The sequence below is a fragment of the Aedes albopictus genome, chromosome 1 (genome assembly GCF_035046485.1).
Source record: "Aedes albopictus strain Foshan chromosome 1, AalbF5, whole genome shotgun sequence".
Classification (NCBI taxonomy): Eukaryota; Metazoa; Arthropoda; class Insecta; order Diptera; family Culicidae; genus Aedes; species Aedes albopictus.
The window spans coordinates 39970572-40114750 of record NC_085136.1 but is presented as its reverse complement, the minus strand read 5'-3'; the positions used below and the strand labels follow the sequence as shown (position 1 = coordinate 40114750).

At 41.6% G+C, this 144179-nt stretch overlaps 2 protein-coding genes across 3 annotated transcripts; both read left to right on the top strand.

Moving 5' to 3' along the window:
* The first annotated feature begins 25051 nt into the window (after positions 1-25051).
* On the top strand, positions 25052-99562 carry LOC109413155 (chondroitin sulfate synthase 1-like). Of its 2 annotated transcripts, none has more exons than XM_062844400.1 (9): positions 25052-26280; positions 57280-57784; positions 89965-90153; positions 90215-90529; positions 90590-90702; positions 97444-97756; positions 97843-97988; positions 98134-98446; positions 98502-99562. In XM_062844400.1, the coding sequence occupies exons 2-9, from the start codon at positions 57649-57651 to the stop codon at positions 99545-99547; spliced, it is 2571 nt and encodes an 856-aa protein (XP_062700384.1). In that variant the 5' UTR covers positions 25052-26280; positions 57280-57648; the 3' UTR covers positions 99548-99562. The 2 variants fall into 2 exon arrangements, with proteins under 2 accessions (XP_062700384.1, XP_062700383.1); XM_062844399.1 differs by having other exon boundaries at positions 25053-26280; positions 97831-97988.
* Positions 99563-109632: 10070 nt separating this feature from the next.
* LOC109402623 (perlucin) lies at positions 109633-110388 on the top strand. The gene is made up of 2 exons (XM_062844171.1): positions 109633-109753; positions 109977-110388. The coding sequence occupies exons 1-2, from the start codon at positions 109737-109739 to the stop codon at positions 110329-110331; spliced, it is 372 nt and encodes a 123-aa protein (XP_062700155.1). The 5' UTR covers positions 109633-109736; the 3' UTR covers positions 110332-110388.
* Positions 110389-144179: the final 33791 nt, after the last annotated feature.

The following is a 144179-nucleotide window of genomic DNA, read 5'->3' as shown; positions in this document are numbered from 1 at the left end:
ATGGATTTACCTCGACCGGACTTGGACGGACGAAGATTGACCAACAACCTGGTCACAGTCCGCAGATGAGATTTATTGTCCAGGAATGACCTGGGGGACGGAGGGAAAAAGTGCACTTTGCTTTAATACTACACACAGGGAGCACCTTCTGCTGTGGCAGCAGCAACCCGGAGGCTAAGAGGTCTTTGTCTTTTATTGATGTCGTCCGGCGATGGTCGAAGAATGTCACCAGATGAGATTCGGGGCTTCCGTTCCACTTTGAGTTGGCCTGAAGTTCATCGACAGATTTTATGACGAATAACGACAAACAATTGATGGGTGGATTGGTTGGTCGGTCATCGTGTTGTCGTCGTCAATGGCACCTGATGCCCTGCTCGGGTTGATTGACGTGCAATTGAAATAAATGTCCGTTACGGTTGAATGGTAAGTGGTGATGAAACTACACATGTGGGGGTGGTGGTGAGTGCAGAATGCAGAATATGGAGAAAGGTAACAATTTGTGATTTGATTGGTGAAGACAGCATTTAGTAGTTAGTCAAGTATAAAGAAGAGAGTGATATAGAAACATAGTTTCTTGTCTTGTTCCGACTTTTCGAATCCTCTAAGCAGTATACCCTCTTCGAATGAGTGTAATCAGTTATGCACCTTTTAATTCCGCCCTGTTTTGCTTATCCTTTGACAGATACGCGTATTTCGACTACCACTTGTAATTTTCCTCAGTGCCAGTTAGTGGTCAGTCAGTGGATGGGCAGTTAATTAATGGAAAAATTCGAAGTTAAATGTGCTGGAAATGAAGAGCGAGAAGCTTGCTTATCCAACATCTCTGAAACATTCTCGTGCTTCGCTGGTTGCAGCAATTCAATCTGTTTTCATTTATCTTTCCATTTCTCTCCAGCATGTTATTGGAGGTGAGACAAGTGGTTACAAGTGTTCGTCACTATGCTTCGGAAGCGCTGCTGTAGGGATCTTGTCGACCGTGATTTTGACGATCAGTATTGACTGGTGGGTGCTACTCGGTGGTTGGAAAATACAGAATCAGCAAACTAAGATGGGACCAATCATGCAGAATACAATTTCTAACTCATGTTCTGTAAGCTGTTAAAATTTCAACTACATTGAAAGATTATAATTGTAATAATCGTTTTCATGCATGTCAGTATCATATAGGTCCAATTTTTCACGCTGGTTCATTATGCAACTGGAATTAAGTGTGCAATGATACATTATTGCATAAAGTTGAACAGTGCTAAAAAATCATCGCGTTTCTGCAATTCATTGTGTATTATTAGAAGAAGTTTTTATGAAATATTAGAACCCTACTATTGAAAGTATTACAAATGCATTCATCCACCAAGAACGTACTTAATGGATGGCCCCTTGGTGAAGTTCATGAAAAAATCCATAGACGAATCATTGTAGTAGTTCTTGGAAAAATTTCGAATTTAGGCCTTATTAGTAGTTTTGAAACAAATTTTGGAAGAATTATTTGGAGGAACCCTTCAAATAGATTTTCAACGTGAGCTTTTTAAAAATTTTCGAAGGAAACCTTCACAAATTAACTCAAAAAAGTTACACTTAGAGAACCGTTGAGGGAATCATCCTTGTAGAAATTCTAAAAGAAATCATTGCAAAATAGACTCAGAAGAATTCTCTCGAGCTATTCTGCAAGGAAGCTCAAATGGAATCCCAGATACAATCTCAAGAAGAATTTCTGACAGGATCCCAGAATAAATTCTAAAAAAATATATCAAGAAGAGTTACTGCTGGAATCCCCAGATGAATTCCAAAAGGACATACCGTAGAAATCCCAGATGGAGTTCCCGAAGTACTTCTTGAAAAAAGAAATCTTGAAAGAATCCTTTCAGGAGCAATCTCGGGAAAAAGAAACCCTAGGTCGAATATCCAAAGAAATCTAAGGAGAAATTCCAGATGGAATCCCAAGAAGAGATTCCGAAAGAATCCCTAAAGGTTACCCTGAAAAAAAAAACCAATGAAAAATTTTTGAAGGAATAAAAGAAAAAAAAAGGATAAATAAAGATTTTTTTGCAAAAATATATGGAAAAAAAATCAAAGGATTGCATAAAGCTGCTTGTGGAAACCACAGAAAAATCCCCAAAAAGCACCATTGGATAAATTCCTTGAAAAATCCCTTACAAAATCCGTTGGTATCCTTTTGAGAATTGCTGGACAATTTATTAAGGTGAATCTTTGAGTAACCCCTCGAAAACGTCTGAAATTTCTTTGGGAAAAATCTTAGTGAAATGTTTGGATGAGTTCGCGGATGCAGAAATTTCTTAATGAATTGCTGAAAGACTCCTTCAAGAAATTCCCAGACAAACGCATGGAGCAATGGCAAGAGAAATTTTTGAAACAATTCCATCCCTTGGCGAAGTGCCAGGATGACTGAAGTTCCTGATTCTAGAAGCCATTTCTGGAATATTTACTTGAGTAATGCCTAAAAATGGTTTGGATAGCTTCCTGAGAAATTTTTTGGAGCAATTTAATTTTTCCATAATTTTCTCAAGAGATTCATCATGAAACTGGTCCACGGGTTTCCTCCTGGGGTTTCTTCAGGGATTCTATAGAAAATTTCTTCAAGGATTGCTACTGAAGTTCGTGCGTGTATTCGTTTGTGTATTCCTTCAAAAAATTTCGAATCTACAGGAATTTTTTTTCGGAACTCCCTTCTAAGATTTCTTCAAAATATGTAATTTCAGGATTTTTTTCACAAAGATTTGGAAATTCTGTTGGAATTTCCTCCAGGATTTTCCTTTAGAAGTTCAGACATTTTCCAAGAATCCTTCTTGAAAATAATTGTTGGAATTTCTCCATTTTTTTTTTTCATTTATTGCTTCATATATTCAGGGATTTCTTAGGCATTTATTAACAAATTCCTCAAAAAAATTCTCAAGTGCTACTTCTGGAAATTCCTCTGAGGGTGTCTTAGTACCTTAGAGTGAATAAATACTAAGCAGTAGAATTTATTCATACTTAGGGCTTCCTTAAGATTTTTTCAAGCCTTTCAGGGATTCTTTCCGAAACTTGTTTACAAATCTCTTTGGAATTTGCTTAAAAATTCCTCCAAATGTATCTCCAGCTATTCTTCCCAGCATTTCGTTTGAAAACAAACCAGAGATCCCCCAGAAACTTATTTAAGGATATCTTCAAGATTTCCACCAGTACCTCTGTCTGCAATTACGTCAGACATTTTTAAGAGATTCCTTCAACAACTCATCCACGGATTTCTACAGGAATGCCTCCAGAAGTACAAATACATGATTTTTTTCTAAGAATTAAGAGAGTATGTTACGGAGTTTCTGAAAAACTACAAGAAGAGTGATTGAGGAAGCAATTACTGGAGGAATCTCTGGAGGAATGCCTGGAGGAAGTTCTGAAGGTATGCGTTATGGAAATCCTGGATGAATCTTGTAGAAATTTCTGAAAGAATCTTCAGAGGAAGTCCTGGAGAAACCGCTAGAGGAATTTCTAGCTGAATTTCTGGAAGAATCTCCTGTTGAATTCCTTGAGGAATTTTTAGACAAATCCCTGCAAGAATCCCCAGAGGAATCCAAGGAAAAATTCCTAGAGGAATTCCTGGAGAAATTTGTGGATGAATCTCTTGAGGAATTTGTAGTGGAATACCAGAAATAATTCCTGAAGAAATAGCAGATGAAATTCTTGGACAAATTCTGGAGAAAAGAGTTCCTGAAGAAACTCCAGACGGAATGCCGGAAGCAATTTAAAGAGAAATTACTGAGGGAATCCCTGAACAGTTCTTGGAGGAATGACTGAAATAATCCCTGCCAGAGTTCCTCAAAAAGCACAAGGAGGAATTCCTGGAGGAATCCTGAGTAGAGCTTCTTAGAGAATCTTTGGAAGACATTTTTTTAATTAGTTGTTCCAGAAAGAATCACAGAAGGAATTCCCAAGCTAAGCCTTGCAACATCTTTTAGAGGAATCTCTGGAGGATATCCTAATAGAATGATTGTAGGCATTAACGGAGAAATCTCTGGAAATACTCCTGGAGGAATTTCTGGAGGAATCTCTAGAGGCATTTCTGAAAGAACCCCTGGATAAATTTTTAAGGGAATTCCTGCAGCAATTCCCAGAGGAATCCCTTGAATAATTCCTGAAGGAATCTCTGAAGAAATTCGTGGAGGAATACCAGGAAGAAATTTCTGAAGGAATTTTAAGAAAAGTTCGTAGAGGAACTCCTTTAGAAAACCCTGTAGCATTTCCTGATGGAATCCCTTTAGGAGTTCCTGAAGAAACAGTCCCTGGAGAAGGTTTTGAATTGATTCCTGAAAGAGTTCCTAAAAGAATTCCAAGAGAAGAGAACTCCAGAAGGAATTCTAAAAAGTGTTTTTGGAGGAATTTTTGGAGGAATTTTTAAAATAATCCCTGGAGTTGTTCCTGAAAGAAACACAGAAGATATTCCCTGATGAATCCCTGGAAATTCTTGAAGGAAATCTCGTGGAATCCCGGAAGCAATTCCATGAGGAATTCCTTAGCAAATCCCAGGAAAGTTTTCTTAAAAAATTGATGTTAAAATTTCGTAGAAAAACAATGTGAAGGAATTCATGTCTGCAATAATTTATAGACGAGTTTGTTGGATTTTTTTTAATAGACTCCATAAATAATGTTTTGTACAATGTTTTAAGGAACTTTTGGATTAATTTTAAGCTGATCTCTGGTAAAACATCTTGTTAGGGTTTCTGGAAGGTATTCCTGCTGAAATACTTGGAATTATTCCAGATTGGATTATTGGATCTATCTCTCTCTTGTGGAATTCTTGAAGAAATATATGAAGAAATCCCTGAAGAAATCTCTGAGAAAACTTGCAGAAATACCTTAAAGAATTTCTGTTGACATAACTTTGGGAATCCCTGGAAAAATTCCTGGAGGAATCCTTGAAAAACTCACTGGAACGATCACCGGAGGAACTGATTCATTTATTGGAACAAACCCTAAAAAATCTGTCTGATCCTTGCAAGATGCCCATGGAAAATTTGGCATGCTGTTTTTATATTCCATGAATATGCATCACAAAATTTAGCCATTCACCCAAGCTTTTTTTTTTTTGGAAAAATTATATGATAAGATTGAAGGGGTTCTCTTGAAGAAATCTTCAGCGACTCCTCCCCCCCCTGCTCCCTTTGGCTACGCCCATGAAGTTTAATGATAAATATGCCAAAAACTTACCTAAGGTTTACATTAGACCGGCCCACATTTGCATGAAGCGAAAAAAAAAGTTCTCAAGAGTAAACGGGGGAAGATGTCCTCATCCTGGTTTCTTTGGCTAAAACTGCAACTAAATTAAGTTTTATCATGATATGGTCTTCTACAAAGTTGTTCAAAAGGGTATCAACTATTATTTTTTCAATTCTGAGCCAAATCGAACTCGCCAAACCGGCGTGCTGTATGAGAGACTGGAGGTCATCCATTTTCCCAGATATTTGGACTGAACATCCCATACAAACCTTCAACTCATTTGCGCCAGCTCAGTTTTCAACCGATTGAGCTGAATCTTTCACAGATTGTTCTTCTTATCCAAAGGCACGATTCTAGAGGATGCCCTGTGGAATTTTTCGACATTTTTGTATTTGGGCCGGTCTAGTTTACATTTTATTTTCTTTTTTGCCTTTCTCGTACACTAAGTGTACCGGAAAGGCTATATGTTCACTCTAAAAATGACTTTTTGATAGAAGCCCCGGAGGGTCGAGTCATATATACCAATCAACTCAGCTCGACGAATTGAGGTGATGTCTGTGTGTGTGTATGTGTGTGTGTGTATGTGTGTGCGTGTGTGTGTGCGTATGTGTGAGTGTGTACAAAAAAAAACTCACATCACTTTTTGGCAGTAAACCTCAACCGATTTCAATGACCGACGGTTCATTCGACGCGAAATCTGGTCCCATTGTTTCCTATTGAAAATGGTTCGGATCGGTCCAGCCGTTCCGGAGATATGGCCATTTAGGTGTTCCGGAACGGTACCCCAGGAAGGGACCAGATATGAAAATGCATCAAACCTATGCATGCGACACATCAAACCACGGCATTTTCAATAACCTGATGAGCGGTAAGCAGGAAAATAGTCTCAGACCATATCTGAACCGGTAGTGTTCCGGAACCGGTTCTAGGCACACCGCTGGAAGTGGCCAAATATACAATTGAACCAAACCCATGTATGCGACACATCAAACCACGGGATTTTCGATAACCTGATGAGCAGTAAGCAGGAAAATAGTCCCAGATCGTATCTGAACCGGTAATGTACCGGAACCGGTTCCGGGTGTCCCGCCGGAAGTGGCCAAATATACAAGTGAACCAAACCCATGCATGCGACACATCAAACCCCGGCATTTTCGATGACCTGATGGACAATGAGCAGGAAAATCATCTCAGACCATATTTGAACCGCTAGTGTTCCGGAACCGGTTCTAGGCGTCACACTGGAAGTGGCCAAAAATACAATTGAACCAAACCCATGCTTGCGACACATCAAACCACGGCAGTTTAGATAATCTGATGAGCGATAAGCAGGAAAACAGTCTCAGACAATATCTGAACCGGTAGTGTTCCGGAACCGGATCTAGGCGTCCCGCTGGAAGTGGCCAAATATACAATTGAACCAAACTTATGCATGCGACACCAGGCACGGGAAAATTCATTCACTCAGATTCATCTTGCCAACTGTGTTCTTTGTTTTGATTGCTTTGTATCGTTCGCTCACGGTTCGATCAAACCGTTCCAATGAACTCCACCGAGTCTCAATACGAATGAGCTGCAGAAAGAAAGATTGCAAAAAGAGAATGGCACCGAAGAAATTGAATCATGCCGATCGTGGTTCGTCGGTTGGGCCGTGATTCAATGAATCTTTACGCGAACGTTCACACACGAATCAAATTTTAGAATCAGTGTGAATGAAAGATTGCATTCGCGTGATTGTTATGATAATATTATTTTGCGGGTTTGGTGCGTTGCCTTGATTTATTGCTAAATGGGGAGGTAAAGCATGTCTATTCGTGTTATATTTCCTTGGTCACGTGAGGGCAAAGGGGGAAAACGCGTTGGAAAACGGATGGTGCGGCGCGGAAACGGTTGATTCGGTAAAATATACCTAGCTTTCTATGAGGAAATATTTCTACCGAATGCATGTCTACCGCACCGCCGGGCCCTTGGTGAGGGTCAAACTCGCAGATTTGTGCCTGATTTGCCTGAACGACAAATATTCGACCACTTTTGACATATACATTTCGGGTTATTGTTTGATTCAGCCCCTATTTGTTTTTTGAGAGTGACAAATATTTATGTTTGGCCAAAATATAATTGTCAAAATTGGTCAATTTAGTGTAATCCTTGATTAACATTAAAAACATAAATATACCAGAGTAATAATTCTCCTGAACTATTAAAACACCGTAACATAGCGGTAGTTTTTTCTTTCCTTTGTAAAGTATGTCAACTTCCTAATTTATTGCCCTTTTCCGGTTATATTATAGTACATATTGTTTGCCTAAAACAGACTCCAAATTTTACACATGTTCCAAATGACAATTCAACTGTAATAAAACAGGCGAACGCTATGTAAATGAATCAGATAATTAGCCCATATTTCCTACAAGCCCAAATAAATACCGTCTACCCCCGTTGGTTTGACCGCATCTAATCTGAACACTTTTTAATTTGACCCCCGCTAATCTGCATATCGTTCAAACTAAAAATGGTTCAAACGTCATTCTGCTCATGGAACGGGGTGAAACGGAACTAAGAATCAAAACAAAACAGCAAAAAGGGTTACCATCAGTGTGTTTTTCGATGCTGACAGGGCTTGCGACAGGGTTACTAGAAGTTCAAATTAAAAATAAACCCCGGTGGTTTGCATGCGGTGTCGTTCAAACCAACGCGGGTAGACGGTATGGCGATGTTATCCCCATGCACTGGTTTCAAATTACATAGGGTCTGGGACCATTTGGGCAGGAGCACCTATTTTGGGCACTTGCTGCTATAACTTAGTCAATTTTCAACCGATTGACTTGATTTTTGAGACACGGTCAGCTAGGCACAGTATCTAGCCATGTACAAAAATTCAAGTCAATCGGTTTGAAATTAACTGAGTTATAGCAGCAAGTGCCCAAAATAGGTGCTCCTGCCCAAATGGTCCCAGACCATACATGGAAATCTATAGAACTTTTCATATTTACCATCGATACTAGATGATTTTCTAATTAGCCTCGAAACTGAAGTTAAAACACGCAATTGCTTAATACCCCCAACAAACGGGATAGAAAAATCTAGCACCATCAGCATCAGCAAAAGTACGACGAACGAAACGAAAGAATCGCCGCGATTGAAGGAATGCATTCACGTGTGATCCTTTCGAGACATTCGCCTTGCGATTGCAATCCCGTACCGAATGATTCAACGGGTGAACGTGATGGCCCGTTTACATATGTGATAATAATGCGTGACAATATTCTGTCGGACAATTTATTCCACGCTAGTATCGTTCACATTGCCGCTAAAAATTTAGCTGCTAAATCTGGGACAATTAATTGTCCGACTGTGTTGGTACCAAACTATCGTAATGTAAACACTTCCCTATCTGCCAATAAAACTGGCGTGGTGGCATAATTAGCTGACAATTCGTCTAGCAGACCGTTTACATGATGCTAATTGTGTCGGACAATCTAATATTCTCATTATTGTCCACTAGTTTTAGCACCAAATTCAGAAGCTTCTGATTTTATCATGCTAGTTTTATTGTCTGCTAAAAAGTGTTTACATTACGCTAAACTGACGCCAATACTGCTCGAAAATGAACTGTCGCGTAGAATTAGCAAATATGTAAACGGGCCATGAACAACGATGAACGCTGCCATAATTTTCGTGTATTTGCTTTATCCCCTTCATTCGCCTGAGTGCGTAACACACTTTGTACAGGATTGCTGGGATTGTGTTTCGTTCCGCGAGAATGTTTGCGAGAGAGCTCGAAATGAATGAATTGTGAACGATTATTTCCATGCCTGTGCGACACATCAAACCACGGCATTTTCGATGACCTGATGGACAATGAGCAGGAAAATCATCTCAGACCATATCTGAACCAGTAGTGTTCCGGAACCGGTTCCGGGGCTCCCGCAGAAGTGGTCAAATCTGAAGGAGCCCAACATACCCATACATGCGTCACATCAAATAGCGGCTTTTTCGATTACCTAATGAACGGACAGCAAGTGTTTCGGAATCGGTTTTGAGTGGCCGGAAGAGGCCAAATGTAAAAGTAAATCAAATCCAGGTATGTGACACATCAAATCGTGGCTTTTGCGATAACCTGATGAACACTTAGCAAGAAAATAGCCTTAGATCACACTAGAGACAACTGGTAGTGTTCCGGAATTGGTTCCGAGAGTCCCGTCGAAATGGTCAAACCCTGCATGTGAGACCTTCAATTTGCAGCGTTATTGGTTAACCGATGAACAGTTAACAAGACAATAGTGTCAGACCATATTTGGTTCAGCCGGTAGTTACTTGGAATCAGATCCGGGTAGTAAAATGTACAATTTAACCAAACCCATGGATGCGGTACATGAAAAAAAAGGGTCAGACCACATTAGATTCCCGGTAGTGTTGCGAGTTCGGCTGTGGCTTCGAAAGTGGTTAAAAGTATAGATAGTAGAGTAAACATAGATCCGTGTTGATGAATGTCAAAATCTGTATCCAAACGAGCATGACGTCACGATTTGGACAACATCAATGGAGCGCATGACGTCATATTCAACCGTCACACTCTTGAAAACTACTACTTACACGCTTGAAACATTTTAGTCAGCGGTGTCCGCGGATCTATGTTTACTCTACTATCTATAGTTAAAAGTAAAGGTGAATCAAACCCATACATGCGATATATCAAATCGCGGTGGTTGGGTAAAGGTGAAGAATTGGCAATAAAATTATCTCAGACCAGATTTGGGACAACCGTTAGTGTCATGGAATCAGATCCGGGTATCCCACCGAAAATTGCCATATATAAAAATGAACCAAACCCATACATACGACCAGGGATGCCATATATACAGATTTATCTGTATTATACAGATTTTTGAGCATCCGCACAGATTTCATTTAATATGAAATACAGATTTTTGAGCTAGATTTGTTATTTTTTTTTTGTATGGGATACAGATTTTTCACCCAAATTTTGTATGGGATACAGATTTTTGAAAATTGCGATACAGATTTTAAAAAAATCATCTGGCATCCCTGCATACGACACATCAGATCGCAGATTTTTTGATTATCCAATAAACGGTTAACAAGAAAATAGCTTTAGATCACATAAGACTAGCTGTTGTGTAGCAGAACCAACGTTCATGTGTAAAATCAAATCGTGGCTTTGTTTAATGGCCTGATAAACATTCGGCATGAACAACAGTGACGAATAGGTTTCATCAAATCGCACCATTTCAGATTCCTAAGGTGTAAATTTATAGCAGGATGGGTCAACGTTGAATGGAAAAATAAGAATTTGATCGTGTCATCCTTGAACAGAAGATGGCGGCTGTTTAAAGGAATTTTGAGCTCTAAAACTATGTAAAATAAGTGTATTTGGTATGGGAAATATGTTCGGAGTCCACCAGAGTATCCAAGATAGCGGTCCAAAGTCCAAGATAATGCCCCGTATTCAAGTTAGCGCCTTTTTTTTGAGGATTTTGAATTCTTGCATTATGGGCATGTGTTGTATGGAAACATGTCCAGAATTCAAAATCTGTGATCAGAAAACCCAAGCTGTGCACTGTTTCACAAGGTCTGCAATATGACTATAATTGGAATGGGGAAGAATGCCGGTCTTCGTCCAAAACTGGTCACCAGAAAATCATAGACGACATGCCAAAATTCAATACGGCGATTATTTCATGTAATTTTAGGTACGGAGTCCAAAAATGAATACCAGAACATCCAAGGTGGTGTCTCAATGTTCAAGATGGCGTTTAGTTTAGTTGGGGTAGATACCCGGAGTCAAAAAATAATGACCGAAAAATCTAAAATGACGTTTCAAAATTTTGCGGCTTCATGACACTTGTTTGGTTTGAATTTTGGATCGTTGTCTTATATTTTCTGAATATTGGATGTAATGCTAATATAAAATGTATCCATATTGAGTTGATTTAGCAAGCAGTTTTTATTGAGTTTTGTTGAAAGGATACTTAAAAGCACGAGAAAGGCACCATCACCACTAGGTGGATTAATTAGGGTTTTTTTTTCATTTCATTTTTATTTACTCAATATTAGTTCTAGATTAACAGTGTACAAATTGTTTTCATAAGCTGAGATATGGACTACCTTTCAACAGCTATATAATTCTAATATTGCAGCCTGTGCGAATTAAGGAACAACTTCAGGAATTTAATAAAGTGAAAGGAAAAAGTTCAAAAAAACCTTTGAAATAGCGTTAAAGGTATTGGGATAGTTGGAGGAAACAGTTCACTTAAACCTACTATCACAGACTATGAGGTAAATGTTGCAGCAACGGGTTTGCTGATGTGGTGCATCCCATCCAAAACTTTGGAAGCACTCGCTGGAACCAGTCGTTGATTTGTTCCATCCTCGTAATAGAATGGACCTCTTCGGTTGGGTGGAATGGATCTAAATTCATCATCATCTTCAAAATTCGATTCTGCTTCACCTGAAGCTTCTTCCTGTGGGTTGCTGCGCAGTGGTACCACGCGGGAAAACCGTATGTCATTACTGGTTTGAATACCGTCTTGTACAGTAACAGCTTCGAATTTGCGTCTAAGTACGATCGGCGATTGATCAACGGGTACAGCATTCTCGTGAGCTTATCGCATTTACTCAAGGTGTTCTTGACGTGCACGGCAAATGTTAGCTTCCGATCCAAGGTTAAGCCCAGGTATCCTACGTCATCCGACCATGGCAATTGGCGTCCCCACATAGAAATCTCATTTTGCGGTAGTTTCCGAGGACCATTTTATTTTCTAAATGTTTGAAAAGTGTCGGTCAACTATGAAGCAATTTTATATGGGGCGCCTTTTTTTTTTGTTTTTATTAATGTGTATTTTAGCTTAAATGCTAATTCTATACTCAGGGGCACCCTTTGCGCGGGACAACATATGATTCATATTCTTCAATTGCAGTGATTCATGCTTGCTCTTAGAATCGAAATTTCTTGTCAGTTCACGTCGTTCGAATTGCCTTCCATTGCGCATAAAAAGGCAAAATGATTAAAGGAAAAAAAATAGAAAATAGAAAAACAAGCATCATTTCTGCATAAACCAATTTTGGCTTTTGAAGTCGAAATTGACCACAGCATCAATTGACTTGCCGGCAGGAAGACCAACTTCTTCCCGACCAAATGTGCCAATACGAAAGTTAAGAAAATAAACATAATATGCTCTTATTGACCGAGAACAAGATGAGCACTTTCCGACGATATGAGGATGCTGTAAGCTACAAAACCCTGACAGTCCAGTCCCAACTTGGCCAATTCTCGCTGGTCGGTCATAAAACGTTTCGTCCGTGTTCATCCCGGTCGTCCATGTATGGGGACTAAAGTTGTTTTATTATCATAAGTGCTGCTACAACAGTGTTTCTGTCTGTCCGCCGTCGTCGTCCCGGGAAAACGAGTTACTACAAAGTTAGTTCCAGAGTGCTGTTTCAACGTCGTGTCCCTTCGAATGCACAACTCCCGGAGATGGAAAAATAACATGTGTACACATATTTTACATAAACCCTCACAAGCATATTGCTCCGGGAGAAGTTTCCGCAAAAGTTAATTCCCAACAGCGGACCGAAAACGACGGTGCAAAACCGGAAGAAAGCGATAAATTGTTGTGGCTTTTGGTTAACTTTACACCCAGAAGATAAGATGAAAGAATAGAGGGAAATGCGGCGGGTGCGGTGCACAAGCGGACATGAACTGTCCGCAAGAGTTCTAGCTAGCTCGGTCGTGACGAAATTGTTTAGCATGATCGTGACCAGCTTGTTAGATGTGTGCATTCGTTTGGCGCCTCTAGCCAAGGGTTCTCTCTTTCTTTTTGGTATTAAATTGGACCCCAGCCAATGATCTTCAACTTGAACCTTCCGCCGAGTCGCGTCGCGTAGATGCACTGTTTGACAACATTTCTAATCGACCAAGCTTGGTAAGACTCGCCATTCGGACGTTCATAAGCATAAGCACAACAGCATCTTGATTACGGTATCGTCGGTGAAACTGCCTTCTACCTAATGGCATTATGATTGTCTCACACGCACACTCTTCGCGACATCAACGACGATTCGCAAACGCAGAGAGCCTTCTAATACCTCCTCACAGCACAATACGCACAAAACTCGCTCACGAGTCCATAAAAGTGCTTCACTGTGTCGCTCCAACCGCATGGACTTCCCACAAATAATTATGCTTTGCTTGCGCCCCTTGCACTCTCGGTTTATTAGGCGTCTGCAGTCAGCCAGCCAGTCGTCCGTCGTAAAACAATTTGTAGCCATTCCCGAAAAACATGTGTTGCCGGCGGCGGCGTCGACCGGCACGGCGCAGCGTCTTCATCGTCATGGCTCATCATCAGCGGGAGGAAAATTCGCCATGAAACTCTCACTCTCAAACAGTCTCGCGCGGTTCGCACAACAGCTCTTGAATCGGTTCGAGTCAAAACCTTCATGCTCTGCTCAATTTAAGTGAACCGGTTCGGCTTAAGTCGGGTTTGAAGAAGTATCTTATCTCTCTCTGCTGCTGGCTGTCGTCGCTCTAATGCGCGGCGGGTTCGATGCTTCGGAGAGGAACGTGAGAAACCTAACGTCCCGTGGTTAGAAGACCCGGGGTGGACAAACCAACAAAAAGCGAAAAACCAAGTGAGGAGCAACATATACGTATACAAAGCAATAAGCAAACGCGGAGACGTGGTGTGATTTAATTTTCGATGGAGGGGTCCACCAATGGAATTTTGAATTTGACAAAAAAATTCTGGAGATAAGAACAAACAGGATAAAATAAATATAATAGGGAAGTGGAACCATCTCGACAAGGGTCCAATTTTGGGCACTTTTCTGCTATAACTCAGCCAATTCTGAACCAATTGGCACAATTTTTGGAACGCGATGAGATACGTATAGTATCTTGCCGTGTACAAAATTGCAAGTCAATTGGTTTGGAATTGACTGAGTTATAGCGAAGAGTGCCCAAAATACCGACCACTGCCCAAGTGGTTCACTACCCTACTTATCAAGTAAAAAAACCGCAACACTAAATAAAATGTTGCATTTATGTACTACCATTCTTCATAGCACGAAGAAAATTAGTGACAGATCTCAGGTCTCTGTCGAACGCATGAGCGAAAAAGCGACAAAAACCAAAGCCGTCTCCGCCTTACTCACGCAGAATTGTCATTGTGACCTAGGATAGGAAGTGACAACAAAAATTAGCCTGCCTTGTTATTTTTTCGTTTGATCTCCACGGACAGAAATGTTGTCTGATTGTTATAACTTTGTCTATAGTTCTCCCAAGCTTCAAAGATATTCTTGGAATAATTGGCACAAATGCTTGTTTTACACTGATTTGATGTTTGAACTAAGCATATGTTTTGTTTGAATCAACTTCATTGAACACCAACCATCAAATTCTCAAATCAAGCATATATGACATTACTTGAATCAAACTCAACGGATGCATATCCAAGAGTTGTTTGTTCGATCGGAATCACAAGTACCGCTGCGCCACATCTATTCCGTAATCGATTCCTAGAGCCTGGAAACTTCGTGGAGCCATCAACAAGTTCAGCTTTTTCGTAAATTGATATAATCAGTGCAAATGCAAGAACGAAATACGTGATTGATAAAGGTAAAACTTGGCAGAAAGTAACTAGTTCAATTTTGAAATTATCAAATGGGAGCAGGGGGCCAGCAAAAGGCAGAATCCCCGTAGCTCACAACAAAAACACGTTCAAAATGGCTTGTGCTGAAAATTGATGCATTACACAATTTCTTACTGATTTATTTGCTATCTCCGCGTTGTCGTGTAATTTCGAACGAATGTACGCCAAAATTTTGGTAACCTTTTGCTAGTTTTACACGTTTTACTTAAGTAATAACTTATGGTAATGACTAATACGCAAATGTCGGGCACATCCCTGATCTATCAGAGTGCCCAAAAGTGTCAATTTCCCAAACATGTCAAATTCATGTGGACTACGGCAAACCTATTCGTGGTTGACGTCCGCGCTACCCCGCTGAATGGGAGCGATCTGCCTGAACTTCTCGGTGCCGTAAAACAGTGCCAGCTGTCAGCTTGTAAATCTTTATTTAACCTTTAAACATCCATCTGAGCCATTTTACGAGACGTTTCGGATCAGCTGATCGCTCATTTCATGAATGAAAATTTGACAGGAGGTTGCGTCCAAGCCCGTGAGTGTTAATATCAATATTAACACTGTTGTCGTTGTGTGATGGTTAGAACACTTGACTATCACGCCGAGGACCTGGGATCGAATCCCACTCCCGACAAACTCGCCAAATGTGAGTTCTTCCTTCGGAAGGGAAGTAAAGCGTGGGTCCCGAGATGAACTAGCCTAGGGCTAAAAATCTCGTTAATACAGATACAAAAAAAAACTGTTGTCGTTTCGCAGAATACACTATTGTTCGTGCAGTTGAAAATCGGATTTTTTGACATGCGAAAATCGATGTTTCTCCTAAATTTTGTGTCGGACGTACGTCGGGCACAGTGCGCTGGATAGAGGGTCAGGTCCACTGTCCAGCGCACTACCTCCGATGTTAGGTTTCACGTATGGATTATGACAAAATTCGATTGTCGAGTGTGGGGAATCTTTGGGTTTGAACCGCGACGTAAATATTTCCAATATGCATTGCACTGAAATGTTATCAATATAATAACTTTTAGAAATAAAAATAACAATTATAAACAAAATTTCTGTACACGCTTCAACTAACCATCCAGTATAGTTAGTTCAACCCTTATGTTGAGGGTCAAGATAAGCAAAAACATGCTTGAATCTACCATTCGAACAATTGAACTGTCAAATCATCAAGCATAAAAATTGTTGATTTAAGCATATTATGGTTGATTCAACCATATTTATTGCTCCAATCAAATCATAAACTTTGCTTAACCCAAGCTTCTATTATTCTTCGACCAATTGTAATATGCACAATACAATCTCAAAAGGGATTATATAAAAGTCAGTGCATAAATATGCTTGTTTGGGACCGAAATATCACTGACTTGACTTTATTCTTTTCTCCGTGTCGTCGACGATGAAAATCCCGTGCTGTCACTTTACTTTAATCAAAATCTTTAATACAATTTAAATTTAAGTATTTGGATGCATATTTGCCACCATAAATTACCGTGGGGTACCCTAATTTCGCGCGGGTCCAAATTTCGCTCACTGATAATATTTAGATATCATAATCATAGAACTTATTGCAAACTTATTGTTGAATTGTCAAAATTTCACTTTAGATAGTATAGCTCAAGTGAAAATTGAACATTTTGACAATTAATTTTATGATTATGATCTCTAAATATTATCAGTGAGCGAAATTTGGACCCGCGTATCCAATTTTTCTGATAGAAAGGACTGGAATTTCTCCATCTCACCGACAGTGTTCCGAATCTCATGCATTTCAGTTCGTGTCTCACGAACCTCCTTCAGAACAGCTTGCAGGTCCTTAAGGACCTGTGAATTGGTCTCATCGCTCGATCTTATCCCTTGGTGCAGCTCACTACATTGCTTAGAACAGAAATAAGGTTGACTGCGAAGCTTCCGTACAGCTATTCCAAAGACGTTCTTGCAGTCGTAATGCTCACATTTGTGGCAGTAACCACACTCGATAACTTTCTTGACATCCTTACGGCAAGTGACACAGATGATGCTATCCTCCGACATGATGATGACGAGTTCTCGTATCCACTTGCATGTATTGCACTGCTGATGTTTCAATACGACTCCGACCAGACAGAGGTGACAGAATGACCGTGATAGTTGTTTGTCATGAAATATTTCAATATGCACATTAGATACAGTGACAAAGCTAATACAAAGGCCGCATAATGACTGATAAGAATTTACCGCTGTACAGACCAATAATCTCGAAAATGAACATATTTCCTTGTTGCGATCATCCAGATAACACCATATCCATATTATTACGCCATCACCTCACTTCCGATGTACGCCGAAGATCTGTAGCTTATCAATTTCCGTAGATATTGAATATTTAGTGTTTAGAGTTTTGGAATAATTGTTGAAGATTTTTAAAAGAGATCCGTAGATAATTTTCTAGAGGAATTCTGAACTTTCGGACTTTTTGGGAGGAATTGCCGAAGATGAAACGCAAGAAATCCTGTTTCAATTTTGCATACAAATTCTAAAGACATAGATCTGACGAACAAAGCATTAAATCAAGCGGCATTTGTTTAACCTGACTTTGCTGACTTGCTAAAAGAGTTAGATTATCCAAATCAAGCGCATTTGTTTACAGATGAGTGCTTTTTAAAAATGTGAGTAGAGATCCAAGTTGGCTATGGTGGCAGCCATATTGGTTTTCTCTGATGTTTCTCTATAAAATGTTTCTGAATATATCCTTGTAAGATTTCTTGGAAGACTTCTCGAACTGATTTCTTTAAAAAAAACTGTGATTGAATTTTGGAGGAAATCTATGGAAGATTTTCTAGTAGAATTTTATGTCAAATTTTTGAAGAATCCTTCGAAGCTAATTATAGATGAGCAATGTGGAGGAATCTCTCGAAGAATTTCTGAAATAATGAAGCATTTTTGAAATATATGGAGAAATTTCTGTAACAATCTTTGGAAGATTTACTAAAATGAATTTGATAAATTTCGGAAGAACAGCTAGTGAAATTTCTGTATTGATTCTCGTAAGGAATACAACAAAATCATGTAGATAGATTTTTAAAGAGCCCATTGAGAATCCTAGTATAAATTTCTAAAGAAATCGCAAATTTGTGAGAGATACACTGTAACAACAAAGATTTTTGGCACGTGTAAGGTCACAAGAAATGGGTAAACTTCAATATGACGATGCATAAAGGTCGTAGGCGACTTTCTTGAAATTGGGAGGAAATTTTCAAAACGTAGGAGCCCCATGTTTGTGAGAGCACAGAAATTAGAATAAAGAATCACTCAGGCGATTTTATTATACTTCAGATGACGAAATTAGAGTTTTCCAGTATGAGACAAGTGATTTAATTTTAATTTTGGGAATCACGATAATTTGAAAACCGGCACAGGTAACTTTTCCTGTATTCATAAGGGCGTAAAATATACACATTTGTGATTACCGTCGTTCCAGAGCAGACATGGAACATCATCGGAACCGGAAGACCAACAACTTTTGCTACTAAAGAGCAAGCAGTATCAGCTTCCGGTGACGCTTCTCACAGGAATCTGGACGGAAACGCTATATAGCAAGGAAGAAATTTTTTTTGCTGACAACCCTGATTTGAACGTGCTTGGCATCGAAACCATGGACCTGTTCAACCGCTGGTCTATTGCGATCAACAACCTCGTAACTGTAGTTGTAGCGTATCACTTCATTCCGTTGAGCAACTCAAGCGGCAGTTTCTTGTAGTTTTCCAAACCATCCTCCACCGATGCACCAAGCGCAGGTAATATTTTATGTCAAGCCAGTAACACATCCGATTTACTGTCCAAAGCTTCCTGAACAAAGACAGCATCCGCCCCAATCCCGTGAAGATTGAAGCCATTTCTGAAATGCTTACACCTCAAGATGCCAAGCAGCTCAGATCCTACCTCGGTGTCGTGAACAGAAAATCACCCGTGGACAACCAGCTCAAGAAGGATACTCGATGGATTTAGTCGGAAGAACCATTCTTCAATCGGATCTGTGGCTGACCCATTCTGACGCTTCCAAGGAATTCATAGTTGCCTGCGACACTTCCAAATACAGATCGGAAACTGTTATAAAAAATCGTTATAAAACACTGGGTCTTGCGATTACGAAGATTCACAAGATGTTGTACGAAAGAAGCTTCGTTTTTGCAAGCTTTTCAAGTCGGCCGCCAACTCCTTCTCAAAATTTTGCACTTAAGCGATGGGCCCTCACTCTTTCGCTGTATGACTACGATGGATTTTGGCCAAGCTGTCGTGCTATCCCAATTGATGACACCACAGCGTCGTCCGGGTGAGGACTACGTTTTTGCTGTCGTCTATGTGGACACCTAAATCAGAGCGATTCTCGAAGACTTGAGCGAACGAACCTACTAGTGACGTTAAATTTGATTGCAGCCAAGTCACAGAAGGACGCAATGCTTCAGCAAGTTTCAAGTTACCTTCAACGCGGCTGACCGTCGAACGTGTTTCAGGCTCATGGATCCTGCTGTGAAGAAAATTTACACCCAGCGGGATGGACTCCACTTTATAGACAAACGTCACACAGTTGTGACAGCACAGGATACAGCCCAAGTAACAATTATACTTTTGTGGCAATCCTGAAGTAATTTCTAAGATAGAATAATAAAACTTGGCAATAAAGCTCTTTGTTCTGCAAATCTGAGATAAAATAGGCATAAAATATCCATAAGACGAATCTGGCCCACTCTTCAGGAGATCTCCAAGGCTGCGTTTGAAGACTGCTTTGAAACTAGTTGTATTTATGAAGTTTTACTGATGATTGATTATAAGAACTTCATAAAACTTTATCAAGAATAGCTTGAGGCATGTTGATCTTTTAGCTGTCTTCCCCAAGTTGCTAAAAGTGCATAATAAATGAAATCTTTTACCTAAGCATTATGCAGATGCGAACTAGTTTTGTTTCATAGATGAAATGTTAATTGAACTACGAATTAATTTCCATCAAATTGAAATGGCTAAAATATTTAAATTGCCTGACAGATCATTGATGACAGGGAATCACAAAATTCCATGCCATATTCACTTTTTCGTTGATATGCCACCCAAAACATACAAAAATAACAAAGCGCCTCAAAAATAATATCAATCATTAATATACGAAGACATGAATTTCCTATAAAAACAAAAGGCTACGCCACTTTTTCAATTCTTTCTAAACATGGCTGCCGTTCCAAGCGAACAAAACTCATGCAGCCGCCATCAATTGTTATTACCTTTAATCCAAACCACCTCAAAACAATGATGGAACCAAGTTGCCTTGCATGAAATCTACAGCATTTATTAAAGATTGTTTTTACTAGTGATGATCTTAAGGTAGATTTGTTCGTCTTAAATGAAACTTATTCGTTTTATTCAAGAGTAACAGTCCTTGACAATTGTTTGTTTACCTTTTTGGAGCTAGAAAGTTGTTTCTGTACATTTCACGTACATCCTGTAATTATTTTGTAGTTTTGTGTGTTTTTGCGTTAAATAATTAAGTGCAACTACTAAAATAACACTATTTAGCATGAGCATGAGGAGAGTCACAGTAAGTATCCGTTTAATTTTCGATTCGTATAGTTGTGGCCTGTGTGAATAACTGGTTGAAGGCAGGACGACAGCAGCCAGCTACTCGCGTTTTTGATTGGCTGTAAAATCATTATTTCGTTGATATGGTTACTTTTAAGAACCAGAATAGCTAAATTATCAGTGAGCAAATATGTTTAAGTGTTTATATTTGCATAAGAACGTGATTTTTCAACCAATTTGTTGCATTAATCATTGATAAAATAGTACGTTGTCTTATTATTTCGCATAGTTCTTGTTCCAGAGTAATGGCTCTAGCTCAAGAATAGAAGGTTTCAAGATGTTTTTAAAGGAGGATTAGTCAGATGAAATGCACTTGAATAAACGAATCATGAACTTTTAATAAAATATGTTGATGCTATGTGTTAAAAATTACTTCAAATACGTCTTAAAACTTATTATGAGATTGAATGCTCTTGTGAATCCAGTTGTTTTATGCGCGAATTTCAAAACTAACTTGAGGACAACTTGAAAACCGCAAACGAACGAAGATTGTTTTCTCTTGATAAAAACAATTACAAATGTTCCATGAATTAGTCATGCTGTGATAAAGCTTCCATAAAAATATTCAAATCTAAAAGGAATTGAAATTGTTACTTGGGAGGTGACAAAATAATCTTTCTACAGAGGTACCGCAAACAAGTTTTAAAACAACCAACAGAGGACATCTGGACATGGACCGAATGAAAGTCGTTGCTCGAAGTTATGTCTACTGGCCGAATGTGGATGGTGATGTGTAGCAATATGTACGTCCATGTAGAACATGTGCTGCAGCTGCAACCACCAAGAAAAACTGCTTTTGAATCCTGCCCGGTTCCTACAAACCCTGAAAGCAGTAATACTAGCTGCACAGTTCAAAATTGTTACATCGAGTATGCTGTAACAAATTGACCTCCATCGCTTTCAACACAATTTTTCATCGTATTGTAAAATTACAGGTTGTCTGCAGTATGGAGCTTGCTTAAAACTTTTCGTGCCAGAAAATATTTTATGTGAAATCGAATGAAATAAAATGGAAATTTAAACGTTCCAATATTTACATCTCGTATAGTTTTCAGAATTTCCTTCTGTGTGGTTATAGTAGATGCCTTTCTTTGTGGTCCGTGATTTTCCAGACGCATTCCATCACCTTCTCCTAAACTATCGTATTACTCCGAGAAACCTTCACTCGTCACGGTAGTCCAAACTCGTTAGTTTTGGACAACGAAACACACACTTGTAAGAGCTTCCAGAACATCTGCTGCATCAACGGGACTACGCATATCCGCACAGCTTCATATTATCCACAATCCAATGGGCTAGCCGAAAAATTGTGGTTTCTTGTGAGGACCGAAGAAGTTGAGTGGGAGAGGAACACCATCAACTCCAGAACTCTACATACCTTCCCTTCCGCGTAAGGAAGCTTATCCCAGATGAAGTCTCCTGCGGAAGCTTTCCTGGGGGCACCGGTTAGGACCACTCCGGATTTGCTCAAGGAACCGGTTTCTGTTTCAGCCGCTCGGAACAAAAAATCAGAACATCCTCCAAGTGGCACGGAGCAATCCGTCGCTGAATACTACCATGACAACCAGAAATCATGTACACCCGGAGCTATCATAGAACGCGGAAGATCGGTAAACTACAATAATGTGCTGCTGGATCTTGGACCTTGGTAGACGACAGAGACTAATCCAATCTCATACAAATCAGCTACGACCACGTGCAGACAATAAAGAATTGTAAGCATTAGTTCCCGACGTTCAGTTGCCAGGAAAAGTTCTGATTAGAGAATTCGGATCCACAACGATCCAGGCAGTATCAAACCTCGAAGATAGTCAACTGATTCTATTTCCGGATTCTATTGACGATCTGCATGAAAACAATGTCGGTGTTGATGATGATTAACCTGGGCTTGTTAGGGGAATATCTGTAAATAAAAAGAAAATCGGGTTAAGTACGGTTCCTTTTAATTCCACTAAGAATTTGCATCCTTTGACAGATACGTATTTCGACCTCAACTGTAAGGTCGTCTTCAGTGTCTTGTACTTGACTCGACCGTACTTAACCCGATTTTCTTTTTATTTAATGTCGGTGTATTTGAGAAGATCTTCCAACCGATCAAGGTTCCACGGAAGTAGCATGTGTGCAATAGAAGGTTTCCGCCCTGGTTGGCCCCGTACAATAACTATCAAAAAGGAGATGTAACGGAGCAAGCTGTACGGATAGCATCTTTAGATTTACCACCAGACCGGTCCATACAACCGGCCAAACCAGTCAAACGAATTGCCCCGAAGTCGCTGAAGTTGAACAAGGTTCCAGGTCCGGATGGTATCCTTTCAGTAGTCATTAAGACTACCTTCGAGCGCTGGCATATGTTCAGAATGGTTATGCAGATGTGCCAAGACAGAGGCGAATTTTCGGAGAGGTGGAAAAGTCAGAGACTTGTTCCATTGCCTAAACACGGAACTTTGCGATCCGTCGGAATAAAGATCTATTTGTCTACTGGACACCACTAGAAAACTCGGGTAACCAGTTCAGCTTCCGGGACGGTCAATCGAGAATTGACGCAATAAGGGCTTAACCATTATGTGGCCGGCAAACTTTTCGCTTTTTTCTACACCGTGTATTCTAAATGGGTGCTGGTCACCCGGGTACCCTGCCGGCAACATAAGGGTTAATCAAGAAAGCCAAGATAGCGCTCCAAAAAAGTAAAAAGGAATCCGCTGTTGTGCGGTCGTAACGCCAGAGGTGAAGAATGCGTTCAACAGCGTGAGTTGGATCGCCATCGAGTGCGCTGTGCACCACCTATGAATCCCGATTAGTCTAAACCAGTAACTCATGTAGTAAGCGCATGAGAGCTTTTTTCTAGAACAAGGTACTAATCTATGACACCGAGGAGGAAAGAGGAGCTTCAATATCACCGCATGGGTACCTCAGAGGTCTTTCCTGGGCCCAGTACTATGGAACGTGGCGTACGATGGCATATTGAGGCTCGCACTTCATCCGGGCGTAAATATGGTTGGCTTTGCCGATGATATTACCCTCGTGGTACACGGCGAGTCGATAGAGGAAGTGAGGCTGTCAGCGGCACACTCGATTTGCATAGTAGAAGACTGGATGAGGTCGAGGCAGCAGGCAAAAGTTTTACTTACAATTTCGTTTCAATGATACACTTTCATGCAACATTTGAATGAATCACTTCAAGTGTTTCATACATTTTTCTAATGACTCGGTCGTTAAAAAAAACTTTTCCACTCATCGTAGCACTCGGTAGTCTCCCACCCGGTCGCATTGCTTGTGCTTCACCCGTCAGAGCATTAGTGTCTCACTGGTGCGCGCTAGTCTCTCAATGGTTACGGGCGCCGGTTAATTGGATGTAAGTGGTCGAATTTGTTATCCTCTTTCATAAAACATAATTATCATTCTATTGGCGTGCACCACTATTTAAAAATGTGGTTTAAATAGTGTTTTTAGCATGTTGAAGTATTTCAATGACTCATAAATGAAATGAAAATCCAAGTGTATCATCCCATGTTTAATACACACTTGTTTCTGTAGCAGCAACGAACGAGTGTGTTGCTGGGTGAGAGATGAAGCATCACAGCAGTCCGTTCGCATGGGAAACGATTTGCTACAGTCGTCGTACGTCATGTTTTCCTTTCGAAATTGCAGGACCCTGGGCAAAACACAGATAAAATCGGTGCATGGTGAACAAGCACGAGGAGGACATGGAAGCACTCGAAGTGTTCAAGGGTCGGGTTTTTAGGAAAATCTTTGGCGGTGTGCAGCAGAAAAGTGTGTGGTGGCGAAGAATGTACCACGAGCTCAACACTCTACCGCGAAGTGACTAAAGCTGGAAGGATACGATGGACAGGGCATGTTGTGAGAATGCCGGGCAAGAACCCTGCAAAGTTGATGTTCGCATGAGGTCTGGATGGTTGGTATAAGAAGACCTGGAGGGCAGCGTGCAAGTTAGGCTGATCAGGTCCAGGTGCAGAACGATGTGGCAAATGTTGGACGCCTAGGATGGACAACTACAGCCACGAACTGAGTGTTTTGGTGAGGAATTGTTTATTCAGTTATTAAATAAATAATGTTTTGGTACCGAAGCATTCACCATCTGAGCTAGGTATATATTGTCTATCCGGTTGGAATCTAGACCGACATTCAATCATAAATTGCCATTTTCTTGGTCCACAAGTGTCGCAACTGTTTCGCATCTAGTGCGCTGTGTTGCTGACAACAACGGGAAGGATGCGCACTACATTTGACATGATTAAAAAACGTCGCGAGTTGGGTCGCGTCGCGACTTGATTGTGCGAAATCCGGTTTGGTGGCGGCCCGACAATAATTCCCAAAAAAATGAAGGTCTACATTATTTTTTAATCAAGATATATTATCCCACCGTGCATTGTTGGACCCCTCGTACCACACAACCGGCAAGTGAGAAATCGCGTAGTTGCTTGAGGAACACTTACTCACGCCATACTCTCATGCATGACTCTGCGTATGGCTATCTAATCCGACTCAACATCTCTGAGCGAAGCCCAACCAAACCAGAGTCAACAACAACAACTGCTTGGGGACGACTAACCAGCAGCGCAGGCAGAAGGCCCGACCGGCCGGACAGACAAGCGAAGCAACTGCCCCATATGAATCAGTTCTGCCGAAGAAACCGGTTTGTAAACACGCACCGGAACGCGCGCGGTTGTCTCCTCCTCTTGGGGAAATTCTTTCCCAAAGGTTTCGCTCCCTCGCATCGACTCTCTCTTCTCTCGACTGCTCAGCCAGCGAGCAGCCGGCTTGTTGCGCATTCTGCGGTGGTGGTAGCACATAAGTCGAACGATCGATCCCCCAAGCGCACACAGCAGAAGATCATCTCAGTCTCACGCGCCGCGCCGGACCGGAGCACTTGATCTTGGTCGTCGTCGTCGGATGTTGGAAGAAGTCGCCGTCTCTGCGTCGGTCGGTCAGGTTTAAGTTGCGCTTCAAATGAGAATAAGTGAATAATTGAACGCGGCCAGTTGAAAAGGAAGTGAAGATTGTGCAGTGTGAGTGTTCAAGGTATCTTTCTGCTGAAAGAATGTCGGAATGCAACGGGCGGTCACTGCGGCGGCGACAGTCGACAGGAGGCTAAGCGTACTGAAGGACCGGTTGTGTGACGACGGTCAGCTTCTCCCGTGAGTGTGACACTTATCGAATGACGACGGTACATCTTCGACGGATAAAAACTCGGTCAAGCGCGCGACGGTGGCTTTTTTGGGTGAAAACGCATATTATTGGAAGCGCAAAGTGCGCATGAATGCGGTTCCTCTGAAGAAGCGCTAGCGCGAGTGTGTGTGCGACAGCGGCGTATCGGTCGGTCGGTGAGTGATAAGGCCGCGTCAGGTGCGTCGACAACAACAAAAAAAAAAGTTTGGCATTAGGAATCAGGGGAGGCTAAAGTCCCGGGATTCGTTATCTGAGGGTCGCACGAAAATCGGGGGCTTACGCGTCACACGCTCAAGGTGTGAGCCGAATTACGTAGTCAGCGCCATCAATGCAGTAGCAGCAGCACCAGCAAAAGACGCAATACAGAGTGGTGTGCAGTTGAAGTTTTGCTTGCCTTTCGGAAAATTACCGACCTGGGGCCCGGCATCGACGAGAAGTGTGATTATTGCTTTTTTTTTTACTTGTGTCTATCTGCACTGAACTGACGGGGTTCATTCAGTATTACACACGGCAGCGCGGTGCAAAGAGGCGATTAGGCGGAATATGAGCCATGGAAAAACCGGCATCCACGGCGAGGCATTTCCAGCAGTGAGCTATGCAGGAGGTAAGTTTCAATTTCACTTACGTGGCCCGATTTATTGACTCTTTCAGGCTGCAGCATGGTGATGGAGCACCAGGAAGGTTCATGATGATCGTTACGGAGGCAATGCAAAATTTACGGAATGATGGTAAAATTGTAATTGCTTCCCATGGCGATCAAACAGTCAGTGGGAAGAAAACTCCGAAAATAAAGGAAAAGGTTTCTAATTGCGTCAGAAAAACTCTTACATCTTCAATCTTCTGATTCATTCGGAATCGTCGGAATATTGATCATTGAAGTAAAGTTTGAGGTTTTGATCCAGTTCAGACGCCAAAAAAAGAGTTAAGCATCGACATAAATACATACTTGAACAACAGCACAAAAAGGCCTCCAGCAGGGCTTGCTGATACTTCAATGGCGGCCGAACCCATACCAACTGCCATACCAACTGCGCCAGCAGCAGAGCCCTTGAAACTGAAAGTGCCGAAGTCTTTACAGACTGAGGCCTTCGCATTCGCGGGTAACTTGAAGGATACACCAGACACGATTTCTCACGATTTCTCACGACAAGCAGTCGCAGAATAGTGCGAGGTAGACGTCAGGGGAGGTGCTATTTGGTGACGTTCGCAAGGCCAGAAGGTTGGTCACCCCCCGAGGGTGAAGAGCACTAATGTCAGTAAGTCAGACACACGCCAAAGAATGGTGGGCCTGAAAAGGCTGGCCTGTCCCGGGTCGAAGGAAGCAGGGGTGTGACCATCTACACATGGTCCACCACAGATTAGGGCAGGTCAATATTTGCACCACTCCCCCCCCCCTCCTTCTGAGACCCTAGTGGACAGACAGAAGAAGATAAGGGATAAGCTAAGGATAAATAGGACGTTAGATGCCAGACGCCGTCGTCCTCACATCGGATGAGTCTAAGTACTTGGAAGTTTTAGAAGGCGATGAGTAGCGATCTTGGAGCCGACGTGCGCAGCATTCGACGTACTCGTACAGGCAAAATGATCCTCGACCTCAAGCGCGACAAAACCCGCATGGTTGGCTTCTACAAGTGTTTGGCAGAAGAACTCCTTGATGAAGGCTGTTAAACGAGATCACGGACTCTGAAGAGCTTGTCACAGAACTGCGGCAACAGTACGAGGTGCAGATGCCCATCGCAGCCGTGAGGCTACGAAAAGGCGCGGCATGAGCACAGGAATGACAGGAACTTGGATTATCTACCTGTGACACACGCCAACTTATAGTTAAGTTATGGAAGCAAAAGGTGGGTCGGTCGGTATGTTCGCTGGGCATACACGAGCCACCGATGGGTTGCTTTAGGTGTTTTGAACCGAGACACAAGTCGTGCAACGTCAAAGGCCCTGGCAGGAGCAAGAGTTGTAAGCAATGTGAAGGTGAAGACCATAAAACGCAAGTCTGCACACCCTCCCAAGGGTTTGATTTGTTCAGGGATATCCGCGAACAGCAAGCATCTGACGGAAGACCAAAAGGTGCGCGGCCTTCTCAAATGCCTCCGCTAACAAGTCACAGTAGTGCAGGTAACGTAGCTAAACCTGGACCCCTGTGATGCAGCCCAGCAACTGTTGTGTCAAGTTAGTCAAGTTAGCAAATACCTCGTCCAGGAGTTGGTATCTACATCTTACGAGGATTTCGTGGTCGCTAAAATAAACGGGGACTTCTTTTGTAGCTGCTTTGCGATCGACCGCGAAGTTGATCGACGGGCAGTTCACATAGATGCTGGAATGTATGATGGCTTAGCTGACAGGGCGAAGGCCGATTGTAATAGCGGGTGACTGCAAAGACTAGGCTGTGTTATGGGAAAGCCGTATTTGAAATCAGAGGGGTTGGTACCTTAAGCTGGAACAGAGTCGACCATCGACGTCACTTTTTATCTTGGCCTAACAAGTAGTGCGAAATGGAGGATAGACGCTACACTCACCGGTTCGCATCAATATTTACTACAACAACAGCAGACATCCGGGGGAGAAAAGGGCGACTAGGGCAAGGCCAAGCCTTCGTATGTGGAAGACATCATACTTCAACGACAATGTATTCAAGATGGTACTCAAGCGTGAGCAAAACTTACTTGATTTAAGCGGTGAGCAGCTAGCAGCGAGTCCCGCGTGCATGCGATGCGACTGTCCACCAGGAAACCCTAGGAATGACCACCAGCTTAACGGTGGACTCAAGCTATTGCGAACTTATGCCGCGCCTGCCTACGTGCTAGGTGACGGATGCAACGAGCACGTACTGTTGAGGAGCGGGATGAATGACAGGTGGCCAAAATCGCGCTTAAGACTGAGACAAGGATGCGCAAAAAGACTTGAGCGCCTGTATCAGAGTGCCAATACGAATTCGTATAGTGATCAGGTATCAGAAGGCCCGCTCCCGAGCCTGGCCTTTATTGTTATTCCTCCAGGAGCCTGGAATCTCTTCAGTAGCTTCTGGGATTCCTGCAGGATTTTTGTGATTCCTTATGGAGTGTCTTCTGGAACACTTCCAGGAATTCCTTCTGAAACTCTTCCCATCGTTTCTTGAGGTATTTTTACAATAGTTTCTTTTGAGATTCTTTAAGAAATTTTCCAGGAGCTCCGTCAGAGTTTCCTTCTGGAATTCTCCTAGAGTTCCTTCTGGGATACATCTGGAGTTTACGATTCAAAAATGTTGCCAGCAGCTCCAAAAAAAATTCTCAAAGTTCTCCGGGAATATTTGCAAAATGTCGCCGGAAGCTTCCCGAGATTTTTTCCATTTCAGCAGGAAGTCCTCCTGGAATTGCCACAATAGTTCCCAGACAGTTTCTTCAGAACTTTCCGGGATTTTCTCCAGGAATTCGACTGGGAGTTCCACGGAAAATCCTGCAGGAATTTCCTGGGAATAGCTTCGTGGTTTCCCCATGAATACCACGGGAATTCATTTCGAAGCTCCCCAAGAGCTCTTGCAGCATTTGTGGTAGAATCCTTCCAGGATTTCCTTGAAAAGTTCTCCATGATTTCTCCGGAACTTGTTACATAAATTATCGGGAAATTCCTTCCACAATTTCCACGAAATTTTCTTCAGAAGTTCACAGAGAAGTCCTCCAGCAATAATGCATGATTCTTTTCAAGATTTCCCTAAGTTTTTTGTCTGGATATTCCCGGAAATTCCTTCAGGTTTCCCATAAATTCCTCCAAGGATTCCCCAAAAACTCCTGTAGGAGTTTTTTTTTTGGAAATTTCTCTTGGATTCTCTTGGAGAAGTTCTGTTGGATTTTCTCCAGGAGTTCACTGGGCATTCCTCTAGGAGTTTTTCGGAAATTCCCCCGATTTTTTTTCAGGAGTTTCTCAGAAATTTCTCCAGAGCTTCCACGCCAATTTTCCCTGGAGTTCCTCGGAAATTTCTCTGGTAGATCCTTAGAAATTTCTCCAGGAATTCATCGAGTATTTCACCTTGGGAAATTCCTTGGGCATTCCTCCAGAAGTTTATCGGGATTTCCTCCATAAGTTCCCCGCGAATTTCTTCAAAAGTTCGTCTGAAATTCCTGCAGGAGTTCTCAAGAAATTCATTCAGGAATTTCCTGTGCATTCCTTCAGATTTACTAGAAATTTCTTAAAGGCTTCCCCGGGAACTCTTGTAGGGGTTGCTCGGAAATTTCAGCAGGAATTATCTGGGATTTTCTCCAGGAGTTCCTCAGAAATTCACCCCGGAATTCTTTCAGGAGTTTCTCGGGAATTCCTCCTGAACTTCCTCGGTAATACCTCCAGGAGTTCTTCGAGCATTCCTCCAGAAGTAACTCAGGAATTCCTTCAGAAGTTTATCGGGAATTCCTCCAGAAGTTGCTCTGAAATTCCTGCAGGAGTTCCCAAGGATTTCCTTCAGGACTTTCCCGTGAACTCCTTCAGGTTCCCAAGAGATCACTTCAAGGGCTCCCCAAGGAACTCCTGCAGGGGTTGCTCAGAAATTTCTGCAAGAGTTTTCTGTGAGTTTGTCGAAGAGTTACCCGTGGTATTCCTCCAGGAGATTCTCGGAAATTCTTCAGGAGTTCATCGGGAATTTCCTTAAAAGTTCGTCTGAAATTCCTGCTGGAGTTCCCAGGGAATTCCTTCAGGAATTTCTCGTGAATTCTTTCAGCTTTCCCAGAAAATTCTCCAAGTGTTATCCAGGAACTCCTGTAGGGGTTGCTTGGAAATTTCTGTATGAGTTCTCTGTGAATTTCTCCAGGAGTATCCTAAACATTCTTCCAGGAGTTCATCGGAATCTCCCCCGGATTTGTTTCATGAGTTCTTCGGGAATTTCTTCAAGAGATCCTCGGGAATTCCTCCTGGAGCTCATCGGGAATTCTTCCAAGAGTTCCCCGGGAATTTCTTCGAAAGTTCGTCTGAAATTCCTGCAGGTGTTCCCAGGGAATTCATTCAGGAATTTCTCCTGAATTCCTTCAGGTTTCCCAGAAATTCTTCCAAGGGTTACCCGGGAACTCCTGTTACTCGGAGTTACTCGGAAAAGTCTACTGGAGTTCTCTGTTATTTTCTTCAGAAGTTTCCTGGGCATTTCTCCAGGAGTTCCTCACGAATTCTCCCCGGAATACTTTTAGGAGTTTTTTGAAAATTTCTTCAGAACTTCCTCAGCAATCCCTGAAGTTTTTCGAGCATTCCTCCAGAAATTACTCAGAAATTCCTCCAGGAGTTCATCGGGAATTTGTCCAAGAGTTCTTCGGATGTTCTTCCAGAGGTTCCTCCGGAATTCCTCCAGAAATTCATCGGAATTTCTTACTGGAGTTCATCGAAAATTCCTCCAGGAATTCCCTGGGAATTTCTTCAAAAGTTCGTCTGAAATCCTGCTGGAGTTCCCAGGGAATTCTTTCAGGAGTTTCTCGTGAATTCCTTCAGCTTCTCCAGAAATTCCTCCAAGTGTTATCCGGGAACTCCTGTTAAGGTTGCTTGGAAATTTCTGCAGAAGCTCTCTGGGAATTTCTCCAGGAGTTCCCTGGGCATTCCTCCAGCAGTTTCTTGGAAATTATCCCCGGAATTTTTGCAGCAGTTCTTAGCAATTCCTCCAGCAGTTCCTCAGGAATTCCTCATCGAGCTCATCGGGAATTTTCCCAGAAGTTCTTTTGAAATTCCTCCAGAAGTTCATCGGGAATTGCTCCATAAGTTCAACGGAATTCTGCCTGGAGTTGATCAGGAATCATTCCAGGAGTTCCTCTGAAACTCCTGCAGGATTGCTCAGGGATTTCCTTCAGGAGTTTCCCGTGAATTTCTCCAGGTTCCCCAGAAATTCCTCCAAGGTTTCTCGGCAATTTTTGAACGATTCCCCAGGGCATTCCTTCAGGAACTCTTTTGAAATTCCTTCAGGAGTTTTCCAGGATTTCTTCCAGAAGTTTTCTGAGAATACCTTCAGGAGTTCCACGGAAATTTCACCACGAGTTCCTCAAGAATTCCACCAGGAATTCATCGGGAATTGCTCCTGGCGTTTCAGGATTTTTTTAAGAATTTCGTGGGAAATCCTGGATGCTCTCCCGGTGGGACGAATACCCAGGTAATCTCTGGAAAAAAATTTCATTGAACTTATAGACGTATATTAGGAAAACTCCTGGAGAAATTTTCAGGGAAATCCAGGAGAAATTTATTGGAAAAATTCACATAAATCCTGGAGGAATTTTTGGGGAAATGTTTGAGGATCTCCAGCAGATCTCCTGGCCGTATTCCTGGAGAACCCTTGAATGTGGATCCAAGGGGAGATCCTAGAGAAAGTGCGCGGTGAACTCATGGAGGAAATTTCCGGGAAACTTGAGGATGAACTCCCGTGAAGCTTCTGGCTTCTGGTTTCTGAAGAATTACTGCAATAATTCCCTGGGAAATCCTGTAGAAGTGCACGAGGGACATCGTGGAGGAATTCCCATAAAAAAAACAGCTAAACGAATTTCCGAGGCAATTGTTAATATTTTTTGGAGTTACCTTGGAACAGTTCACTATGGGGAAAGTGGTGGCCAATAATCGAAAACTTTACTTGCTTTGAATGACGTGTCTTATACACCATTTGAGAGCCAGATAGTTCAAACCTAGATTCCCAAAATTTCAGTTCTCTGTGATGGAAGCTCATTGCGCCACAGATATCAGACTTATAAAAATAGTGGAAATTGTAGAAAAAATGCATTTTAAACAAATGCAATTTTCTCAGTGAAAAAAACGGTTTAATTGTAGAATTTAATCCACCGTTGGAAATGTTATTGATTGAACTTTATAATGGATGTGTTGTTGGGGTTACACGGTTAATTAAAATTAGTAAAAAATGGGTAATTATTGACAAAAACAACATTTTTTGCCTAAGTTGGTCTATATCTAACAAGCAGGGTCGAGCAGTCTCAAGGGACCGCCTCCACAGTTTAGTTTGGGGTCTATACTATCTGCGGAATGCGAATCCAGCTGCGGATAGCTGCGGATGAGCGTCATTTTGACAAAAGCCCGAAAATTGGATTTTTTTTATTATTTTTTTGTTAATTACGATTATTGGTTATGCGAGCACATACAAAAAAAATCGTACAATTTAAACAGTGCTTCAAAGATGGAACTGTTAATTATCAAGTTAAGTCTTAAAAAGCTTACACACTCAATCATTGTTATGTTAAAAATAGATAAAAACTGACCGAAAATTATCGTTTCATACATAAACTGTACCATCCCATCTGGACTGAAATGCTTCTTTTGTTCACGAAAATCTTGTTTATATTATCAATACATATTTACCATCAGAGAAAGAAATACCACATCTTACATATTAGTTTTACTAAAAACTACCTTCTTGTATTTAAAAGACGAGGACAATATTTTCAATTCATAAGTTTGTTTTCAACTTAAACGCTAGCAACGTGGATATCGCACAGTAGTTAATTTAACGAAAAAAAATCTGAAAATAGTTGTTTGCGGTAATATGGAACATAGGAGCATCAAGTTACCACAGACAAGTAGACGTACCACTTGGAACAGAATGCGATAAAAATCATCGTCAAATATGGTGAATTTGATTGGCCATGGGATTGGGATGATGTTACCTGAATAGAAAAATGAGTAGGTATTGCTTGTGAAATTGAATTTCAAGAGACAGTTAATTAATAAAACTTATGACGGGAATTTATCTATGAAAATTATGTTCTATTTAGCAGTATATTCACTCCTGCAGTATAAAAAATGGAGACAAATCATCAACTTGGATAATGATGTTGAAATGTGTTCAGTAAAATAATTGAAGCATATTAAAAAATATCCTTTCGACGAGTTTGAACAAAAATACCAGAGGGGAGGGGGCGGTATGGTAGATATTTGGGGGGGGGGGGGGGTTCTCTTGATAGATAAACAATCCTTTACCAAAATACCTGATTGATAAAAAAATGGGGGGGGGGTCAGATTAGCCTTGAAGGGGGGGGGGGGGTGCTTCCACTTTCACCTCTCCGATTTTATCTTATGCATGGCAATCTCATTCTAGTTTTGATTTTCATTTGAACTGCCTCAAAAATTAAAAACAAACGTTTAAGTTTATTGTGCAGGAATAAGTAGTTCCTAACTGGGTTAAATACTAGTTACACCTTCCAGATGTGATGAAAATACAAAAATTGGACCAATGTTATGCTAATCTTACTAGAATACTTTCAAAAAATGCGGAAAACCCAAAAAAATATTTTTGACCACCACTTTGTATGGAGCCGCCCCATAGTGCAGTTCCCGGAGGAATGATAGAAGAGTTACCTGGCGAAGTTCTGGGGGATTGCTTATGAAAATTCTTATAAATTTCCTACGATCAAGTCTGGAATGTAAGAAATGTTGTCGCAGAAATTTCCGGGATTCTCACACGAATGCTCAAGAAATTTCCATGAAGTGTCTTGAGGAATTCCTGTTGGACTCCTGGAAGTATTCCTGGGAAATCTCTGAAGAAATCGTGGAGAAAATTGTCATGGTACTCCTGGAGGGAATTCCGCTAAACGCTTGGAGGAATTCTCGTGAAACCAAAGCAGAAGTTCCTGAATAACTGCTGACGGAATTCCCGAGAAACTCTGCAGTTGCTGTTGCGGTTGCTCCAGACTCGCAAGTTTTCTTCGGTTTGCCGATGGCCCAACTGCGTTGCCACCTTGGATTTTTTTAAGTTTTCCCAGGAAACGGTGGAAGGAACTCCAGAAAAAATGTTTTTGTTTTGTTTTAAATGCAAAGAGTACCGTAATCCGGGTCAAATTGATCACTTTAAAACAACTTTTGCGGATAACATCAGTGCCAATTCAAATATGGCCAAAAGAATTTCTGTAAAACCAGTATCCAGTGAATCTCCATGGAACCATGTTACAGGTTTTTGTTCAACTAATTTAAATTGTAAGTTAAATAACTCCAAATATCAAAAAATTGAAAATGCCGAAAAAATTGAAAATTGGGGCGAAATTGATCAGTATACAATTAAGCATCGGTTAGAAAGGAAAATTTCCTTATCCGCCTAATTTTGCTCTTCTAAAACCGAATAACGCGTCTAAAATCTTACAACTAGTGTATGTATTACTTTAAATGCAAAATTAAATTTTGAAATTACATTTACCAATCAACTCAGTTCGACGAATTGAGATAAGTTATACATGTGTGTATGTTTGTGTGTGTGTATGTATGTCTGTGCACAAAAAAAGTTCACTCCGTTTTAAGGCACTTTCCGTTGGCCGATGTAACGGATTAAAGCACGAATCGAACCGGAATTTTATCGCATTGTTTACCGTTAAAAATGGTCAAGATCGGTCAATTTGTTCTGAAGTTATGACCATTTTAGTGGTCTTATATAGAACTGAACCAAACCACATCATGCGACACATCAATTTGCGCCGATTTTTTGTAATCTTCTGCATGGTGTACGAATTTTGTGCGTAGTGGAGACGAGTAAATCAACGATGTCGGCCCAAAATTCAAGATGGCGACCTAGAACCCAAGACGGCGGTCCTTAATTAAAAAAGGCAGCTCTTTTAAGGAATGTCTGGCTCTAAAACCATGCCATATGGGTGGGAATATTTGTATGTAGAAGATGTCTGGAGTTCAAAAATGGGAACCAGACGGCAAACGAAAATCCAATATAGCGGCCCACCGTTCAAGATGGCGGCTGCTTAGAGGAGAATTAGGCTCTAAAACTGTGTAATTTGGGTATATTACGTATGGAGAAGATATCCGGAGTCCAAATATGACGACCAGAATATTCAAGATGGCGAGCCAAAATTCAAGATGGCGTCTGTTTTAGTTATTTTAGCATCTAAAACCATGCAACATGGGTATATTGGGTATGGAGAAGGTGCCGGAGTTGAAAAATGGCGACTTGAATATTCAAGATGGTGGCCCTAAATCCAAGATGGTGTCCACAATTCAATATGGCTACTGTTTTAGAAAGTTTTAGGCTCTAAAACCATGGACAATGGGTATATTCGGCATGAGCAAGATATCCGGAGTCCAGAAATGGCGACCCAAATTCCAAGATGGTGGCCCAATATCCAAGATCCAGATCCAGAAACAGCTGCTTTTTTGAATTTTCGTTAAACATACTTCAACGTCAGCAGGTCGAATGGACAGAAAAAAATCTCGATTTTTTCTAAAGTTTTTGTTTTGGTTGCATGCAACAGTCGTTGATCATCTCGGTATTTTTGTAGAAATGATTTTCTTTGGGTAGTACCATGACTGACACAAGCACCCTATGAATTCACCGTGGAAAGAAAACATACCTCCAAAGAGATGCCCCCTCGTACCGGCAGATGGGAAATGTTTTTTGTGCAAAAAGTGACTCAATAATATAACAATGATGATCATGATCATTACAGCCAGGAGAGGGGGCCGAGTGGTGGGACGCAATCGAACGACTGTCGAAGACTTAAAACCAGTGACTCGGAGAAAACAAATGGAAACACGCGTGCCCAGGCTCTAGGCTTGGTGCTCTGCAGACGGATACCGCCCAGCTCGACTGTGCACGGCGGCGCTCGGCTTAGTCAGTTTTTATTTTCGACAGAAATTGCGTCTGACGGAACGGGTGGATTAAAAGTATTTATTTTAGCGTTGAATGAGTTTTGGGAACATAGGTCAAGTTTATGGACTCGGGAGATACATGTGTGTTTGGGAAACGAATCAATCGAGCTGAACGAATTGCCAACACGTGTTACGATCGCGCTAACATGTCGATCTTAAAACAAATTCCTGGTTGGATTCACTTCGAAGCGAAGAAAATTTGGAAACATATCCGCCTTGTTAGAACTATGAATGACCAAGAAGTTCATTCATCTGATTGTCCGGTATCTCATTCCAAGCCACGCGATACGAGTAGTGTGTCGCCCACTTGGCCGGAGCTTCCTGTCATTAGCGACACTTTAGCTCGATTAACAGTACAAGTCCGTTCGCCGTAATCGGAGCCACCTCAATGTATCTCACATTTCCAGCTTCTTTGCAAAAAAACTAAAACTCGAACGACAAACGGCAAGCTTGTTCGCTAGAGCACACTACTGCCCCAGTACTCCATTTCCATAAATCTCAATTGGCGGGAATCCATGCTGTCTGATACTGTAGGTATAGCTTTACGGGTGGCAGATTCGCGTGACCAACGACGACCTCCAGGTCGTCGACTGATTACCGATTCCAGCGATCAATGTCGTCACACGAGTGTGATTATTAGGGATGGCGACGGTAATCCCAATTGACGACAACACACATCAATCATCCCGGCCTAACTGTGATGTCCAAATGAAGATTAGAAGATTTCCCCTGGAATGAGTTTCACGTGCTTCATATATTTTCTGCGCAAGTCGCTATTTAGGTCGCCGAAAGGGTTAAATTGAGCACGGTCGATCGTCGTCGACTCTGACGGTTGCCAACGCAGATATGGTGACACAGCAGAAACGAATCCCCGAGTGCCTACATTTAGTTAATTTGTACAAAAATGTATCCAAGACGAGTGATACACCTCGTGAATGGTTGCAGGGCGGAAGTCTTACTTGACTGAAATTAAAAGCTGTAAGGTTGAATGAGTTGAATGATGATCTAACTAGCTCTTACTATCCAGCTATGAGCTGAGCAATAAAAACGAGGGAGAAATTTGTCACGCACCATGCTTGTCTAGCTTTTAACTTCTGACACCAGAGTGACGTCAACAAGTCTAATCACATTTCGAGTGGGTGCTTCTTGGAAAAATGGAAGATTTTAGAAGTGCTGTAAATTCCCAAGGTTCATTAACTCAGTTCAATCCAAGTGTTGACAGTAAAAACATCTACATCATTCAGCTGTTCATCGTAGTGCTACTTTCACCTTTTAACCCAACCTCACTAGGGACTACAATTACAGAATGGCTAAGCTTCCAATTCTAAAAATTGAGTTTCAGAATTGTTAAAAGCATACTTCCACTGAAGAACACTTTCACCAATCCGATTCAGACAGCAAAAATTCATGGAAATACGCAACATGTGTTCCACACACCAGCCAGCAGGTCAAACACCTTATCTCCCCCAAGCGTTCCCGCGGGTGCTTCCAACCAAACTTCTTATCGCCTTCCTGGTGCGAGCTGATAGTGCTAATTGGTTTGCTACAATTCTGCCAACCAAGCGACCGACGACCGATCGATTCTGCCACTGCTACTAACAATCGTATACAGAACGTGACGGACAGTGGACGAAAAATTTCACTGTGCGGTGAATCAACTAGCGCCGGCACAAATCAGTTAGTCAGTCGACACCACTGACTGTTGTGGTGGCTTCCATCACCTATTAAATCATCGACCTTTGAAGTGGAGCGCGGTGCAGCGCTCCTCGGTGATAGTCCCGTCGCCTTCGCCGGCGACTGTCGTCGCAGCGTAGCGGCGTAATCTACCGATTCACGTTTCTTTTCGATTTATTGGCAAAACCATCGCATCGGCTGCCCTTGGGGTTAATGTCAAGGTGGTAACCGCACAAGTTGTGCTCCCACGAATCGGAATACCGGCGAAATTGTTGCAAACTGCAGCGGTAATCGATTACCGTGTGAGCTTCCAAGCGATATTTGCATGTTTTCCTTTGCATACGTTGTAGTTGCGATGCGGTGCGATTAGTCCACCCAAGGGGCTGTCCATAAACCACGTGGTCATTTTCTTGGGACTTTCCAACCCCCCCCCCCCCCCCCGCGTGGTCATTAGTCCATACAATTTTTTTTATTAGTCCATACAACATGGTCATAGGCCGAACCCCCCCCCCCCCCCCTCATGACCACGTGGTTTATGGACAGCCCCCAAGCAAGATTTGACCATAATCAGATCGTGGGATTTACACGGTTGTGGTACAATAGCGTCAGAAGCCTTAACCCAGGAGCGGTCGCGTCGTGTACTGAGTACACGCGCCATGAAAAATGCACGCTTGTGGTATACAACGTGAACGTGGCGTCACTGCAGGTAGTCGAAGACGCGACTGCTCGAGGGTTAACAAGAGATTACTAAAAGGACTGCGTTATCTATAGTATGGTGCAAAGTTGATCGAAAAAATGTCAATTTTTATACTTGTGTAGCTAAAAGATGATACAACCAAGAGAATACGAACCGATACCGATGGGGTCGACCATGTCGGCGAAAAAGGACTTGCAATTGGAAGCTCGGTACATGATACTGTAAATCTCTCAACTTCATCGGGAGCACCCGCATGCTCGCCGATATACTAGAGGACCGCGGGTTCGGAATCGTAGCACTGCTGGAGCTGTGCGAAGAGGCGCTTGTTGAGTTTATTCAATCTATTCTAGGAAAGCAACTGGACTGGATACGAGTAAGAGTTCTTCTTCTTCTTCTTTATGGCTCGACGTCCGCACTGGGACTTGGTCTGCCTCGCTTCAACTTAGTGTTCTTTGAGCACTTCCACAGTTATTAATTGAAGGGCTTTCTTCGCCTGCCATTGCATGAATTTGTATATTTGAGGCAAGTCAAGAAATTTTTCCCGACCAGCACGGGAATCGAACCCGCCGTCTCCGGATTGGCGATCCAAAGCCTTAACCACTTGGCTAACTGGAGACCCCCGAGTAAGAGTTATTGCCATTTAAAAACCCCGGAAGCCCGCGTCGGATCACAATTCGTACCGTCCTATTGTAATGTTGTAGTGCTTACGGAAGCTGCTAGAGAACATGTTTCTCCATCGGCTTGACACAACAAAGTGTATGACAGTGTACTCGACAGACTCGTATTGAGTCTGGAGGTTAACCTTTCTTCGAATGTCCTCAACCGTGATTGCTTCCAAGAGTTGTCCAATTCCACTATAGTCTTTGATCTGTCCATGTTGCAAGAAATCCGTGGAATTCCAGATCCAGGTCAAGTTGCAACAGAAGGTTGAAGCACTCCCCGTAATTCCTGTGTGAAATTCGATCAATTCTGAGTGCTTTATCGAATCAAGCATATAATATCACCTTGGTATGGGTCCCTTCGCATTGCTCGATCCCTGGCAATGAGAAAGCGGACTTACTCGTCAAGGTGGGCGCTATGGAAGGCGATATTTATGACCGTCATATCGCCTTCAATGACTTCGTTCGTCCAGGAATTCCTCTCGGAATTCTTTCAGGGATTCCTTCAATATTTTTGCAAGGATTGTTACCGAGATTCCTATAGTAAATACTTCCGGGATTTTAAAAGGGATCTCCTTCCGGAATTACATCGATGAATTTCTTCCATGATTCCAACAGAGATTTCTTTCGAATTTTTTCCCTTATCTTCCAAAATTTTTCCTTGGTTTTATCTTAATGATTCCTTCAGAAATTATTCCCAAGATTCCTCTTGGGATTCCTAGATTCCTAGACTTCTCCTGGATTCTTTCAGAGATTCCTTCGAAGATTTCTCCCGGTGTGCTTCAAGAATTTCATTTGAGATTCCTCCCAGTATTCCTTCATTGATTTCTACCGGGGTTCCTTCAAAGAATTCTTCTGAAATCTATTTAGGGATTTCTCTCGAGAATCATAACCGGGACTCTACAAACATTCCGTACGAGATTCTTTCAGGGATTCTTTCATGGACTCATATTGCAGGAATCTTTCGGGAGTTTCTTAGCGCAATATTAGATTCCATGGCAATTTTTCCAGAAGTTTCTTTCAGAAGCGCTGCTGGATTTTCATCCAAAATCCTCTTCGGAGTTTCCTCAGGTGTATTTGAAGAAGTCTCCTTAGGTATTTCTGTGGGAGCTTCTTCAGGAGTTCCTCTAATAGATACTCTAGAGATATTTCTTGCATATCTTTCCGGTATATCACTAGTAGTTTCCTACTGGAACTCCTCCTGGGTTCCCCACAATACTTTTTCCCTGATTTACCTTAGAGATTACTTCCGAGACTCCAGACGGGATACCTTTGGGGATTTCTTCTTGGTTTCCGTTAGGACTTCTTTCCAATAGTAAACTGTGAAAACATTTAATTTCAGACGATCCGCATCCTATGTTTAAGACGGTTTGCTGTAGGATTCTCCCCGGGATTTATTTGGCAATTCCTCTTGGGATTTCTTTCGGAATTTGTTTTGTTATTCCCGAGAGTCTTTCAGGACTTTTTCCAGGATTCTTTCCGGGACTGCTCCTGGGATGCCTTCTAGGACTTCTTCCACGTTTCTTTCAAAAATTCCTTTCGAAATTCGTTCAGCGATTTTACTATCTTAGTATAGTGCAGCAATTTTTAAGAAAAGCTTCTTTTGGATTTTCTTGAAGAATTTTCAGAGAAAGTGCTGGACAAACTTCTGAAAGGGCTCCTGCTGCTGAAGCGACTTCGGATAGAACTCTGATAATAACTTCTGTAGGAACTCCTGGATGAGATCAAGCATGGACTTCTGGGAAAATTCTCGAGAGAAATAGTAATGGAATTCCTGGAGGAATTTTCGGAGTATTTGGGTAAATTACCTCTGAACAAGTTTGTACAGAAGCTCGGAAAGAGTTTCTAGAGTGTTAGGTACGTAGTAGAACATGTCGAGATAAATAAATTCCCCGAGGGTTTCCTGGATGGCCACTTTGACAGAATTCCTGATGAACTTCTTAAAGGAATCCATTGAGAATTTTCGATAAAAAAAATCTGTACTTTGGAGAAAATCTTCGTAAAAATCCCGACTTATTTTCGAAACTACTGGAATTGTTAAAACTTCCACACAAACGTATAGAGATTTTTATTTGCTCCTCCTATAACTCCTCTTAGATCAATCATTCTGAGGAAATACAGGAGACACTACTACGAAATTCCTGCAGAAACAATTGATGAAGCTCCTATAGAAATTCCTCAGACAACTTCTGATGGATCTTTTTTGAGAACTCTTCGGAGAACTTGTTGGAATTTCTGAAAAAACTCGTTGTGAAGCCACTGCAGGAAGGAATTCCACAAAGATGAGTTCTTTGAAGAACTTTTTGTGGTACTTTTGAAAGAGCTGTTAGCCCGGGAGCGGTCGCGTCGTGTACTGAGTACACGCACCATAAAAAATACACGCTTGTGATACACAGCGTGAGTGCAGCTTCACTGTAGGTAGTCAAAGACGCGACTGCTCGAGGGTTAAAAATGGGAATTCCAAAACGTCAGTGATGTCCAGTCAGTGTCGTGCTGGTTCACTTGAGTGGTGAAGCTTTGGCGAGTTAAATATCCTTCATCACAAAGTTTCGTATTATGAACTTCTTAAAGGAATCCATTGAGAATTTTCGATAAAAAAAATCTGTACTTTGGAGAAAATCTTCGTAAAAATCCCGACTTATTTTCGAAACTACTGGAATTGTTAAAACTTCCACACAAACGTATAGAGATTTTTATTTGCTCCTCCTATAACTCCTCTTAGATCAATCATTCTGAGGAAATACAGGAGACACTACTACGAAATTCCTGCAGAAACAATTGATGAAGCTCCTATAGAAATTCCTCAGACAACTTCTGATGGATCTTTTTTGAGAACTCTTCGGAGAACTTGTTGGAATTTCTGAAAAAACTCGTTGTGAAGCCACTGCAGGAAGGAATTCCACAAAGATGAGTTCTTTGAAGAACTTTTTGTGGTACTTTTGAAAGAGCTGTTAGCCCGGGAGCGGTCGCGTCGTGTACTGAGTACACGCACCATAAAAAATACACGCTTGTGATACACAGCGTGAGTGCAGCTTCACTGTAGGTAGTCAAAGACGCGACTGCTCGAGGGTTAAAAATGGGAATTCCAAAACGTCAGTGATGTCCAGTCAGTGTCGTGCTGGTTCACTTGAGTGGTGAAGCTTTGGCGAGTTAAATATCCTTCATCACAAAGTTTCGTATTATGAACTTCTTAAAGGAATCCATTGAGAATTTTCGATAAAAAAAATCTGTACTTTGGAGAAAATCTTCGTAAAAATCCCGACTTATTTTCGAAACTACTGGAATTGTTAAAACTTCCACACAAACGTATAGAGATTTTTATTTGCTCCTCCTATAACTCCTCTTAGATCAATCATTCTGAGGAAATACAGGAGACACTACTACGAAATTCCTGCAGAAACAATTGATGAAGCTCCTATAGAAATTCCTCAGACAACTTCTGATGGATCTTTTTTGAGAACTCTTCGGAGAACTTGTTGGAATTTCTGAAAAAACTCGTTGTGAAGCCACTGCAGGAAGGAATTCCACAAAGATGAGTTCTTTGAAGAACTTTTTGTGGTACTTTTGAAAGAGCTGTTAGCCCGGGAGCGGTCGCGTCGTGTACTGAGTACACGCACCATAAAAAATACACGCTTGTGATACACAGCGTGAGTGCAGCTTCACTGTAGGTAGTCAAAGACGCGACTGCTCGAGGGTTAAAAATGGGAATTCCAAAACGTCAGTGATGTCCAGTCAGTGTCGTGCTGGTTCACTTGAGTGGTGAAGCTTTGGCGAGTTAAATATCCTTCATCACAAAGTTTCGTATTATGCCAAGTAAATTCTATTGAAGTTTTTTAATATAGCTGTCTATAGATTGTTCTAGTCAAGTTATTCTGAGGGTCAATTAGAAATTCCTCTCAAGATTCTTTCATCAATTTCTTCCAAAATTCCTTCAAGAATTTACCCTGGAATTCCACTACGATTCTTGCAGGTATTCCTCTCAGGATTTCTCCCGGCATTGTTTTCTGAGATTCATCCAAAAAATTTTACCGGGATATCTCCCGGAATTCTTTGCGGGATTCCACTTGTCATTCCTTCCAGAATAATCCCTGGAGGATTTTTTTAAGAATTCTTTCTGAAGTTTCTACAGGAACCTTTCGAGATTTTATTAAAGGAATACTTCTGGGAGCTTTCGGCCATTTTGTCAGGAGTTTCTTTTGAACGTGTTGCAAAATTTCGTTTCAGGAGTTGTTTCCAAAATTCTTTCATTAGTTTTGACAGACATTCTAACAGGCATTTCTCTTAAAGTTTATTTAGGAATTCCTGTAGGAGTTCCTTGAAGAATTCCTCTGAAAGCTCGCTCAAGAGTTCCTCTAAAAGACACTTTAAGGATTTCTCTTGACCACCTTTCTGGTGTATCTGTAGATCTGTGGGTAGACTTTTTTTTGGGAATTACTCTAAGAGTTCCTTTAGAGAATCCTTAAAATCCTTAAAAAGAAGTACCAACATTGTTTTTTTATTACTCCAAATGTTTCGTAATGGATTTAATTAATGAAGGATTTTTTTTTTAAACTGCTCTAGGAACTACCGCAAGACGTTTGGTAAGGTATCTTTACTAGAGAGACTTTCAATCTGGTTCAATTTTAAATTATTGGAAGAATTGTGGCAACAATTCCTGGAAGAAATTCTTGAGAAACTACTGGACGAATTTCTAAACGGAGTCCTGCTGGAGGCTATTGCTGAAAGAATGCTCATGGTTATACCAATGGGAACTTGTAGAAGTTATCTAGCAGGAACTTCAGGGAAATTCTCAGAAGAAATTCTGCTGGTAGGAATTTTGTAAAACAGCTCTGTAATATTGCGAGTAATTTGGATGTTATGTATTCTGATCACACGCTGTGTATTCACCTTCCCAATTACACTCTCCTCACATCTCTTCTTTCTAATCCATGGCCTACTACTTCTTATCAAGGATGGGAACACTCACTTGCATTTTTCTGAGCTCAGAAGCGTGCAATCAAGAAACGATGTATGGGAGACTTTTGCCTTATGGTTTTGTCTAAATGTTTTCCGAATAGAGTACAGGTCGCACACGCATACCGAAGTCGAGAGGGATCTATGAAGGCAACTCTCCACGAGGTGAATGTAAATTACACTCACCTTGTGGAGAGTCACTTTCACGGCTCTGTAACGACTTTGGGATACGTGTGCGACCTTTACTTAATTCGGCAAAGTTTGAGACAAAACCACAAGGCAAAAGTCGTCCATACATCGTTTTTTGATTACACGCTTCTGAGCTGAGAAAATAGCAAGTGAGTGTAACTCTTTGCAAGTAAGTGTTCCCATCCCTGCTTCTAATACGATACTACACTCCTCCTTCACTTAATTGTCAATTCCATTAGAATCATTTGCATTACCGTCGTTCGGGGTAACATTGGTCCATCTAACCCACGAATTCAATATAAGTCAGAGAATCCAACGGTAGATGCAAAATATCTTAGAATTATGTATTCTAGTAATCTAGCACATAATATGCATTCCCGTCGTATTCTAAACGTGCGTAATAGTGGCCCAATGTCACCCCGCTTTGGCCCAATGACACCCCGCACGACGGTAGTTAAATAGTTTCTTGAATGATTGGGAATCTTCATTCCACGTCGGCTACGGCGAATCATAGAAGGTTCTTCTGTATCCGAAAGTCTTTGCTTAGTCTCCATTTCTATCGCTTCAACTACTTCTTGCGTATCCATTGCTTCGACGTTACCCTATCTAAGAATTGCTGACGAATATTCTAAAACATCTCCTTCCGATCAATTTCCTGCTGCTTCTGCACTCTTCTTTGTGTCTTTCATTTCGACCGAATGTTGTTCTCGGTTTGCCGCTTCTTGAATAAACCGCTTCAGATGAGCCACATTTCGACGATACATTCCTAAGATTGAATTACTGCTTCCGTAGCCTTTTTTTATCTGTATTAACGAGATTTTTAGCCCTGGGCTAGTTCATCTCGGGACCCACGCTTTACTTCCCCTCCGAAGGAAGAACTCACATTTTGTGAGTTTGTCGGGAGTGGGATTCGATCCTAGGTCCTCGGCGTGATAGTCACGTGTTCTAACCATCCAACCAGGTCCACTCCACATTCCGTAGCCTCTCTGTATAGGGCATCAAAAAACTCCGATCCGAAATTGGCTAATAACTTGTTTTCCATGGCCACAACAACATCTCCTTTTCCAATTATTCCTTTTGGTCCCTTGTTGAGCATCAGATGTTTCTGTAGCTTCAAGTTTCTTAATCCAATCACGATCTTATATTCCTTCCGATAAAACACCTGCGAATGATGTACACTTGACAGTTTGTCTTTCAGAACCCTTCCAAACATGAGAGCTGATGGAGCGATTCCAGTTGTAGAATGCGGTGTCGAGTTGTATTCATTCATCCGCTCTACCTCGCCTATGCGGCGTAGTCTTCAGTTGAGCAATACCATATTCATCACAAAAAATCTTGGATTACTCGCTGATGAACTACGGACCATTATCCGACCTCAATGTTCCCGATACTCCAAAACGGCTGAACGTCTCAGAAAGAGCTTTTTCGATTGCTCGTCTGCATGCCTTGGTCAGTTGGCAACAAAAATGAGATGCAGGAGAGTTGGGTAGGTTGTTACACTCATTCTCCCACAGGTATCGAGGACGGCGTGGTTCAAGGGGTTGGACAGGGGTCGAGATTTCATCAAGATAATGTGTCGACTTATATGTCCAATCACCACTCTCTGGGCTCGCATTTCTATCGAATAGAGCACACAGATAGCAATCGTTGTAGCTGTGGTGCAGGCTATCAAGATATCAACCATGTTGTGTGAGAATACCCCGAGTATGGTATTGCCAGATCTGATTTATGTGCATCCCTCAGGGCGCGAGGAAATCAGAAAAGGAAGATATAAGAGATGTGTTTAGTATACTTCAAGTATATGATCTTGTGTACATGGAGCTTGTGTATGACTTCTTGAAACAAGCTGAAGTCTTCGTTTGATATCCCCGTCTTGTTGTTCCACTTGTCCACCTCGTGTCCCTTCGAAAATCTGTCTGTTTGTATCGTTACAGGTTGTTAGTACACTCTACGGTTGACCAGCAGCAATACGCCACACCATGCTGTCACGTGTCAACGAAAAGCCCCATGACCCTATCCTTTCCTCAAATATTTTTGTTCCCCATAAACTCGATCAAACTGTGAGAAGAACGCAGCGTGGGCGGTAATGCTGCAGCAAGGGACCCGACAAAACGTGGAAAGTCACAAGCAGAAGCGGAAACAGCAGATCCGCATCTTTCGGGAGAAAAAGCGCCGCCTGGAAGAAGCGGAGTGCGAAGAAATGGAACTGCTGTGCCGTTCCCAAGAAACACGGAAGTTCTACCAGAAGCTCAACGTATCCCGCAACGGCTTCGTGCCGCGAGCTGAAATGTGCAGGGATAAGGACGGAGGTCTCTTGACGTACGGACGGACGTGAGGTGATCGAAAGGTGGAAGCAGTACTTCGATCAGCAACTGAATGGCGTGGAGAACGTAGGCACGGGAGACCACGGCAACGGAGGAAACGACGACGCCAGTGCAGCGGAGAACGGAAATGTACCAACTCCCACGCTGAGGGAAGTTAAGGATGCCATTCACCAGCTCAAAACCAACAAACCAGCTGATAAGGATGGTACACCAGCTGAGCTAATCAAGATGGACCCAAAAAAGTTGGCCACCTGTCTTCCATCTGCACTCCGCCGTAGATGGTACGCAACACCTACCGGTCGAAAACTCCTAGGACGCGTTGGTCCTCTGCACGTATGTAGGTAGAGTCCATGTTTCGTGCTCATAGAGGACAACCAGTCTAATCAGCGATTTGTAGATAGTTAACTTCGTGTGACGACAAACTTTGTGGAACTCATAGATATGAACAAACCATAGTTGTTCAAGTTATGTAAGACTTGCCTGTAAGAAACCTAATTAACCCAGTGACAACTTCACTCTCACTGTAAGTGAATTGATTCGCGTTCTATGTACTAGAACCATTGTTTTTCAGCTTCAAACTGCACCTCATTGAACACCGAAACCGAAAAAAAGAGGCAGACATGCAAAAGTTTCCAATTTCATTCCTACGTTCAGAATTGGCACCGTAACCGGTCGATCACCGCAGCTCAACCACCACAAGAGGAAACCACACCACACACTGACTGACTGCGGCTATCTGTGTCCCGCCCGCTGTCAGCATAATTCCTTTAAAATCCCATATTTTTTGTGAGTGCAATCATTTGTCGTTTCACACATTCGATGTTGGTGGAATGAATTTGTGGCAAATTGTGGTTGTTTTTATGAGGTGCCGCCGAAAATATCGTACGATTCACAATCCATCGCGCGCCCCAGGTCGCGGGTGCCATATTACCGCTTACGAGGTGCAAATTGAACGCGTGTTGTAAACCTAACCGATTCGGTCAATCCATTTCACTGGAGGTGGTCGATTATGAGTGTGAATTCGGTTTCCGGCGGGTGGCGTGACGTTGTGGAACGGACAGGCCAGGGATGGCTCCTGACTTGGGATTCATTCATAACTGCGGTCTTTTGGGCAGCTGCATCGTCTCACTCTCCATTAATCAAGGTTATCCAGCAAGCTGGATACACAAGCATCACCCGAAACCAACCGCGCATTGGCAGCAAGAGCAACCACTTGAGAGAGCGAGGCGAGCTGAACAAATTTCGGTACCACCGCAGAGTGAGATCGCGGAAAAAATGTTTGCCCATATTAACTAAAGATAAATGTTGACTTCTAACAACCCACAGCCATGCAGTCAGTGCCAGTGTGCGCGCGGCAATAGAGCAAATAGAATCGTGACGTCGAATTCGAGTTATGCCCCGGCTATCTTGGCACACGGTGCAAGATAATTTCTGCGTAGCGGCGGCGTGACGCAATCGATAACGCAATGGCCTCCGTTCGAGAGCTTATCGAACATTTTTCAAATATTTTGATGCTCGGTAGCTTAGCGTTCCGCCGACGGAAGTGTTTTTCAGTTTTCATGGACGTTATGGGATGGAAAGCTTAGCTCACGTGAAGTACTGTTTTAGCCGGGTACACCACCACCTGCGTAGACTGGCGGTTGAACTTACCAATCAAAGTACCGTAAACTGGCGTTAAATTGTTCCCCGGGTTGAAATTGAGCTTGATTCGACCCCGGTTCACGGTACTGTATTTGAGGGATAAGCCAATAGCTGATTCGATGACTTCATGTGCCCAATGTACAAGAGACGGCACAGACTAGAGTGTGCTACTATCAGAGGGCTTACTCTTTGGAATTCGGCGTACAAGATACTGTCGCGTGTCCTGTTCATCAGATTGAGAACAAACGTTCAACTTGCGGATGATACTAGACAAGTTTCGAGAGTATAACTTGCAGACTCACCCTCTGTTCATTGATGTTGAAGCATCGTACGATTCAGTGGAAAAAAATAAATTTTGGCAGATAATGTCAGAACATGGTTTTCCTGCAAAACTAATTAGGCTGATACGCACAACGCTGGATGGATCATGTTTAGTATGTATAAAACCAACTAGCGCCACTGCGGATAAACCTAGAATCAACTAGTTCACTATCGGACAGCCCTTCATTTGCCGATCAACTTTGCCGACCACGAAATTCTTCTATGTGGTCTGATTCAGCATTTAAGAATTTCTAAAACTCACTAGCGCCACCTACCAGATAAACCTAGAATCATTAAATTCATTATTGGATAGTTCTTGATGTCCTGATCAACTTTACCGAAGACGAAATTTTACTATGTGGTCTGGTTCTCGAGATACAGCAGTTTATAATTTCTGAGGCTCACTAGCGCCACCTAGCAGATAAACCTAGAATCTACTAGTTCACTATCGATCATCTCTTGATTTGCTGATCAAGCTTGCTGAAGACGAAATTCTTCGTGGTGGTCTGATTCTCTAGATACAGCAGTTTAGAATTTCGAAGCCTCACTAGCGCCTCCTAGCGAATAAACCTAGAATCAATCAGTTCACTATCGGACAGCTCTTGATGTCCTGAACAACTTTGTCGAAGATGAAGTTCTTCTAAGTGGTCTGGTTCTCGAGATACAGCAGTTTAGATTTTCTTAGACTCACTAGCGCCACGTAGCAGATAAACCTAGAATCAACTAGTTCACTATCGAACAGCTCTTGATTTGCTTATCAACCCTGCCGAAGATGAAATTCTTCTGGTGATCTGACTCTCGAGATACAGCAATTTAGAATATCTTAGGCTCACTAGCGCCACCTAGTGGATAAACCAAGAATCAACCCGATCACTATCGGACAGCTCTTAATTTTCTGATCAACTCTGCCGAAGACGAAATTCTTCTTGGTGGTCTGATTCTCGAGATACAGCCGTTTAGAATTTCGAAGCCTCACTAGCGCCACCTAGCGGATAAACTTAGAATCATTAAATTCACTATTTGATAGTTCTTGAAGTCCTGATCAACTTTGCCGAAGACGAAGTTCTTCTAAGTGGTCTGGTTCTCGAGATACAGCAGGTTAGATTTTCTTAGACTCACTAGCGCCACGTAGCAGATAAACCTAGAATCGAATAGTTCACAATCGAACAGTTCTTGATTTGCTGATCAACCCTGCTGAAGACGAAATTCTTCTTCGTTGTGTGATTCTCGAGATACAGCAGTTTGGAATTTCGAAGCCTCGTTAGCGCCACCTAGCGGATAAACCTAGAATCACCTAGTTCACTGTCGGACAGCTCTTGATGTTCTGATCTGCTTTGTCGAAGACGAGATTCTCCTATGTCGTCTGACTCTCGAGATACATCATTTAAGAATTTCTCAAAATCACTAGCGCCTCCTAGCGGATAAACCTAGAATCATCTTATTCACTATTTGATAGTTCTTGGTGTCCTGAACAACTTTGCCGAAGATGAAATTCTTCTGGTGGTTTGTAACTAGCTTAGGTCCCATAACTTAGAATCGAAAACGAAATTTGATCTGTATAAGACGCTGATTCTTCCGGTTGCCTTCTACAGTCACGAGGCGTGGGCTTTAGAAAAGGTAGACCAAAAAGTTTTCTGTATTTTTTAACGCAAAGTGATGTGGATGATTTTCGGTTGGAAACAAGTAAATGAAGTGTGGCGCAGACGCATGAATCACGAATTGTACCAAGTATTTAAAGAAGCGAATTGGGAAATGCATAAAACACGGCAGACTTCAGTGGGCTGATCACGTAGTGCAAATATCGGAAGAATTAAAAGCGCAAACAATATTCAGCAGGGGCCAGGTAGAGGTCGACGACTTCGTGAATGATCGCGAACACGCTGGCTGCACGCGGTTGAAGAAGACCTCCCAAGATTAGTCAAATAGACTAGAAGAGGTTTTAAGAACCATTATGAAACCAAAATCATAGTTATTAGGTTTTATGATGGTTTTAAATAGGGTAAAAACACTAGACTTCGCCCCCTAAGATTCTGCACTAATCTTCGCCACTTCATACAAAAAAAATAGCATTTGTATTAAGGGGGCGAAGACTAGAGCAGTGGCGAAGTCTAGTGCTTTTACCCTACCTCTACAAGATGAATTGGCTATCAAAATTTTACTTGGGCTGGGAATCCTGCCCACTCATAGAAACAGGAGATATATTGCCCTAGACCGATGAAGATGGTGCTTTACTATACGCTCGACGTTTGAGTAAAGTTGCTTCGTAACCAACGAGGTATCACGGTACTTATTCTTAAGACTAAAGAGTTTATTCTTAAGTCCCTCCGAGGCTTCCTTCAAAGGTTTGCCATGATTTTCATAATAAGTTTCTCCGAAAATTATTTAAACTGTTTTTTTCTTAAATTCCTTCAGTTGCTCTGGGCATTTCTAAAAATTCCTTCTGAAGTTTTTTGGAATTCTTTCAAGATTACCTCTGAGAATTCCTTTCAGAGTTCCTTAGAGAATCCCATTTAAATTCCTTCAGAAGTTTCTCCGGGAAATCGTATTGGAGTTTTTCCTCCAAGATGACCTTTGTGAATTTGTTTTCGAGTTTGTTTGGCAGTTTTCAGGAATTCATCAGGATAAAGCCTTCACCGGGGATTACTTTGTGAGTTTCTCGAGGAATGCCTGCAATAGTTTCTAATGAAGTTCGGGTATTTCTTTTGAAGTTTTTTTTTTCAGAAATGTCTTCAAGAATTCCTCTAGTAGTTCCTTTGAGAGTTATTTCGGGAACTCCTGCAAGAGTTCAAAAGCTCTCGAAGGAGCTTCTCTTAAATTCCTCCAGAAATTTCTTCGGGATTTCTTTCTATAATTTATTCATGAAGTAGTCTGAGAATTCCTTAAAACATTTTCCAGAAATCTTTTTCAATAAATTCTCCGTCATTTCTTCTAGAAGTTTCTCCAGGAGCTTCTTTCAGAAGTTACTTTGGAAAATAAGGTTCAGAAATCCCCAAACCTCCTGCAAGTGCGTCACATAGGGATCCTTCAGACACAATTTGAATACTGCCAATATTCTTAGGAACATCTGAAATTTTCCAATGGCAAATTTTGTCTTTCTCAAAAGTAGGATTATTTTGAAAATTCTGCAACGTATCTTTTTAAATATATTCCTGGGTATTTTCAAGTCCATTGAATATTCGTGAAATGTTGATCGCTAGAGCTTTCCCAAAATTTTCCCCATTATTGTAGAAACTTCAGAAAAAATCCCAGGCTCATCTCCGAGAAAAAATCCAGGTGAAATCATAGGTTAAAATCCTGGTAAAACTGCAGATGGAACTCCCAAAGGAGTCTCAAGGGGATTGCCTTGAGGAATTTTCAAGAAGCCCTCGCAGAAGTTTTCGGTAGAAATTTTGGAGTAGAACTCCAGTAAGAATTACAGACACAAAATACGCTGCAATAATTCCAGGAAACTTTCGTGCGAATTGCCACAGGATTTTTGCGTCACGAACTTGGAAAATTTGAAAAAAACCTATGAGGTTTTTTGATGATTTTATGTAGGGAATGCTGGAAGAGAATCTGCAAGAAATTCCAAGTAGATTTCAGAAGGTACTGAACGCAACAGTTCCTGAAAAAACTAACGTAAGAATTTCGGGAAGATTTCCCGGAGGAACTTCCTGAAGAATTCCAAGAGGATCCTGATGCAGTTCCTTTTGGCACTGTTTTTAAACTATCAAGACTTATTTTCAGTCGTCTGAGACCCTTACGAATGGTAGACTTTGGCCAGATTCTCCTCCCTATTCAGAGCCTACGTGGTTTATGGACGTACTGCTAGTAAATTCTGGAAGAACTTACGGAGGATTTTTTGGAATTTTTCTCGGAGTAACACCTTGCCGGCTTCCGGAGTAACTTCTGGAAAAAATTCTGGAGTAACTTTCGAACAAAACCCTGGAGGTACTTCTAAACGATTTTCCGGAACATGTTTCAGAAAAAAACTTCTGGAATGAATTCCAAATGGGCTTCGGCAAGAGATCACAAAGAAAACTTAACCAAAGTTCTCAAAGCAAGTTTTAAAAGAATCACAGCAGGAATATATAGAAGAGTTTCCGAAACGAGTTCCGGGAGAATTTCTTGAAGAGTTCCCAGTGGAAACCCCACAGGAAACCCAAAGGAACTTCTAAGAGTACTTCCGGAGGAGCTCCCAATAGCAATTCTTAGTGAACTCCTAAAGGAAATTTGGATAGGTTTTCTGGAGGATGTATCAGTGAAACTCTAAGAGGAATTCCCAGTGAAGCATCGAAAAAAACAATTAGAAACGACGGGAAGATTTCCCGGAGAAACTTCCAGAAGAATTCTCAGAAAACATTTGAAACAGTTCCCTTTAGGAACTTCCAGAAGAATTTCCAGAAAAAAATCAATAAGAACTTAAGAAGAAACTTCTGGAAGTGTCCGAGCACTTTTGGAAAATTTTCGGAGCAACTCCCGGAAGAATGCATTGGAAAACTTTTGGAAATAAATAACAAAGAATTCCTGAGGTAACTGTCGAAAAAAATCCTGGAGGTACTTTCAGAGAAAGTTGCGGAAAGGATTTTTTATAAAAAAAATCCCAAAAAAACTTTTACAAAAATCCCCGCAGGAACGTCTGGAAGAGTTCCAAAGACAATTCCGTAAAATTTCTTGAAGAATATCCAGTGGAACTCTTACAGAAATTCCTGAAAGAACTCCTAGAAGAACTAGGAGAAGCTCTCAAAAGAATTTTCAGTGAAACTCCTAAAGCAAATTCAAATGGAATTTCTGGAGGAAGTATCAGTGGAACTCTTAGAACAATTCCTTCGGGGATATCGAGAAGAATTTGTCTGAGAAACTTCGAAAAGATCTCCTGGAGAAACCACGAGAAGAGTTCTCAGAGGAACTTTTGAAACGATTCCCTTAAGTAACTTCCAGAAGAATCTCCAGAGGAAGTTCTGAAAGAACTCACGAAGAAACTTTTGAAAGTATTCTCGGAAGAAACTGTGGAAAACTCCCAGAGCCACTGCTGGAAGAATGCTTTGGGAAACTGCTGCAAAAACTTACGGTAGAACTTCCGAAAAAAATCCCTGCAGCAATTTTCGAAAAAAGTATCCTGGGGATACCTACTTCCAGACGAATTTTCGGAAGAATTTCCAAATAAATTTCCGATAGAACTTCTGGAAGAACTTACTCTGAAATTTTTCAAAGAATTCCCTGTGAAACTCTAGAAATACCCGGAGGAACCCATAGAAGTACTCCTGGGGAAACTTTTAAAGAACTTTTATATGGAATTCCCGGAGAAATTATCACTGGAACTCCTAGAAGAATTTCCAGAATATTTTTGAGAAGAATTCAAATAGAACCTTTGAGAAGAATTCCCAGAGAAACTTGGAGAAGAATTCCCAGTAAAACTCGTAGAGAAATTCTCAGCAGTACTCCTAGAAGAAATGGAACTGCTCAAAAGAAAAACGGAAAATTCCGGAGAATTTTCCAGAGGAATCGTCGGAGGAACTCTTGGGGGACCCATGCTTTACTTCTCTGCCGTAGGAAGAACTAACATTTTTGTGAGTTTTTCGGGAGTGGGATTCGATTACAGGTCCGAGGCCTGATGATCACGTGCTTCAATCGTCACAAAAACTCTACCTCATCAGCGATAATCTAGAAATAGAAATTGCTGGTGGAACTCGTATTTTTAGCATTTTACCGGTGGAACTGAGCGCTATTTTGTCAATGGTAACAATAGTGCCGTGTGCAGCATAGTTGTCTAATGCTTTCAAAAAACAAGCTGAGGAAAACGGATTCTGACGCCATTCCAAAATCCAAGATGGTGACTTACATTGTTGAAAAAAAAAAAACTTGAAAATAAGAAGACACAGATTGTTGATTAATTTGCGATTTGGGAGATGAAGTTGAGAAAAAATCGCCTTCTGGTGGAATTCGAACCCACGACTCTGTATTCGCTGGACCGGCGCTTTAACCAACTATGCCACAGAACAGGTTACGATTCTGCGGAACAGAAAACCAAATTGACTCCGAGCCCATACTATGAATGCTCCTATTTTCACAGCTTCATCTCTCTTTCGGCTCAGGGCCTGTCCATAAACTACGCAGTCTCTTAGGGGGGTAAGAGGATTTGGTTTGGTCCACGCTTCATACAAATTTCGAAAAATGTGTATGAACAAAAGTCTACGAGGAGGGAGGGGGAGTCTGAGATGGCCAAAAATGAGTCTACGTAGTTTATGGGCAGCACCTTAGAGCTTCTTCAGTTTGGCTTTCCGCATAATCGTTACCTGTTCTGTGGCTTATTTGGGTGAAGCGCTGATCTAGCGAATACGGAGACGTGAGTTCTAACCCCACCAGAACACGTTTTTTTTTTGAAAATTTCATTTGTCAATCAATTTTGTGTTTTTTTTAACATTCTGTGTCTTCTAATGTTCAAGTTTTACCAGTACGATCCGACGTACCAGTAAATTGGTGCATGCCTGTGAAGGGCAATATTGACATGTGGTGGCTTACAGTTTATGTAAATCAATCGAAACCCATGCAACAGGGGTATTTTTGGAATGGTCTCAACGTATGAATGTCAAAAATCAATGTCCGACGGCATGTTGAATCCCAAAGTAGAGACTTCCATGGGTATTTTTGGAACGGGCACTTCCCTCACTGATTCCTTCTAACTCCTTACTGAATTATCCCTATTACACCTGCTCATTTTTCCGTGGTCACTTTTCACTCATTCGTCATCCCTCACTCTTCACTTCTCTCTTTTCATTTCACTTCATTAACCGCATTGCTCATCTCCCACTTCTCACTCATGGTAGCTCACTTATCACTACTCACTGCTCACAGCTTGACACCCTTTGCTTTCAGTCCTTACTGCTTACTCCTTACTCTTATTTCCACACTGCTTACTTTTCACTCATCACTGCTTATTCCTTACCCCTTACTCTTCATTTTTTGGTTACTTTTCTCACTGATTACTTTTCACTCACTCTTCACCCCTGACTGACCAACTCATTTCTCATGGCTCCACATTCCTCATTGCTCATTCCTCACTGCTCACTCATTCCTTCACCTTCTCTAACAAACTTCTCGCACTAAACTGCTCACTCCATATTCTTGATTGCTTACACCTCACTCTTCATTGCTCACTTCTCATTCCTGACTTCTCATTATTTGTAGAACAACATGTAAAGCTTTTTTAGTTGAACAAAGGACAGCTATTAAGAAAGAAAATGGTCATGGGGCAGACTTTTACCGCTCTCTGGGGCACAAATTTCTCCGGTATTCGAACAGTACCAAATCACTCGACCACATTCCCGAGCAAATTCGGGTGAGGCAAGCAGAGCCCGTCAATACGGTCGTTTCATCCATTCTTTACAAGTCTGTCTCTGAAACCACGTGACAATCGAACTGCAGTCTGTCAGTCAGTGCAGTCAATCAATCCATCACAGCTCTCATCGATGAGTAAGGTTGGGTTGTTTGTACATTTTCTGGGTTCTTCGTTTTTTTTTTCTCCGATGAAGTTGTGAAGCAATCCTCAAGCAGCCAAATCAATAACGCTGCTCTTCAAATCAAGGCAAAAAGTTTTCGACCTTAGTCGCAAAAAATGGGCTGCAAACTTCAACTCACCGTAGCACACCGGTTCGTTAGGTGCGAGAGATCGGTAGAACTGTAGTGGACCCAATTTGTGCGCGGTTGCTTTGAATTTCAAATGACATAACGTTCTTCAACGACTAGTTGAGTGCAAACGAGTCGTCGTCGTCGCCCGTAGCAAATCGTAGGAGATTCTAGTCGTGTCAGCGCAGTGTTGCGTTGTCGGTGACTGTCCGGTCCGTTGAGAATCAATTACAGGCTGCAAGCTCGCGCTAGGTGTTTGACGGACGGGCAAAAACAAAACATAATTATGAAAAATAGGCTTAATTATAGTTTAGTCGGGGCGAGTTGAGTCCCGGTGGCAAAGGTGTCTCTCTGGCTAGAAGGGTCTGGTACAAAGCTGGGAACAGTTAGAAACGAGGCACGCGTTGAACACAAAACCAGAAAACAAGACGACTATAAAACCAGACGACTAAAAGAAAAAAAAAAAAAACAAATAAAACAGGAGACAGCAATATAAAAATATCAATGAAAATGAAAACCAGACAAAACAAAATGAAGAACCATAAAACCAGAAAATCAAAAGACTAAAAGATTCAAAAAACCAAAACAAAGTCTGGAAAACTAGAAGAATAAAAGACCAAAAGACAAGAATAACACAACAAATCAGTAGATCTGTAAAATGGAACATCGTAAAATTCCAAAACTCGACCAAGAAAACCAAAAGACCAGAACATCGGCAGACTGAAAGTACGGAAAATGGTTTAACCAATAAGCAACTCTAAACGTCCGTCCCGTTTCCAAGCGATCCCAGCTTCAGTCGTTAAAATCGTGATTAGAAACGATTAGGTAAGATGCCTGGCAAGGCCTCCAATCTCATCACCTCCGTTTTTTTCTTGTACCGCCACTGCTGTCCAAATGAAATAAAACTCACACTCATTCGTCTTTTTTTCCTTCTGTTCTCTTGATTCGACTAATTTCAGACCTAACATGATACTTCCCATCGATCAGCGGCGTGGTTCAGCAGCAACTTGGTTGTCTTCCTCCTGGATTCTCCAGTCACCATCAGCAACAGCCTCAGCAGCAGCAGCAGCAAAGGCGCCAGGTGCCAAATGGAACTACCACCGGCATCAGTGTTACTACAGTGTTTGTCCGCTAAAAACCTTCTACCGCAAAGAGATTATCAAGATCCGATACGGCAGCAACAGCAGCAGCACGTTCGGTACGGATCAGGTGTGACGAGTTGTGGGTGTGATCTAGTGTCTAGTTGTTACTCAAAAGTGATTCGGTTTAGTTGAGAGTGTGTCTATCAGTGCAGTTTAGGTTAATCTTCTAGCAATATAGGTAGAATAATGTCCCAGCGGAAGAAGATCCTGTACGGGTTGTTCGGTATCATCATCGGGCTGTGCGTCGGGGCTCTCTTCCGGAACTATCGGACGCTGGAGATTGTCAGCATGTGCAACTCAATCAACAGTATGAAGCAGAAATGTAAGTAAAAAGGCTACTAAGCTTATCAAGATCTTGATCCCGTTTTGATTTGAGTTGTTGGCCCCTTTAATTCCGCCCACTAATACTTATGCGGCTACAGCCATAAACCATCTAGTTCACTTGTACTTTTAGTGTTTCATGCGGAAAAGTTTTCAAATTTGATTTGAATAGTTTCTATTTGTAAGGGTCCATAGACTCTTTTGGTCCATTTTTTCCCAAAGAAATTCAAGCGAGAATCTCCAAAGAATTTCCAGCAGGAATTCTTAAAAGAATTCCAGTGGGATTTTTCAAAGGAATTCGAAAAAGAATCCCCAAAGGATACCTAGGAGAAATCAGGTAAAATTATTCAGAAGGAATCTCTGTGGGAATTCCAGGAGAAATTTCTGAGAGAATTCTTAGAAGAATTTCCGAAAGAATTTCAAGAAGAATACCCGACAGAAGTCCAGAAGAAATTCCTGAAGGAATTCTAGTAGGAATCCTCAAAGGAATTGCATGAGGAATTCCATGAGGGATCTCCGAAAGAATTTCAGGAGGAATCTCCGAAGAAATTCGAAGAGGAATCCCCGAAGAAATTCCAGGAGGAGTCTCCGAAAGAATTCTAGGAGGAATCTCCGAAGGAACACCAGGAGAAATTCCAGAATAAATTCCAGGAAGAATCTCCGAGAGAATTTCAGAAGGAATCCACGAAAGAATTCTAGGATGAATCCCCGAAGGAATCCCCGGAAGAATTCTTTGAGTAATCCCTAAAGTAATGCCAGAAGGAATCTCCAAAGGAATTTCAAGAGGAATCACCAAAGGAATTTCAGGAGGAATCCACGAAGGATTATCAGAAGGAATCAGGAAGATTCACCGAAGGAATTCTAGGAGGTATCTTCGAAGGTAGTACAGGGGAACCGTTGAAGAAAGTCCAGGAAGAATCCCCGAAAAAATTGCAGGAGAATTCCGGTAGGAATCTCCGAAGGATTCGCAGGCAGAATCCTTGAAGGATTTCCAGCGGAATCTTCCAAAGGGAATCTTTCCAGGCAGGGGAAGGATTTGCAGGAGGTATCCCCTATATAATTCTTGGAGGAATTCTAGAAGGAAATCCTGGAGGAATATTTGTAGAAACACCATGGAAGATTCCTCAGAATACCCTGAAGATATGTTTGGTTATATCCGTAAGGAAATTATTGAAGAAACTCCTTCAAGATTCCCTGAAGGAACTCCTGTTAAAATCCTGAATGAGCTTCCGAAGAAATCTCTGATGTAACACCTCGAGAAATCCGTGATTCCTCCTGAAAAAATCTCAATCTTAACCTTCCTTAACTCGCGCAGTTGGCTACCTTCGTCGGCCCCACGCTCATGTTGAGTACGAATGCGATATTTTTTCAACGTGTTGTACAAAATACAACATCGCGATCACTCGAGAGTTAATATACAATCCAAATATAAAAAAAAAACAGGAGCGATTCCTGGAAGAATTTCCAAAAGAATTACTAACGGAACTTCTCGAGAAATTCCCCAAGGATATCCTGAATGAATCATAGAAGAAACTCGTATATAGGAATCCCTGAATAAACTTTTGGGAAAATCTCTGAATTCTTCTGGAGTTATACTTGGATCCTCCTATAAGATTCTTTAAAGGAACTCCTGGAGAGATTCAGGAGGAATCTCTGAAGAAGTATCGGCAAGCATTCCTGAAACACCTGGAGGAACTCCCGAACCAATTTCTATAAGAACTCCTGTAGCAATTTTTAAAGGAACTTCAGAAGGAATCCCTATACAGGAACACTTAGCCTTATTTCTTAAGTCCTCCGGCAGGAATTCCTGAAGAAACTTCTTACGGAATTCATGATTAATCTCCAGGACACACTCATGAATCCTCCTGAAAGAATCTCTGAAGGCACTTGTGGAAGGATATCTGAGCGAATTCCTGTTGAAATGGCTTAGGAAACTTCTGAAGGAATTCTTAGTAAACACCTTGAGGCATCCCTGAATCCTCCTGGAGCTATTAAGGGGATCCCTGAACGAACTCTTGGAAAGATCACCGAAGGAACTTCTGAAGCAATCCTAGAAAGAGTTCCTGAAGGAATCTCTGAAAAACTTTAATGAGGCATCCCGAAGTAACTTAAAGAGGAATCCCGAAGGAATTTCAGGGTGGGACTCTTCGAGAAATTCTAAAAGGGATGCTAGAAGGAATTCCTGTAGGAACCCTTGATGAAACTCGCAGAGTGATCCGTGAAGGATCTACTGGACCGATCCCTACAGAACGTCAGGAGAAATCCCTTGTTGGAATTCTAGAGGAATTTCTGTATGTTCACCTGCAGGAATCTCTGCGGAAACTTCTGGACTAGTTCCTTAAGAAACTTCTGAAGGAATTTCTGAAGGAAATTCAGAAAGAATCGCTGAAGGAACTCTCAGACTAATCTCTGGTGAACCTCCTTTAGATCCCTGAAGGATCCTCTGGATGAATCTCTGATGTAGTTCTAGGAGGCATCACTGAATCTTCCTGAAAGAATCTCTGAAGAAACTTCTGGAGAGATGTAGATCAATAATGAATGAAATCTAATGAGTTAAAAAACCACTTACAGTTTCATATTTGAATGGACACCCTGAAATTCCATTTGAATATCTTGAGAAGTTCTTAATATTAAGAGTCTTCTGCAGAGTTTGCTAATAGAAAGAAAAAATAGTCCAAAGTGCCAATGAGCAGACTTTAAATTGTCAGAACGTGCTGTTTTCCATTTAAATATCATAAGGACTTAACTTTTAATTGTAGCATATTTTTTTTATATTCGCTTAACAGAGCTATTTTAAAAATACGATCCGTTTTTGGATAATCTCATAAGCATCTGCTAGAGACTGGTTTTGACTAGTGTCTATAACTGCAAAACTAACGAATATGGATCATCGATTTTCTAATGATTTTCGCTAATGATCGTATTACATTTACAGATGGAAAAATTGATGATGAGAAATCAAAAAGTGCAGTTAAACTTACTTTGGTTCGTGCACTAATCATCACCGGCGCGAAAAATAAAAATCGGCGGCATGATAAACAGCGCCGCATGGCGCGCCGCTGATTCCTTGGTCGGTGCCGGCATGGGACAAAAAAGGGTTCCAGATTGAGGGGATCCCAGGAGTTTTCGGGGGATACCTGGAGATCTCAGGAGCGTTTTAAGACGTCTCAGAGGTTCCTGGAGGTCTCAGGTGCGTTTCAGGGAGTCTAATGGATTTAAGACGGTATTAGTGGTTCCTAGTCCCTGGGGCGCTTAAGAAGCTCTCAGGGAGGTTCCGGGCATCCCGGGGGCGTTTCGAGGGGTCTCAGGGGAGTTTTAGGTGACCCAAAGGAATTTCCTGGTCTCAGATACACTTCAGTTGGTCTCAAGGGCTTTTCAGGGGACCCAGGGAGGTACTCAAAAGCGTTTCAAGGAGCCTCAGGGGGCTCCAGGGATCACAATGGCGCTTCACACTATTGAATGGCCCCTGAAGTCCACCCACGTGATCCCTTTGAAATACCCCTGAGAACTCGTAAACTCCTGAAACCCCTCCAGGAAATCCTTTGAAACGCCCCTGAAACCTCCATGATCTCTTTGAAACCCCCTTAAAATCCCCGTAATCTATTTGAAATGCCCTTGTTACTCATTGGAATACCTATGGTTCCTGAAACACTCCTGAAAAGCCCTTGAATCGCTTCTGAAATGGCCCTGTAATTTCCATCAAAACGCCCTTGAAATCACCGTACTAAATTTGAAATGCCCCTGAAACCTCTTCAAACGTCTTTAAAAGGCTCTAGAAACCCTTGAAACACAGTGGTAAACTCCTTGAAGCACCCCTGACATACAATCAAACACTCGTAAAATTTCTTGGAATGCACTTTAAACCTTCCTGAAACCTTCTGAAGCCCTATTAGATGCCTCTAAAATGGCTTAAAATGCCCTGAAATGCCCCATGAAACCCGTTCTAACATTCTTCTAGTTCCTGAGATTCCCTCCTGAGTCGCCCTGAGCCCCTTGAAACGTCCCTCAAACCTCTAGAATGCTGTTGAAACTCCCCTGAAAACCCCGTAATCCCATTGAAACGCCAACAAAACCTGTCTGAACGCCCTTTACAGGCTCCTGAAATCCCCTGAAACAACCATCTGAAACGTTCCTGAAGCTCATTGGAACTACATTTTGTTGGGCTATCCAAACGCTTTCCAAACAGTTAACTCGTTCACAGATGAAGCGATCAGTCAGTTTGTAGTCCTTGCAGATCATGGTCAGAGGATGTTCATTAACCACGTAGACCAAATTTCGGCCATCTTAGAACCCCTCCTCCCCCCTAGTCCAGAGCAGAAGGGAATAACGACTGCATAACAAAATGTCGTATTTTGACAAAATAAATAAATAATGAAATTAGTTATTTTTATGTTATTAGCATAACACATCATGTTATAAAATTGTCTGTCATAAGCGCAAAATAACAAATATCATAACAAAATAATGTTCCTGGAAACTTTTTTGATAACATGTTTTGTTATATTAACAACTCAATAACAGTGAATTCTAAAAATATTTAAATAATACATTTTGAAAGTTGTGTGTTATTGATAATAATCAGAAGGTAAACTTTGTTATGATGTGAAATTTATATAAAGATATAATACATCGTAAATAACAAATCTAGCATTCACAGATCGCAAAAAGAGCGTTAAATTCTGTGTCATATGATGCATATGATAAGAGCGTAGGATATCACAATAACAACGTGAAGAACGTAAATATTGAATTTTGTAGTTTTAATATCAAAACTTGTTATTATTGTGCTATTTTTTGATCAAATAATGCACACTTTCAATCAAGCTCTCAATAGTACCATAATAACAAAACTTGTACTCAACAAAACATATTATTGAAATGTTATTTAATGAATGTATAACCATATCAATAGCTTGATCATAACAAAATTAGATTGTCCAACAAAATATGTTATTGGCGAAGTTATGTCTTGATAATTTAATAATTACAAATCATGATATAAAAACAGGTTATGTGATTTCTTAGTTATTAGTTTGATATTCTCCTCTGCTCGGGGTAGACTTTTGTCCATACAAACATTTTAAAGTTTGTATGGAGCGTAGATTTTGACCAGACCCGACCCCACCCCATAGTGTCTATGTATATGTGAAATGTCTGCATATCATTCTGTTCCATATGGTTTTGCGCCTCAGTAATGACATTCTCATCATATTGGTGCCTCTTTCAGTTGTGAATTCTTTTGGCACTTGATCTCGTTCAACCGTACATCTTCTTAGCTGTTCCTAGCGTATGACACTAGTCTTAAGCAATTTTCATTGGTACTGGAGTAAAGGCTTACCTTACCATTGATCAAATGGAAAACGTCTACTCCACAGACCCGATTGTTGATTTTTGCCTTTCTCGTACACCAAAGTGTACTAAAAGGCTATATATTCACTCAAAAAACGAATTTTCGATAGAAAGCTCGGAAGATGAAGTCACATATACCAATCAACTCAGTTCGACGAATTGAGATGATGTCTGTATGTGTGTATGTATGTCTGTGTACAAAAAGGTCACTCACTTGTAAGGCACTTTCCATTGGCCGATTTTTCGGATTATAGCTCGAATCGAACCGGAATTTTACCGCATTGTTTGCTATTGAAAATGGTCCGGATCGGTCAAGGCGTTCCGGAGCTATGGCCATTTGAGTGATCCGGACCAGCACCGGTAGAACTGGCCACATATAAAACTGAACCAAGTCCCATCATGCGACACATCAAACTGCGGCGATTTTTGTAACCTTCAGCATAATTGACAAATTTTGTTGCGGATATCAACACAGGAGACCGAAAATTCTACGATGTCGGTCCAAAATTCAAGATGGTGGTCTAAATTCAAAATGGTGGCTCCAAATTCAAGATTGCCAAGATGTTCGGAGTCCAAAAATGGCGACCCGAACATTCAAGATGGCGTTTTAAAATTTGAAATGGCGGTCTCAAATCCAAGATGGGGCTCCAAATTCAAGATGGCGGCTGTTTAAAGCAGTTTTAGACCCTAAATAAATGTAATATGGGTATATTTGGTATAGGGAAGATGTCCTCCTCTCCTCTTCTTGGCGTAACGTCCTCACTGGGACAAAGCCTGCTTCTCAGCTTAGTGTTCTATGAGCACTTCCACAGTTATTAACTGAGAGCTTGGGAAGATGTCTGGAGTCCAAAATGGCGACCGCAATTTGCAAAATGGTGGCCCAAACACAAAGGTGGCGGCTTCAAATTCAAGACCGAGGCTGTTTAATGACGTTTTAATCTCTAAATCCATGCCATATGGGTTTATTTGATATAGGGACGAATTCCGGACTCCAAAAAATGGTGACCAGCGTATCCAAGATGGCGATTAAAAATCCAAAATGGCGGCTCCAAATTCAAGATGGGGGCTGTTCATTTGAGTTCTGGGCTCTAAACCATGCAATATGGGTATATCTGGTATGGGGAAGAAGTGTGGAGTCCAAAAGTAAAGAACAGAATATTCAAGATGGCGAGTTCAAATCCAAAATTGCGGCTCAAAGTTCAAGATAGCGGCTTTTTGTTAAGGTGAAATGGGAGAGCGTCCAGGTGCATTTTCAACTCGCATTTTTGAGAGCATCCACAAAACGCCAGAAAACGGAAATGCTACTCAATGTTTATCACGAGTGAACACTCATTGCTTTTTCAGCTCTATTTGTCGTTTCGATGACGAGATCCGTGCTTTCGGTATTTGTAAGGCAGCCATTGTGACGGTCACCTTTGGATTCGCTCATATATGTCCTTAAGAGTTTGAGGCTCAAACATCAAAGCTACATAAATGATATGATGTCTGGTGCCATGCAATGGATTTTTGTTTAACGTATGAAAGTGCGGTATTCATCAACTGTCACTTGAGTTTTGATGGAATGTGTTTTCGAAGGCACGAGAAAGGCGCCATCACCGCTAGGTGGATTAATTAGGGTTTTTTAAATAAGAAAGTGAAATAACATTTCAATCATGCTGACCATCTTTGAGCGGCTTACGATGCTTTTTTTCTTTAGTAGACGCCCTCAATGGACAGCGTTAACGCCCGACTAGCCGTCGTAAATCTGCCCTAATTAGTGTAAACGACAAATATTCGACCCAAACCGGTTAGCATTGAATGTCTCTGGGTCACGCCCCGCAGTAGAAAAACAAAACCGAACACGCACACACCCGGGAACCACCAGGATTGGTATGGTGCAGCCAGAACAAAAAAAAATCGACCCCGAGCCATGTTTATAGGAAGCAAGTGAGAGCACGCACGCGAATTCGAAAACATTCCACGCCTGTTCGCTATTTTGCTATACAAAATGTTCCAAGGAAGAATGTTGTTTTCTAGAAATCAGTTCACAGTTCACGACTCCCGGACCTCCCGCACATTTTTTGTGCGAGAACTGAAACGGCAGATGAGCGGGAAATTCGATCGTTGATGCTGTCATTGCCGGCTCAAGAGGGAGATGCTAGCCGATCTTCTGAGAAGTCGTCATAGAACGCCGCCACCAGACAAGACGGGGAACACATGTGCGCAAGCTACAGCTCTATCACATTTGCGTGGGAATGCACTCCGACCGACCGAACGAACTCACATTGTATGCTAGAAGAAGGATCAAGTAGGGAAATGCTCAATAAAAATAAACGCACTGATTGATTACCCTCGTCATGTTGGAACGAGTGCACAAGTTTGTCACAAGTTAATTGCGAGACAGCGTAGCGACTCGCATGATCTTGATTGAAACGTGCACGACACCTACGGAGATGTTGACGCTGACCAGCGAGCGATGCACTAACCGACCTCCACGGACTTGTCATCGTCTTAATCCAGCCCAGTTGATTGGATAATCGCGCATATGTGCCATTCAATAGAGAGACTTCATTCGATCCGATGAACACACGGCCGGCGATTGTCCACGTCTCCTCGGATTCACATTGTTGTACCAAGTCGAAGACGGAGAATAGAATTAGTTCCATTCACAGACAGTACGAGGTTAAGGCAGCCCTCGCAGCACCGTACCCCCGGCGATGGCGACAAACGATGGATAGTGTACCTAATGGTTCGTCGTATTTTTAGATTGATATGATCCGACGAGAGTATGGTTCCAGCAGGCAGACACTTGAAAGGTTCTGTGCCCTGGAAAGCTGGACCGATTGGCAGCCTGGCAGCCAGTCGTGTAACACAAGCGGGGGAGAAGAATAACAGAAAAAAAAATCTTCCATATGTCTAGCTTCAACAACCTCAGTATGGATGTTAGCGTCGATTAACTTATCTACGTTGACTGATGGACTGGTTGTGTGTGGCACAGATTGAGGTAGGGGGTCTCCCCAGCTCTCTGCGTTAGAGACATTACAACTTTTTATGCTATATTTATGATGCATTAATGGAAAAAGTAAGCCGCTCGAAGATTATGACATCAAATGCATGTAGATGAAGCTTCTGTTTGCGTTGCTTTCATTTATGTAATGAAACTGAATAATGTTTCACTATTTGTAAATAATTATTAGCTTGCATCGTTGTCCTGTGATAGCATTTAGAATTGTCACGATTTGCTAAGACACGTCTTTCAGACACCGCCCCAGTAAATCTACCTCTTGCACGCAGGCTCTAATCCTCCCTGGAACTGTATCTATCCACGAAGCAGTGAGCACGGCAGCGCGAGAAGTGATAGGTATTGCCACAAGACCACTTAGGCAAGATTGGTTCGATGAGAAGTTCCAGAAGGTTACTGTTTAGACGAGGATTGGAAGAATCGAATGTTAGTATGTCTGGTACTCCGCAGAATACCGAGTAGTACAAGAAAACTGAAGCAGCCAAGAAAAGCATTCGCCGTAGAAAAAGCAGCAGTATGATGCAAATATCATTCATTACAACGTCGCAGTACAGTATGGAACAAAATGATATGCGAAAATTTTACGCATCTGTCCACAGATACTTGGCACTTGAAAGGCTACAACTCGTAGCGGTGAGTCTACGCCATATGAAGCATTCGTTTCCACTGGTCTCGGTCCTGGGCCAACCGCTTCAAGTCGCCCTGAACATTTAGAGTCAATCCTTAGGTCCTCCTCTATTGCAAAAAGCGTGTGCGTGGCCTACTACGAGACCGAGGGCACCGCTCTGGTTATCTCCTAAATATAATCTTGATTTATCGACTGTAAAGTTTTCTATCAAATATGGTTTGGCTTGCAGTCCCTCAAATCAAAAGGAAACAGAGGTTATCTATTTTCCGACGTTTCGGCGCAATGTATTTTGCCTTCTTCTTGGGATCATAGAGTTCTGTTTTTTGTCATTGTCTGTTTGATTTTTACATAAAATTGTCCTATTTTTGTTCGTCGCATCACGTTGAAGTTCAAGTTCACTCACTGCTACCGAAGCAGTGAGTGAACTTGAACTTCAACGTGATGCGACGAACAAAAATAGGACAATTTTATGTAAAAATCAAACAGACAATGACAAAAAACAGAACTCTATGATCCCAAGAAGAAGGCAAAATACATTGCGCCGAAACGTCGGAAAATAGATAACCTCTGTTTCCTTTTGATTTGAGGGACTGCAAGCCAAACCATATTACTCCTAAATATAGTTTTATCTTGTCGTTCCTCCGGCATACTACCTACGTGCCCAGCTCACCGCAGCCTGCCGTATTTTGTTCGCCTCTTTTCATCTCTGTATATACTTGGTACAATTCGTAGTTCATACGCCGCCAGATGCCATCCTCTAGTTAACCGACGAGTATTGTTCACAGCACTTCAAGTTTCAAAGGCTCTCTAATCCAATGTGATTTAAAGAAGGTGAGGAGGAGGTTGCAGTACGCTTGTGTTAGTAGAAATCCTAACATAAACAAATTCGGAGGGGAGGGCATGACGTCATACCGGCTTATCACTAGACCGAACCGACCGAACCATTTGATTTCCGTAGAACATTCGTTTCTGAGAGATGTATTACGCAATACTACACAAATTTGCACAAATAAATTTACACCGGAAAAATACTTGTTCATCGATTCTCCCATCTGAAATTGAAACAAATGATGAAGTTAACACTTTGAAACTGCATCTCCTCCATTTTGTTCTAGTATGGAATCCACTGCTTTCAGCAACATTTTTCCCCGATAATAGTGGCTTCCTGGCCAGTTGGCATGCATCTTTCAGTTCGCGTATGAGTCTATCACATCCTTTTTAGCATTTTCTCGTCCTACAATAAATTAAATGTGAAGAAAAATCAGAATAAAGTTAATATAGAAAAGTTTACCTACGCTAGCAGAGTCTCACACAGGCGACATTTTTTTTCCATGTTTGTGTATGCTTGCATAACAAGTGGCATGTCTCCCTTGGAAACAAGAGCGCAGTCACACTTTTGAAATGATCGACACAAAGTGAAATCAAATTTGCGAATGCTCTGTCATCCTCTTTTTATTATTGAAGATGCGTTATGATATTGGTCCCCCAACAATGTTTTAATGAAAGCATGGTTTAAAATTAAGAGTCTATGTAAGATACAAACTTGGGTACAAAAAATATGCTAAAATAAAGATTGTTGTACTTTTGTCAGAATTATGCTCAAAAGTGTGTACATCATTTTAAGAGTGACGCTCTTTTCGTGAAAATTTGATAACAACTTTTATGACGTCGGTCGTTGTCAAGAAAGATTAGGTTGCTATGAATGAAGGGGAAATATGTGCACTAACACATGTAAACTTTAGTGTATTATACAAAACGATCTCTTCACCTTATTTACATCACATTGTCTCTAATCAACTTCTCTCAAGGGCCACGATTTATAGCCGTATAACGACTGGAAAAAACAAAGTATAGTACAACGCGAGTTTTGTCTTCATTTGCAGCCGACGGGTTTCACAGACCGAAATAAGCCCGATTCGTATCCACAATCAGTCATTATCGCACGTCACTAGAGTACCGCAACAAAACATATCGTCCACAACACCAAATCTTTCACCACCTAGCGACGAAGTGTGCTACTACTACCACGGCCGGACCGACGTTGACCACCAACAATCATGTACACAATCTCCCTATTAAAAGATATAATCGCTTCTTCCACGGCCAAACCGAATCACATCGCTCCATCGCTTCTTCCAGTGCTATGTTGAACAGTTAGTTCGAAAACGCATCGCCCTGCTCCTTTCCGTCTGTGATGACGGAATTCCATCCGCATACCGTACTCTTGATTTAGATCCGTCGAGCGTCGCACGAATTATTCTAATCAGTCTCACCGGAAAACCATGTTCAACCATTGTGGAGTTATCTCCTCACTGAATTGTTCGTCGCCTTGAAATCAATAAACATATAGACCCATCATATGTTTAAAGACAAACCCTAGGGGAATGCGACGAGTCAATTCCCAGATAATAGCTTGGAAAAATTCCTAAAGGGTTTCTAGGAGGATTTCCTGGAGTAGTTTTTAAAGAACTCCCAAAAACTTCTCGGAGGAACTCCTGAAAGGAATTTCTAGAAGCACAGCTCGAGAAACTTTTATGAAAATTCCTGGAGGGACTGTAAGTGAATATCTGCTGGTTTTGCTGTAAGAATTTCTGGCGAACTTCCGAGAAAGCTTCTGAGAGAACTCCCAAAAGAATTGGTGAAGGAGTTTTGAAAGACATTCCTGAGGAATTTCTGTGTGTGCCGAAGGAGTATTGGGATGAATTTCTGGAGAAACTTCTGGCAGCTTTTTTGAAAGAACACCTAGGAAGATTCCACAGAAATGCATATGAAAGAAATTCCAAAGAAGTATCCTGGAAAATTTATGAATACAGCTCTGAAAAATTAATATAAGATTTGCTGGAAGAATTTTTCAAATCACTTTTGAAATAACTTTGTGAGAAACTTCTGGAAGAACTCTTCAAGAAGCTTCTGAAAGATTCTTCGGTATAATACCTGGTAGGATTCTTGGAGTAATGCTTCTAATAATCCCAGAGGAATTCCTGGAAGAACTCTCGGAGAATATTTTTGAAGAATTTCCCGAAGAATTTATGGAAAAATTTTACAATAAACTTCTCTAAGAACTAACAAAGGAACTTCAGGAAAAACTCTTGGAGGAATTCTTAAAAGAATTTCCAGAAGACTTTTGAATGAATGTTTAGAAGCTGTATTAAAAAAATACTGTGGAACTTTTGGGAAAGTCTTACAGAAATTTCTCAAAGAATTTACGTGCAAAAATTATCGGAGAAACTTCAGGAACTCCAGTACCGGCGCGAAAACTTGAAGCATTGAAGGCAAAGTGCGTTTCATGGATAGATTGAGAGATAAATTTGTGGAAAAATTACCACTTGCTTTGGTGGGACTCGAACCCACGACTCCGTATCGCTGGTCCAGTGCTTTATCCAACAAATCCACAGTACATGCTACGATTCTGTCGAATAGAAAGTCAAGCTAGATTCGAAGTGTCAGCCTAACTAGGTCATCTTTTACAACTTTTTCTCTCGTTCGGCCTTCTCGGATGGCCATCTCTCGCACTCTCGCGGCCAGGGATGGGAACACTCACTTGCAAAGAGTTACACTCACTTGCTATTTTCTCAGAAGCATGCAATCCAGAAACAATGTATGACCGACTCTTTCCTTATGGTTTGGTCTAAAAGTTTGCCGAATAGAGTAGGGGTCGCACACGCATCTCAAAGTCGCGACAGGGCTGTGAAAGCGACTCTCCACGAGGTGAGTTTAATTTACATTCACCTCGTGGAGAGTTGCCTTCGCAGCTCCCTCACGACTCATACCAAAGTGTGCGACCTCTACTCTATTCGGCAAAGTTTTAGATGAAACCACAAGGCAAAAGTCGCCCATACATCATTTCTTGATTGCACGCTTCTGAGCTGAGAAAACTGCAAGTGAGTATAACTCTTTGCAAGTGAGTGTTCCCATCCTTGCTCGCGGCCTACAAACAACAAGTGTGAACTTATTGTTTTTAGAATGTACAGGGGATAGACAAAATGATCGGGACAGGCAAAATTTTCACTTTTCAAAAAGTGTTCAACTAGCTGTAACTTTTCGAAAAAGTGCATCAAATATTCTCAAATTTTTACTGTAAGTTCATCAACTAGATGTGTATCAGTGGTCCAAAATTAGAAAAGATCGGGCCATTCTCCACGAAGTTATAAAGATTCTTGAAAAAGGTAAAATTATCCGATAGCCAACTTTGAGCTGTTATATCTCCGGATTCAATGAACCGATTGAAATGAAATTTTGACCATTTATGACTTATATAATGAGCTACGAAAAACCATTGACGTAAGAAAATTATAACGTTTAGATTATTTTTCTAATAAAACACCAAATTTTCCAAAATATCAACATCGTTTCAAAATTCAAGATGCAAATTATAGTTCATTTGATCTCCCTCTAATTGACTTATATATAAATGTGTTTTGAAGGAAAGTAACAACAAAGCCACTAATAAATTCAAAAAGTTATAAAATGCATATTAAAAATGGACCAATTTACTAAAAAATCGTGAAAAAAATAATATTGCTATAATTTTGTCTCTTGTTAAAAATTGCAAGTTAAGTCAGATGTTTTCCAGAGTACATTATATAAGTAATAAATGGTCAAAATTTTATTTCAATCGGTTCATTGAATCCGGAGATATAACAGCTCAAAGTTGACTATCGAATGATTTTACCTTCTTCAAGAATCTTTATAACTTCGTGGAGAATGGCCCGATCTTTTTCAAATTTGAACCACTGATGCACAACTAGTTGATGCACTCACAGTAAAAATTTGAGAATATTTGATGCTCTTTTCGAAAAGTTACAGCTAGTTGAACATTTTTTGAAAAGTGAAAATTTTGCATGTCCCGATCATTTTGTCTATCCCCTGTAGATATTGAAGCTGGACTGACACATGCTTCGTCATCGACCATCTTATCGAAGTATGTTCGGTGTATTCGTTGAGCCCTCAACACAGTTGGGCGCTCTGCTGACCAACTGCATTAGCCGCTCTTTAGAATTAAAAAAAAAACTTCTAACAGGACTCTCGCAACAATTGTGGAAGAAATTTTCGGGGACCTGCTGGAAGAAAATCCGCAGAAATATTTGTAAGAATTCCCACCAGAACTTCCAGAAAATTTTTCAGAAAAACATTTGGAAGAACGTCGTGAAAATCTTCTGCAGGAACTCCCGGAAAATCTGGAAAAAATCTCGGAGCAATTTCATAGAGGAGCTTCTGGAAGAATTACCGCACGCACATCTGCCTAGCTTTGAAACTCTATCTGAATACTATTGGAGGTGCTAGCGGAATAACTTCTTGACGAGATCCACGAAAAAATGCTGTAAAATGAATGAATTCCCGAGAGAACTTCTGGAATAATCTATCTATATATTATAAGAATCAAAATAAAATCTACTTTGGCGACTACTTTTGGTCGCAGTCAAAGATACGCGCGAGATAGTCGCCTAAGGCAACAGACCTGGTTTTCAAATTTTCCATCATAGTTATCTTTGATATTTTATGGAAAAAGTACACCACGTGGTCGGGTGATGTGATGACTGCTGCGACTGCACGTGGTATTTGCACTGCGATTGAATTTATTCCATCTTCCAAGGCCCGGAAAAGTAGTCACCATAAATGTGTTTTTCATGCAACGCACAATATATAAAAATGCAGTGGCATACGTGGGACCGCGCATAACTTGCGAACGGATGGTCCGATTTGGGTCGTCTAAGTTTTGTTCTGTTAGTTTTCACCCAAGGAAGGTTTATGAGGCAAACAATATGGGAAAATTGAGAGTTTTTGAAAATCGGATTTTAATACATTCTGAACGGGGACTTGGGCTTGGCTAGGTACTTGAAACGTCAAAAAACGCAGTAGGCAAGACAAAGTTTGCCGGGTACAGCTAGTTTTCAAAAAAAAAATAAATAATAAAGTAGAAGTCCCAGCAGAACTTGCAAAACAATGTTTAGCAATATGAAGCGGACTTGGAGTGATGGTTAAAGCACGTGACTACCACGCCAAGGACCTGGGATCGAATCCCACTCCCGATGTACTCAAGTTAGAATTTTGGTGCTGTAATATAATTGATTTGACATGATAATATCTCAACCCAACAACATGATAAAATTTGAGGGTGTTCTGCAAATATGTTTCACTGGCCAAGGCAAGATTTCCAAAGCCGTTCGCGAGGATTAATTGAAAAAAAATTGCGACAATTCCTTCTAGGATTGTAGGATTTCATCTTACAATTTCTCCCGAGTATCCCGAAGGGATTCGTTTTAGGATTTATATAGGAATTCATCCCGGTATTTCATCCAAGATTATTGCTGGGATCCCTTCATCCTGGCATTTCTGTTTGAATGTTTACAGAGGTTACTCACGGGATTCCCAAAGCGATTCCTCCCGAAAGTCTTTCAAGAAATCCGTCCGGAAATTTTTCAGGGGTTCCTTTCGGATTTTTTTTTTTGAAAATATCGCATCAAGGATTCCTCGTGGGATCCCTCCAGAAATTCTATTATAAATTACTTAATCAATTCCCGAATAAAATCAAGATTTTTTTATCCTGGAATTCTATTGGGAATTCCTCCTGAAATTCTTTGATTTATTCCTCTCGGGATGTCTTCCGGGATTCTTTCCGGGTTTTTATCACAGATTATTCTCAAGATTTCATCAGGGATTTCTTCCGGAATTTCTTCAGAGATATTGTCTGACATTTCATTAGGCATTCCTCTGAGAATTCATCCATTGAGACCTCCCGAGATTTTTCTTTAATTTCACCCAAGTTTCCTTTAGATTTCTCTTAAGATTCCTTCAGGGAATCTTCTAAGGATTTTTCCTTGGAATTCATTAGAGATTTTTCCCTGGATTGCTTTCGGGAAGTTCTGCCGGGATTCATAAAGAAATTTCTTTGGGGACTCATCCAGGATTTTTTTGTAAGATTCCTCTAGAGATTCTATCAGGGGTTCCTCCCTGAATTTCATTAGAGATTCCTGTCGGGATTTCTTAATTTATTTCTCTTGAGATTATTTTATAGATTTCTTCAGGCATTTCTACTGGGATTCCACACGGCATTCTTTCCAAGATACTATCATTGATACTTGCCGAGTTTTCTATAGATATTTCCCCTGGGGTTGATTTAGATGTACCCCCCGAGTTCTGTCAATAAATCGTTCAAAAAAATATAAGGAATGAGATTTCTCTAAGGATTCTTTCATTGATTCCTCCACAATTCTTTCAGAGATCTCGCTCGGAATGCTTCTTTAATTCCTAGAGAATATTCAAGAGGGTTTCTTTTAAGACTCTTTTAGAGATTACTAAAAGAGATTTATTTTCGATTCCTAAAGATATTTCTCCCAAGTTTTTTTTTTATTGCTGCAGGAGTCCTTCCTGAATTCTTTTATTGATTCTTCTCGTGATTTCTTTAGGGGATTTCTGCAAAAAATATTTCAGTTATTCTTTTTAGCATTCCCTTAAGATTCATTGAGAGATGTCTCCCAAGACCCTTTCATTGATTTCTTCGTAGATTTCTCTCGCGATTCCTTCCGACATTTTTTTTTCTTGATTTCTTCTGTGTTCTTTTAGAGTTTCCTTCAGATGTTTTTCTCGTGATTTCTTCGTTGGTTTTTCCGGGATTTCCAATAGGATTTTTTTTTTCAGAGAATCCTCTCGAGACTCTTGCAGGAATTCCTCTCTGGATTATATCCTAGATTTATCCTGAGATTCCATCCGAGATGTATCTTTCTCTTCCTCTAGGATTCTTTCACGGACTCCTATTCAGTTTATTTCAGTTCTTTCATGGATTGCTCCTGGGATTACTTTCTTATGCAAAGATTTCTACCGGATTATTCAAGGAGTTTCTTAAGATAAACCTTCCGGTAATTGTCCCGGGATTCCTCCAGATTTTTCTTTGGGGATTCCTTCAAGGATTTCTGCCGGACTTACTAGGGATCAAATAATTTGTTTAGATTTGTGCTGAAATAAAACTCGAGAAAATTATCAAATGTTGAGGACCTACATTGAATATTGTGTTTGTAACTGCACCATAGACTTCTGGTTTATTTTATTTTATTTACAGGGGATGGCCAAAATGTTTGGGATAGGCAACTTTTTTTCTCCCACAAAAAAATGGAACATGCTGTAACTTTTCATAGCGTACATCAAAAAATCTCAAATTTTGACTGTTTGTCAACCTTTTATATGTGCATCATTGGTACAAATTTGGGCTCGATTGATTAATTTTTCGCGAAGTATGACACTAATATTTAGACAACTAATTTTTGAACTGTCATATCTCGGCAATCAGTGAACCGATTTGGATGAATTTTTTAACGTTTATCAACAATATATTGGTACTTAATACAACGTTATAAAATGTAATATTTTCTCCCGGCGAATTGAGTTAAATCGGATGGAAATTTTTACCCATATAGAGGAAAATAAGTCAAATTTACAATACCACACAAAAATTACTAAATGTGTTCTTTCTTCAATCTTAATAAGCTCTAATATATCTAATTAGAGATAACTTGAGAACAGAAGTGGAAAATCTTTGGATATCAACACTAAAATTTATTGACATTGATGTAAAAAAAATATTTTTTTTCTTGAAAAATCCAAAAAGTGCCAATCCATGATAATTTTTTTCAACGTTTAAAAAGTACCTATGTTTTAATAGTTTGTAAAGCATTTACATATTGTTAGTGTACGTTCAAAATTTTATTCAATTCGGTTCACTGGTTTCCGAGATATGATACCTCAAAAATGAGTTGTCTAAAAAATAGTGTTTTACCCGACCGGTTCCAACTTTACGAAATATTAATCAATCGAGCCCAAATTTGTACCAGTGATGCACACATAATAGGTTGACAAACAGTCAAAATTTGAGATTTTTTGATGCACTCTATGAAAAGTTATAGCTTGTTGAACTTTTTTGTGAGAGAAAAAAAAAAGTTATTTTTTTTTTTTTTAATCCTTAACCTCGAAACAGCCGCGAGTACTTCGGCTTCCCAAACTAACATAGTTTTAAGGCAGTAATAAATTGTAAAATGTAAAATCATTGTAAAAAAAAGCAAAAGATTTCGGCTCAGTTATGCCCATGTGGCGCCCGAGCCTGCCAAATAAATGAATAAGTAAAAAAAAAAAAAGTTGCCTATCCCAAACATTTTGGCCATCCCCTGTATGTTTATTTTATTGGCACTAGTATATTGATGAAACATTTTTTTTCGGAGCTGGGGTTGCAAGGTGATTCAATAAGATTTTAGAAAGACTAGAGGGGGTTTTAGATAAATTTTAGGAGGTTTCAAGGTACCGTTGGCGTTGGTGTGTTCGATTGTATAATGAAACTTTTTCGTGGTGACTTGTCAGTCTTGACAAAAATAAAACACTTTTATTTCATTTTGTCCGTCGTTTCAATCCGTTTTGGACCTTCTTCAGAAACTCAGTAGTTACAGTGCTCTCGACCAGTGTGGTTCGGTAGCTAAATCCTGTAGCTGAGAAAATTCGAACCAAAACAACAGATAGAAGTTCTACCAAACCACACAGGACAAGAACACTCCTGTAACAATTGAGTCCCTGAAAAAGGTTCCAATCGGACCGAAACGTCGGACAAAATACAATAAAAGTTTCATTTTTTTTTCATTTTTGTCAAGACTGACAAGCCATCACAAAAAGTTTCAATATACTTCGGTCCGCTAAGTATTAGGAATTTTAGAAAGTAGGGGGATTTCAATGGACCAAAGAACTGCAGACTATTTTGAAAACTGTGTTCCCATGAATGTAACTAACTTTTGTATTTAAGGACAAACGTCTTGAAATCCCGCTTCAACATTGCATCAAAACTTCAGACGCACAAATCTCAAGAAGCAAGCTTCAAACAACAATGTATTTTATTATTCTGTTCTTGCTCACTTGTAATTAGCTTAAAATAAAAAGCTCAGGTGCGCTAGGTTTGTTTACAAAGAGATTTGTGCCCTCGAAATCGTGAGTAGGTGCCAAAGTCGGCCATTGTGGCGGCCATTTTGGGATTCTAACAAGTCTGTCCTTAAATTTCTTTTTATCTGTATTAACGAGATTTTTAGCCTTACGCTACACACTAAGAAATTCTGAAATTTACACGAAACGGAATCACCAAACAACGTAAACGTTTTCAAGACTGAATCACAAATTGGACTCAATTTTACGCGCATCATGTAAGTGCTGGTTGGTTGCGTTAGGTGTCAACAAATTTGTTTCACCAGAAACGTAGAATCAGTATCACGTTCATCAGCCACACTCTGATTCGGTGAAATAGCCGAGAGGTAAGAGATGTGGCTCACGATCAGCAGATCCGGTGTTCGAATCCCATGCATAGCATATTTTACTTTTGTATGTTTTATCTGTCAAATCGGTTCTAGCGATTGCTAGACGCTAAGAAAAAAATAGTTTTATTTTGGGGTGTCTTGAAAAACGTAAATTTACATGTTTCAACCTCTAAATTTGTGTTTTTGAAGATGCTCGTATATGTCAGGTTCAGGACACTTAAAATTACATGATATTTTCTAGGTGTGTAGTTCATCTCGGGACCCACGCTTTACTCACATATTGCGAGTTTGTCGGGAGTGGGATTCGATCCCAGGTCCTCGGCGTGATAGTCATGTGTTCTAACCATCACACCAGGTCCGCTCCACTTTAAATGTTTAGTAAACTCTAAGAGAACAAATGAATAAAAATTAAGTGTATTGCTTAAAGTAATCATTGCACAGTAGGGGTTTGTAGATAGTTCCTCGAAGAAATTCACAGAGAAGCCTCTAAACGTTTCTTACCTAGCGATATTTTTTGCGGATTTACTGAGGAAGTTATTTAGATGGGCGTGTAATTTTGCTGTCGAAAATGCTTTGACATCCATATGCACAACAGAAACATGTGCTCGATGAACAATTTGAGATTTTAATTATGAAAAGAAATCCACGTAATCCGGTGTGACTTGAACTCACGACGGATTGTGGAAAGTAGTTATCCATGTGTGACTCTCCAATCGATTCCAGCTCTACGCCTACTGGCGACGGAGATAGTCGAGTGACTCCGTAGATTGAAGGAATAGAAGCGCCCGTCTAGCGATTTGGGAGTCATGAGTTCGAGTCTCACCGGAGAACGTATAATTTCCTTTCATAATTCAAATCTCAATTTGTTCATCGAGCACATGTGCAAGTGCTAGCGCTAGTACTCTAGCGAGTATGATTAATGTTAGGTTTTCCGCGCCACGATGGCGTAGGGCGCTGTCCATAAACTACGTAGACTCATTTTCGGTCATCTAACTAAGAAGTTCTCTGTTGATGTTTTTTTTTCAATTTAAGGAAAGGAGTAAAAACCTCACTGCACTACAGTACATGCGGTACACAAAAATTGGTTGTAAGGTCGAAAGGTAAAGCTTACAGCAGCGGTGCAAGTTCGCTCTGGATTACGGATTACCAATTGTTTGTACGCTGCGCTAGGTTGTAAAAACAACTGCAAAGTTACAGCACAGGTAGATTGCTTGATATTAATGTGATAGGTGTAATGAAGCGATAGTGTAGTGTATGAACTAGGAATGAAAAGGGAACATTTACCAGTTCGCAATAGCTACCGACTTATGATAATGCATGAATACGTATATTACTTACATAATTCATACAATTTTCCCATACAATTTAACGAAAAACATAACAACGCGTTTATTTTCATCAGCGAGAGATGATCATGAAATCTATCCCCAAAACATGCGATGATTGACGTGTTACCATCATTTTTCTTCCAAAGACACGTCAGGCATGTGCCCGATAATGTTTGCTCTACACTCGAACGAAACCAAGAAACGGAGATGAGCACACAGAAACGGAAACACGGTGCAAGATCCAAACATTTCTTAGCATCATTGGTTGGATCTATAGGGGAATCAACGTATTTTGGACACAGCGTTACGCCAATATATTTTGGACACTTCCATTTGTTTTTGCCGTAAGTGTCCAAAAAATATTGGCGCGTTGCTGTGTCCAAAATATGTTGGTTCCCCTACTACCTATATACGTACACCAAATATCGCGACCGTTTCGAGCCAACAAAAGTACGCAGAAAGAGCAAAGATCACCGACGACGAGACGAAAAGCAACGCTATATGCGCCGAGATTTGTTTTATTTTTCGGGCGGCGAGTGATCTTCCCGTTCTTTTCTTTTCCCGAAATTTTCAAGTTGTTAGAGGTAGAACGAAGAAGCGCGGAAAAAGCAGCAACCTGTTTAGATCTTCGCTTCGTTTTGGAGCTCTTTAATTCAGTTTTAAGAGCTCGTAACGAGCTAACTCTGCAAATTACGTTTCGTTTTGTTTCGGGAACTCGCTAAGGCTGGACCACAGACACAGTCTCCTCATCGACTGGTTGGGACGCGACGCACGCGGTTGGCGATGATGAAGAGGGGGATAACAGTCGCACTCTTGAGATGTGGCATGTTTCGTGGAAGCAAACCAAGCCGCAAGAATCGAGCTGCAATTTTCTCATCAGCTACAATTTAGCAATCATAAGTGGACCGCTGAATTTGTTTCCAGCGCAGACGAGATTCATACGGAGGGGTAGTCGGAGAAAAATGCGCTGAGAAAACATTAAGAATTGTTGTTTCGAAAAGAGCCTCTAGTTTTTACGAAAGTGTTCCTCAGGGTCTAAGAGCTACCAAAAAATACAATCCAAATGCTAACGGCTCTAAGATTCTCAAATTGAAAATAATGCAAGTATTTTGCAGTAGCATGGAGATTGATGCTTAACAATCATTTCACACCATTTCCTCCACCTTGCAGACATGGATGGCGTGAGGAGGCACGAAGCTTTTAGAACAACAGAAGGAGGCAATTTTCTCATCAAAATCAAGAGCCATGATACCGCGCTCTTCTAGTCCAACACTGGAATGGATCGTCGCGCCGGTAGCGCTCGAGGGAGTGACTTTTCGAGAGCACCAGCAGTTTTGGCGAACTGACAATTTCGAAACGAACTTTGGGCGGTTCCAGCCTTGGGGTTTGGTCTTTGGGAGAATTTGGGAACTCAAGGTAACTTGAATAAGTGGAAATTGGTGGATAAAGGCCAGACAAGATACACAGCTTAATATTAGTCGAATAGCTCCGTAGCTTGGAGGTACAAGAGCGTCCATATCGCAGTTAGGTAGTCGTGGGTTCGATTCCTAATAGAACATACTATTGTATGCCACCTTGAAGTCATTGAATAGGTGATGCATTTGGGGCATTGCATTCGAGGCATTTCTGGAGAATTTTCCGTATGGTTAAGATCTGTTCCATTGTTGAAGTCGGTTGATGAAGGTTAATGATTTCTCATGGTGATCGCTCCCTCGTGCTTACGTCCACAATGCTACAATGCCAATGCTCATCGAAGTGCTGGTTCCACCTTTCAATCACGTCATGTCCGTCCGCCAAGAAGCTTTCGTTCTTATCCCTACGCATTTAAGTTGGTCGCACGCCGCCGTAGTGGAAATAACGGAAAGAGCTTCTATTAAATAAACGAGAGTTATTCATATGGTACTATGGCACATAGGAGCAAAATAATAAAACTAAAATGTTATTTTTTAACACATTTGCTGTTTTTTAACATATACGTATCTCAAACTACTTGCAATGTTCTCTTCCCAAATTAATATAAGAATATCTCGATAACTATTCTACCATTTCAAGATTTGAAATCAAATATTTGGTACAAATTGGGACCGGGACTCGGAAACTGTTTTTTGAAAATAGCATTTCCACTTTGAACGTGAGTTGGCGGCTAGTGAAATAGCAAAAACATGTGAAATATTTTCGAATTCGCGTGCGATCCGGCAAACATGACCCAGGCCCCCGAGAGAGGTCGCGATTTGTTCGTTCTGGCACCACGCATACCAATAATGTTTCGGTACGGGCTTCCCGGGTTTGTGCGTGCTTGATTTTTTTGTTTTGTTTTTCTGCTGGGGCGTGACCCAGAGACATTCAATGTTAACCGGTTTGGAAGGGTTGTATATTTGTCGTTTACACTAATTAGCCCTGATTTATGGCCAATTGAGCGCTGATCCTCGTCGGTCATTTCGATCTTCTGCTACAGGGCTGGGAGAGTTTGCGATGCATTGGGTTTTAATCTGCTCAGAGATGTACGGCTGAGACTGTATTATTTTCTCTTTTAAATACGAATCTTATTCATACTGGAGACAGGTTTTGGTCTGGTAGTTTTGTCCATTTCGTCACGGGGGTTTCCAAGATATTTTTGAGATATTGAGCGTGAAATTCTTTACACCAAACTGGTTTTCTGACTGTCAGCACTAGGAGCTCTTGCGTGATCACTGATCATGAAAACTATAAAATGATTTGGTTGAGGTGAAAACTGTAGTTATTTTTTTAGAGCTTCCTTCTACATATTTTTCAGGTAATTTATTGATTTGTCTATATTTAAGAAACTTTTTCAGGTAATACTTCAAGTCCAGGGAACTCTTCATGAATTCCTCCAAAGACTGCATCATGAAATCCCTCTTAACATTTTCGAGGATTCCTCCAGAATTAATTTGAAGTGTTTCTCCAATAGTATCTTCGGCAATCATCATTAGAACATGTTCAAACTTCAAGGATTATTTCAGGAAATCCTCAAAAGTTTTCTTTATATTTTTTTCCAGGGATTTCTCCCACGAGAACTTCCGTAAGGTTTCCTAGAGAAAAATCCACCAAGGATTTTATAAGAATTTCAATATTGATTCTTTTAGGAATTTCTCCAATAATTCCTTTAGAAATCTATCCAAGTATTCATTCAGGAATACGTCAGATGATACTTCCAATCAATTTATCGCAAAATTCTCCAGGGATTACTGCAGGGATTTCTCCAAGGAGTTCTTATAACTAAACTCCAACGAATTTATCTTGAACTCATCCAGGGCTTCTTTCCAAAATTACTCTAAGGGTTGCCCCAGGTGAATTTGCGGGAATTCCTTTTTAACACGACGAAAATTGCAGGCTTCTATCAACGAACCTTTCTGAATGAATAAAAAGCTGAATATAATATGTTTCGATAATCTTAACACAGTTTTTAGTTTATTTTGATGGAAGTTGAGATATTGGGGTGTGTATGGACAATCTCCTTTAATTTTAAAAACTTAAAAAAATATATTTTTTTTAATAAAAAAAAAATTATTTTCCTTTTTCTTACCGTGCGTTTGAAATATAACATGTTACAGAACTACTAAAAAAAATCAGCTGTTTCGGAGTATTGGTCACGGAGAATCAAATGTATAAAGAGAGCAACTTTGCTAAATAATGGAACATGCTTCTACACTTCAACGCAGCTTACCGAGTTGAAGTATTTATCCAAGAACTCCTTCCTTCCTTCAACGATTTGTTAAGGAATTTATATAAAGATTATCTGAAATTCCCACAAGTATTCCTTTCAGAATGGCACCTAGGACACCTTAAGTAATTTTTACAAGCATGCAGAAATTAATTCTAGAATTCTTTCAATGAACGTAATAGGGATATCTGCATGAATTCTTTCAGGAATTTATCCCAGAATCCCTTAGGAAGTACTTGCTAATAAATTATATGAGGATTCTCCGAAGACTCCGTCTTGAAAACCTCCAAAAGTTCTTTCAAGAATTTGTCTAGGGATGCCTGCAGGAATTCTTCTAAGAATTCCTTCAGAAGTTGCTCCAATGATCCTTTTAGTAAATCCTCCGAGGTATCCTTTAGTAATTTTTGCATGTATTCCTCTGGAAATTGCTCAAGGAAATACCTTCAATGGTTGCTTCATTATTTTTTTTTAATTCTTAAATTACTTAATCTAATTTACAGCTCTTTTGTCCACTAGAGCACTGCGTGAGCGTTTCGAATTTGAAGCTGTACTTACACTTTGTACAGAGCCCAAATGTATTCTATTCTATTTCTACTATATCGAACTGGTTGCCGTTGCGCTGCGTTCACTTTCTATCATATCATGGTAAAATGATGAGCACGAGGATGTTGATATGTGGCTGTTGGTTGTTCCTTTTTTCCAGTCCGATTGGGGGTCCATTATGATTTGCCGTTCGTCGATGTCCAAGTATCCGGGTCCATTTGCGCTATGGGCTCTGAAGAGGGTCAGTGTCAGCTGCTCTCAGGGGGAAAGAGCAACTGACGAAAGTGCCTGGGCTGGGATCGAACCCATGACCATCTGCTTATGAAGCAAACGTGTGACCAATTTTGCGCCACGGGCCCCGGCAGTTTGCTTCATTAATGCGTCCAAGGTTTTTTTTCAGAAACTGATTTAAGGATATCCTCAGGAATTCCTCCAAGGAGATTTTTAGGAACTCCTCCAAAAATTACTTCGGCGCATTCAATAATTATTTTCAAAACGTTATCCACTCTAAGTCGATATAAAAAATACACAAAATAGAATGGCACATGACAGATCGACTCGCGCCACTCAAAGATCAATAAGTCAGTTGACCTTCATAAGACAGATTTTTTTATATTTCCTAATATGCTTTAACGTTCCTGCCTTTATGCAATTTTTCGAGATATCTCATTACCTCAACTGCTTTTTCAAAGAAAATTTTCTAAAATAAAAACAGAGACCTATAAAATATGGAAATATGACCCCGACGATGAAACTGAGTATAACAAACGTATTAGAGGCCAGCGAGGTTGCGACAACAGCGGCATAATAGTTTGGCTTCAAAGGGTTGAAAAGGTCATTAATATTTTTTTTAAATTTCAGCAGATTGAGCGTAAGCGTCTTTGGCAGAACTATGCAGAATATAACATAGGCAGTATTCATTTTTGTGTATCGCAAAAATCTATATTTTTTATTCTGGAGTTTCTTAAGAAATTCTTCAAAAAATATCTGGAAATCCCTGGGGGAATTCCTGGGAGAATTCTTCGAATAATCCCCGAAATAATTTCTGTAGGAATTCCTTGATAAACTTTTCAACGAATTCCTGGAGAAATGCCTGGAAGAAATCTCGAAGGAATCCCTGAAGTAGATTTTGGAAGAATTTCTGGAAGATTTCATGCAGGTTTCTGGAGGAATTCTTTGAGGAATATCTGGAGAAGTTCTTGAAGGACTTTCTGGAGGAATTCTTGGAGAAAATCCTGGGGCAATGCTTGGAGAAGTCTTGTTGGCAGAAGTCTTGGAGGACTAACTGGAGAAATTCTTGGAGAAATACATAGAGGGATTCTTTGAGGAATTCTTGGCAGAAGTTTTAGAGAAATATCTGGAGAAATTATTGAAGGAATTCCTGGAGAAACTCTTGGGGGGATTCTTGTTGGATTTTTTGGCAGAATTCTTGGAAGAATTCGTGGAAGAATTTTCGAGGAATTTCTTTAAAAATCCTGGAGAAATTATTGGCAGAAATTCGTGGAGGAATATCTGGAGGGATTCTTTGAAGATTTTTTGGCGAAAGATTTGAAGAAATTCCTGAAGGAATTTTTAGGAGAAATTTTGTAGGAACTCTTGAAAGGTTTTTGGAGGAATGGTTGGAAGAACTCCTGGAAGAATTGTTGGAGGCTTTTCTGAAGCAATTTCTGGAAAATTTTATTGTAAAAATAAGTCCGAAAAATTCTCCGGAAGGATTCTTGGAGGAAACCCGAGATAAATTCTTGGAGTCATTCCTGGAGCAATCCCTCGTGAATGTCCCAGAATGAATTTTTGAGGATTTCGTAGATAAATGTATTAAGGAATTCCTGGAGGAACTTTAAAAGAATTCCCGGAGAAATTTTTGGAGTAATGCCAGGAATAATTTCTGGGGGATTTCCAAGGTATTCCTGGAGAATTACCTGGAGAGCATCTTGGACAAAATTCGTGGCAGAAGTCTTGGAGGAGTTCATGGAAAAGTTCCTGGAGGAATTCCTGTAGAAATTATTGAAAGGATTCTGAGAAGAGTGTTTGGTAGAAGTCATCGAGGAACACCTGGAGATTTTTTGGGGAATTTCTGGAGAAATTCCAATAATAATTTCTTAAAATATTGCTAAAGATGTAATTTTCGGAGGATTTTGTGGAGAAATTTCATGAGAAAATTCTGAAGAAATCCCTGGAGGTATTTTTGGAGCAATTCCAATAGGAGCTCCTGCAGCAATCCCTGGAGCTATTTTTGTAGGTATTTGTGGAGGATTTTTTGAAGGAATCCCTTGAGGACTTTACGGAGTATTTCCTGGAGTAATTTCTGGAGTAATTCCTGAAGTAATTGCAGAGGGAGGCCCCAAGGAATTTTCGGAAAAAAATCTTGGAGTACCCTAGAGCAATTTCTGGAGGAATCCTTGAGAAATTTATGGAAAACTTTCTAGAGGAATTCCTTGGAGAAATCCTGGAGGTATTTGTGGAGTGATTTCTGGAGTATTTCTTGGGGGAGTTCTTGTAGAAATTTCTGGAAGAATTCTTTGAAAAATAATTGGGTATTCTTGAAGGAATTCTCCATGATTTTTTGAAATACTTTCTAGGGGGGTTTCTTAAATTTTTCTAGGAGCAATTTATTTCAGGAAGTATTCGTGGAGGAATTTCTGAAGGAGTTCCTGGATTAGTAATTAGTGGAAAAATTCCTTGAGAAATTTCTGGAGGAATTCCTGGAGAAATCCCTGAAGAAATTTGCGGGGGCATCCCTGGAGTAATTCCAGGAGTAATTGCTGGAGGAATTTTTGAAGAATATCCTGGAGAAATTCCTGGGAGATTGCATAGAAAACTTATTGAAGGAATTCCTTGAATAATTTCTGGAGGATTTTCTGGAACAACTCAATATCTTGGAAAACCAAATCATTCTAATATTTGGATAACTCTTTTTCTATTGACAGTTTCTCCGCCCTCACATATATTAAACTTGAATCTATCTTTGTTTTGCTTCATGTCTACAACAATCCCACAATTATGTTCGACGAGCATTCGCTACAATGAACATATTCTGAAATATACAGATTTTACGATTCATACTTCAAAGTACTATGCGGATCATTTGTATGCCAGTGGACGCATACATAACAGCGCAAAGAGATTCTTGTAATATTAGGCTGATACAAATCTTATTTTCACTTTTTGTCTGCCCCCCCCCCCCACCCCTTCAAAATTTTTTGGCTGGATTTTGCATTTTGAGGGGGCAGATTAAAAAATATTTATCAAAATATTGGGTCTTGGCAAACATTATTTACCAAATCCGAGGAGTTTTTAATATTTTTCAAATTAAATACTTTATTATTTTTACCCCCCCCCCCCCTCGACCAACCAAAGAGTGGTAGGACAAAAAGTGAAATAAATATTTGTAACGGGCCTTATGAGATACAACCGAAATAATCGTGAAAGGTTCACACCGATAAAGTAACCGAACTCGTGGAATAATTTCCAAACAATATTTTTAAGAAGGTTATTTTATAAGCTTTATTCGCTGAAATTTTTGGAATGCACTTTCTTCGTTTTTCAGTAATGGCCAATTTTGATGAAAAATGTCCAAATGTGCCATATAAGCCTTTTTTTTTAATCATAACTCCAGAACGAAGCTTCGTAGAAACAAAGTTTTTTTTAAAGAAAATGAAAGCCAAAAAATATGAACTGGATAAAGTTTTCCACAAAATATTCCACCGTTGTGAAAATTCATAATGAAAAGCCGAAAAAACTATGTCCGAACTCGCGAAAAATTTTTGGAAAAAAATATTTTTGAGAAGGTAATTCCGTAAGCTTTGATTGCTGAAATTTTTGGAATGCACTTTTTTTCGTCCTTGAGTTATGGCCAATTTTGTGAAAATATTACCTTCTACCATAGGCTTACATGGTCATTTTTCACAAAATTGGTCATAACTCAGGAAAGAAAAAAAATGCATTTCAGAAATTTCAGCGATCAAAGCTTATAAAATCATCTACTCAAACATATTTTTTTGAAAATTTTACATGAATTCGGGCATAGTTTTTTCCGGCTTTCCTTTGTATTTTTTTTTCAACGGTGGAAAATTTTTAGATTACTTTATTTTTAGATTTTTTAGAGAAAATTTGCTTCCATTTTCTAAAAAAAACTTTGCTTCTACGATGCATCGTTCTTAAGTTATGATTTATCAAAGTAAGTAGTTTCTGGGGAAGACAAGAAATTTCCACCTGAGTTTTCCGGAAAAATAGGCGACCCTGAATTTTTCTCAAATTTTTTTATTCATTTATCCTTGAGCCCTGTCTGTGGAAAAAGTTTCATGAAAATCTGAGACCCTTTGGCCCAATTTGTACAATAATTAAAAAAATGCACTGGAGGTAATTCTGGAGAAATTTCTTGAAAAGTAAAAAGAATTCTTGCAACTCATTCGAGGACTTCCAGTAAGAATGTCCCTTCTGCGATAATTACAGCATCATTTTATGAAATAATAGTTTTTTTTTACTTAAACGTTTATTTTCGGCTCATGCGCCAACAAGCATGACGGAGCCGAATTCAGTTATTTTTTTTTTTGCAATTTCATGTTTTTGACTTATAAACTATGTTAGATTTGGGGAACCGTAAAACTCGCGGTTTAGTCGAGGTTAGGGGGAACAAAAATATGTGAGGAAAGGATAGGGTGATGGGGGCTCTTCGTTGACACGTGACAGCATGGAAATAATAGTGTATGAAGGGGTACCCGGCATTATTATTTATTCTCAATTTAATTTGACCATGACAGCACTGAAGATTCCTATATGCTGGAATTTCTTTATTCAGAGATTCCTCTTCGAAAAACCTTTTGGAATTCCTATAGGAATTTAAATAAAATTTCTTTAGGAATTCGTTCATGCATGTTCATGTTCTTCTTTCTTCTACGAGGTTCTTCATGGATTTCAATAGGATTATAATCAGGGATTTCTCCAGGAGTCCACTGATGGATCTCTCAAGGAGGTAATATTGAGATTATTCTTTAATTTCTTTCAGGGATGATTTCAGAAGTTCCCACAGGGATTCCTCTAGTAATTCCTTCAGGGATTCCTTTATGAGTATATTCAGGAATTTTTCTAGAAATTCGTACAGAAATTTCTTTTAAGATTCCTGCTGAATTTTATTCAATAAATCCTCTAGAGGCTTAGGATCTCCAGTTAGCCTAGTGTTTAAAGCTATGGATCGCTAATCCGGACACGGCGGGTTCGATTTCCGCTCCAGTCGGGCAAATTTTCTCGACTCCCTGGGCATAGAGTATCATTGTACTTGCCTCACAATGGTGCAATGGTAGGCAAAGATAGCCCTTCAATTAATAACTGTGGAAGTGCTCAAAGAATACTAAGTTGAAGCGAGGCAGGCCAAGTCCCAGTGTGAATGTAGAGCCACAATGAAGAAGAAGAAGAGGTTTCTACAGGAAATTTTCAAGGGGTTCCTTCAAGAACTGTTCCATGAGTTCCTCAAGGGATACCTGCAGGAGTTTCCTCATAAATTCCTCTCAAAGTTTCTTCAGGGATCCCTGTAAAAGTTCATTCAATGTATTCTCGAGTTCTTTCAATGATTATTTAGCATTTAAGTCGAGGATTTCTCAACAAATCCCTCCAGAAACCTCTCCTGGAGCTCATTCAGACATTCTTGCAGGAGTTCCTTTAGGAAGCTCTCCATGAGTTCCTCCTCCATGAATTTCTTCGGGAATTCCTTCTGGAGTTCCTTCAGACCTTTCTCTAGCTGAACCTTCTGGGATTCCTTCAAGATTTTATTCTAATTTCTCCAACAGTTCGTTTAGAGGCTCCTCCCGGAACTCATTCACAAATTTCTTCAGGTTTTTCTTAAGAGATTATTCCAGGAATTCCTCTCAGAGTTTTTAAATGAAAATCTGTAGAATTATAATCATGGATCGCTCCAGGAGTTTTTTGAAGGATCTCTCCTAAAGCTCTTTTAGATATTTTTCTAGGAGATTCTTCAGGAATTTTGGAGATTATCCTAGATATCTGATCCATCAGATATTCTAGCAATTCTTTCGGGGATTTCTCCATTTTATTTATATTCCTCCAGGAGTTTGCTCGGGTGGACAAGTGTGGTCTGTTTTGATGAAATTCGCAACACAATCAAACACTTCAAGGCATTTCTGTAATTAAATCAGAGGTGGGTTATGACTAACCTTGAGTACATCTGCTACTATCAAACTAACGTAACCTACCCTTACGATTCGTACTCGAGCCTATCGCCGATCAGATTTCTCAATCACTACCTAGAAGCAGTACCAGTCTTCGGTTACTGCTTTGACGACCGACGACGGATGATTCAAGTAATTTACTCTATACCAAAGTCAATATTCATTCTAGGCAATAGTTTTCTTTGAACCCGCCGGAATTCCAAGCAAAAGGTTTCCGTCGACAGTCCGTTGCGTGATGTATACGGTATTTACCGATCCCATCTATCCGGAGAACTGTGCTGAGCTGCTGCGATGATGGGACCACCTCACCCCCACAAGTGTTCATTATTAGATACGTACTCGGTAGTTACTGCAAACCATAAACCATAAACCGATTTTGTGCGATTTTCTTCTTCGCAAATCGTAATCAACACCCGCTCATACATTACCTACCCAACCCAGCCACCTACCTACTGGCTATTCGAGTTGCAATGCGACTTCAAATTTCAAATAATCAAGCGCACGATCCTCCAGCAGCACCAGATGTGAACCCCCAACCCGATGGAGGTAGCAGTAGGGTGGCCCAATAATTGGTTTAATCGGGATTTATTTTTAAATTCGATATGGTTCTCCGAAAATTTTAGCAAAAGTGATGCTCGGGAAGTGCTTCCACCATGAGTTCGTATTGGTTCTTTGAAAAATGCTATAATTGTTTTCAAAGTGGATTGCCTTGAGGCAGAAATTACAGATTTGTCTGTAATATACTGCACGACCTAGTGCACGACTTTTCCAGATAATATTTACAAAGTCATCTATTTGTTTGTCCTGGGCTGCAAATCTCGTTAATAAAGATAATAATAATAATAATCTTTTTATTTTTACGAAAATCGAACTGGCAGCCCTGCCTTGAGAAATACCCTATTATCTTCGGATAAACAGAACCTTACAAATGCGTGTATGATCATCCTAGATTTTGTTTCTAAATCGTTGTTTTTCGTCTAATACCAATTTTCTTGTACATGTTTGGTCCACCCTAGCTAACAATTCGCAAACAGATTGCAAATAACTTCATAGAAAGTAAAACTCAAACAAACCGGCACGCGCACGCCCGCTTTCGTGCGAATTTGGTTGCTGGCCGACTAACCCACACTCTTCTTCTGCGCTAATGATGGAATATTTTTTTTTTGTTTCTCATCTCTCACTCGGCAGCTGCCCTGGAAATCATCGGCCTGCATCCATCGGAGACCCCGGAGAACTCGCAGCGCAATCTGGTGTTTGTGGGCGTCATGACTGCCAAAGATTTCCTCCAGAGCCGGGCCCGGGCGGTGTACGACACCTGGGGTAAGACCATTCCGGGCCGGATCGCGTTCTTCAGCTCGGAGGAATCCGTTGCGGATGGTGAGACTTCAGGAAACTTGTTCAAAGATCGTCAATCTACAGTGTTCCGTGTTGCTTACAGATCTCCCGCTGGTGGCCCTCAAAGGCGTAGACGACCGATACCCCCCGCAGAAAAAAAGCTTCATGATGTTGCACTACATGTACGAGCACTACATCGACAAGTTCGAGTGGTTTGCCCGGGCCGACGACGACGTGTTCATCCGGACGGACAAGCTGGAAAAGTTCCTACGCTCGGTGGACAGCGCCAAGCCGCAGTTCATTGGGCAGGCCGGCCGCGGCAACAGCGAGGAGTTCGGCCTACTGTCGCTGGAGTTCGACGAGAACTTCTGCATGGGCGGACCCGGAGTGATCATGAGCCGCGAAACGTTGCGACGAGGTAGGGTTACTAGGGGTTGATATGTGGAAGTCAGGTGGTTTCAATTGAGATTCGTTTTAGTGGCTCCTCACATTCCAACCTGCCTCAAGAACCTCTACAGTACCCACGAGGACGTGGAGGTCGGCCGCTGTGTTCAGAAGTTTGCGGGTATACCGTGTACCTGGAACTATGAGGTAAGTTTTGCACCCAAACCAAATGAGGTTTCAAAATGAAAGGGGGTTTAAGGGGGGTGGAAGGTGTTCCAGGGAATTCCAGAGATTCAGAGAGTTTCACAGGATTCAAGGACGGAGGGTTCAAAGGGAGGGAGTTAAGGGTTTAGAAAAGGGGTAATCCGCAAAAGTGAAACAATGGTTTACGAGGGGAGAGCAGGGTAAGTTAATAAGGTTGTTGATTTAGATTTCAAGGGTCTCAGAGAGTTCCTGGATTTCGAAGGAGGTTTCAGGGGGTTTGGGCAAGATATGGGTGAGTTTTAGAGGACTGTCTTGAGGATTCCGGAGAAATTTTCGGCGACTTTCGTGGGTTTTTAAGGACTTTAAGAGGAGTTATAGAATGTTTCAGGGGGCTTCAGGAGAATTCAGGTAGTTTTCGGTAGTTTTGGAAGAACTCCAGGGGCTTTCAGAGAGATTTCAGGAGGGGTTTTGGGAGCGTTATCAGGAGACTCCAGGTGGTTTCAAGGGAATTCATTGAACTTTCATGCGAGCTTCCGGGCGATTGCAGGGGTGTTTTTATGGATTTCGAGAAGTATTTCAGAGGGATTTCATGAATGTAAAAGAGGATTTCGAGGTGTGTCCAGATTGGTTTCAGGAGGCTTTAGGCAGGCTTCAGAGAGGGTTTACGGTAAGTTTCTGTGGGATCTCAGGGTAGTTTTGTGGGAATTCCAGGGGATTTCAGAGGGGTTTCATTGGACATCAGAGGCGTTTCAAGAGGTTTTATGGGGATTTAGGATGGTCTCATGAGGGTTTCAGTGTAGGGTTTCAGTGAGTTTCAGGTGGGTTTAACCCCTAAAATGGCAGGACGGATCTCAAAGGTTTTTCAAGCTGAAATTTTGTATACATCAAGGGGAGTGGTTTTACTGTAAGTTGTATTGATGGACATCCCCTTGCACCCTCCCACCTTTTGGTGGGGTATTGAAGTAGGTGGTTTTTTTTTCGTATTTTTTGGAAATGTTCCATGAAAATGTTTACATTCATGATTTTCGCCATTGAAAAAAAAGGTTACGGAGATCCTTGACGTCAGATTTACTTTGATGATCACGTCCAATAAAACTAGATCACCCCAAGGCCTCCAATACGTTATGAAATTTAAGTCATATGCTCTATAAGCACGTGAACGTAATCAATACAATTATTTCATGGGACAATTATGCATAATACTTTCAGAGTCGCAACACATAAACGGACAGCTGTTATCGGTTTGTTTGGATGTTCTAGGATATCTAAACTATCCTGGAGTAAAGACTTACAAGGTCAACAGGATCTACCGCTGCACCAATTCAATATAACTTTGCGGCTTTTGACCGTTATGTTTCGAGTTGCTTTGTAATTGAAGGAGATGTACTTGTTACGGTTTCGGGACATTTCAAGGTATTGCAAAATGCCCTGAAGTTCAGGACTTTCAAGGTCTACAAATTCTACCGTAATCACCATGCAATCTACGTTAGCGGTTATCGGTCATTGTTACCCATGGTACTCCTAAATGTTACGAGACAAGCTTTCTGAGGTTGTACAACATTGTAAGGTATGCAAAATGTCCTGAAGTTCAGGACATTCAAGGTCTGCAAAATCTACCGTAATCGCCATTGAATCTACGTTAGCGGTTATCGGTCACTGTTATCCGTGGTACTCTGAAATGTTACGACGACTTTTTAGGTAGTGACATTGTAAGGTATTCGAAATGTACTGCAGTTCAGGACCTTCAAGGTCTACAGAATCTATCACACTCACCATGCAATCTACGCTCACGGTTTACTGTCATTGTTACCCATGGTACTCCTAAGTGTTACGAGACAAGCTTTCTGAGGTTGTACACCATTGTAATGCAAAATGTTCTGGAGTTCAGGATTTTCTAGATCTAAAGAATCTATAGCACTCACCATGTTAGCGGTAATCGGTCATTGTTACCCATGGTACTCCTAAATGTTACGAGACCAGCTTTCTGAGGTTGTACAACATTGTAAGGTATGCAAAGTTCAGGATTTTCAAGGTCTACAGAATCTACCGTTATCGCCATTGAGTCTACTTTAGCGGTTATCGATCATTGTTGTTCGTGGTATTCCAAAATGTTACGTGAAAATCGTTCTGAGGTTGTACGACATTGTAAGGTATGGAAAATGTCCTGGAGCTCAGGACTTTCAACTACGAAATTTACCATAATCTACGCTTACGGTTTACGGTCATTGTTCTGCATGGTACTCACAATGCTACGAGAAAATCTTTGTGATGGTGTATGACATTGTATGATATGCAAAATGTTCTGAAGTTCAGGACTTTCAAGCTCTACAGAATCTACCTCAATTGCCATTCAATCTACGTTTACAGATATTGTCCTCTCCACCATGGATGCTCCCCGACCCAACGAGAAAGCCGTTTTTTCTGTAGTCAGATATTGTAAAGTTTGCTAAATGTACTGAAGTTTAGGACTTTAAGTCCTACAAAATCTACCATAATCACCATTTAATCTAGGCTTTCGAATTGCGGTCATTGTTGTCCAGGGTACTTTGCAATTCTACGAAAAAAAAAATCTTTTTGAGGTTGTAAGACATTGTAAGGTATGCAAAATGTGCTGGTGCTCTGGACTTTCAAGTTCTACAGTATCTATCTCAATCGCCATTCCATTTACGCTAAAGTAAAGGTTTCAGGTGGGTTCAGGAAAGGTTCCAGAAGTTTTGACGGAGAGTCACAACGCAATGGTATTCAAGGGTGTTTCGAGGAGCTCCAGTGAAGTTTCTGGGGGATTTCTAGAGAATTCCATGGAGCTTTGGGGATACTTCAGGGGATCTCATGGGTGTATCAGCAGGGTTATAGAGGAGAATTTGATAAAGACGTCACAGAGGGTTTTCAGTGAGTTTCGGAGGGTTACGGTGGGGATTTGAAAATGTTCCTGTTGCGGAAGGATTTCAAGATGGTTAAAAGGGATTTGAGGTTTTGAGGAGCTTTTGGAGAAGCTCCAGCACGTTTCAGGGGTTTTCAGGAGGATTTCAGAACGGCTTAAGGGTCTGCTAAGAAAGTTTCAAATACATAGTTGTAAAGTGTTTAAATAGTTAGGCGAATTTCCATGAACGTTCTTGGAAGGTTTGAGATGGGTTTCAGAAAGGGTTAGGTAAGTTCCAAGGCACTTTCAGGAATTATATAGTGAGACTTCGGTGGGGTTTTCAAGGCATGTCAGAAGGACTTGAAGAAATTTTAAGGAGCTTGAGGAATACTTCTGGAAAGATTCAAGGTCGTTTCCGGAAGGATACGTGGGCTTGACAGAAAATTTCTGGTAGTTTCAGAGGATTAAAAAGAGATTTCATGAGGATTTCAGAAGTTTAAGAAAGTCTTTAGAAGGGTTTAAGGAGATTGACCTCGGTATGTCAAGGTGTTTCAAGGGGGTTTAGTGAAATGTCCTGGGGGGTTCAGGGAGTTTAGGCGAGTTGAGTGCTTTCCCGAAGATTTCTGAGGAGCTTCAAGTGATTTTAAAGAGGCTTCAAGAGGTTTCAGGGAGCTTTACGGGAGTTTCAGAAGGTTTCAGTGGACTGTAAGAGGATTCTGTTTGTTTAAGGGGCTTTTGAGGAGCTCCAGGAAACCCCAGGGAGGTTTCAAAAAAGCTTCAGAATGGTTTCAGAAGGGTATCAGAATGGGTTCAGGAGGGTTTCAAGTGAATTCGGTGCTGTTTTGTGGGATTTTAGGAGGTTTCCAGAGGGTTTGAGAGATGCTCCAACACTGCTTTGGCATTAGGATAATTTTTTTACCCAAAATCGTACACGACGTCAGCGAGCTGTTCCCAACGTGATGCAAAAGGAAGATTAAGGAGATATCAAGATTGTTTTAGAGAAGTTTCAGATGAGTCTCAGGAAGAGTATCAGGAGGCATAGGAAGACATCGAGGAGGGTTCCCGAAAGGTTTCAGGGTGGTTTGCGGAAGATTTAAGGGGTTTAAAAAGGATTCATGAGGCTTTAGTAAGACTTCAAGAAGTCTTGGAGGAGAAGGTGCCTCTGGAGTTAACCTACTGGTAAGACTTCAGGAAGGTTTTCAGGGCCATTTCAGGAAAGATTGAACGAGGCTTCAGTGAGTTTAAGGGGGTATCAGAGGTTTGTGTTGGAGAGATTTTGATGAGGCTTCAAGGGATTTGAGAGGTATTTAGGTTTTTTGGGAGTATTTAGGGGAGTTTCAGAAGTTTCAGAAAGGTTACGAAGGAAATTTCAGGAAGGTCGAAAGGGTTCAGAGGAGTTTCCGTTAAACTTCAGCTTGTTTACACGCGGTTTTAAGGCTAATTTATCCTGGGTGTATCAGAACGGTTGCAGAAGGTTTCACGAAGAATTCAGGAAGAGAGGCTTCAACAAGAAGCTTCAGGGAGATTGGAGATTTTCCGAAAGGATTTAAATAGTGGCCCAGGGATATCAGAAGGTTATTCGGAGAATTTTTCAACAGGGTTTCACGAGGTGTTCAAAAGGGGTTTAATGGGGCTCTAATAGGGTTAAGTGAAGCTTCATGATCGTTTCAGGCTATTTCTGATGGATTTTTTAGGAATTTTGGATAAGTTCCAAGAGGTTTTAGAGGTGTTCCAAGGGGTTTATGGGTATTTCAAAGGAATTTCAGAAATTAACTGGAACCTTCAGAATTGTTTCAGGCACCCTTTCAAAGATGTTCTAGAGAGTTTTACTACTTTCAGTTTGGAGCCCCCATGGTGGTGCCAAGGGCCGAACCTTATGAGTTTTAGCAGAGTTTTACTTAGAATAGATTTCAAGGGAGTTCAGTGACATTTAATGGGGAAGGGGGGGGGGGGGGGGGTTGGTTGCGGAGTATTTCAATGGAGATCCAAGGAATTCAACGGGTGCTTCAGGTGGTTTTCAACTGGAGGATTACAAAAAAAACTTCCAGATTGAATTCAGGAAGGTTTCACGCGTGGTTTCAGAGGGGTTCTTCCTAGTGGTGCTTCAGGGAAGTTTGATGAAATTCTAATGAGGATTCAGAAGGCTTAAGGAACTCTTCTATTCAGGGGAAATTCCGGGATATTCTTGGAGGAATTCGGAAGCTTTTCAAGAGGGCTACCCGGACATTTCAGGGTGTTTCACGGAAGTTCAGTGGAGTTTCAAAGTAATAAACGAAGGATTTCAGAGGGGTTAGATAGTGGTTGAGAGGGGCTGGAATTGGATTGAAAAAGGGTTTTTTTACGAGGTTTGAGAGTGGTTTAAGGGAGGTGTGGTCAGCTTCAGCATAGTTTTAGTATGATTTCCGTGAGACCCTGGGATTTAAGAGATTTCCTTGGGGTTATTGACCTCTGAAAATTTTCAGGTGAGTTGTGGTAGGGTTTGAGGGAGTTGAAAACGGTTTTAAAAAGTTTTCAGTAAGGTTCAATAAGGGTTACAGAAGAATTACAGAAAGTTTTAAGGAGAGTCAAAAGTGGAAGTTTCGGTGGAGTTTGGGGCATCTCAGTTGTGAAATCTGGGGAGTTTTAGAGAGTTTTCGGGGATTTCTGAAGGATTTTGGAGAGATTTCAAAGAGCTCTTCCATGGACTTTCAGACGGACTTTAGGATAATTTCCTGGGTGTATCAAAAGAAATTCGGGAAGTATTAGAAAAGGTGTCACATGGTATATCAGAGACATTTCGGTATGGCTAAGTTTGGGTAACTGTTTCAAGGAGGTTCTCAGTTGATTTCAAAGAAGTTTTAAGCGAGTTTCAGGTGCGTTACAAGCGGGGTTCCAGAGGGGTCTCAGTGTTTGTTCAGGGAGGTTTCAGAGAACTTCAAGATGGCTTGAAGAAGTTTTAGGAGAGCTTCAGGAAGATATCCGAGGAATTCCAGAGGGATGCATAAAGGCATTCAAGGGGTTTCATAGGGATTTCAAAAACTGTAAAGGGGGGGGCTCCAGTGCAGCTTTAGAAGGTTTCTGGAGTTTGAAGGGAAGTTTCCGGAGGACCAAGGTGCCTTCTATTTGGTTCGAGAAGTATTTCAGAGGGTTTTCAACAGATTCACGTAAGGTTTGAAGAGTGACCTTCAGATGGGTTTCAGGAAGTTTTAAGAGGATTGCAGGTGAGTTTTGGGGAGTTTTAGATGGATTCAGAGAGGATCCTTGCATGTTTTATTGGTTCTTCAAGGGGATTTCCAAGTAAATTTCAGTGAGGGTTTCAGGAGGGCTCCAAAACAGTTTCGATAGGGGCTTTAAGCTTTAGGGAGGTTTCACGCAGTGCGATTTTTGAAAGGGGTCTCAGTGGTATTTACATCAGGAGAGTTTCAAGGAAATTTGCTGGGGATTTCAGAGCAGTTCATGAAAAGGTTTCAAGAGTGGACTCCAGGTGGGTTCTGTAGAGTTTTAAGAGTATTTCACGGAGGTTTCAAGAGGAGTTTCTAGATATTAGGATTCAGAGAACCCCGAGGTGGTCTCGGGGAGGGTTTTAAGGGGATTCTGTGAAGTTTAAGGGAATATTGAGTGGGTTTTTGAGGAGTACCAGGGTAAATTGAAACGAGTAAATTGGAAACTAGTAGACTAGTGACTTGAGTCTACTAGTTCACTATAGTTACACCGGTAGCTTTGGTGTTCAAAGGAATTCTAAGAGACCCCTAAAGAGTTATTGAGCTTATTACATGGTAAAACATAGCTGCGTGAGGTTGTGATTCATTTAAATGATGTTATTTTAATGGATGTATTCAAACAAATGGATTTATGTACTCAGAAATACGATACTCGCTCATTCACCGATTCCCCTGCCCCACCAGATGCAATCCATTCTGCACCACAACAGCAGCGGAAGTCGAGCCTTCTCCGGCAACCTCAAAAACAAGGAAGTCCACAGTGCCATTACGCTGCATCCGGTCAAGAAGCCCGCTTTCATGTACCGACTGCACGCCTACACCCTGGGGCTTAAGGCCCAGGAACTCCGTCAGCAGTCCCTGATGCTCCACAGGGACATTGCCCAGATGACGGCCCTGCTGCAGATCCCTCGAATCAACAAAAACCTCGCACCAGGCGTTCCGATCTTCCCGTCGGACGAAACCAGCGCCGACTACCTGGGGGATCATTCCATCTTAGGTGAGTAACGACATCCCATACCTTCCTCTCGCCGAGACATTCCACCCTCGCAACATTGACTATTCTACTTCAAGGTTCGACGCCAGATCTCAACCGGCACCGGCCGTCACACCTGGACGAGATCATCGAGTGGGATTTCATTGCCAAGAGCCTGTACTCGGGGATGCATCCGAATCCGAAGCGCAAGATTGAATCGTCACTCACGGAGGGACTGAACGATGTCGTTCGAGAGGTAAGCAAACAGTCGCGGCAATTGATTGCTTGTTAAACACACTTTACTCAGTGAACCGGTTACGGCTTCCGGCTCAAGCTCACAAGTAGGCACTTAACAAGCTAATTATGATTCCTCTGTTTCATAATTGCATGCGCGCGCACAGATCATGGAGCACATCAACAACTTCTCGCGCCAACGGGGACGAGTAATCGAGTTCCGAGAGCTGCTGTACGGCTATATGCGCGTCAACAGTCTCTACGGGCAGGACCTGATCTTGGATTTACTGTTGGTGTATAAGAAGTACCGCGGGAAGAAAATGACCGTTCCGGTGCGAAGACATCTCTACATTCAACGATCGTTCACGGACATACGAGTGCGGGAGATCACCCGGGACGTCGTTCCGGCTCTTGCGGTGACCCTGGACAGTCGGCTACCCGTTGGAAGTACCCGACCGTTCGACAACAGCACTGGATTAGGTAACATTTTGTTCAAAGTTTGTTGTATAACGATACTAATTTTTCTTTCCCGTAGATCGCATGCGATCGTTCCTCAACAGCGGATGGGAACGCCTCTCGGACTCGTTCGCCATCAGCAATCCTCCGATGATCGAGATGCCAAAGGATCGCATCGTTTTCATCATTCCGCTCGCTGGTCGACCGGAAACCTTCATGCGGTTCCTCCGCAACTTCGAGCAGGTTGCCCTCAAGCAAGATCTCCGTACGGATCTGCTCGTTTCCCTGTACGTCGATCCGTCCGACTCATCCCTCCTGACCAACCTCCTCGATCAACTCCGCTCCCGGTATCCACAAAACCGCATCAACTACCTACAACTGCAGGGAAACTTTTCCCGCGGAGTAGCCCTCGACCGTGCCATCAAGAGTCCGTTCTGCAAGCAGGACGACATCTTGTTCTTTATCGATGTCGATATGATCTTCACTCAGCGGACGCTCGATCGGATACGAGCCAACGTTATCCGCAACCGCCAGGTCTACCTTCCTATCGTATTCAGCGAGTACGATCCACACCCGGAGTCACTCGGCCGACTCTACCAAGAGCAAGGCCTGAAACCCATAACCACGGAACACCTGTTCCTCTCAGTCAACGATCAAAACTTCTCATCCAATTACCCCATAACCAACGCCAACGGATACTTCCGGCAGTTCGGCTACGGCCTGGCCGGCATCTACAAGTCCGACATCCTCCGGCCCGACCTCGACGGTTTTAACACCGACATCACCGGGTGGGGCCTGGAGGACGTAAAATTCCTCGAAACCATAATCGCTGCCAATCTAAAAGGCTCCCAACGGTTGCTGGACGTGGCCGACGGTCGCGTGGATCCGTTCCAGGATCCGCACAAACCGCTGCAGCAGGAGCTGGTGGTATTCCGTGCGCCGGACCCGTCGCTGGTGCACATCTTCCATCCCATCAATTGTGATAGAAACCTCGAAGAGGCACAGTACAAGATGTGCCTCGGAACGAAAGCCAATACTCTCGGGAGCTTCCGGACGCTGGAGGAGCGCTTCGTCCACGATCGGGAGCTGCTGCTGTTCGGGCGGAGGGCCCGGGGGAGCCGATAGCGATAGCTTGATGGGGGGGGGGGGGGATCGGTGGGTTTTTAGCCAATAAGCCTAGATAGATGTGGGAATATCTACGTGTAAGATAGTAGCAATTAATAAATTTTAAAGTAATTTTAAATGGGTCGTTGTTTTGAATAATATTGAGAATTCCAACGTTTCGTAACTTTTTTGCGGTTTATCATCATATCAATTATCCTAGCTTGCTGACTGACATAACTTCTGGTTGTCACCAAATTGTATACAATAATTGCTGGGGGTTGCGCCCGATAAGAGTTCAAAGTTAAACATAAAACAATCCATAAAAAAGACTCCTATGCTGGCTTTATCAACGCCAGACGGAATCTCTATGGAGGTTTCAGCTGGAGATTCCAGACGGAATCTTTCTGAAGATTCCAGACGGATTCTCTCCGGAGATTTCGGACAGAATCTCTCCGAAGATTCCAGACGGAATCTCTCCAGGGATTCCGGACGGGATCTCTCCGTAGAATCTCCGTAGGATTCCAGACGGAATCTCTCTAGAGATTCCAGACGGAATCTCTATGGAGATTTCAGCTGGAGACTCCATGGTTAACTCTCTGGAGATTTCGGGCAGAATATTTCTGGAGATTCCAGACGGATTCTCTCTGAAGATTCTAGATGGATTCTCTCCGGAGATTCGAGACGGAATCCCTCCGGAGATCCCAGACGGAAACTCCCCAGAGATTCCAAACGAAATCTCTCCAGTGACTTCAGACGGAATCTCTCCAGAGATTTCAGACGGAATCTCTCCAGAGATTTTAGACGGAATCTCTCCAGAGATGGAGATTCCAGACGGAATCTCTTCGCAGAATCCAGGCGGAATCTCTTCAAAGATTGCAAACGGAATCTCTCTGGAGATTCCAGACGAAATCTTTACGAAGATTGCAAGGATAATTGGTTGTGAAGAAATCTTCAGCAGAATCCATGTAGAAATCGTAGTAGGTAGCTTTGAATAATTCTATGGAGGAATATCCGAAGAAATCCCCGAAAAATTCTTGAATGAATCTCAGAAGGAGAAATTTAACAAGAGATCCTTGGTGCAACTCCTAGAAAAAAAATATTCAGGAATTTCTTGAAAAAATATTGGAGAAATCCTCTAATAAATTCCTGAAGGATTCTCTGAAAGTATTCTAGAAGAAACCATTGGACAAATTTCCGAAAAAAATCCTGAATACATGCAAAGATCCCCAGAAAAAAATTGAGTTATTTCCAAAGGATTTAGAAGAAATTATTGGAATTATCCTTAGAAGAAAATCTCTGGAAAAATCTGGGGCAATACATCGAGGAAAATCTGGAGGAGCTCCTGAAGGAAGCTCTGCATGAACCCCAGCAGAAGTCTTTGCAAGACTTCCTGCCTGAATCACTGAAAATAATATAGCAAGAATCTCTGGGAAAATTTTTCAGATTAATCTCTGATAAAAATTCTGGATAAGTACATGTGGAATTCAATTAAATCCCTAGAGTAATTGCTGAACAAATCTCTGATTGTATTCTTGAGAAAATATTACTGAACGAATTTATGAAGAATATCTGGAAAAAATCTGAAGAAACCACTGTACGAATTTTAAACAATCTTTGAAAGAATTTCTAAGAAAATCCATGAATAAAATTTTAAAGGAATCCCTGGAAATATTTCTAGAAGAATTTCTAAAGTAATTCCTGGCGAGTTTCAGAAGAAAAAACCCACAGAAATCTACCAGAGGATTTTTTGGAGAGCCCTGGAGAAATTTCTTAAAGAATCTTTGGAAGAATTAATTAAAAATCGAATTCCTGGAGTAATTTCTGCAGGAATCTATGGCTTCATTTTGGAAGAATTCCAAAGAAGATTTGGACTTCAATGTCATACACAAGTTCATGGAGGAATCTCATAAGGAATTTTTGAAGGAAACTCCAGGGAAATCTCTAGAAGAATCCCAAAAGGATTTTCCAAAGAATCTCTTCAGATTTTCTTAGTGGAACTTCTGTAGGAATACCTGCAGGAATTCTAAATTATCATTCAGTGTTTTTTTAGAAATTTCCTGGTATTCTAGGATAAATTTCTTAGTAAAACTTTGGAGAAACTTCTGGAAGGTACAAATAATGTTTAATGCTTTTGCAAAAGCCAAGATAAATCCTTGGAGGAATCTCTGAAAGAATTATGTGAGGAAATAGTTGAGGAACCCTTGAAGAACCTTTTTAGAAAAACTTTCTTGGAAAAAAAATCATTGAAGGAATATTTGGAATGTTTGAAGAATTTCTTGGAAGAATATCTAGTTCCGAAGGAATCATTAGAAAATTTTTTGAAGTAATTCTTTCTGGAATTTCTTAGGGATTCTTTGAAGGATCTTCTAGATAAGTACTCAGAATAGCAAATATTTCGAGTAATACTTGAAGAAGTCTTTGTAATAATCTTTTGAAATACTCTGAAGTATCTACTTTTGAAAACATCCTCAGAATACCTGAATATCCTGAAGAATACCTTAAGAAATACACCCTTCCATTAATCACTTGAAAGATTCTTGACATTATTGTTCACTAAAGTTTTCTTGAAGGAAACTTCAATTCCTTGAGTTTGTGCTCACGTAAGATCATTAACTGCACCCACGGAACACGAAATGAAAACGGACTCAACACGTATTGTTCTTACACACTATTTGTAAGAACAATATGTGTTGTGTCCGTTCTTGAAGAAAACGCTTAAGCATTCTTTAGAGGAATTCCTAAAGAATTACTTGGTGAAATTCTTAAATAAATTGTTGAAGAACTTTTCGACACTACTCTCATTACTTCTATTGTTAGGAGAGGCGTGTCATGAGGGCTTCAGGGGCGTTTCGTAGGAACTCAGTTACGTTACATGGGATCCAATGGGGTTTTAGGGGTCCAGTCAACCACATATCGTAAATCATTGTGTGGAAAAAATCGTATATTTTCATATATTGAATCAGAATTGTATAATAATATGTATATTTGTTGACAATGATTGCGTCAAATCGCATTTCATACCAAATTGAATTTCAATTGCGATTTTGTTTCATACAGTCGTCTCCGATCATAAAAGGTGCGAGATACTATCGGTAGGATCGGACAGAATCGGATAGAATCGTGAAAAAAAAAATACATTCTTAGTGTCAAGCTGCATATGTATGTTGTGGAGCCTCGTAGCTGTGCGGTTAGGTTAGAGGGTTCGATTCCCGCTTCGGGCGTTGAAACTTTTCGTGAGAATAGTTTCTTCCCCGTTTCCACTGGTGCATGCTCCGTTTGTCCGTTGTCTAGTGTTAAGTTTAAAACAGTCTGTACAGCCGGAAGCTGAAGACGTAGTCCGTGTCTTTTTTTTATATATATTTGTGACTATTTCAGTTGCAATTTCGATATAGAAACCAAATTGCTGGCTGGGGGGATTTCGTAGGCATTTGAGAAAGGTTCAGAGGATTTTCGGCGAGTTTCAGAGGCGTTACGCAGGCGTTATGTAGGTGCTTTCGGGGGTTTCAAAGGGTCGCAGGTGCGTTACTTGGAGTCCGAGGGAGGTTTTCGAAGGCATTTGAGAGAGTTTCTGAGGACTTTTGGGGGTTTCGAAGAGTCTCAGGGGCGTTACGGGGGTTTTGTGGGGGTTAAGGGGGCTTCCAGTTTCTGAAAATGCAACTTGGATCACTGCCCTTAAGTGAGCTTCAGGGAGATTTCAGCGGTGCTTTAAATCGTTTCAAAAAAGCTTCAGGCGGCCTATCATTCTACCATGGACTGGGTAGGAACCATGGAAGAACCATGGATATTTTCTGGAAATTTGGAAATTCAGATACATAATGCGTCAATGACAAGGAACTCCTTATGGATTTTTTATGGATATTTTCCGAGGAATTTCAAGGAGAATTCATCCAGAATTTTTTCGAGAAATTCCTCCGGAAATTTCTCTGAAAATTTATCCAGGGATTTCTTCAAAACCTTTGAAATTCATTAGGAAATCTCTGGAACTTCCTTTTGCAATGTGGTTGTCTGCAAATACCTTCTGAAAATTCACTGGAAATTCGTCCAGGACTTTCTCTGAAATTTCGTCCAGCAATTTCTCTTTCATTTTTTTTAGGAATTCATCCGAATCTTTTTCTAGAAATTTCTCTGGAAGCTTCTTCATGGTTTTTTATGCTTAATTCTCTATTATGTTCACTAGATATGTACCAGAAATTCATTAAAAAAAAAATTGGGGAATTTCTTAAGATTTTTTTCTAGAAATTTTTCAGAAATTTCTCAGGAAATTTGTCCTGCAATTTTTCTAGAAGTTCCTTAAGGATTTTCCCTGAAAAAAAAAACTCCACAACTTTATTTGGAAATTTCACCGGGATTTTTTCGGAAACTCTTCCATGAATTTCCTTGGAAAATCCTCCAGAAATTGCAGGAGTTTCTCTGCGTACTCGTTCAGATTTTTTTCTGGCAATTCCAACTGGTAATTGAGTAAAAATTCCTCCATGATGTTCTCTGGAAATTCCTCCCGAGTGTTTTCTAAAAAATCCTCTAGCATTTTTTCTGGATACTATAGAAAATTACTAAAATTTCCTTTACAGATTTCGGTTTGAAATCGTGTAGGAGTTTCTTCGGAAATTCCTTTCGGGATTTTTCTTTAAATACCACCCGATGATTCTATAGAAATTCTTCAAGGAATTCCTTCAAGAGGATTTCTAGAAATTTTCCTACGATTTATTTTTTCCAGAGGCTCCAAAAGATTTTTTTTGATGAACTTTATTCAAGGTTCATCATGGAATTTCTCAGAGAATTTCTCCAAGTATTGCTTTTTAAGTTCCTTCTGCAATTGTTTAGAAACTTTCCTGAGATTTTTTAAGTGCACTTGGAATTTTATTGTCAATTTTCCCAGGAAATTTTCTGGAAAGTTTTCTGACAATTTAGTTATTTCTTTGGAAAATAACCAAGAAATTCTCTGAAACTTTCTATTGAACATTAGGAAGTTCTCTAGACATTGTTCAATGATTTTTTCAGAAAATTTTCTCATGCTCACGTTAATCAAATCCCCATGAACTTTTTCATTTCGTCTCCTTTTTGATATATGTTTTACTTTGTCTGGAAATTTCTTAAGCACTTTTTTGGAAATCCTACTGGAGAATTGTTATGGAATATGCTGCAAGACTTTTGTTGGCAATTCCTCCGAAAATGTTTCCAAAACTACACATTCATGAAATAATTTTCCATTTTTTTGTACATTTTGCAAGCATTACCATGATTTTAGTCGTAATTCCCCTGAACTTTTTTTTTTATTTCTACAGGAATTGATCAGGAACTTGTGAGGATTTTTTTCTAGTATTTCTCCAAAAATTCCTACTGGAATTACCCCGTAAATTCTTCAGAAATTTATCTAGAAACTGTTCTAGGAATTTCTTTGAAAACCCTTCAGAAATTTCCACGGATTTCTGTGGACATATTTTGAGGAATTTCGCTTGAAATTTTCCAGCGTTTTATCAGGAAATTTATCCTGAAACTACTCTTGACATTCCTACATAAATCTATCTCAAAATGCCTTCGGGAATTCCCCTAGAAATCCCTCAAGAAATTTCCCCGGAAATTACTACAGGACTTTCTCTGGAAACTTACACAGAATTTTAATTTGGAAATGCCTCCATGAATGTCTGAAATGCGAAGGAATCTCTTGGAACTTCAGAGGTAATTCCACCAGATATTTCTTAGGAAATACCTTCAGGACTTTCTGGCACATTTTTAAGGGATTTCTTTAGACATTTCCCTGGAAATTCCTGAAGAAAATTCTTTGAAGCTTTCTCAAGGAAATACTCCTGAAATTTCTCTGGAAATTCATCAAGGACTTTTACTGAAAACTCCTTCAAGAATTTCTCATGAAATATGACTAGGACTTTGTCTCAAAATTTCACTAGGATTATTTTTTTTTTAACTACTTTGGGTTTTTTGTGCCGATTTTAAAATTTTCCCTGGAAATTCAATCTCTAGAAAATCTTTCGGTATATTTTGCTGGAACTCTTTTTTCTGGATTATACTAATTTTTCTTCTAATTCTTCCAGGAAAATTTCTAAAAAATCGTCGAGATTTATTTTTAAATTCCTACGGGGGTTAATCCTGTTAGAGTTTTCCTCGAAATTATTTCTGAAGTTTTGCTCAAAAATCTTATTGTATTTTTTTTTTTTCTGGGAACTACTTCTGGTATAGCCTTTTAAATTCCTTCAGCTATTGTTAAGAAATTTCTCTGAGATTTCTTCAAGTGCTCTAAAAACTTTACTGTAAAGTTTCCCGGAAAATTTTCCCAGAAACTGAAAAATCAGTTTTATTGTTCGAAAATGCCTGTGGAAAGTTTTTGTAAGCTTCAAAAGATTCTCTTCAATTATTGTTCCGGGATGTCTAGGAACTCGAACGAAACTTCTCTGGGATTTGTTCTGGAAATTTATACATGAATGTTTCTGTAAAGTACTCCAAAATACCGTAAGAAATTCTTTCACGAATTTCATTCAAATTTCCTGAATGAATGGATATTACTGAAAATTCGTGCAGGAATGTTTTCGATATTTTTCTCAGGTACTTGTCCAGGAATTTTTCCCAAGGTTTCTTAGAACTTCTCTTGGAATTAGCCGGGAAATTAATGTAGGATTTTTTCTTAAAAATTCGTGTCCTAAATGGAGGGACCTGTATCAATACACATTCCAGTACAGTAAACGTTGGCTCGATGCAAACGCTTTAACTCCAATAATGCTTTATGACTGCTTTATCCGCAAAGTTCAATACTTTTGCAGTTACTGCACCGCTATTCGCCAAAATGAAACGTCAACATCGCTTTTATTGCAGTGCATGTTTTCTAAATGCACTTTGGCTACATTTTGCAGTTCTGTGACGTCTGTCAGTTGTCGCAGTTATCGAATTTCAATCAGTAACTGAAAAGAAAACATGTTGCGTTTATCGAACGTTTACTGTATGCACTGCTGATTCAGCTAACACCCTGTACAAACAAATGCTGTGTTGTTAGTTTACAGATTAGGTAGGCTCAAGACTCCAGTTAGATCACTCAAATTAACATACAATCCATATGTGGACAACTCTGATTATTCAAATCTGATTGTATGCTATCAACAAGCCGTGATTCCTCTCTCTTATCTTAATCCTTTTTACATGTCTGTCTTCTCCAGATTAGCATACGCATGCTTTCTCATTGAATGCTAAGTTTCAGGCATCAAAATGGGATTTGAAAACAAAAAACTCACCACGACTAAATTACCCACCCGGGTGGCTATCCCAGTCGCCTCCTTCGAGCGAGCACTGCAAGCTAGATCCAACTTAATCTTCGCTGCAGCCATAAGATTCAAGCCGCTTCCGCTCAAAAGTATTTGCGAGTAGTCTGCATTCAGGGGAAAGCACATGCTCGAAAGATCACCTCGGTGTATCTTGCGCTGACGAACGCCTATGCATACAAGCTTCAACCAACACAGCTGGTCAAGTGGCAGGGTGAGACAACACAATCAGTAAATCACAGTTATTGCCTTTTTGGATTAGTACACTTCATCGGTTTACATGGCGGTCAGGATTCAGGACATAATTCGGGTGCAATTCAAAATGAATAATCTACATGTGCTTTCGGGTGCTGGCCGGGTAATTGACCTGGAAGAGAAGTAGAGGGAACTGGTACTGAATGCGCTCTCGAGTAGAAATCGTCCACTACGATGACACTCTGTGGATGCCGACCTAAGCTATAGTTTGAAGTCCAATTAGGGTTAGGGAGGTTTTGAGAACCGCTATAAAACCGAAATGATAAAAAGTTGGTCTATGATGGTTTCAAAAACCTCCTTGAGTCTATTTTTACTTAGGATGGAAGTCAAGAATATTTTAACCTTTCAGGAAATGCGCCTAAGTATTTAACCTAAAACTGCACCGCGCTAGTGCTGTTTACGACAAGCGATTAATTACGGATTAATTACGAAATAGTATTGCTGACTGCACTGACACAATAGTGCGTGCACACCTTCGAGGTGTGATTGCAGCTGATCACGTCGAATCAAGTTGAGGTATTCGGTGCATTTATTCTTTGTTAACTAAGAAATAAGTGCACCGAAGATGTCGAATTGATCCGAGGCAAATGTGCACTTTCATAACACTTAGGAGTACCAAAAAACAGTGTGATAGTCCAATTCGGGGTGAAATCAGCAATACTGAACTGTATCAGGCGTATTACATCAGGTACTCCAACATCATTTTTCTCTAACATTCCTCCAGAAATTACTTTGAGTTCAGCGAGGTCGCATTTCACCCGACTTTCCCGCTCTTTCTTCCTCAACGATAAAAACAATGCCATGATGAGGGTGGTGGTCGGTCGCTATTCGGCGATGGTGAAATTATGGTAAATCAATAAATAATAATATCCCAGAGAGAAAGAGAGACACATCGGAGTGTCCAAAAGTGTCGCTTTGTGTTTATTTACGGACACCATCATCGGACGCGTTTTTCCTTTGTAGTGGGGGTTGCACAAGGATAGTGGTTAGAAGCGATGCGATGGATGGTCATTGACTGTGGAATGGATAGTTTCGAGTGTGTTTGATGATGCATAAAAGATGCGGGTTTCGAGACCATTTTCATAATTTATGGAGTGCGCGGGAAGGGCCCATTCGTTCTCGCGGGTGTCGGGATGATACTTCGGCGCGCTTCCAGATGGGTGATTTTGCGGGGCAAGTGTGATGATGAATTTCCTGCTGCGTTTGGAATGGGGGAGGGGGAAGTAATTGACACTGTGACATGTGTTACAAATAGGTTGGTTGAACTGGACGCGGAACACCTGAATGTGGTTAAACAAAGAGGATAATGGCTGACGTCATGTGGTCATGTATTTACTCGTATTATGATAGAAAATTCAGAAGGCAATTTTCCGGAGAACTTTTTGGTTTCGAGGAAAATCTTTCCAAGATTTCGAAGGAAATCCTTTCAGAATTTCGAAGCAGATATCCTTTCAGGATATCGAGGGAAATCCTTCCAGGACTTCAATGCAGATATCCTTCCAGGATTTCGAAGGAAATCTTTTCAAGATTTTGGGGGAAATCCTTTCAGGATTTCGGGGGAAATCCTTCCAGGATTTCGGGGGAAATCCTTCCAGGATTTCGGGGGAAATCCTTCCAGGATTTCGGGGGAAATCCTTCCAGGATTTCGGGGGAAATCCTTCCAGGATTTCGGGGGAAATCCTTCCAGGATTTCGGGGGAAATCCTTCCAGGAATTCGAGGGAAATCCTTCCAGGATTTCGAGGGAAATCCTTCCAGGTTTTCGAGGCAAAACCTCCCAGGATTTCGAGGCAAATCCTTCCAGGATTTCGAGGCAAATCCTTCCAGGATTTCGGGGGAAATCCTTCCAGGATTTCGGGGGAAATCCTTCCAGGATTTCGGGGGAAATCCTTCCAGGATTTCGGGGGAAATCCTTCCAGGATTTCGGGGGAAATCCTTCCAGGATTTCGGGGGAAATCCTTCCAGAATTTCGGGGGAAATCCTTCCAGGATTTCGGGGGAAATCCTTCCAGGAATTCGAGGGAAATCCTTCCAGGATTTCGAGGCAAATCCTTCCAGGATTTCGAGGCAAATCCTTCCAAGATTTCGAGGGAAATCCTTATAGGATCTTGAAGAAAATTTTTCAGTATTACGAGGGTAACTCTTACAGATTTTTAAAGGAAATCCTCCCGGGATATTCAGGGAATACTCCAGGGATTTCCAGGGAAATTCTCCAGGGATTTAAAGGGAGATCCTTTCGGGATATCCAGGGAAATCCTCTAACAAATTTCAGAAAAAAAAACCTTTCGAGATTTCCAGGGAAATATTCTCCTGGTTCTTTCAAAATTCACGATTTTCTTTACAGTTGGCTGGCGATTATTGTTTGAAAGGAGTTGAAAATATATACACTGTGACAAATAAAAGCAGAATCTTAACCAACCAATTCAGAAATAAAAATTGAAGCTTGAACATGCAGCTCCATTCGTCAAGAGTGTTGAACATGAAAATAGTAATAAAATACCGATAAAATTCGATACACCACTGAGTTATCAGCTCGAACTTAAGATATTTATAGGCAATGCGGGCGCTTCTGATAATCATTCAACTTTGGAAGCTAAAACGTGGTTTTGTAAACGAAAAGCTAGCTATGACATTCTATATAGCAACAAGCTTAGTCACCCTTACAGTTTTTACTACAGTAATGGGTATCAATTATTATGTGCCCCGAACAAAGGTAAACTATCTCATGCAATTTAGTGTTCATGATTTGGATACTGTTGATTTTTTTCAAACGAGAAGAATATTTTTCACAATTACTTTGAATTGCATAACATTGCTAACAATTCTTCGATGATGAACAAAGACAACAATATGTATCTTTGAGAAATTTTCTTTCTCAGCGACACATTCAACCTTTTGTTTTGTTTATTTTTTAATTATTCAATCACTTATTAGAGAAATTGGACCGAAGCGGTGGAAAGATGCGACTGTTACGCAATGCAACTGGCGATAGTGGACACGGCGGAAAAACACGACGCTGTTGCTCAAGCCATATACTCTTCCGCTGTGTTCAGCCAGTGGTGGACCGACGTGTGGATTGGAGCCAGCGATATTAGTGACGAGGGATTGTTTCGGTGGCAAGCTACTGGTGAAACTCTAAACTACACGAACTGGAAGGCCGGACAGCCGAACAACTACGACGGGGAGGAACACTGTGTGCATCTGCAGTACATATCCAAGGTGGGTTTTAAGTGGAATGATGACCAGTGTTCTAAGAAGAAGTATTTTATTTGTGAGAAGGTTTGTGACTAAATTGGGATACTAAAAGTGTGTTTAAATTAAAATGAGAGGATAATACGAGTAAATACGTATCTTATACCTCTTTATATTTTTTGAAGAATATCTCATATTCATCAACCACTGCACATTGTCATTGGAAATCACTCCATTGTTTCAAAACTCTATGATCAAGCTCGGTTGCAACTGGTTCCGCTCGACGCCACAGAAAACGGCTTTTGCACACGTGCGATTTCCTATCATCCTGCAATGCCCTAAATCCAGCTCCGTCTAAGTGGATCACTGCCACCACACTGACTGACTGCACTGCGACGTCTGTCAATTTGTGAACATAACCTCAAACAAAGCGACACGTGACCGCTTCCCTTGCGTTTGGCGACCAGTGTCGTCTTGAAGCTGCCTATAGGTATACTTCAATCGACGTTTGTCGTTTTCGATTCGCCATCAAGCATTCGTCTGGAGCGACAACAATAGTGTCCTCATCCACCATTATTGTCCCAAAAGCCTTTTCATTAGCGTAAATTTACAAAATAAATACACTTACCTCGGACGGATGGCAGAGAACGAAAAAAAATCCAATTGCAATCCCAGAACAAGTAGCGGTAAACACGTGTGTCAAAAATTAAATATCGATTGACGGCTGCCGCAGTCCATTGTTTCGATCACGTCCGATGTCCTCAAAGCAAAAGCAAAGCCCTTTATTACGGTGTGGAGTTGTTTGTGTTTCTTTCCACGGTTGTTTTGAAGACCCCCTTTGACAGCGCGGTAATGATGCCCGATGCCTAATAATGATGATGAGATTTTGATTTTTCTCTTGAAAAAAACCCTCGACGACCAGTGGGAGGGAGGAAAACAGAAACAAAAGCGAAAGGGTTGAACTTGCATGTAGCAAGGTACGTTTCGGTAAGGCACTGCACAGTGGGAAAAATCGACCCAAAAAAACGGATCTGTTAACGCCGCTGGTTTCGGTATGAGAAGTTGACCATTTCCGGCGTAAAAAAATACGAGAAATCGATTGGTGCTAAATTCATTCACCGCATGGCACGGGAAGTGATCCATTTTGCCCTTTTTTCTTACAAAAAGAGAATCAAAATGTACTTTCAAACAACTAACACGACTGTAGATCGTTGAAAATAGCTGTAGGTATAATTTTAGTTTAATAGAAATCATAAACATTTATGAAAGATCATTTGAAATGCTTATTTTGCCCCATATGCCCCAACAACTGCTGGAAATTGTGAATTTTATATAGTTATGATCGAATTTTTAAGGTTACTGATTTGAATTTGATTTTTTTCTTGCATAAACAAAAAGCGCTAGATCTGTTATCAGCAGAATCATCTTCAGTAGTTGTCCAATTTGCCCCATTTTGCCCAATCGTCATTGAAAATTGCAACTAAAACTAATTTCAACGTTCCATAGCAGTATCTGTTTTTTATAAATGCATTTTCAATCTCATTTTTCTATGACGATAGGGCAAAATGGGGCAAATTGGACAACTACTGAAGATGATTCTGGTGATAAAAGAATTCAAATCAGTAACCTTAAAAAATCGTTCGTAATTATATAAAATTCACAATTTCCAGCAGTTGTTGGGGCATATGGGGCAAAATAAGCATTTCAAAGGATCTTTCATAAATGTTTATGATTTCTATTAACCTAAAATTACACCTGCAGTCGTGTTAGTTGTTCGAAAGTACATTTTGATTCTCTTTTTGTATGAAAAAAGGCAAAATGGGGCAAAATGAACCACTTCCCGTGCCGTGCGGTGAATGAATTTAGCTTCAATCGATTTCTCGAATTTTTTTACGTCAGAAATGGTCAGCTTCTCGTACCGAAACCAGCGGCGTTAAAAGATCCGTGTTTTGGGTAGATTTTTCTCACTGTGCAGTGCCTTACAGAAACGTACCTTGCTACATCCCACTACAGATATCAGGGCCCGTGGCGTAGCTGGCTGCACACTCGCTTGTTAACGGATGACGTTGAATCCTACCATCAGAATGTGAGGTTTCGTTACCTTGGGGTCACAGTTTCATGTTTGGAGTGTTTGGCGATCTTTTCCATTTTCCAGTTTCACGCCAACCATCCTCAATTGACACTAGCCCTAACTAAATTAAACGACCCAGATTACAAATAATAGGTTTCCTTCTGATTCACCCAAAATACTTCCATCAGCTTTGTTTTTATTTTTTTACAAGGAATTGCAGTTTTCAAGCAAATCACTATTAATCGTCTGTAACTCGCGGGATCTATGACATTTGGTCGAAAGACATTTAGTCGAATGACGTTTGGTCGAATGACATTTGGTCGAAAGTACATTTGGTCGAACGGACATTTGGTCGAAAGCCATTTTTTGGAATAAGAAGCATATGACATTTAGTCGAATGGACAATTCGTCGAATGGACATCTGGTCGAAAGGCACTAACTCATGAAAACAGATGTGAGTGGAAAATAATATTATAGATTATATTATTATTTATATGTTATATTAATATGTTATTGAACAAGCAAGCCTCGTTGAATAAATGTACGACTCGTGCTGAAAAAAAATCATCATTTTGCAACTTGTTGCATAAATGACTATTTCGGCTCGCGTTCAGTTCATATGCAACACTGCGTCAAAGAATAGCCTATGTTTAAGGACAAATGTCTTGAAATCCCACTTCAACAGTGCATCAAAACTTCAGACGCACAATTCTCAAGAAGCAAGCTTCAAACAACAGCGCATTTTATAATGCTGTTTTTGATCACTTGTTGTAATAAGCTTGAAACAAGAAGATCAGGTGCGCTGATTTTGTTTACGAAAAGATTTGTACGCTCAAAGTCGCGAGTAAGTGCCAAAGTCGGCCATTGTGGCGGCCATTTTGGGATCCTAAGCTATCTGTCCTTAAAAGAAGGAAAAATATCCGATGAAAAACTCTGCAGCTATAACATCCAAATATCAAACGGAAGAGCAGCTTGTATTCAAAAGGAGAAATTTCTTCTGAAACATTCAGTAGTTGGTACAGGAAAACGCAATGAAATAAATAAACGTGAAAGAATAGCCTGTGTTTCAAAGAAGGAAAAATTCATGATAAGAAGACAGCAGCCATAACATTCAAACATAGTTCAAATACGAATTTTGAAAGAAAAGCCTATGTTCAAAAGAAGGAAAAATTATATGAAAAAATCACAACCATAATGTTCACTCTTCACTCTCAGCACAAATAATACACTTGAAAGAACAGCATATGTTGAAAAGAAGGAAAAATATTTGATGGAAAAGCCAGTATGTTATACACAAAAATGCAATGAAGTGGTGAAACTGGAAAGAAGAGCCAAAACCTACACTGCACTACAATGTTTGCTTTTTTATGTTTGATATAATTAAACACGATAAATTGCTATACAACTAACGTCCATTCGACCAAACGTACTTTCAACCAAATAAGTTCGGTAACATATAAATTATGATACTGAAATCTATAATATTTTCCATTCAAAACTCTTCATCAGTAAGTGCCTTTCGACCAAATGTCCATTTGACGAATTATCCATTCGACTAAATGTCATATGCTTCTTCGTCCAAAAAATGGGTTTCGATCAAATGTCCATTCGACCAAATGTCCGTTCGACCAAATGTACTTTCGACCAAATGTCATTCGACCAAACGTCATTCGACCAAATGTCCTAAAGCCGTACACAACAGCACAACAGGGTTAATATTAAAATCGTGAAACAGGATAAATTTGCGCAGCATGACGGGTAAAGGGTCCTTCATTTTTTATGCAGAAGACATCCTGAAATGAATTATCCCATGTTCTCCAAAAGATTTACAGGAAAAATTTAAATTAATTTCAAATTCCGGAGAGTTAATCCGATGATTATTTACTCAATATTTGTTTTAACTGGTCTCGAAACGATTTGCTCTTTATTCTGAATCCTATACGCACTAAGTTTGGTCGTGGGGGGGGGGAGGTGGATGGGGGTTGCATGGGCTCTTAAAACCAATGAAATCCGGAAAATATCGACGCAGTTTATCTAATTTAGGCATATGCACGTGAAAACTAGTACATTTAGCTAAAAAAGGTGAGTTTTGTCCAATTTTGGAGAGCTCCCCCCCCTTCCAACTGCGTCACAATTTGGCGCGTATGCTGAATTCTCAAAATTCTTAGTGGATTATCTTCGTAATACTTAAGAGATCATACATGAAATTTTGGAAGCATTCTCCCAGAAATGTACTGGAAAACGTGTAATTATAAGGCACGAAATGTTGCTAATTGACTAATTGAGAGATATATTTGTGAAAAAATCGCGTTCTGGTGGGATTCAAATCGCTTTAACCAAATAAGCCACAGAACAGGTAGATTCTGTGAAATAGAAAGCCAAACTGACTCCGAAGCCACATCCCAAGCAGCACCTGCAACATCATTCATAATGTGGCTTTCTATGTTTTGGTTGTATGAGTTGCAGTGAAAGCACACGCAACCTTCATCTTGTCATTTAAACTCCGAATTTCGGAAAGTTTTGGCTTTGTTCCATAGAAATTAACAAACACCTCGTGTTTGACATCGATTCGTGGAGACGGAGCTTACATATTCCTCACAAGTGATAAAACAGAACTTGCATTAAATGTGATATGTTACAGTCATGCAACATCTAACTCTGGTTTGTTTGTTCAGATTATGTTACAAATGTGTTGCGAAAAACTTACGCGTATTTTCATATTGACAGTTCTCTAACTTGTGACAAAGAAATAATCCTCGTCTATCTGCTGCTATCCCTAGTTAATTGTATCTAATTCCTTCTCGGTTAGCAGCGGTTAGCGATGGATACAGATAAATGCGTATTTGTTGCGGTTAGCAAGGGAAATGTCATTCCTAGTGGTTACAGAGAGTTTCGGAACTATCATGATCCCTTAGATCACCACTACATAGATTGCCCCGGAAACCCTCTGAAATCATCAATCCCCTGAAATCATCCCTATAACGCACTCTAGGAATGCTCCCATAAGTTCCTAAAACACCATTAACCGTTATGTGTCCGACAAACTTTTTTTGCTTTTTTCTACACCGTGCTTTTTAAACGGGCGCTAGGTACCCGGGTACCCTGTCGGCCACATAAGGGTTAAATCACCTAAAACGGCCCCTGGAAGAACCTAGGGTACCCCTAGGACGACTTTGCCTAGCCTACCTAGAACTTCCTGAAACTCTCCTAAACCCCTTGAAACTCCTTGTAACGCCCCTGAAACGACGTGAAGCCCCTTGGAATACTCCTGAAACGCTTGTAAGACCCACTCATATCCCTGGCAGAGATGGCATGCTCGTCAGTATGAAACGTGAGAAGAGAAAACATACACTCTACACACGACTTTCAAAGAGAGCAAGGGTAAACTACGTAATTTTTTTCACACACAAACCAGCCGCTCACTCTCTGGCATCCATCAGCGGCGCACTCGAAATGAGTGCTCAAACAAATGTTAGAACAAACATGTTTTTTCAGTTTCTGCTTGCACATTTTGTGCGCGCAAAAAATGTGCACACAAAAATTCGTGTTGAGAGCGCACTTAGTCGTGCTTCCAGTGCAATACGGTGTGTATCACAGGAGTATGAAAGTACTTAGATGGTTTCTTCGGCAACGTTTTTTAGAAGTACAGTTTTACAGTTGATGGGCCATTCCTTTCAAGAACTTGTTACTAGACGGCGTAATAAGAATGCTAACTTTATAACTTTATATCTCAGGATCCTGCTTACTCACAATGATGGTTTCTTCGGCAAAGTTGTTCGGTAGGTTAAGGGCTACCAGATGGGCCGTTTATTGTAAAATTCTGCCACGGGGCGGCGCTAGTTACATAATATTGAAAGCATATAAATGGCAGTCAAATTAGAAGTGTTTTACTAGAAACGCTCTAACTTTGTGTAGAGTTAACCAATCAAGCCCAAATTTGTTCCACTTATAGCTAACTAACTGATAACTACTAATATTCACTAGCATTCAAAATTTGAGGATTTTTGGTGAACTTTATCAAACATTACAACTCATTGAAGATATTTGAGATTATTTTTAAAATCGGCATGCTTTCAAAAAATTGCAACTAGCGCCGCCTAGCTGCAGAAACTTGAACCAAACGGTAATTATTCTGAAAGCCCTTGATCTACCAAACAATAACGCCGAAGACACCATCTATTCTACAAAATCAGGATGCTGAGATATGCGAAATTTAAAATTTGTTAGCTCTCTAGCGCCGCCTAGCGGTGCAATTTAGAATCTTAAGTCTTATTATTGGTTAGTCCTTGACCAGCCAAACAACTTTGCCGAAGACACCAACTCTTCAAGTTATCAGGATCCTGAGATATATGAGATTGAAATTTCGTTCGTGTCACATCTGTTTGTCTGGGATTTATGTGATATCTCAGACAAGCAGATGCAACACTGACAAAATTTCCATCCCATGTATCTCAGGATCCTGATTACATGAAGAGTTGGTTTCTTCGGCAAAGTTGTTCAGCTGGTCAAGAACTTTTAGAGTATGATTCATGATTTCACCGCTAGGCGGCGCTGGAGAGCAAACAAATTTTACATTTCACATATCTCAGCATTCATTAGAAAGATGGTGTCTTCGGCAAAATTGTTTGGTAGATCAGCGGGTTTTGGACTCACTGGCATACTTTCGGTTCACCAAATGCCCAAACAGCACTGACCTCTTTGAACACTCTGCGTGTGCACTGAGTTCTGTTTTTTTCTGCGTGCGCGCAGAAATTGTGCACTGGGATTGTGACTTGTGGGCTCTCATTGCTCTCCCGCAGTACTCTAGTCACCCGCACAAAAACTCTGCGTGAGAGAAATTATGTATATTTTATTATGCGTTTTTTTCTCTTTCTCTTTTGTAAGATAAATGAAACTGAGAAGTTCAGTGAAAGATGAGCGTAAATGGTCACAGTTTCAGCGTGACGTGCCATCCCTGACCCCTGGAACGTCCGGAGGCCCTGGAATGCATTTGAAACCACCTGGAATTCCATGAAACCTCCATTAACATCATAAACATACTGAATTGTTCCTGAAATCTTTCAAAACGTTTTGAAATGCCCCTGATACACCCAAAACAACCTGAACCAATCAAGCGCCCCTAAACCTTCTTTAATAGAATCTTCTGGAACGCTCCTGAAACCCCCTGAAATACAATGTAACGATCATGACACTCCCAGGAACCCGATTGAGACCCCTGGAACAATTCTGGAATGCCTGTGAACCCATATGGAACTCGGAGGTGTTTCAAAGTTGTTCCTCCTGAAATTACTTTGCTAGTCGAGAACTCACCCAAATCTCGCTTTCTAGAAGCTTTCCAACCGATCCTTATACAATAGAATCCCATTTAGATAACATGACCCAAACAGTATTTGACACTACAAGTAAACCACACACAACAGACACCCAAGTACAATGGAACATCTTTTTATGCCATTGGCTGGGGGTGCATTTATAAATTATAAATGTTAATAAATAAATGATAAATGGAAAAAGGGAGGGAGTTTTGTTCATAAATGAAGTCAAGCCTTGATTGAAGAATGTTAGCCAAGAAACAGAAATATTTAGCTGAATAGTGAACAGAGGAGCCTTTAAGAGCGTTCCGAAAAAGACCTCCTGAAGTGCCTCTGGAACCCCTCGTAAAACACCTGAGAACTCCTGGCACCCCCTAATCCCCTTGAAACGCCCCTGTTACTTTAACGTACCCCTCTCAAGCCCAATAAGACTGATTGAAACGCCCTTGAGACCTACTGGTTCCCTTTAGAAACCCTTTGGAATTCCCTGATACCTCTTAAATTCGCCCCTGAGATCCACCGGTAACTCCTAAGCTTCGCTTGAACCCTTCGGAGACCCCTGTAAACTCCGCCGAGACCCCAGGAAGTATGTTAGAGTTTCTCTAGAATATATACCCCAGTGAATCAGCACATATAATTAAATGAAGCTCAAGCTGGCTAGCATAGATTGTGGTGTTGTAGATTTAAAGCTTAAGCCTGGAACACATAGCGTCCGTTCCGTCGAGGTTTGCGTTTTTTTGACAGTTTTCCCATGGGAAATGTGTCAAACTACTGTCACGCATACGCAAACGGATGCATTGTGTGGGGCACTTTAGTTTGTCATTGTTGACGTATAACCTGACATAAATCTATTATTGACCTGCTTTTATTTTGGCGGCCAAACCCAACAAAGGCCCAACAGCTATCCCATGTGAGTCCAACAGTGGTCCAACAGATGACTGAATCGTCAACTAATCATAACCTGAAAGTATATCTACAGTCGCTCGAAATCATAGTTGCCGGAAGGAATTCGCTGAAGTGAACAAATTCCTGGAGGAACGAATTCCTGAAGGAATCTCAGAAAGAAACCGTGAGGAATCCTAGAACTCCCGGGTGAATCTCATGAGGCATTTTGGAGAAATTCTTGAAGAGATCGCTGTAGAAACTCTTGAAAGACTGTCTGTAGGAATCCTGGATGAAACCTTTTAAGGAACATCAGAAGAAGCTCCTGGGAGAATGCCAGAAATTTATTCCTGATGAATCGCAGAAGGAATCCCAGAACTGCTGAAGAAATCTCTGAAAAAAATCGTGGAGAACCCCTGGAAGGAATCTCAAGAGCAATCTCGAACGGAGTCCCTCGAGGAATTCAGGAAAAAACTCCTGAAGGAGTTACACAGGAAACCGCTTAAGAAACCTCAGGAGAATCTAGTGAAAGAATCCTTGAGGGAACTTCTGAAAGAATCCTAAATAAACCTATCGACGAATCTTATTAAGAGCTTCCTGTGGAATCCTGCAAGAAGTTGCTGGAAGAATCAAGAAAAGAATTTCTGAAAGAATCTTTGAAGGAAGCCTAGACGAATCCCAGAAGCAGAAAGTCATAAATTGGTACACTTTTCAACTTACGCTAACCCACATTTTGAATTTCATAACACTACACACTATCACCTTGAATCAGCAGAATTTCTCACAAGGAAGGTCACAATAATTCCCACAAGTCCACTGAAAGTTTGTCCAGACCACAAGCGAAATATCTTTCCCTGAATCTCATAAATCAGTTATGCGTTGCCACATTCACCACTTGCGCGCACCATCAAAAGCACAGAGGCACGATATTCTTCATTTGGTACAATTGTGCCGTCAGCGTGCGTTCCATACATTTTTTAATTTTAGTCACACTACCCCAATTTTCAAAGACATACAAAATCTTACCTTAGCAATCGCGGCATGCAGTGCCCTATTAGTAGCTGCTATGTAGCTGCTTCTGTTAGTTGGGTAGTTGGTTGAATCGTCTAACTGGCGAATACTATGTCATCGGTTCGAATCCCACTAGAACGAGTTTTTTCTTTTGTCGTAAATTCATCTCTCAATTTTAGCGCTTTATAGTCATTAGTTTTTCTGTGTGTTTCTGTTATGTATAAGTAAATCTAGTATGTACCAGAATTCGATTGCTTTGTATGTAACTGTTGTGATGGCAATATTCGGATTAACTCCCAAACGTACTTGAAGCCGCAATGCACAATTTCAATGCTTCTATCTCACTCCTGCGACCACCCATTTGTTTTGAAATTCTAAAAAAAAACATGATTCGTCAATTTTTAATTACGAAACGAGGAAATTGTTCCAAGACTCCCGATATGTAGCTTGTAGCTCTAGCACAGTGCATCAAGTTCAAAGCTGGCGCGAGCTCATTTCCTGCCTTCTTGCCTTCTTCAACGCGAGTGATCCTTTGATCCTTTTGCTACTTTTTTTCCCGCCCTGAGAGCAGCGCAGCGGTGCTGGGATCTTTTCGCTTCCGTTGTTATTGCCAACAACTTTGTGCCATCTACAATGTAACGAACCGCTTTTCCGGCTGTTTAACTCCGTTGGGATTTTCCGAGTCCGGGTTGCAAACAAAATCCGTTTTGAAATAATGACTGAATGCGGCGCGCCAAACAAAGATCAGAAGCAGAAGAAAAAAAAATCGCAGCGGATAAATTCACAGAGAGTTATTAATTTACTCCTTGCTGGAGCAATTTGAAATTGCCTGCGGCTGGTTTTCGGAATTACAATGTGTTGATGACGGATCTCTCCTAGCAAGCAGCCAGTCAGTCGCTGATGGGAGTGTGAATGAGAATCCTCCCACAGGGACATCAGGTGGGTGCAATGATGAGAACGCAGGCGGTGACGGAAGTTAGCGTGATGGTTTTTGCTTTGATCTTATCAAGAAAGGTTCATTTGAATGGGACACAGACGGTAACGCCGGTAGATTTGTTGAGTCTGTTTTTGTTTATTTTGCTATTGTTTCGTCTACTTGATGCCAATGCATTTTGATTTTGATCAACCACTGACTGGTGATTTAATGTATTACTGTGTTTCTGTTCAGTTAAATTCAAGAAATTAGAAACTAAATAATTTAACTGAAGTTGTTCTTTCTTTTTTTTTTACAAATAAAATAGGTCACACGTGAACAAAACAAATTTAATCATCCACAATCAGCATTCGCCCATCATTCCGGACGTGCCCATAATTCTAAAGAAGTAACCGAATTCCAATTTTCCATCCCTCGTATCACACATCACAAATCAAACAACACGGTGGCAAGTGCGTGGGTCGTAAAAAAATAACTCACGGAATCCTTCGCCATTTGACACCATCCTTGTACATAGTTTGCTTTTGTCCACTGGTTGAAGGCGGTGATTATCACGCATGCCATAAGGATATTGTATGCGAGTGTTTATTACCTTGCCACCTCTTCTGAGCGCGCCAGGCACCGGGGATGGATTGGACGGGACAGGACATATGTCACACACGTCCAGAACCGAGGAGAATTCAACGCCCAAATAAATTGAATTTTTCTCGGATTGGAATTTTTACGGCCGCACGCGATGTCGTGATTCGAAAAGTAATTTTGGACTTTTCCTCTGCCATCATCGCCATATCGTCAACATCATCATCAGCGCTGTATAATGTCTTATTTTAATCTGAACCAAATGGGAGCAGGAGCGATGTGTGAAGCTTGGGTATAGGTTTCCAGTCCAATATGGCAGAACAAGGCAATAAAGGCTAGTGGAAAATGGGAAATTTCACGCAATATTGCTTCTTAAATTCTACTTGCACTGAGGGAAAAAAATCTTGAAAGTTGTTGGACAATTTTATATCCATCTGTACATTTTGAGATTAAATCATCGAATAACTGATAACTGAACGACCATAAATGAAAATATGAACAATAAATTTAGGTTTTTTTTACTTGTTTTTGTACTCCGGATTTCATATAATTATATAACTGGTACAGGTAATATGGTTCAGCCGGGGGAGGGATCACAATACTTACTTCTTGTTTCAGAGAGCGAGCAATGACGCTTAAGCCTAGGCTTTCGAGTCAGGATGAAAGGTTTAAATTCCTATGTCTCATCCCAGGAAGAGAAGATCCAATGGAGTGACATAAATTTTTTTAGCACCGTCACTCCCAACGTTGTTGCTGCAAATGTTATTATATATGTTACATACGGAGCGGCTGACGAGATGCCGCCGTTCGAAGATACACTTCATTTGCATTCAATGATGCTGCACAGTAGGCCTGGCCACTTTAATGCGTTTTAAACATTTCCGATGTGCTGCACGTACTAATAATGACAGGAAAAATGATAGAAGTGGTCGATTCTAATTCCATCATTCTCCAAGATTCTTCCAATGAATGGCTATGTATAGATTTTAGATAGAGGCTTTTGATAGATTTCAGGGATTTTCAGGAAGGTTTCAGAACCTTTTTCAGAGGAATTTTCAAGGTGTTTCAAGAAATTTCTGAAGGTTTCAGAGGGTTTTTAGAGGAAAATTGTTATAACATATAAGTACACTCAAATCTCCATTTAGTTCGAATCCATTTAGGTAAAATCTTTTTAGGTGCATCCATTTAGGTAACGTCACCTATAAGAATTCTGATTGTGTTCAGAGCAGTTGGAATGTTTAAGATTAGGGATAAGGTTGGTTTGAGCGAATTAAGCTGGAATTGGAGTTAAGGGGAGTTTAGGGCGTACTCAGGAGCAATAAGGGGGTATGAGATTGGTTTAGGACTGTTTAAGGTTTTCTAGAAACTTTCTTGAGCATAAGTCATTGAATCTACACTACTTGCATAAATGATTGAATAAAAATCGTGATTACACAGCCTCAGGCAACTTTGTGCTGACAAGTTCAATGTTTGTTTGGAATATCTAAGAGCTTCAATCATAAACAGCCTGGAACGTCTTGAATATCTTCTGAAACCACCTGAAACGTTTAAGAAGCGCTTTAACGCGCCGCTGAAATCTCCCTGAAGCTGACTAAAGAGCTGTAATCCAAAAAGTATTTTCAGAAACTGTAGGCCCTCTTAATCCCCCTCAAAATCCCCTGTAACACCCCTGAGACCATCCGAAACTCCCGAAAACGCCTGCGTAACGCGTCTGGAACCCGTCAAAAATCCCCTGAAGCTTTCGAAAACATCAACGAAATCCCCCTAAAACCCCATCGGACACAGTCTAACTGCTGCTCAGTTAGCAGCGATTAGCGACGGTTAGGCACGGATAAATGTTGATTTTCCGGTTAGAAAAGGAAATGTCATTCCCCTTGCTCGGACACCATGTAATGCAGCTGCTACCCTCAGAAACCCCCGAAAACGCCTACGTAACGCCTGAGTAACGCCTCTGAAACTTACCAAACATCATATGAAGCTGTTTGAAATGTCTTCGAAATCCCTTAAAACCCCCTCGAAGCCCATGTAACGCACCTAAGACCTTGAGACCCCCCAAAAAACGCCTCCATAACGCCTAAGTGACACCTTTGAAACTCGCCATTAATCATCTGAAGCTTTCTGAAAGACCTTCAAAATCCCCCTAAATTCCCCTCGGACGCCAATGTAACGCAGCTGACACCCTCAAAAACCAACGAAAACGCCTTCGTAAAGCCTGAGTAACGCCTCAGAAACTTGCCAAAGATCCTCTGAATCTTTCTGAAATGCCCTCGTTTCCCTAAAACTCCATCGGATCCCATGTAATGCAATTGAGACCCTCCGAAACTCTCTGAAAATACCCATGAAAATTTTCAGTGATTAAAGCTTAATAATAAATAATAAATAAAATTACCCGCTCAAAATTTTTTTTTTCGAAAATTTTTCTCAAGTTCGGGCATAGTTTTCCGGATTTTCATTACGAATTTTCTGAATTGTGTAAAATTTTGTGAAAAACTTTTTCCATTTCATATTTTCTTTGGATTCCTGAGAAAATTTGCATTCATTAAAGAGACGAACCAGCCAAGGGCTGAAAGTCTCTCTAATAAAGACAAATCAATCAATTGCATTCATTTAAAAAAAAATCTTTGTTTCTACGATGCTTTGTTCTAGAGATATGATTTTTCAAAACACAGGGAAAACAAAAAAAATCATCTGAGTTTTTGTTTTAATTCATATTTCCTCGAGCCCTGCATATGGAAAACAGTTTCATGAGAATATGAGACCTTTCGGCCCTATTTGCACGTTAATAAAAAAAAAACCTCCAAGGCTGTGTCGTCGCAAAAGTATTTTTCAACAATGCTAGATATCACGTAAATCTACCTGACACATTCTACCGTGACGTTTGGAAATTTTACAAGGAATCCGAATACGTTTCATCGCCCTCTAAAAACAAACATAAACTTTTCAGTTTCATAACATTATATTGATGTTGGTATTGTGAAACATGTTTTAAATCGCTTCTAATAATGATGGTAACAATAGCAACGACGGACATATAGCGTTTATAAGAGAGAGAAAAGAGCAGTTGTTGGGGCATTACAAGGGGTTTAAAGGGGGTACCAGGGGATCTCAGGTTCTTTTAAAAGGGTTTCAGGGTTTTCTCAGGGGCTCCAGGGGTGTTGCTACACGTACGGATTTCTTTGGACCTCCTATTAGCAAACTCTGTCTTTTGGGGTATGAGTTAGCTATAAGCTAAAATTAAATATTTTAATTCGTTTGCAGGTTCATTAAGGTTACATTTTACTTACATTTACTTGTCCTTCGTGTAACTAATCCGTTCTGTCGTAACAACTTTGATCGTGTGCTAATCAATCGTGTTCCTGTACAATTTAAGTGTTATGTGTTATATTTGAGTGTCTAGCATAAGTAATAAAGTGTACTTACTGTCGAATTCAGTGTTAAATTTAGCAAAATAATAAAATAATTTAAGCAAATCTGATTGACTCCGAACTCGATATATAGATGACTTTGCAATTCTGTTTTGTTTTGATTATCTCTCCATCCTACCTAGATCTACATCTCTGCCCTGTCAGCAAGATTAACTACCGTGTTGCCAAAAATGGGATACTCTATTCCACCGCGAGCGAGTACACCGCAACACTTCCCCGACCCGTAAGGCTGGTTGAGCAGCTACTAACCAGCTTTACCTCGTTCTACGTCTAGTCGCGCCACCTTCGCTTCATCAATCTGGTCCCAGTCTGTATGACCTTACGTACTCTGCCATCCTTTCCTCCATTGACCTTCACTACTTTTCCTCGTAACCAACCGTTTCGGAACTTCTCCTCAACGACAACAGCCAAACATCCCACGGCAATCGGCCTCGCTTCTCCAAACCACTTCGTTCGTTGAGCAATGATTGGCAGATGCTCTCTGATCCTAGCTGTAATCCATATTCTGCTGAATTGGTCTACCATGGAGCGACACAACTCCCAGCCTGCTCTGCATTTCATCTTTGGCTTCAACGAGGTTTTGCGAGGTTGTTCCACACCTAAAGAGGAAAATGGCTTCAGTCTCGCTTCGGGGTGTGGAGCCGTTCGGAGAACTGCCGGGATCGCCTTCTGTAGTTTGCAAAGCTGGCTCACTTCGTTGACTATCGTTTTCTTAAAGGCATGCAGAAACCTCCTATGATACCACTCTAGCACCAATCGGGTGACTTCGTGCTCCTTCTGCAGGATGGTGTTGAACGATACGAAGATAGTGGCGGAAGTCCGGGACTCTGATCGAATCACGTCCACGTGTGGCGAAAGCGTTTGGATCTTGCTGGTCCGTTCCAGACTAACGCCCTTCATATTCTTCTCCTCCAGCTCCTTAGAAAGCATTGCAGCCTCATCCGGGCATTGCTCTCTTTGCACCATCCAAGAAATGTCGATTTCCACTTGCGCTAGCTTTTGCTGCGTTAGCAATCCCGTTCCTATCTGTTCCTCCTCCATTCTTCGCTGCACGATTATACTCTCCTCAATTGCCGGATCTTTCCGAATGCGTCGCTCCGGGCACTGACGTCGAACCGCTATCGGGTAACTGTCCGGAAACTCAAAGCGGTCATATCTCCACAGATGCCCCGTCTCGAATCGTTGATCGACTCGTTTCGTGGTGTTCTGTAGATTCTCCTTCACTCGCTGTAACTCTGATGACTCCAGACATGGCATAGCATCGACTCTCAGACTTTCCACAGCAAAGAACACCTTCACTGGATCTTGCAGCTTCGGGTCATTCTGGCATTCGCGGATGTGAAAGCTGTGTGCACGGTCATTATGCTCGCTCTGCATTCCGTACACTGTCCACCCGAGCCGTGACTTAGCGGCAATGGGTTCTCCGGGCTGCCCTTCTCGCACTTTCAACATGGTCATGACGTGGGCGTTATCGTTTCCGATTAGAATCCGCGGAAGAGCATCATCGTAGTCCTGTATCGGTAAGCCTTTCAGATGTGGGAAATCCTGGGCTAACGCCGCATATCGCAGAGATTGCCGTGGCAGATCTAGATTGCGTACTGTTCGCACATCGTTCAATGTAAACCTTGATAGTCCAGTTTCTCCTGATATATCCAGAGCTACTAACTGAGACTCTGCTTCAACCCGCTTCACATTGGCTGTCCACTGCACTGCAGGCAAAGCGGTAGGGTGTCTTCTTTGACGCCGAGTTGCCTTATGATCTCCTCGTCCACCAGCGTCTTCGCAGATCCATCATCCAAGAAGGCGTAGGCTGCTACGGATCGATTGTTGCCATATAGTTTAACTGGAACGATACGAAACAGCGCCGCCCTGTCAGCGGAGTGGTGGTTGGTAATCACGTTCGTGGTAACCGATTGTGCGCCCCTAGAATCGCTAGTTTCTTGCTGTGAATGTAGCAGGGGATGATGTCGGAACTGACACCCGTCGATTTCACACTTATCCCGAATCCTACAAGGTCGCTTGCCATGTAGGCCCAAGCAGATACGGCACAATCCAAGCTGTTCCGTTAACTGCCAGCGCTCTTCCAGCACCTTATTCGCAAAGACGGATCAGTTTTTCACTCGATGATCGGGGTCCTTACAGATCAAACACGCAGGATTCGGTGGCTCTGGTTTATCAGCAGAAATGCTCTTCTCTTTCACTGACATCCTCGGCTCCTCCTCCGAGGAATGCATCCCACAGAAACCTCTATCTTTGCCATCCTTCACACCTCGTTGTGGCTGCTGCTGCTGTTGTTGCTTCGGTTCATAATGAAGAGTTACATCCGTCGCTGCCCGAACCAGAGTCGCCATGTACTGCGAGAATGCTCGAACGTTTACCTCCGCACACCGTTGCTTATATAGAGACCAGTCCAGCTTCATGTTAGCAGGCAGCTTGTCTACCAGCTCGAACAGCAGCATCGGGTTATTAAGATGAGCTTGGTGTCCTCCCGCCTCTAGGTGATCGCTGAGGTTTTGTACAGTCATCCCGTATCCGATCAATGTGTCGAGCCGATCTTGCTTCGGTGGCGGTGCTCCCCGTACCTTCTGCAACAACGTGTGAATTAGCAGCTCCGGTCTACCGTATAACGTTTCGAGAGTGGCAATGACGTGAGGGACTGCTGCCGGTAAAAGCAGACGACTGCGTACTGCTTCTAGCGCATTTCCCTGTAAACATCGTTGCAGCCTAGCCAAGTTCTCTGCTTCCGAATACCCACACGCTTGTGTTGTATTGGTATACGAGCTGATGAACAGTGGCCAGTCCTCTGGGTTTCCGGTGAACGTCGGCAACTCCTTCGATATCACTTGTCGGGCGGCAATCTGCTGTCGACTCGGCCCCCAAGCTTGCGCAGGAATACATGGCGTACAATCTCGTCTCGGATACCGCACGGGACTTTCTGGATTCACCATCCTCTGGATCGCGGGATCCTCGCTTGGCTGAGTCCTGCTCATCAACGGTCGCTCCAGAGCGGTCCGCCACAACTGCTCTCGACCTGATGATTCTAGTGGAACACTTTGCACTACTCCACGTACGCCGAATGTTTGATCACTTCTTGGATTCACTTCCACCCGCGAAATTTGGCCTCGTACACCATCAGTTTGCGATTGACTGAGAAGAGTAGGGGCTAAAGACACCGGAATATGGGATTCGTTTGGGAATCGGTTGATATTGGGTTGGGAATCGCTTGTACCCGTCGTTGATTATTGCCCCTCACATCGTATGCAGTGACGACTTCGGGTACCACGGAAACTCCTAAATTATCACTGACAGCTATCTGCAGTACGGTTTCTGACGTTCGTCCGATCATGCCTCCTAAAGTGCCCTCACTAGCTGAACCTTCCAAGGAAATACCCGCCAACGCTCTGCCTAGTATGTCACAAGCCGGCTGCGTTTCGCCGCCCTGACCAGCTCCTATTCTGGATGTCGTTGTGATTCCCTTATGAGGCTCGGCCTCTGTGACGGTAGCTGCTGTGGTCACGATCGTGGAACTCATAATCTCGTTTTGCTCCTGCTGCCATTGCTCCACCTTGCTGCGTGAGCTCTGCTGCGAGGACACACTGCCGGTATCGCTTACCTCATCTCGCTCGATCTCTTCCCGTAGTCTGAAAGATTCTTCCAGGACCTCTTCTTCCAGTTCCAGCTTCTTGCTCTCCAATTCCAGTCGTTTCAGAGCGAGAACCTTCTGCGCGTCTAGTTTCTCCAGCTGCAACTGAGCTCTTCTAGCGCGGGCGCTGGAGCTAGTCCTCTCCGACGATACGCTACTGTATTTCGACGTCGACTTACCGGTTTTTGTCGTCCCCTTTCCCGCCGCAGTAATGACTAATTGCTGCTGGCACTTCGGACAGGCAAAAGTGCGCTCCGGATCGACGATTCCGTCATCAACTCCGACGCATTGGAAATGCCATAATGACTTGCATTGGCCACAGCTAACCATCATCTCCGTGTCCGGATTGTTGCATACCTGGCAGCGGGACGTACCGCCGGCCGCACCTTTCGCACTTCGGGTGCTCATTGGCATCTTGATCGATCTACTATCGAAGTAAATCTTATAGAATGTTGCTACACGTACGGATTTCTTCGGACCTCCTATTAGCAAACTCTGTCTTTTGGGGTATGAGTTAGCTATAAGCTAAAATTAAATATTTTAATTCGTTTGCAGGTTCATTAAGGTTACATTTTACTTACATTTACTTGTCCTTCGTGTAACTAATCCGTTCTGTCGTAACAACTTTGATCGTGTGCTAATCAATCGTGTTCCTGTACAATTTAAGTGTTATGTGTTATATTTGAGTTTCTAGCATAAGTAATAAAGTGTACTTACTGTCGAATTCAGTGTTAAATTTAGCAAAATAATAAAATAATTTAAGCAAATCTGATTGACTCCGAACTCGATATATAGATAACTTTGCAATTCTGTTTTGTTTTGATTATCTCTCCATCCTACCTAGATCTACATCTCTGCCCTATCAGCAAGATTAACTACCGTGTTGCCAAAAATGGGATACTCTATTCCACCGCGAGCGAGTACACCGCAACAAGGGGTCTTAGAAGCATTTCAGGATGTCTCAGGAGCGTTTCAGGGGGTTTCAAGGGCTTTTCTAGGGGGCTCAACGGGGTCTTTGATGCATTTTAGGGGTTCCAGAGGCGTTTCATCCGTGTAGTTGCCTACTAAAAATAGGACTACTAATCCCAATTCCACGGGTGGGCTCAAGCGACCCGTGCCGGGAAATGAGTGCTCGAAGGGGTGAAACAGATGCTCGATCGTCAACGGAGCCTGGGCACCCCCACAGTATTCTGTCCCTTGTCACATGTATGACGAACGTGTGAACAGGGCGAAGGGCGGTGATAATATCAGGTGACTTTAATGCCTAGGCCGTGGAAGGGGGAGGCTGTTTACGAACCAGGGAAGTCAGATCCTGCTAGAGGCACTGACTATGCTAAATGTCGATGTGGCTAATGTCGGTACCAATAATACCTTTAGTTGGAACGGAGTGCAGTCGATTATCGACGTTTTTTTGTAGTCTTGGCCTAAAAGTAGTTCGACCTGGAGTGATGACCAAGATAAGAGGTGTAATAGCTCCTACTGAGCAGTCTCCAAATATGTGGGAGGGGATCATGGTAAGGATATATCCGCGTCATGATCCTAGTCCTTGACCTCCTTTCGTAGGAGAGCCGGGAACTGACGATTAGGAGAGGATCACTGCCCAAGCAACATTATGATGACCAATTGGTCTTGATTTTGAGAACCGTCATAAAACCTAATACCTTTTATTTTAGTTTTATGGTGGTTATAAGAACCTCTTCTAGTCTATTTGACTATAAAATATTACTGGGGTGATGAAGAACTTGCGGGGATAGCAAAGTTCCTTAGCGTAGGTAAGGAACCAGGTCCAGACGGAGCTCCGAACTTGGCTTTGAGGTTAATGCAGAGGCTCTCGGGATGTTCAAGTCCGCTATTATGCAGAAATCCTGGACGAGGAAATTTTCCCAAACGTTTGAAAACGGCAGAGCCTGGTTCTATTGCCGAAGCCGGGAAAACCACCCGGTGACCCGTCGGCATATGAACCAATATGCTTCATCGACACGACGGGAAAGGTGCTTGAAAAGATTATCCCTGACAGAATGTTGAGGCACAAGGGTTTAAATGGTCTCTCGAGCAACCAGTTCGGCTTCCGCAGCTCAGAAAGGGAGGTCAACCGTAGACGCTAAGTTGTCCGTTACGAAGACCGCCGAGATAGCACTCCAGCGTAAGATGTGTGTGATTCATTATTGTGCAGCAGTCACTCTGGAAGTAAGGAATGCGTTCAATAGCCCCAGTTGGGTGGCTATTGCCGGTGTGCTCCAGGGTCTGGAGATATCCAAGTACAAGATCCTCGGAAGTAACTTCTAGAATCGAGTACTAGTTTACGACACAGAGGTGGGTCGGAAGCGCTTTCACTTAACCAGCTTCCATCGTGGGTTCGGTGTTATGGAATGTCATGTACGACAAGGTGTTGAGAATAAAGTTCCCGATTGGGGTGGTAAACGTCGGCTTCGCAGACGTTATTACGCTAGAGGTCTACGATGAATCGATCGACGAAGACGAATTGACTGCAATCCACTCGATCGCAGTTGGGAGGAGTTGATGAGCCACAAGAAAGCAGGAATTGGTTCACCACAAAACTGTTACATTTTGTTGTCAATCTTCCTGAACTAATTTTCTGAGTGTACCTGTTCATCCCTGGCCATTTTCGGCAGTCGTTAACAAAGTGGTCACAATGTGTGAAAGAAATCCAAACAACCCCGCCCAAATTGAGGGGCTGGTCGTCTTTTACGATTATGAATTATGTGTGACGCATAATCGGCGGCAATTCCTGCGTATTGTCTCGCGTGCCGGGTGTTGACGGACGGTTGTTTGGATTTTGATTATATGAATGTCGGTCGTAAACCATACGGTAGCACCGATCCATTAGGACATAATCCTTAATTATTTGTTTGCCACTAGGAACTGATAAGCGACAGCCGGAGGGCCCGTCAATCCGTAATCCGTGACAAACGATTCCCGCGTTGCACCTCGTCGTCGTCGTCGTCGTCGTCGTCGTCGATATCAAGATCGGTATAAATCTGCCGGATTGTACGAACTAAAACAAAGCACTTCCTTCTCGTGGGATGTCTGCCCCGGGAATCGCCCACCATTCCGGAAGCAGTTTGTTGATTTCAATTTACTTCCACTTCACGACGGTGGTGGGTAATCCGTCCCAATCGGAACCCAGCCGACTGGCTGTGGCTGCTTCTGCTGCTATAGCAAGCCGAAAGCTGAAGAGCAAACAACCGATCCCGAACTGCATGAGCTTACCTCCGGGTCCCGTGTGACCAATATATCCGTCGGTTGGACGACGGCGACCGACGACGGTGTTTCGGTTGGATTGCATTCACCCTCGAACCACGCGAGCGCAACTCGACCGCTTCCGGAGCATAAATCCTTCATTGTGGAGTTTTGGAAAGATGCTACAGTGTTGCAACGAGCGAGCGCAGTCACTACTATATAGTTGACTTGACAACAATATGGTTCACACAATGTAGTCGAAGGAATGCAAACAAGAACGAGCATCTCTGATCCGGACAGGACACGTACCATCCCCGGAGGCTTTCACCGCAAAATATTGCTATTTGAATAGCACTCGCAGGAAGTTTCTGGGTGAGTAAAATTGAGGGATTTCATTGGAGAGTTCGAGATGAATTAAGGTAAAACAATTGGAAGAATTTCACCATTTCTCACGGTTTAGAAGCAATCTAGTGGTTGATTGCTGAACCAATCAAAGTTTAAACAACGTGTTCCAAAATTTGTTTTTGTTAGGTGTAAAAGCATGGGTATTCAGCATGTCCATGCTGAAGTTCGATTCCCGGTCGGTTCAGGAACTTTTTGTAACGGACATTTCTTTGACTTCCTTGGAGAGTATCTTCGTGCCAGTTATACAATTTATGCACCCAACTTGATTATTTGCAGAGAAAGCTATCAGTTATTGACTGTAGAAGTGCTCATAGAACACTAAGCTGAGAAAAAGGCTTTGTCCCAGTGAGGACGCCACGCCAAGATTTAGATGATGTTTACAAAGTTCAGGTGCTCCTACTACCTCGTATCTCAAACAACTCTAATGAAATGAAATGTTTACAAGCAATTCAAACCACCCCTCGTACCGTCATATCAAACTAAAAAATGACCCCCACAGATCGAAACAAAAAACCAACAATCCTAATAGCAACTCCCTACAGGACACTTTAATAACTTTTCCATCGGATCTAACAATGCCTGAATGACATATATACCTACTCACACCACCCATCCCGTCCCAGTTTCAGGCATGGATATCCGAATATCGAGAGGGTGGAATCCCAGTTCACAAAAACACACTCACGGCGCAGCGGACACACATCGCTCATAAAAACAAGTCCATTTTCGGTACCTATGTACTAGATCGACGCGGGACATGCCGAACACCTGGCGCCCTCCACCAGCCCGATTGCATCAGTGCATCAGTAGTGCCTTGTGTGTGCAAACACGCAAGCCGACACAGCAGCGCGCGGTATGACAGCTTTTTTTTTGTGTTGCTTCCTGCGGCTGCTTCTGGATGCAATAATACGTTTCAAAGAAAAAACGCTGCACGATGCAAAATCGGTGGTGAGGGTATGCGGTATGCAACTTTGGAAACTGTAACCTGGAAACTGTAATCTGGTAGCTCAGGGATCCTAGATTTTAGGGTCGTAATAGGGCTATCAAAACAAGGAAATCCCAGTTGGAGGATTCCTACTGGAATCCCGGGAGGATTCCCTCCGGAATCCCGGGAGGATTCCCTCCGGAATCCCGGGAGGATTCCCTCCGGAATCCTGGGAGGATTCCCTCCGGAATCCTGGGAGGATTCCCTCCGGAATCCTGGGAGGATTCCCTCCGGAATCCTGGGAGGATTCCCTCCGGAATCCTGGGAGGATTCCATCCGGAATCCTTGGAGGATTCCCTCCGGAATCCTTGGAGGATTCCCTCCGGAATCCTGGGAGGATTCCCTCCGGAATCCTGGGAGGATTCCTTCCGGAATCCTGGGAGGATTCCCTCCGGAATCCTGGGAGGATTCCCTCCGGAATCCTGGGAGGATTCCCTCCGGAATCCTGGGAGGATTCCCTCCGGAATCCTGGGAGGATTCCCTCCGGAATCCTGGGAGGATTCCCTCCGGAATCCTGGGAGGATTCCCTCCGGAATCCTGGGAGGATTCCCTCCGGAATCCTGGGAGGATTCCCTCCGGAATCCTGGGAGGATTCCCTCCGGAATCCTGGGAGGATTCCCTCCGGAATCCTGGGAGGATTCCCTCCGGAATCCTGGGAGGATTCCCTCCGGAATCCTGGGAGGATTCCCTCCGGAATCCTGGGAGGATTCCCTCCGGAATCCTGGGAGGATTCCCTCCGGAATCCTGGGAGGATTCCCTCCGGAATCCTGGGAGGATTCCCTCCGGAATCCTGGGAGGATTCCCTCCGGAATCCTGGGAGGATTCCCTCCGGAATCCTGGGAGGATTCCCTCCGGAATCCTGGGAGGATTCCCTCCGGAATCCTGGGAGGATTCCCTCCGGAATCCTGGGAGGATTCCCTCCGGAATCCTGGGAGGATTCCCTCCGGAATCCTGGGAGGATTCCCTCTGGAATCCTGGGAGGATTCCCTCCGGAATCCTGGGAGGATTCCCTCCGGAATCCTGGGAGGATTCCCTCTGGAATCCTGGGAGGATTCCCTCCGGAATCCTGGGAGGATTCCCTCCGGAATCCTGGGAGGATTCCCTCCGGAATCCTGGGAGGATTCCCTCCGGAATCCTGGGAGGATTCCCTCCGGAATCCTGGGAGGATTCCCTCCGGAATCCTGGGAGGATTCCCTCCGGAATCCTGGGAGGATTCCCTCCGGAATCCTGGGAGGATTCCCTCCGGAATCCTGGGAGGATTCCCTCCGGAATCCTGGGAGGATTCCCTCCGGAATCCTGGGAGGATTCCCTCCGGAATCCTGGGAGGATTCCCTCCGGAATCCTGGGAGGATTCCCTCCGGAATCCTGGGAGGATTCCCTCCGGAATCCTGGGAGGATTCCCTCCGGAATCCTGGGAGGATTCCCTCCGGAATCCTGGGAGGATTCCCTCCGGAATCCTGGGAGGATTCCCTCCGGAATCCTGGGAGGATTCCCTCCGGAATCCTGGGAGGATTCCCTCCGGAATCCTGGGAGGATTCCCTCCGGAATCCTGGGAGGATTCCCTCCGGAATCCTGGGAGGATTCCCTCCGGAATCCTGGGAGGATTCCCTCCGGAATCCTGGGAGGATTCCCTCCGGAATCCTGGGAGGATTCCCTCCGGAATCCTGGGAGGATTCCCTCCGGAATCCTGGGAGGATTCCCTCCGGAATCCTGGGAGGATTCCCTCCGGAATCCTGGGAGGATTCCCTCCGGAATCCTGGGAGGATTCCCTCCGGAATCCTGGGAGGATTCCCTCCGGAATCCTGGGAGGATTCCCTCCGGAATCCTGGGAGGATTCCCTCCGGAATCCTGGGAGGATTCCCTCCGGAATCCTGGGAGGATTCCCTCCGGAATCCTGGGAGGATTCCCTCCGGAATCCTGGGAGGATTCCCTCCGGAATCCTGGGAGGATTCCCTCCGGAATCCTGGGAGGATTCCCTCCGGAATCCTGGGAGGATTCCCTCCGGAATCCTGGGAGGATTCCCTCCGGAATCCTGGGAGGATTCCCTCCGGAATCCTGGGAGGATTCCCTCCGGAATCCTGGGAGGATTCCCTCCGGAATCCTGGGAGGATTCCCTCCGGAATCCTGGGAGGATTCCCTCCGGAATCCTGGGAGGATTCCCTCCGGAATCCTGGGAGGATTCCCTCCGGAATCCTGGGAGGATTCCCTCCGGAATCCTGGGAGGATTCCCTCCGGAATCCTGGGAGGATTCCCTCCGGAATCCTGGGAGGATTCCCTCCGGAATCCTGGGAGGATTCCCTCCGGAATCCTGGGAGGATTCCCTCCGGAATCCTGGGAGGATTCCCTCCGGAATCCTGGGAGGATTCCCTCCGGAATCCTGGGAGGATTCCCTCCGGAATCCTGGGAGGATTCCCTCCGGAATCCTGGGAGGATTCCCTCCGGAATCCTGGGAGGATTCCCTCCGGAATCCTGGGAGGATTCCCTCCGGAATCCTGGGAGGATTCCCTCCGGAATCCTGGGAGGATTCCCTCCGGAATCCTGGGAGGATTCCCTCCGGAATCCTGGGAGGATTCCCTCCGGAATCCTGGGAGGATTCCCTCCGGAATCCTGGGAGGATTCCCTCCGGAATCCTGGGAGGATTCCCTCCGGAATCCTGGGAGGATTCCCTCCGGAATCCTGGGAGGATTCCCTCCGGAATCCTGGGAGGATTCCCTCCGGAATCCTGGGAGGATTCCCTCCGGAATCCTGGGAGGATTCCCTCCGGAATCCTGGGAGGATTCCCTCCGGAATCCTGGGAGGATTCCCTCCGGAATCCTGGGAGGATTCCCTCCGGAACCCTGGGAGGATTCCCTCCGGAATCCTGGGTGGATTCCCTCCGTTCAATTTTCATAACGCATACCCTTATTCAGAGGAGACACCCTGATGCCGACATATTTCGATCATTATCGAAGTGAATTCGAATCCGGATAAAGTTAACTATCCTGCCACCGTCGTCGGCGACCGAGGGATTCCTAAACTGGTGTTTTTTACTCTGGTTGTAATTAAGATATGTGTGTGTTTTGGCTGGATGGCGATTTTTTTTTGTCCTGATCTGGGATTGGGATGACTTTTTTTGTGGGGTGACAACAGGAAACTCTGGTTGACCTGGCCCGGTTGGGCATGCTTGTTAGGAGGGAGTTGAGCTGTAGGGTGAACCTCGAACGACGGGGTGTCACTCGGGAGACAATGGCTTAATGGGTTTTTATTGTGATTAAGTATCAGTTAATTTATCATTTTTTGGTTATCGGATCCGGAAATCATGCTGGTTTCGCGATGGAGTTGGATGGTTTGATTGAAGGCAGCTGAACTCGGATGCTATGGAGCCAGGTTGCGCGGAAACAAATCGAATTTTTCGATTTCAAATGTAAAAAAAAATCATCAAATAACATCGACAATGCTTGCAATCACAAACCCACAATTACTTCTCATCGTCAGCAGACACCCCTGATTGGACTGTTTTATATCCGAAGCCATAATCATTCCAGCCGGTTCACACACAAAAAAGTATCACTTTCATTGCTCTCTTTTCGGTTCGGAAAATAAAATCAACACCGTCAATCACCTATTATGTTCCCCAAAATGGGTGCAACCCCGATGCTCGAGTACCTTTGATGTGCCTATATAATGTGATCAAATTGTCAGCTTCGGGAAAAAACTTGATGACACCTGCATTTTTTGTTATCCATTCAACAACCATCAAACCCGGACCCCCGGACAAATCTCAGGTTACAACCCGACACTCATACGCACTTGGTGAATCAAATGAATATAAATATCATCTCCCTGTCGCTGGGTCCCCTCCACCACACCAGCAGCCCTCATAAACTCCCGAGAGGTAATTTATGACTCCGGTGATAGAAATCAGTGATCAAACATGATGAAATTGCACAAAAATTTATGCGAATTCCCCCGGCCTGGAAGAGCCGTAAAAATTCACCCAAAAAAACTCATACCTACCAGCAACCTTCTAGGAGGAACTCAATTTTATTCAAATTATTTTCCCCTCGACTCCTCGCGTGATGGTGGCGGTTGCCTGGTGCGCGTATGTGCAGGATAAAAATTTATTAAATTCCAATAACAATAATCGTAATGAAATGCGATAAAAAAGAGCTACAACAACGGCATCCCACATGGTGAAATTTTTCCTGGGTGGGACGAGCGAAAAAATAAACGATGTCATTGCAACCCGTGAATGGTGTATGTGGTTTTAGACTTGTTCAAACTTTTAGCGATGTAAATCACCCTAGAGGATAGGGAAACCAATGGACCAGAAGACCAGAAGACCAGAAGACCAGAAGAAGAGCAGACCAGAAGACCCGGGGGCAAGGAAACCAAAAGAGCAGAAAATCGGAAAACAAGAAGACCAGAAGACCGGAAAACCAGAAGACCAGAAGACCAGAAGACCAGAAGACCAGAAGACCAGAAAACCAGATAACCAGATGACCAGACGACCAGAAGACCAGACGACTAGAAGAACAGAAAACCAGAAGATCAGAAAACCAGACGACCAGACGACCAGACAAACAGACGACCAGACAACCAGACGACCAGAAGACTCCAAGACCAGAAGAAGAGCAGACCAGAAGACCCGAGGACCATGAAACCAGAAGAGCAGAAAATCGGAAAATAAGAAGTCCAGAAAACAAGAAGATTTAAAGGCTGGAAAACCAGAGATCAGAAGAGCAGAAGAACAGAAGACCAGAAGACCAGAAGATCAGAAGACCAGAAGACCAGAAGACCAGAAGACCAGAAGACCAGAAGACCAGAAGAATAGACGACCAGAAGACCAGAAGACCAGAAAACCAGAAGACCAGAAAACCATAAGATCAGGAGACCATAAGATCAGGAGACCAGGAGATCAGAAGACCAGAAGACCAGAAGACCAGAAGACCAGAAGACCAGAAGACCAGAAGGCCAGAAGACCAGAAGACCAGAAGACCAGAAGACCAGAAGACCAGAATACCAGAAGACCAGAAGACCAGAAGACCAGAAGACCAGAAGACCAGAAGACTAGAAGACCAAAAGACCAGAAGACCAGAAGACCAGAAGACCAGAAGACCAGAAGACCACACAGCAAAAAAATATGAAAGTTAAACAGCACGTAATTTGAAGATCAACTGAAAGAAGACCAGAAGACCAGAAGACCAGAAGACCAGAAGACCAGAAGACCAGAAGACCAGAAGACCAGAAGACCAGAAGACCAGAAGACCAGAAGACCAGAAGACCAGAAGACCAGAAGACCAGAAGACCAGAAGACCAGAAGACCAGAAGACCAGAAGACCAGAAGACCAGAAGACCAGAAGACCAGAAGATTCGAAGACCAGAAGACCACAGGACCACAAGACCAGAAGATCAGGGGACCAGAAGACCAGAATACCAAAAGACCAGAAGATCGGAAGATCAGAAGACCAGAAGACCAGAAGACCAGAAGACCAGAAGACCAGAAGACCAGAAGACCAGAAGACCAGAAGACCAGAAGACCAGAAGACCAGAAGACCAGAAGACCAGAAGACCAGAAGACCAGAAGACCAGAAGACCAGAAGACCAGAAGACCAGAAGACCAGAAGACTAGAAGACCAGAAGACCAGAAGACCAGAAGACCAGAAGACCAGAAGACCAAAAGATCAGAAGACCAGAAGACCAGAAGACCAGAAGACCAGAAGACCAGAAGACCAGAAGACCAGAAGACCAGAAGACCAGAAGACCAGAAGACCAGAAGACCAGACGACCAGAAGACCAGAAGACCAGAAGAACAGAAGAACAGAAGACCAGAAGATTCGAAGACCAGAAGACCACAGGACCACAAGACCAGAAGATCAGGGGACCAGAAGACCAGAATACCAAAAGACCAGAAGATCGGAAGATCAGAAGACCAGATGACCAGAAGACCAGAAGACCAGAAGACCAGAAGACCAGAAGACCAGAAGACCAGAAGACCAGAAGACCAGAAGACCAGAAGATTAGTAGATCAAAAAACCTGCTCGAACTCGAGAAATTGTTGAGCAATGAAATATGCCAGTTACTTTTGAACCAGTCTATCAGCATATCTTCATAACAGGTGATTGATCCGCGGAGAAAAATTTATGCTCACATCCCGATCCACCGCAGTCATTCTTCTAGCTACAGGGGATAGACAAAATGATCGGGACAGGCAAAATTTTCACTTTTCAAAAAATGTTCAATTAGCTGTAACTTTTCAAAAAGTGCATCAAATATTTTCAATTTTTTACTGTAAGTTCCTCAACTAGTTGTGTATCAGTGAACAAAATTTGGGAAAGATCGGACAATTTTTCATAAAGTTATAAAGATTTTTGAATAAGGTAAAATTATCCGATAGCCAACTTTGAGCTGTTATATCTCTGGATTTAATGAACCGAATGCAATGAAATTTTGTCCATTTATGACTTATGTAATGAGCTATGAAAAACCATTGACTTAACTTAATATTCTTAACACGGAAGAAAGTTATAACGATTAGATTATTTTTCTAAAAAAAAACACAAAATTATCCAAAACATCAACATCGTTCCAAAATTCAAGATGCAAATTATAGTTCATTTAGTTTCCCTCTAATTGACTTATATATAAATGCGTTTTGAAGGAAAGTAACAACATAGCCGCCAATAAATTGAAAAAGTAATGGGATGCATATTAAAAATAGACCAATTTACTAAACAATCGTGAAAAAAATAAAATCGCTATAACTTTTTCGCTTGTTAAAAATTTCAAGTTAAGTTAAATGTTTTCCAGAGTTCATTATATAAGTCATGAATGGTCAAAATTTCATTGCAATCGGTTCATTGAGTCCGGAGATATAACAGCTCAAAGTAGGCTATCGGATAATTTTATCTTTTCCAAAAATCTTTATAACTTCGTGAAGAATTGTCCGATCTTTTCCAAATTTTGTCCACTTTGAGAATATTTGATGCACTTTTCGAAAAGTTACAGCTAGTTGAACATTTTTTGGAAAGTGAAAATTTTGCCTGTCCCGATCATTTTGTCTATCCCCTGTAGGTACCTATATGAATGTTGTAATAAAGCGAGTCTGTATTCAGTGACGGTTACACGATGATACTCACATATTGGGTACCATTGCCGCCGCTCACACATGGTATTGTTTGGTGTCGTAAATTTGTGCAAGTAATGATCTTCGGGTTGGTCTGGTTGGTGATATTTGCACCTCAAACTGTGCAGCTGTCGCCGTTGCGGCGAAGAACAACCCCAGCCTGATTGATGATGCGAGAGAATTCAAATGTTATAACCTGATTTGATGATTTTTTGTTGGTTTATGATCTGTGGTTGAGGATATGTAGAGTTCTTAACGATTTACCGTAAAATTAACAAACAAACAAATTCAAATTGACGCTGAGAGGGATACGTTGTCCCGATTTAAAGCCAGGACTGATTTCTTTCGCTAATTTAATTCATCCACGAATTACTTATCTTTTCCGGTTATGCGGGGTTAGAGAACACGACAAGTTTGCCTCCCGGCTATTAGAAACCGCTTTTCCCCTCACATTTGGAAACTCACTCGAGCGAATAGCTTTATTTCTGTGAGCTATTTTGACTACAAATGGAAGTTTACAGTTGAAGAATGGATGCTAATGTACTGTTGAAACGATTGCTGTTGTCAATAGCTGCGAGGTATGATCTGTCAAATAAATTTATAAGGATGAGTTTAATTGAGGCAATTTCCAAACGAAAAGAAAAACGTTCGTGAGGTATTGTTTAATGGAAAGCATTCCAAATATTGCTGAACACCATTTTTTTTTCCTTTGAATGAGTGTAATCAGTTTCGTACCTTATAATTCCTCCCTAAGACCAAGCCCACTCATGGGCTCCATCAAGCGTTTTAACGTTAAGTAGAGCCGCGAACAAAGACGCGAACCGAACCGGTCGCTGCTAAGCAGGGCTCGAAAGCGAAAAGTTTACGTACGGTTCGTAGCAGGGCTTAGAATATAGAGACACGCAAAGTACGGTCTCTATCCGTAGGCTCGTGCGCTTTCTCGCGTTTAGCTCTCTGGGTAGCGTAAAGAGGAGACGAAAGAACATGAGTATGGATATGTTGCCAGGTATATAGTTTCTAGTGAATGATTTTCTTGTTTTGACTAGGTAGCAATTTTTTTTTAGTTTGCATCAAATATTTGAAATTTTCAACCAATTAATATCATAGATCGTTACACGAATAACACAATAAATTGTTTGACATACAATTGTGATAGAGTGAATATACAAACGCAGAAAAATAATAGGTTTAAATTGACAAGCTTTGCTTAAGTATGTTATGAATAAAGTTTTCCCTTCTTCGCCAATTTTAGGATCATGCATATCGAAAATGTATTGATTTTCTCTTAAAAATAGTTACGATTGCTCATAATCGCACCTTTAGTTTTTGATTCGGCCGATCGTTTCGAAACTAATATTTGAATTAATGTATTCAGTGAGTTTTGCTGTTTTAACACGTACATGTTTGAGCCGAGGTTTCTACGCAGAAAGTAAAATTAAGTTTCGCACATTTAGAAAAATGTCCAAATGAATAACTCGCGAAGTTCGTTCCGACAAATTCCAAAATTATCGTCATCCATCGCAGATTCCGGTGAGAAGATGTGCGTATTTTCTAACCCGAAAAGATACTATTTGACGGTAATAACACTAGTTTACAGCATTTTTGAACTCGGTAAGCTGATGATCATTTTTGGTGTAGAATCATGCCCTGAGTTCGAAAACGCGAAGGAAAAAAATTACAGTAGAGCGGAAATTTTTTCGACTTTCCATACAAGGTTGATGATTTGAAATCGATTTTTGTTCTATTTTTAAGCAAAGTCGCTCACTTCAAACATCTCTTTCTCCGTAATCAATGCTCCGATTGAGCTGAAAATTTTACTGTAACTCGCCCACATATGATCTGTCAAATAAACGTCGAGAAAGAATTTTTAAGTTGGTTTTTTCTTATTGAAAAAAATACATTTCTTCATAAAATTTTGGGAATTTTACTAAAATTTAAGAAGATCGTCCCTAAAACTCGCCAATATCTTGAATTTCATCAATCTGACGCAAAACCTGCATTCAGATGATCGAATGGTATTGTATTCAGCTTTTAATTTATGGAAAAAGATTTAAAATTGGTTAAACAAAACGCAATATATTTGAATTTTAGTAAATTACATATTTTGAAAAGTTACAAAACTCGATATTGAGCTAAAACTCAAAAACTGTTCTACTTTAAATTTTTTGAAGGTCGGTTTCGAAATCAGCACTAAATTGTGCTTCAAAAATTTTGGTCGTTCACAGAAGTTCACGACTTTCGTTTTATTTTGTAAACTTGTGTAAGTGACCACAAGGCTTTCTTTCTTCACTTTCCGGGCTGAGATCCCCCGCTTTGAAAGAGCTGTGCCTCGCGTTTCGTTTTGTCGTGTATATTTCAAAAAGGCAAAGGAGTTTTGGTTTGATTGTTGTTTTTGAAAATGGTGGTCGTCAGTGGGTGGTTTATTAAATATAAATTTAAAAATATAAATTACACACTTAGAAAAAATGACGGATTACGGTAAAATTTTACCGTAATCTCAACAGCTGAGCGAACGGTAAAAAGTTCGGTGATTTTTCAAATCACCGAACGTACTGTGAATCTCAGGAAAATGCATCTGTCAAATTTACCGGAACGTTCGGTACTTTTTACAAATTTACCGTAAAAATTGCAGAACGTTTGGTATGTTTGTTTACGAATATCACTGAACGTACGGTAAATTTTATAAATGATCCGTAAATATTACCAACCGTACGGTAGTTTTTCACAAATTTACGGCGATTTTATGAGAGCACAAAAAAAAACCTCTATTTTCATAAAAATGTCGATCATGGGATTGAATACACGGCCTTCTGATCAGGAACCACACTTGCTGCCACTGTACAAGAGAGTCTTGCTTGGAGATGATGCGCAAATTCTAATAGAACTGAAGCTCAAAGCTGCCGGCGTGGCTGTCAAACGCATTTTACAGTAGTACGGTAAAATACTCCCATCACCGGTTTGTTCGGTAAAATATTCACAGATCTCCTGTAAATTTGTCTGATTTCACCGGTTCTTCGGTGGTTTCTTAGAATTCACCGATTTTCTCCTGTAATTGAATCGATTTCGCCGTAATACTGTAGTTTGCTTGTTTACAGACCAGTTTCGGTGATTTTTTTCACCGAATACTGTAATTTATTCTAAGTGTGTAAATAAACGAGACATTAGGAAGAAAGTGTGCGAAAAGGGTAACTTCACCCTTGTAGAAACAATAGGGCAAAGCAGAAAAAAAATCTGCGAAGACCCCATGTGAATAACACCGATCATACAGAATAGGAGATTCGACATAAGATCTATATAAACAACCCAACAATTGGGGAGATCTTTCCAATATTACACATTTAGTCATAGCACTATTATACACATTTTCATATATTCAAAACATATTCATCAACATGTAATCTGGATCGTTTGGTACAATATGTCGACGCATCCTTCCTCCCCTGTAAATTCGAGAAGTAGGGTAATTTTCCAATTGCACAGCTAAAAACTCGCCTATTGTTGCACACTCTATGTTATTCTTATGAGGTGTGCAACAACTGGCGAATTTTTAACCGTGCAACAATTGGAAAATTACCCTACCTTGCCAAAATAAAATATTCTGTACTCCAAGTATTTCGAAGAATCATCCTTGTGCGTAAATACAACGCAGTAGACCATGCCGCTTTGATGCATGTGTCATATCTCTGATATGCTGCAAGCATCAGTATTGACAAGAAAAGTAACACGATTGCATTCCAGGGTGATTCCGCGTATGTATGAGATTAGATAAGAGTAGTTACGATTTTTCGCCTGAAACGTGAAGCAGCAAAGGTCGGACTGGTGGTGAATGCGGCTAAGACAAAGTACATGCTGGTAGGTGGGACTGAGCGAGACAGGACAAGCCTTGGCAGCAATGTTACGATAGACGGGGATTCTTTCGAGGTGGTAGAAGAATTCGTCTACCTCGGTTCCTTGCTAACGGCTGACAATAACGTGAGCCGTGAAATACGAAGGCGCATCATCAGTGGAAGTCGTGCCTATTATGGGCTCCAGAAGAAACTGCGGTCAAAAAAGATTCACCCCCGCACCAAATGTACCATGTACAAGACGTTAATAAGACCGGTGGTTCTCTACGGGCACGAGACGTGGACGATGCTCGAGGAGGACATGCAAGCACTCGGAGTTTTCGAGCGACGGGTGCTAAAGACGACCTTCGGCGGCGTACAGGAGAACGGTGTGTGGCGGAGAAGGATGAACCACGAGCTCGCTGCACTTTATGGCGAACCCAGCATCCAGAAGGTAGCCAAAGCCGGAAGGATACGGTGGGCAGGGCATGTTGCAAGAATGCCGGACAACAACCCTGCAAAGTTGGTGTTTGCTAACCATCCGGTTGGTACAAGAAGGCGTGGAGCGCA

Bases quoted from the DNA above. Each gene is read 5' to 3' on its own strand.
- LOC109413155 (XM_062844399.1), top strand. From the start codon at position 57,649: ATGTCCCAGCGGAAGAAGATCCTGTACGGGTTGTTCGGTATCATCATC. The intron at 57,785-89,964 runs GTAAGTAAAAAG...CTCACTCGGCAG, and splicing joins CAACAGTATGAAGCAGAAAT to CTGCCCTGGAAATCATCGGC. The intron at 97,989-98,133 runs GTAAGCAAACAG...GCGCGCGCACAG, and splicing joins TGAACGATGTCGTTCGAGAG to ATCATGGAGCACATCAACAA.